The sequence below is a fragment of the Clarias gariepinus genome, chromosome 18 (genome assembly GCF_024256425.1).
Source record: "Clarias gariepinus isolate MV-2021 ecotype Netherlands chromosome 18, CGAR_prim_01v2, whole genome shotgun sequence".
Lineage (NCBI taxonomy): Eukaryota > Metazoa > Chordata > Actinopteri > Siluriformes > Clariidae > Clarias > Clarias gariepinus.
Window position 1 is genome coordinate 8,158,993 of NC_071117.1, and position 142,180 is coordinate 8,301,172.

At 41.1% G+C, this 142,180-nt stretch overlaps 11 protein-coding genes across 17 annotated transcripts in view; 6 read left to right on the plus strand and 5 right to left on the minus strand.

Annotated features, from left to right (window-relative positions):
- Nucleotides 1–2,476: 2,476 nt before the first annotated feature.
- Nucleotides 2,477–4,517, minus strand: LOC128506656 (myoglobin-like). The gene is made up of 4 exons (XM_053477207.1): nt 4,440–4,517; nt 3,461–3,546; nt 2,876–3,092; nt 2,477–2,784 (listed from the first exon to the last, which is right to left on the minus strand). Exons 2-4 carry the CDS (start codon nt 3,541–3,543, stop codon nt 2,644–2,646), a joined length of 441 nt encoding a protein of 146 aa, XP_053333182.1. The 5' UTR covers nt 3,544–3,546; nt 4,440–4,517; the 3' UTR covers nt 2,477–2,643.
- A 25,075-nt stretch (nt 4,518–29,592) lies between these two features.
- rab1aa (RAB1A, member RAS oncogene family a) lies at nt 29,593–36,012 on the plus strand. Its single transcript, XM_053477308.1, has 6 exons — nt 29,593–29,819; nt 31,408–31,480; nt 31,594–31,689; nt 32,733–32,828; nt 33,302–33,433; nt 34,672–36,012. Exons 1-6 carry the CDS (start codon nt 29,806–29,808, stop codon nt 34,867–34,869), a joined length of 609 nt encoding a protein of 202 aa, XP_053333283.1. The 5' UTR covers nt 29,593–29,805; the 3' UTR covers nt 34,870–36,012.
- Nucleotides 36,013–42,694: 6,682 nt separating this feature from the next.
- On the plus strand, nt 42,695–46,859 carry sertad2a (SERTA domain containing 2a). Its single transcript, XM_053476990.1, has 2 exons — nt 42,695–42,874; nt 45,802–46,859. The coding sequence occupies exon 2, from the start codon at nt 45,813–45,815 to the stop codon at nt 46,506–46,508; it is 696 nt and encodes a 231-aa protein (XP_053332965.1). The 5' UTR covers nt 42,695–42,874; nt 45,802–45,812; the 3' UTR covers nt 46,509–46,859.
- A 132-nt stretch (nt 46,860–46,991) lies between these two features.
- aftpha (aftiphilin a) lies at nt 46,992–60,304 on the minus strand. The gene is made up of 11 exons (XM_053476991.1): nt 59,969–60,304; nt 55,920–56,830; nt 55,008–55,724; nt 54,473–54,627; nt 54,074–54,200; nt 52,894–52,950; nt 52,661–52,783; nt 50,610–50,670; nt 49,798–49,881; nt 49,473–49,596; nt 46,992–49,164 (listed from the first exon to the last, which is right to left on the minus strand). The coding sequence occupies exons 2-11, from the start codon at nt 56,790–56,792 to the stop codon at nt 48,993–48,995; spliced, it is 2,493 nt and encodes an 830-aa protein (XP_053332966.1). The 5' UTR covers nt 56,793–56,830; nt 59,969–60,304; the 3' UTR covers nt 46,992–48,992.
- A 2,245-nt stretch (nt 60,305–62,549) lies between these two features.
- lgalsla (lectin, galactoside-binding-like a) lies at nt 62,550–94,393 on the minus strand. Of its 2 annotated transcripts, XM_053476926.1 has the most exons (6): nt 94,275–94,393; nt 94,092–94,159; nt 66,577–66,663; nt 65,330–65,418; nt 64,369–64,531; nt 62,550–63,963 (listed from the first exon to the last, which is right to left on the minus strand). In XM_053476926.1, exons 1-6 carry the CDS (start codon nt 94,333–94,335, stop codon nt 63,820–63,822), a joined length of 612 nt encoding a protein of 203 aa, XP_053332901.1. In that variant the 5' UTR covers nt 94,336–94,393; the 3' UTR covers nt 62,550–63,819. The 2 variants fall into 2 exon arrangements, with proteins under 2 accessions (XP_053332901.1, XP_053332902.1); XM_053476927.1 differs by lacking the exons at nt 94,092–94,159; nt 94,275–94,393 and adding an exon at nt 66,895–66,993.
- Nucleotides 75,075–90,334, plus strand: peli1a (pellino E3 ubiquitin protein ligase 1a). Of its 2 annotated transcripts, none has more exons than XM_053476923.1 (7): nt 75,075–75,339; nt 84,912–85,016; nt 85,920–86,049; nt 86,396–86,497; nt 86,584–86,781; nt 86,924–87,112; nt 87,267–90,334. In XM_053476923.1, the coding sequence occupies exons 2-7, from the start codon at nt 84,964–84,966 to the stop codon at nt 87,891–87,893; spliced, it is 1,299 nt and encodes a 432-aa protein (XP_053332898.1). In that variant the 5' UTR covers nt 75,075–75,339; nt 84,912–84,963; the 3' UTR covers nt 87,894–90,334. The 2 variants fall into 2 exon arrangements, with proteins under 2 accessions (XP_053332898.1, XP_053332900.1); XM_053476925.1 differs by having other exon boundaries at nt 75,075–75,213.
- LOC128506465 (B-cell receptor CD22-like) lies at nt 92,742–107,394 on the plus strand. Of its 2 annotated transcripts, XM_053476918.1 has the most exons (18): nt 92,742–92,829; nt 94,552–94,628; nt 95,443–95,784; nt 98,839–99,072; nt 100,269–100,526; nt 100,624–100,878; nt 103,198–103,452; nt 103,535–103,792; nt 103,886–104,140; nt 104,252–104,506; nt 104,596–104,856; nt 104,938–105,025; nt 105,098–105,143; nt 105,666–105,752; nt 105,845–105,931; nt 106,025–106,111; nt 106,217–106,297; nt 106,394–107,394. In XM_053476918.1, exons 2-18 carry the CDS (start codon nt 94,568–94,570, stop codon nt 106,412–106,414), a joined length of 2,931 nt encoding a protein of 976 aa, XP_053332893.1. In that variant the 5' UTR covers nt 92,742–92,829; nt 94,552–94,567; the 3' UTR covers nt 106,415–107,394. The 2 variants fall into 2 exon arrangements, with proteins under 2 accessions (XP_053332893.1, XP_053332894.1); XM_053476919.1 differs by lacking the exons at nt 92,742–92,829; nt 94,552–94,628; nt 95,443–95,784 and adding an exon at nt 97,359–97,816.
- Nucleotides 107,395–113,737: 6,343 nt separating this feature from the next.
- On the plus strand, nt 113,738–130,488 carry vps54 (VPS54 subunit of GARP complex). Of its 2 annotated transcripts, XM_053476916.1 has the most exons (23): nt 113,738–113,837; nt 117,318–117,505; nt 117,617–117,858; nt 118,594–118,675; nt 119,088–119,122; nt 119,221–119,352; nt 119,445–119,830; nt 119,931–120,057; nt 122,285–122,392; nt 122,502–122,557; nt 122,670–122,766; nt 124,042–124,430; nt 124,525–124,648; nt 124,766–124,947; nt 125,059–125,171; nt 126,835–126,898; nt 127,188–127,293; nt 127,411–127,498; nt 128,784–128,905; nt 129,035–129,115; nt 129,762–129,869; nt 129,977–130,071; nt 130,153–130,488. In XM_053476916.1, the coding sequence occupies exons 2-23, from the start codon at nt 117,349–117,351 to the stop codon at nt 130,256–130,258; spliced, it is 3,000 nt and encodes a 999-aa protein (XP_053332891.1). In that variant the 5' UTR covers nt 113,738–113,837; nt 117,318–117,348; the 3' UTR covers nt 130,259–130,488. The 2 variants fall into 2 exon arrangements, with proteins under 2 accessions (XP_053332891.1, XP_053332892.1); XM_053476917.1 differs by lacking the exons at nt 129,035–129,115; nt 129,762–129,869; nt 129,977–130,071; nt 130,153–130,488 and having other exon boundaries at nt 127,188–127,310.
- Nucleotides 130,489–132,687: 2,199 nt separating this feature from the next.
- c18h19orf53 (chromosome 18 C19orf53 homolog) lies at nt 132,688–134,730 on the minus strand. Its single transcript, XM_053476930.1, has 3 exons — nt 134,577–134,730; nt 133,417–133,472; nt 132,688–133,301 (listed from the first exon to the last, which is right to left on the minus strand). Exons 1-3 carry the CDS (start codon nt 134,662–134,664, stop codon nt 133,146–133,148), a joined length of 300 nt encoding a protein of 99 aa, XP_053332905.1. The 5' UTR covers nt 134,665–134,730; the 3' UTR covers nt 132,688–133,145.
- Nucleotides 134,731–137,047: 2,317 nt separating this feature from the next.
- Nucleotides 137,048–139,329, minus strand: si:ch211-196h16.12 (regulator of G-protein signaling 5). Its single transcript, XM_053476928.1, has 5 exons — nt 139,221–139,329; nt 138,375–138,431; nt 138,214–138,266; nt 137,889–138,052; nt 137,048–137,713 (listed from the first exon to the last, which is right to left on the minus strand). The coding sequence occupies exons 1-5, from the start codon at nt 139,262–139,264 to the stop codon at nt 137,546–137,548; spliced, it is 486 nt and encodes a 161-aa protein (XP_053332903.1). The 5' UTR covers nt 139,265–139,329; the 3' UTR covers nt 137,048–137,545.
- A 2,243-nt stretch (nt 139,330–141,572) lies between these two features.
- The window catches only part of slc25a23a (solute carrier family 25 member 23a), an 11,002-nt gene continuing 10,394 nt past the window's right edge, over nt 141,573–142,180 (plus strand). For 2 of the 3 annotated variants that reach the window (XM_053476922.1, XM_053476921.1), the window contains exon 1: nt 142,016–142,180. This exon is cut by the window's right edge and continues 3,270 nt beyond it. Coding sequence is in view for 1 of the 3 variants with exons in the window: in XM_053476920.1 (XP_053332895.1) it covers nt 141,766–141,984 (219 nt within the window). In the remaining 2 variants the exon portion in view is untranslated. Of the gene's footprint in view, nt 141,985–142,015 lie in introns of those variants that run through there. The other variant, XM_053476920.1, reaches the window with a different exon arrangement.

Sequence of the window (142,180 nt, forward strand, 5' to 3'; positions counted from 1 at the left end):
ATTCGTTCCAGAAGTGGGCTCGTATTCCAAAACACTCGTAAATCAAAGCACTTTTGCCAATAAGAAATAATGGAAATTAAAATTATTTGTTCCACAGCCCCAAAAAAATAAATACAAAAAAAATAATTAACACAAAATATAAAGTAAAAATAAAAAATTAACCTGCACGTTACCTTAAAAAAAAGTAAAAATTAAAATCTGTGATCCTATAACTAGAACTTCTGTCTTATGTTGATTAACATCCAGTCTCTTATGTCCTGCACACATTGCTCAACTTTAGTAGCTGGTTTTTCTTATCTGGTTTTGCTAAGAAGTATAACTGTGTGCCATCAGCATAGCAATAAAAACTAATCCCATGCTTATGAATTATGTTGCATGTAAAGAGAAAAAAAAACAGTGGACCTAAAACTACATTTAAGTCTACAAACTGATAACGGTCAGTGAAATAGGATCTGAGCCAGGAGAGGGCCGTTCCCTTAATTCCTACTACATTTTCTAATCTGTGAAGAAGAATACTATGATCAATGGTGTCAAAAGCTGCACTGAGGTCAAGTAACACAAGTATAGTGACACAAACCTGATCAGAGGCCAATAGGATGTCATTTACTACTTTAACAAGTGCTGTCACTGTGCTGTGATGAGGTCTAGATCCTGACTGATATGAACATAGCTGCTGCGCTACTACCTCATCCAGAATCTTAGAGATGAATGGGAGGTTTGATATTGGCTTGTAATTGGACAGCTGACAGGGGTCAAGGTTTGTTATATGCAGTTTAATAACTGCTAATTTAGAGGACTTTGGAACATACCCACTGCTGAGTGAGGAGTTAATTATTTTTAACAGGGCTTTTGTTATTGCTGGTACTCTCTGCTTTAGAAAATGTATTCATATAGGATCAAATTCAAAGGTTGACGATTTTTGATAAAGAGATGGGTGAAATTAGTTCTCTCTAGCACAGTGCTGAGTGTACATTATTACTATAATTTAATTGAGACAAGATAATGATCTGGGATAACTTTAGTGGAATTGTAAATACATTTTTAATGCTTTCTCTTGCTCACATCCTTTGCACTGTAGTATAGCTCATAGTCTCAGAAGAGGCCTAGTTAATCGGTAACAATCCAAAGCCCAGGCCAGTGAGCAGACAGACAGGCTAAACCAACCGTCTGCTAGCTGCATAGAGTCGTCACTCGGGGTTCACTATATTGAGGCTGTTCCCTGAGCTAATCACAAATTTAGAAAGACTTAAAGTCAGTTTTAATAATTTAATTAACATAGAGACCACAAACTCAGATCACAAAGAATGTGCAGCCGCCACCTCCGATCTGAAGCTAGGACTGTTAAATATTAGATCTCTCACATCTAAAGCAGTTATAGTTAATTAAATTATCATGGATCAATAGTTTGGTATATTATGTTTAACTGAAACCTGGATTAAACAGGACGAGTATGAAGCTAGTCCTCCTGGATACAGCTACATACATCAGCCTCTGTTAACTGGTAGAGAAGGCGTCGCAGTTATTCACAATGATAATTTGCCTATCGGACAAAAACAGACAAATTTATTGCATTTAAAGTTCTCTATAGTACAGTAACATAAAAGGTGTAGCTACAAATATAAAGTCAGCTCAGGTATAGGACACTGCTGTATTGAACGTCTTAACTCTTCTAAATGCAGTGTATTGGAAACTTAAGTATCAATGTCATACAAATCACAAAGCAAAACTTGCTATAATTAGGTAAAATTCACTCATCCAATTCTGTTCAGCTCATATGTTAACACCCTCAGCCTACAATATGCAGCATTTTATATATATATATATATATAGAGAGAGAGAGAGAGAGAGAGAAACTCAGTTGAAATTATGACTTAAACTTCTTGCTGGTTAAGTTCTATAAAAGCATAATGAGAGCAAATGTTTCATGTGCCATATGAAAGGCCTGGGTTTGACTCCCAGACAGTCTGCCCAAACCCCAGCCACTGGATGCAGTGCCAGTCCCAAGGCTGGATAAAATGGGAGGGTTGCATCAAGAAGGGCATCCAGCACAAAATTTGTGCCGAGCATGTGCAGACCAGATGGTCAGCTGTGGTGAGCCATTGCCAGGAGCAGCTGAAAGGCCAAACGCATGAGCTCCATCAACACAGAAAGTTGAATCATGGCTCTGACTTCAGGAAAGAGCTAATTATTTTTACCTTACACTACTTTAGACTTAGTTGTGGGCCATGTCTAGCCCACAGAACTTCCAATTTGACCCAGTTCTAAATTCAAACCTGAAGCTTCAAAAAAAAAAAAAAAAATTATATATATATATATATATATATATATATATATATATATATATATATATATATACATATACACTCAGCATATGGGAAGTTTTTCCCAGACTGAAATTATGCCAGGTGACTAACTCAGTGTTTCCTTATTGCACATTCAACTTAATCTCCATTCCCCACCCCACTCACAGTACCAGTTATTCTTTTCATATTTTATTTATTAAGTTGTTTTTTGACTGTCATCCATACAATAAACACTGAGGCTTGCAGAAACAGTAAATCACACACATCCTGATTACACTACTGCCAATGGGTAAAATGTTTACTGTCCCAGCAATGTCAGGAACTTGAGGATGATTGTCAGCTAGCCATTGAAGCCAAGCTCCTTGTAGACACAGTCAATCTCATTGACCACGACACCCATCACACTTCTGAAAGCATCCTGGGTAGCAGCATCCCACACGCCCTTCTCCCCAAACACATTAATGATGATATCGGTGATCAGCTGATGAAAAAAAAGACAATTGATTTTATTACACAATAGTGTTGTGTAGTGCATTTACAAGTAAACCTAGTTTAAAAGTGTGGAGCCTTACCTTAAAATTCTTAAGGGCAATCTTGTGTTTGTTAGCATGGGTTGTAGCCAGTGGCTTGATGACATCACTTGAGCCATTTGCTTTCAGGATCTCTCCCAGTTTCGTCAGAACAGTTTTGCCATGCTCTGCAATAGCTGCATTTCCAGCCAGTTCGCCATGTGGGATTGCCACAAACTTGGGGAAGAGTTTCTGGGTGTCAGGGTGCTCTGTAAACAAACTGCCCAAGTAGTGCATGTATAAAGTTAGTTGACAGTACAATATTCCAGGATAAAAAGTTACAGTAAAAAATTAATAAGGAAACAAAGCTAAAAGTCATTAGGATGGCAGTCTAGGATTTCTCAAAGTCCTGGTTCCTTTCAAGACTAGTAAGAAAAGGAGAGGGGAAAAGAAACTGTACATGTCCTTCCACCTACCCTTAAATAAAACTTTAGATACTGCTGATTGAAATGCCAGCACTCCTACCTCAGGTTAAAGCAATACTATGGGCCTTAATTAACGGCCTTCACTACAAGTCTTGAGCAATCTTCATGCTATGGTGCTTGACATGCCAGAAGAAAACTCTTGGAAATATGTTTTGGTACCAACCGAGTCAGAATTTCTCCTCCATAGCCATCAAGGTTACTCTCCACTTTCCCCCAGCTGGCCAGAATCAACTTACAGTCAGACATTGTCTGCAGAAAAATTACAGCTGTATGTCAGATAATGACAAACTAGGTGTGTAAATACCCTTCATTTCAGTAAATTCTCATACCCAACTTTAAGAAAGTCAGTATTCTACACTAGAAGTGCAAGTTAACTGCAATACAAAATGGAAGTCTTTAGTCATTACTTAAAGGTTTTGGGGGGAATGATGGGACCAGTCTACAGAATTCCTCCTCATGTGTGGGAGGAAAGCTGTTTATTAGTAGTATTAAAGTCTTTAAGAACATTGGCAGAAGTACTATCAAAAGAAAGTGACTAATCAGCATGCCCATCACAATCTTCTACAGGACTAGATGGGTAGTAGATAATGAAGTTAATGAATAACGTTCAACAGCATGAAATTCAAAGCCCAAAAAGTTGAGATGAGACAGGGGAAGAGGTGTGAAGAAAACTCAGCTTTCTGTTGCAAAACCAGCGTCTGTAGTGGAGACACATCCAATATGTTGCTAAGCCCTGCCCACAATTCACACCTTAGGGGAGACTAAAAAGTTACTCTTGATTAGTTAACCGAGGGAACAATTTACTTCAGACTTATTTCAAGTCACACTTGATACTTAGTATAGAGCCAAGAGGACAAAAGTTAAAAACCTACCTTACCAGAGGAGAAAAATGTAAAAATAACTTTAAAAGCACACACCTAGGTATCCAGTCCTGTACAACCTACATAAACCAATTATACCTAAATACACACCTCTTAAAACTAAATTCTCATTTTTAAACAAAAATATTAATTCAAGTAAAATTTAAAACTGAAAATGTGCTTACAGCCTCTGAATTTTTGTTACTTGTTTTGCAAAACCGACCACAATTCATTATGATAATAACCCCCCAACCACCAGGGAAAAAATGCTCACAAACTTACTAGAGGAGGCTTGAGATAAGCTGAGATGAGAATCTTCAGACTTGTCCTGCAACGCTCCTGTCTCCTGAGTTTGCCCTTTTATACTCTGTGCCCTACAGCCATTTGTCCCCTCACCTGTCAATAAAACATATTCACGTCTTGTCTATATGTTAGCCCCACCCCTTTTGATACTCCTCCCACTATATACTGGGTATATAATAAATCTCAGTATATAATAATTTCACAGGGTGTTCAGCCATTTTAAGTGTGGATAAAATTTGAATTTGAATTTGATTCCAAACCACAAAAGCGGAAATGTTCATTGCAAAGGGAACTGCAAACAGTGTAGGAAACGAATAAACAACAGGTCTTCACTTCACACAGGGAATGAAAAATTTCCCATACGTCATTGTGTCTCGCTGGAGTGTGAAAAAAATGGAGATTGAAAAAAGATTTATATATTTATTGAGGATGAGGATGACAACATATTAAAAGAACACAATAATTAAAATTGTAATTTAATCAAGAAATCCTCAGTATTATATACTATAGACTAATAATCTGTAAAAAAAAATCAGTATTTAATGTTCGTAGTGTGAAATTTCCACAGCAGCAGCGACAGGTATATCCGAGGTGCTTATGTTACCATGGTAACACACGGAGGAATAGACATTTGCCCTGATGACTTTGCAGGATGTTCCGAATGGTGGAGTTTTGTTGAGGGAAATTCCTTTTACAAACATTTCTTGCAAACAGAGCAGAGAGTATATGTGACCTGGCAAGTATCTCTCCCTGCCCTGTTTGTCTGAATAAATGTTAGCCCATGCAAGAATGTTAACCCGGGCCATACCTTAGCCCTTCATACCTGACTTTGGGCATTCACTAAAAATTCCCTATCCCCAACCTTAAAATATGCTAAAGAGTTATTGCAATGCATCACTAATCACTAGTAATTTTTTTTAATCAATAGCTAAAATTAATATAATTGAGTGTTGCAAAAATGTACACTAAAAAATCTTGCATGTAGAGTAAGAAATACAGAATCATTGTTTGACCTTAGCCGGTGTAGTGATTAGCATTGTTGCCCTACAGCTCCAGGGTTGGGGTTCGATTCCCGGCCAGGCTCGATTCCCATCTTTGTGTGCATGAAGTTTGCAATTTTCTTCCCGTGCCTGGTGAGTTTCTTCTGGTACTCCAGTTTCCGCCCGCAGTCCAAAGACATGCAGATTAGGCTAACTGACGTTCCCAAATTGCTCGTAGTGTGGGAATGAGTGTGTGAGTGAGTTCATGTGTGTGTGCCCTGTGATGACTTGGCACCCTGTCCAGCGTGTACCCCGCCTCGTGCCCTAAGCTTAAAAATTTTACTAAAAACGAATGCAGATTAAACCTAAGAAAGATTTTTTTTTGGAGGATGGTTGCTTATGAGGGATGAAAAAATATACTATTTTATAAAGTCATACACAAATGAGTCACAGCTTTTTATTGTGTGTCACTAAAAGTATTGTGTACTCAGTAAAAGTAATGAAATACAAGTAAAGTTACTATTATAAAAATCTCTCTCACTCACTCACTCACTCACTCATCATCTATATCACTTTATCCTGTATTCAGGGTCGCAGGGACCTGGAGCCTATCCCAGGAGACTTAGGGCACGAGGCAGGGTACACCCTGGACAGGGTGCCACACACACATGCTACAGGCAATTTGGGAACAATTAGCTTAACCTGCGTATCTTTGGACTGTGGGAAGAAACCGGAGTACCCGAAGGAAACCCACCAAGCACGTGGAGAACAGGAGAGACAGGAATCGAGCCTGGCCGGGAATCAAACCAGTGCTAACCACTACACCACTGTGCCGCCTATTATAAAAATCTACTCAAGTAAAAGTAAAAAGTAGCTCATTTAAATTTTAATCAGAGTGAAAACTACAGTTCCTTTTTTTAACAGCGGGGGTGGGATGGGGGATTCTAGTGTAGTTCCAAAAAGAGATTGTTTTAATTAAAGGAACACCTTTGCATAATAGAGCTGTTGCGTTTCTAACGCTTGAAATCAAAGTGATCACTTAAATATGGTGTGACGCTTTGATGTTTAGTACAAAACCTTTATCAGCCTTTTTCAGCGTCACAAAATTATAATACAAACAAAGGTAAAAGGGTAAAAGAACAGAGAGTTTCGGGGGTGAGCAGCAGTCAAGTCATGTCAAGTCGGCTTTTATTGTCGTTCCAACTATATACAGTTCAGTATCAAATTCAAATTTTCAAATTCAAATTTTATTTGTCACATACACAGTCATACACAGTACGATATGCAGTGAAATGCTTAGACAACTGCTCATGACCTAAGAATATGAATAGGAAATAAATATGAAAATTAAAATAAAGGGTAAGTTTAACTAGAGAGGAATAAAATAAAAATAAAAATATACAAATAAAAGTTAATAATAAAATATCTGTACACAAAATACACAATATAGAAAATATATGGAAAATATATGAAAAAATGTAAAACAATAAGAGCAGCCGAATAAATGGTAATAAAAGAATGGTTATGTCCATGGAGAATGGAGAATGGAGTGATTTGATGTGATTTGATTTGATGACCACGAAGTAAAGTTGTGCAGTGGCCAATAGTGTAAACAAATGTCCAGAATGTCCAGTGTGTGTGTAAAAACCATATGCGTGGGTCAGTACTGTGTGGTGGTGTGATTGTGATTGAGAGACTGTATTGCCTGCGGGAAGAAGCTCCTCCTCAGTCTCTCTGTGTTGGCCTTCAGGGAGCGGAATCGCTTTCCTGACCGCAACAGAGAGAACAGTCCATTGTTGGGATGGCTGAGGTCCTTCACTATCTTCCTGGCCTTTGTCCAGCACCGCCTGCTGTAGATTGAGTGCAGGTCAGGGAGCCCTGTGCAGATGGTGCGCTCAGCTGATCGCACAACCCTCTGTAGAGCTCGTCTGTACTGCATGGTGCTGTTCCCGAACCAGGTTGAGATGTTTTCTGTCAGGATGCTCTCTATGGTGCAGGAGTAAAAGTTCCTGAGCACCTTGGAGGGCAGTCGGAAGTCTCTCAAGCGTCTGAGGTGGTAGAGACGCTGTCTGGCCTTTTTCACCACGGTGTTGATGTGACAGGACCATGACAGGTCCTGCGTGATGTGAACACCGAGGTATTTGAAGCTGTCCACTGGGCTCTCATTGATGACGGGGGTCTGGAAGTTCCTCTCCCGCTTGGTGCTGAAGTCCACTACTAACTCCTTTGTCTTACTGACGTTTAGAAGGAGGTTGTTCCTCTAGCGTCAGTTCTCCAGATTCCTAATCTCCTTCAGGTAGGCCGTCTCGTTGTTATCAGAGATCAGGCCCACCACGACGGTGTCGTCAGCAAACTTAATGATGGTGGTGGAGCTGGTAGTGGCCACACAGTCATATGTGTACAAAGAGTACAGCAGTGGGCTCAGAACACAACCCTGGGGGGCTCCAGTGCTGAGAGTGATGGAGGCTGAGACGTGTCCGCCCATCCTTACTACCTGTGGTCTGCCAGTAAGGAAGTTGGAGATCCACTGACACATAGATGAGCTGAGTCCCAGGTGCTCCAGCTTGGTGGTGAGTGTGGAGGGAATTATGGTATTAAATGCAGAGCTGTAGTCGATGAAGAGCATTTTAACATAATTCCCCCTTCTGGTGTCCAAGTGAGTAAGTGATGTGTGGAGGAGATGTGAGATTGCATCTTCTGTGGAACGGTTTGGACGGTAAGCGAACTGTAGTGGGTCCAGTGTGTCGGGTAGTGATGAAATGATAAAGTCTCTGACCAGGCGTTCAAAGCACTTCATCACTACTGAGGTGAGGGCTACAGGGCGATAGTCATTGAGGGAAGCAGGATGAGGTTTCTTTGGGACAGGAACAATGATGGACTCTTTGAGGCATGTGGGGATCACCGACTGAGATAGAGAGATGTTGAATATCTCTGTGAACACAGGTGCTAGCTGGTCTGCACAGGCTCTGAGAATACGGCCTGAGATGCCGTCTGGTCCTGCTGCTTTCCTGGTGTTCACTCTCTTGAAGGCTCTCCTCATGTCATGCTCGGTGATGATGAACGCGTTTCCGGTGCTGGCAGTGTCTTCCTGTCTGCAGCCGTTAGCGCCGCTAGCATTAGCATCGCTAGCATTAGCATCGCTAGCATTAGCATCGCTAGCGTCTTTAGCTGCAGCCTCGAAGCGAGCATAGAAAGTGTTCAGCTCGTCTGCCAGAGTCACGTCCGCGTTCGTCATACCGGTTTTATAGTCCGTAATTGTCCTTAATCCCTGCCACAGGCTTCTAGAGTCACTCTGTTGGAGTTGTGACTCTAGTTTCCTCCCGTAGCGCTGCTTCGCCTTTTTTACCGCCTTCCGGACGTTGTAGGACGCAGCCTTGTACGGTTCCATGTCCCCCGACGCGAGTCCCGTGTTGTAGGCAGCGTTGCGAGATCTCAGAGCGTCGCGGATGGTTTTATCTACCCACGGCTTCTGGTTGGGAAATGTTTTAATAGTCTTTTTCTCCACGGTATCATCCGCTAGTTTCCCAATGAATCCCACAACCCCTTCCGTAAACACGCTGACGTCATCATCGGAGCTGTTTCTGAACATGTCCCAGTCTTCGTCATCAGCCGCCCTTGACTGTAGTGTAACAGTGGTCCAGTGTCCTTTCGCCCCTGGTGGGGCAGGGGATGTGCTGATAAAAGTTCGGCGCTGCGCGTTTGAGGTTGGCACTGTTAAAGTCCCCCGCCACAATAAGCGCAGCGTCCCGGTGTTGTGTCTGATGCTGTGTGAGTGCCGCATAAGGCAGTGTCCGTGTCCGCTTGTGGTGGAATATAAACGGTGTGAGAGGAACAACGCTCGCGCTGTTGCACCAGCTGTTGTTCACCATTAAACACACGCCGCCTCCCCATGACTTCCCTGAGTCCCGTGTCCTGTCCATGCGGTGAACCGAGAAGGACTCGGCTGGCTGGATGGCGTGGTCCGGCACCGCTGGGTTCAGCCATGTCTCGGTGAAGCAGAGGAGATTGCAGTCCCGAATGTCTCTCTGGAACTTTATCCTTGCCCTGAGGTCATCAAGCTTGTTTTCCAGTGACTGGACGTTGGCGAGTAGGATGCTAGGCAGAGGTGTGCGGTGTGCACGGGCTCTCAGCCTGTTCCTGACGCCGGCTCGTTTTCTCTCGAGGCCACCGCTTCACGTCGCGTCCTTTGTTTTCCCTCAGGATCTCACTCGGCCAGCTCGGATCCGGAGTGAAAAACGTCGAATTGTGAGTACATTGTATACCAATAGAAACAAGAGTGTCTCTATCATAACTAATGTACTCCATGGTGGTAATTTTGCCGGTTTTAAAACGCTGTAAACTAACTTAAAAGACAAAAACAAAGAAAAGGTGGTCGGAGCAGTCGTGACGGCAGCCGACCTCACCGGTGCCATCTTGAATAACTAGTACAGTACATAACAGTACATAGTGAAACGAAACAACGTTCCTTCTAGAACCAAGGTGCTACATACATGCAACAACATAAATTAACAACACACTTTACCGGAACCTACTAATTAACTAAAAGACCTAATTAGCTGGCTGGCTCAGATATGACAGATTTACATTTTAAGTTAACCTAAACTATCTATTTCTATATAAATAAGAGACAACAACAGACAACAAAGTGCACATGCAAATGTGGAAACAAAGAGCTACAATACAACATAACACGACAGCGTAACACGTTACAGTACAGGATTTTTTTGTTTTTGTTTTTAAATTTTTTCTTTTAGTTTTTTTTTTAGTTAAGTGAAAAAAAAAACTTTTGTTATGTTTTAAAACTTATGGTTTACATATGTAAAAGGATGTGTGACGTATCAGCCAAAATCGTGCCATATCGGACATTTGCAGCTTGTCTCCAACGTGCGATATTTGATTACGCTCATAATGTGATTCTTCGAGGACCTAAATACAGTGCCATGTCGATGTAGGTAAATAACAACAATACTTTTAATTGTATACATGTGATGAATTATATATTCTCAACCTGTTGGTGTGTTGATGAGAATTATTATAAAAATGCAGCGGGTAATCCATGAATAGTTTTAGTCGGGAGGTGCTACAAAAATTGCGGGGACTGTATTATTAAGTGTGCCGTCGCACACTTATTACTCTTCTCCCCTAGAAATCATTGCGCAATCCATTTATTATATCCCTAAAATTTGCAGCGTTTCTCGTCCCGCAGCTTTGAGAAAACCCTCACGTATGTTACACCGTTTCGTGCGGCTCGCTCAGGAATGGTGTGCTATGACATTTGGCGGGGGGCCGTCGGGTGGTGCTTCCAGTGCCGTTGCACACTTATTACTCTTCTCCCCTAGAAATCATTGCGCAATCCATTTATTATATCCCTAAAATTTGCAGCGTTTCTCGTCCCGCAGCTTTGAGAAAACCCTCACGTATGTTACACCGTTTCGTGCGGCTCGCTCAGGAATGGTGTGCTATGACATTTGGCGGGGGGCCGTCAAGCGGTGCTCCCAGAATCCCCCAAAAAACGCCCCAAAAAGTCCTATAGACTTAACATTGGGACCGGCCTCTGCTGTGACATCACGGCCAAGACTGTGATGCAACGGAAGGCTCCACCACGCACTGGAAGGTGTCCACGCTCGTTGGGAGTGACCCGGCCGTCGCAGGGGCACACCTAAAATTTCTCAAGAAATTTTCGCGCTCTAGTTTATTATTATTATTAAGTGTGCCGACGCACACTTATTACTCTTCTCCCCTAGAAATCATTGGGCAATCAGTTTATTATATCCCTAATTGGTTTATTATATCCCTAATCGGTTTATTATATCCCTAAAACTTTGCAGCGTTTTTCGTCCTGCAGTTTCGAGACGACCCACACAGATGTGTCCCAGATCTGGCCCAGATGTTTCCCAAGATTTGGGCAGGCCTACCTTGTACAATGGACCAGGTACACCACAGATCTGGCATAGATTCTGATTTGAAACTGCACCAGACTTGGGCCAGCTCAGATTTTCTTTTTATTACATTTGCCCCAAATCAGGCAGATTAGCAAAACTCCACTGGCCCAGATCTGGCAAATCAGATGTGCAGGACAGATCTGTGCTGTATTTGACCCATTGTGCAAAAATAAGCCCAGCCAGATCCGAGCCAAATACCTGCATATCTGATATAAAGCCGTGCCAGAGCTGGGCCAGGTGATAAGAAGTTTTGCTTGATTTAACTTCTAGTAATTAATATTGGCGTGCACTATTGCTTTGTTTTTAAGGTAGAGTTACTGTACATGTTAATCATATTTGCTTTATCAAATTTACAAAGTAAAGGAAAATTGTGGGACTGTGTTTCTGCCATAGTTCATGTGGAAGTCAATTAAAATTGTTTTTTATTACTTTGGTATAATTTGCTTTATTCAATCAGAATAGATTTATTTTAACCATTGCTTTTTGTCAGAATTAAATGATCTCTTTGGAATGTATACTGGCTGATGATATTTACTCCATATACAGTATTGTATGATAAGCTGGCTTTTATAAACACACTGTAATGCTTCTGCACACCACATAACCAGAGCTCAATTTGAGGGGAAGATGCAGAGGGTGGCATCACCCCTGTTGGAAAAAAAATGACAAAAAACAGCCCCTCTGTAACCCCCCCCCCCTACCATCCCCTTAGCATTAATAACCCTGTGTATTATGTAAAATCTGTCATAAAAATTAAATACTCTATATATGATCATTTTCAAACCATAATGATGATTACTCAATCAGAATTCAATATTGTCCACAAAATCTCTATCTGTCACTTGTCCACAAAATCTCTATCTTCTATTCAAACCTCACTACCATCCTTTATATCCTTCATACACATGGTCAAAGTGGATGATGGCAGAGTATACGAGGAGGTTTAATTTATCCTGAGGATGAGCTGAGTATCATCAGCATAGTAATAAAATAAAATACCCTGCTGGCTGATGATACAACCCAGGAAAAGCATATACAATATAAACAAAAAGGGGCCGAGCACAGAGCCCTGAGGAACACCACAGGTGACATTGTGTGTAGCGGATTTAGCCTCTCCCAGGGCAACATGCTCCGTTCTTTCAGTAAGATAAGATGAGAACCAGTAGTAAACAGAGTCCGAGAGTCCAACACTGTGGAGTGTAATCTGTGAAGAAGAATGTTGTGATTAACAGTATCAAAGGCCGAACACAAGTCCAACAGGATGAGAAGCGATGGAAAACCAGCATCAGCCGACATCAGCAGGTCATTCGTGACTCTAACCAGAGCTGTTTTCACGCTGTGGCAGGGGCGGAAACCAGACTGGAATTTATCAAACAAATTATTTTGTTTTAGATGAGACTGAAGCTGTGCAGCAATTACTTTTTCCAGCACTTTTGAAAGGAACGGGAGATTAGAAATGGGCCTGTAGTTTGCAAATACTTCTGGATCTAAGGTGGATTTTTTAAAAGTGGTCTGATGATAGCAGATTTCAATGTAGCGGGAACATATCCAGTCTGGAGCAAGTGATTTATTATCTTGGTAATCAGGGGACACAGAGGTTGGATTTAACCAAAACTGTAGGAAAAGGGTCCAGAGCACAATTTGATGGTTTCATCTTTCTGACAATGACCTCAACCTCTTGCTGCGTAACTTTAGAGAAACAGCTGAAAGGTTGCAAATTCCTTGGCTGTGGGTCATCCATCAGGACAGGTAGTGCAGAGGAACTCGATACGGGCGGATGGTATCCACTTTTTTCCTGAAAAAAAGTAATGATATTATTGCATTTCTCCTCTGTAGCTTTCAGATGAGATTGAAATTGTGGTTTCAATAGGCGATTAATAGAAGAGAAAAGTTGCTTTGAATTTCCTATCCTTAGCTATTGTTAATGATATTCAATGAAAACTGTGATCTTGCAGCTCTCAATGCTCTTGAATATGCCTTCTGATGTTCTCTGTAAACCTGCTTATGAACAATAAGTCCTGAGGCCTGTAGACGTCGCTCATGAACACACCCAGCTGTCTTCATCTTCTGCAGCTCACATGTATACCAGGGGGCTGAACGTAAGAAGCAGACAGTTCTATATCTGACGGGGGCATGAAAGTCAAGCAGACTACTGACTGACTGAGGCACATTCAACAGAGGAAAGATACTGAAGATCTTTGCTCAGAGTATCTGGGTTGATCCTTTTTAAATTTTTGTGACATATTTGTTGTTTTGCTTTTGTGGGGGAACAAGGGAGTAACAGCTCCATCAAAACTACCTTGTGGTCAGACACTCCCAGATCATACACAAAAAGGTTGCTAATGGGTACAGAGTTTGTAATAACCAGATCCAAGATACGCCCTCTGAAATGTGTGGGTACATCAACATGCTGTTGAAGATTGAGGCAGTCCAGTAGTTGTAAAAACTCAACTGCCAAATGGCGGGAGAGAGGGTCTACATGAACATTAAAGTCACAGAGTATAATAATGTTGGCAGAAGTGGTACAGATGGATGTAAGAAAATCATGCATCTCTGAGATAAACACTGAGTTTGGTTTAGGGGGACGGTAAATAAGCAGCATTGTCATAGGGAGAGGGGCTTTACACATTCAAAGGAAAACAGTGTAGGCACAGTGAGGGGAGACAGATCCAGTTGCTGTCGGTATGATGCAGCTAAGCCACCACCACGTCCAGTACTGCGGGCTTTCTCCAGATAGCTATAACCAGGGGGGCAAGCTTCATTTAGTGCTAAAAACACCTTTGGCCGATGCCATGTTTCCGTTATGCGCATAAAATCCAAGCCTTTGTCCATAATATGATCTTGTATGAGGACTGATTTATTTGTGAGAGATTGTATTTGAGTGGTAAACTTCTATAGACATAGCGCGGTCGGCGTTGGAATAGAATAATTGTTATGACTTAACAACTGCGGGATGGTGTATTTTAGCTTCATGCTGGTTCCCGAAAAAACTAGCAAAATAAAGCTAGCCACCCGCCAAAACGCAGAGATGCAGCCAAATAACTGCAGAGGCAGCGAAACCAGACTCCAGTGTATCCAGACCACAGAGCGAACGTCCAAGGAAGCACTCAACGTCTTAGCAGCGCTGAAAAATGCCAAAATCAGGTTACTAAAATAGTCCATATAAAAACAAAAACAACAGCAGCAGCAGGAGAAGCAGCGTCCTCTCCCCACGGGTCCTGTTAATAATAAAATAACTGCACAAGGCTGGAATGGGCTACAAGACCATCAGCTAAAAGCTTGGTGAGAAGGAGACAACTGCTGGAGCGATTATTTACAAATGGAAGAAATACAAAGTAACCGTTAATGGCCCTATATGCAAGATTTCACCTCATGGACTAAGAATAATCATGAGAAAAATACTTATACTATTATAATAAGTATGATAAGTATGATACTTATTTCCCCAACTGTATATATTGTGGCGTAGACGGGGCGGCGGCTGGCGACCATCATGCTTTGCGGGAGGGGTTTTAATGTGTTCACTCTGTTGAGGAAGGGTGTTTGGGTTAGTGGCTTTGGCCATCTGTGTGTGTGGAGGTGTGTGTGACCTGTTGAATATGCTCCGGTTCATGCTTAGGCTGAATTGGATGTAGGTTCTCTTGTAAATGTGCTGCTCATGCTATACATGAGACCCAGTGCTGTGCAAAATAAAGTACTCCCAGACATTTACATTTACATTTACATTTAGGCATTTGGCAGACGCTCTTATCCAGAGCGACTTACAAAAAGTGCTTTAATGTTTACAACATTGGATACATACTTACACTGGGTTAACTAGGTTAATAACTAAGTACCATTAGTCCAACACAACTGAGTTTTTTTTTTTTTTTTTTTTTCCCCGGGGGGAGGGGGGTTAGTCCAAGTACTGGAGAAACAGATGCGTCTTGAGTCGTCGTTTAAAGATAGTCAAAGTCTCTGATGTACGGACATCTAGAGGAAGTTCATTCCACCATCTAGGTGCCAGAACAGAAAAGAGCCTGGATGAATGCCGCCCTTGATCCCTGAGAGATGGTGGGATGAGGCGAGCAGTGCTGGAGGATCGGAGGCAACGTGGTGCAGTGCGTGGTGTAATTAGCGCAGAGAGGTAAGTGGGTGCTGGGCCATTTTTGGCTTTGTAGGCAAGCATCAGTGTTTTGAATTCGATGCGGGCAGCTACAGGAAGCCAGTGCAGGGAGCGGAGGAGTGGGGTGGTGTGGGAGAACTTGGGAAGGTTAAAAACGAGTCGTGCTGCTGCATTCTGGATCAGTTGCAGAGGACGAATCGTGGACAGAGGCAGGCCTGCCAGGAGTGAGTTGCAGTAGTCCAGTCTTGAAATAACAAGGGACTGAACAAGCACCTGAGTAGCCTGTGAAGAAAGAAATGGGCGAATTCTTCTGATATTGTAAAGAAGAAATCGACAAGAGCGAGTAAGGTTAGCGATGTGTGGGGAAAATGACAGATGATTGTCCACGGTTACCCCAAGATTGCGGGCGGTGGTTGAGGGAGTGATTTGGTTGTTGTCCATGGATATCACAAGGTCTTGACCTGGAGATGAGTCACAAGGGATAAACAACAGTTCGGTTTTACTGAGATTGAGCTTCAGCTGATGAGCAGCCATCCAAAATGAGATGTCTGCCAGACATGCTGAGATCCGGGTGGAAACCTGAGTGTCAGAGGGAGGAAAGGAGAGGACAAGTTGGGTGTCGTCTGCATAACAGTGGTATGAGAATCCATGCGATGATATGACCTTACTCCCAGCCATTGCATTGAGCAGCAATTAAGCTCACTCGTCTCTCCAACATCTTTTCCGGCGGTAAAACGCTACATTGGTGTCAGAAGTGGGATGGAGAGTTGGAGCGCACTGTTGCGGACCTACAAAAAATCCACGCAGGCCGCAGAGTAGCGGAGCAGCTAAGGAGAAAGAAAGAAATTTTTTCTGACGGGGCTAGCGCGAGGTAACCAGGGCGACTGAAGCAGAGCGGTGAAATGAAAATTCCGGCACTAGATTTCGGAACAGGCGCTGGAAGACCTCCCGGCCGATGAGCGGAAGAACTGGGCAAAGCTACGGGAGTCGATCCACTATCAGTTTGGCGCGGGTGACTGTACGGAGGCAGCGTGCGAGGAGCTGGCGGTCCGTGAGCGGTGCGCTTCTGAGCCTCTAGGCGCGTTTGCCATGGATTTAAGCATCTGCAAGCACATCAGGTTAGCGGCACCAGCCTCCCTTTCTGAGGCGCTGCACGAGGCCGAGCGCGCTAAGCCCATAATGGCGGAAATCACGGCGAAAGAGCCAAGCGACCTCCCGCAGCTCGGGGCCGCTCTGTAGGTGAACCTAGCCAGAGACAGGGCTACCCGTCGCCTGAGAGACAGCGTACTCTAGCAGCCGGTAAACTAGCTCCGGGGGTTGCTAAGAGGAAGCCGCCTCCCACAACTGTTCTTGTTCCCCCAACTAGTGGATTCAACTTTCTATCGGGACGTTAAGGAAACGGCGCTGGAATTTATGTCAACTGTGTGCTGGACAGCGTCTTACTACGGGCGCTCATGGACACCGGCTCCACTGTTTCGTTGCTGCGCTGTGGATTACTGGGGCAAAGCGAGCACGGTTGCAGACTGCCTGACCCAGCCTTCAACATTCGCACCGTGTCTGGGAGCTTCATGAACATACGGGCTTGTCGCACGGTGCGAGTCCAAATAGGTGAGCGAACTCGTTCGCACAGGTTCTTTGTGGGGAATATCGAGGAAGACTGCATTTTGGGGTTAGACATTTTGGAGAAATAGGGTACGGTGCTGTATTTAACTGACGGGACTCTTCGTGGTAACTTCAAGGTAGCTAGGTTGCTAATACCCAAACCACAGCCGCACGTGTTAGTAGCACACACCCGGGGAGCAAAACTTCCAGTAGTTGCGCCAGGTAAACATCTGGTAGCAGACCGAGCGGGAAACCTACACGCTAACGCCGATGCTTTATCCCGACAGCCGTGCAGTAAAGCGCGCCGTCGGTACTGCGAGCAAGTGGAAGAGCGTGTGTGCGGTGGCGATGAAGACCATCGATCCAGAACTAAGTACTGTGCAAAATAAAGTACTCCCAGCCATTGCATTGGGCAGCAATTAAGCTCACTCTCCAACATCCTTTTCGGCAGTAAAACGCTACTATATATATGTATATATATATATATATATAGAGAGAGAGAGAGAGAGAGAGACAGAGAGAGAGAGAGAGAGAGAGAGATAAATATGCATGTTCATTTAATCAACTCATATGGTGGTGTTATATTTTTATATATTGTTAGGATTTCACTCACTCATTCACTCATAGTCTATACCACTTTATCCTGTATTCAGGGTCGCAGGGACCTAGAGCCTATCCCAGGAGGCTTAAAGCACGAGGGTGCTAATGGTAGTGGGCAACTCACTTTTATTAAAAGGGGTCCTATTATGCCATTTTAAAGGTTGCTAATATTGCTTAATGAGTCTCTTAAAACAGGTTTACATGTATGCAAGGTCAAAAAACACTTTAGTTTTTTCCAAAAATAGATTAAATTTTTCTTTATTTCTAAATGATTCGTAAACGTGTGAAGCAGTTCAAACATTCAGTCTGTCTAAACCCCTCCTTTCCGTGAGCCCTCACTGCTGTGATTGGTCAGATAGCGCGGTGATTTATGACTGGTCTACCACTACAGCGTGTGTCGGGAAAACAAAACGCCCATAACTGAACGAGGGCTCTGGAGACCCATCAATACATAGAAAAGATGGCGTCAGTTTTACTGTGTAACTACCAGCTAATTTTATATTAACTGTGGCTACAAAAATCAAGGGTTTTTTTATCTTTGTGTCGGTGTTGCGTTAAAAGGCCGGTGAGCAAAAAGGACAAACACGAACAAGTAGATAAAGGAAATGTGTATTATACAAAACTAAATAAAGTAAACGAAAAAGGTGCACCACAACCAAACAAAGATATAAACGATATTTACAAACTATATATTATAAACGGAATGTGTATGTGTGCGTGAACGCGAGTGAGAGGAAAATGTCCGAATGTATGTGTGTTATCCAAGTTCACGAAGATGGTTCGATGACGGAGGTTGAGAAGTCCGGGGAATATGTCCAGTCAAAGATAATCTCCGAAAGAAAATGGTTCACAGCAATCTCTCCTTCTCTCGCCCAAACAAATAACACCAGCACTGGTCCACCATTACTACTCTCAGGGAAAGGGCAAGGTGCATGCGCACTTCGCGTGTGTGTGAGCATTTTTTTTCCTCTGGGCTTGCCAAAGATAGGCATGCGCACTTCGCAAGTGTTAGAGTTCAGTTTTGGTGAATGGTGGAGAATAAACAGTTAAAAAGGATTTCGTGTGCTCTCGTTTTTTATTGTTTTTTTTATATTACAAAGTGTTTGAGCGAACCCGGCATGAATGCTCGGTCACATTAACAAGAGGTTGGTAACATTAATTGTAAGATGGGGGGCAAGTTGTTTGCGACGTAGAACGTGGGCGGACATTACGTAGAACGATGTAGAACATGGGCGGACATTACGTAGAACGACGTAGAACGTGGGCGGACATAATGCAAATATGTTACGGAGTGACGTGGAAACATAAAGAAAAATTAGAATTGCTAACGACTTGTTTGGGCGAATGTGAGCCGACTCTTTTTTTTAAGAGACAAAAACTTAATTTATCGTGCACTGTCGGCGTCACAGATAGTGCATATAAGTTATGTTCACATACAGCTACATGACACACTGCATAAAAGATCATATTTGAAAAAGCATAATAGGGGCTGTTTAAACTTATTATAATTTTTTGTCATTTTCAAGCCTAGTGGCCTATTTTTTTGTAACTGATAAAATTGAACAAGTTTAATCCAAACAACAACACCTACAAAAAAGAAGGTCTTCCGGGACACTAATGCTTTTTGTTTAGGAAATTTTCAGCAAGAAAAAAAGTCTTATGTAAACTATGCTGATAAACCTGACATATTTACCATACACCCATTAAACTTAGTGCAAGTACACACAAGTCTTCAGTCCTTCCTGAATTTAAGGCAGAGAAATGAATAGAGAAGAAACGTAAGAAGAGAGAAAGAAAACAACATGAGCTTATTGAGTACAGCAAGGTTGAGTCATGCCTCTCACTCCAGGACAAAGCATTTTTATGATTCTAACTTTCTAATAATTAATTGTGGCGCCCTGTTTTTTACCTTCACACATTCCTGACCCTACATGGAATCCAACCTCAGGCATTCCCTAAACCAACTCTATAGCGTGCAAAATGTTTTTGTGAATGCACAATATCATGTGATTACTACAGTATAAGGAAATGTTTTTTTAAAATCAGTAGTTAAAATCAGTGTACGTAAATGTTGTAAAAAGGCGGGTGTACATAAAGAAGTACAGTAGAAAACCCTTGTTTGATATTATCAAAAATTAAGTGTTAAATCAGCTCATTCATGCTCATAAAAAAGAATGCTCAATCAAATAATATAAGTGATGATTAGATTAATATATTTTGATATGTACACTATGAATCTCTCTGCATGCAATACAGGTACACGGAAAAAAACCTTTTTCTAATATTTAATATATAGTATTTCTCTTATTATTATTGGGTCTTTGTTTGTTTCGTTCTATTTTATGTTACAGTAGTGGGCAACAAGACATCCTACTTGACACTTATGTGTTTTGTTTGTGGAATGATTAACCAAAAAAAGTTAGTGATGTTGATGGATTTTTCCATGCGCCCATTAAATTTAAGGCATGTACATGCATGTTTTTAGTCCATTATTAAACAGATAAAAAGAAATGAATAGAGAAGAAATATAAGAATAAAAAGGTCAAAGCTCTGGGTTCTGCAGTAAACCGCTCCAGCAAAAAAAATTGTTTGTTTGGTGCCTGCATGGACTGGCGTCCGTCCAAAACGTGTTTGTTACTATACAGTAAATAACTAATAAACAAAACTTAAGTAATGTCTCAAACAACTGATGTGCAGCGAAACACTATGTTTATTTTTTTAAAGATTAAAGATTCAATTTGAACAATTCTGGTGGATATTGTTGGAATGCGTGTGGAACACGTGTGGTGCTTTATCTTTGCCTAGGGCTAGGTTAGGGTTAGGGTCTCAGTCAAAGATCTGCCAGACCTACTTAATTTACTCGGTTTATTAATTTCTACTACATACACTATATTGCCAAAAGTATTCCCTCGTCTGCCTTCACATGCATATGAACTTGAGTAACATCAAATTCTTAATCCATGGGTTAAATATGATGTTCTCCCCGGCCCCCTCGCAGCTATGACAGCTTCAACTTCTTTGAAAAGGCTTTCAACAAGATTTAGGAGTGTGTTTTTTTTTTTTTTGACTATTCTTTCAGAAGCGCATTTGTAAGGTCAGACACTGATGTTGGACGAGACGGCCTGGCTCGCAGTCTCCGCTCTCATTCATCCCAAAGGTGTTCTATCGGGTTGAGGTCAGGACTCTGAAGGAGTTCTGTGAGGCCGGTTAAGTTCTTCCACACAAAAGGCGCTCATTTATGTCTCTATGGAACTCTTAATGCTTCAGTATACCAAGACATTTTGGACAATTTCATGCTCCCAACTTTGTGGGAACGGTTTGTGGACGGCCCCTTCCTGTTCCAACATGACTATGGATTAAGTATTAATTGGATATTACTCAAGTTCATATGCATGTGACAGTGATTTTTTTGGCAATATAGTATACATCGTGGAAGGTGTTACAATTACTTTTTTAATCTAAATTAGGTGTGAAATAATAAAAAAGAACACATGCTTAGACAAGTGTACAGCAGATATTGGAACTCTTTCAAGATTAAAATCATGCCAGTTGTCAATCTCTTAAAGGAGGTTGTGCCAACACGGAGAGTGTTTGTCATTGTGTATTCAACTTGTTTTTCCCACTTGTCATATGTCTCATATTGTGCTAGATCTTAGATATAAACGATATGTTTTTATGCATTGGAATATATGTATATGTGTGTGTCCATACATGCTTCATAGAGCAACTAATTAAGAATCGTGATATATATTTGCATCAGCTGACCAGTTAACGCACCCATTCACTGGTCTGCTGATGTCGGATACTATGCGACTCTACGTACCTATGTACCTCACTGCTTTGTGTATTAGCTGAAATGTGACATACCACTTTAAATCCATTTGTTGTTCTTGTTAAAATGTAAAAGAAAAACAATAACAAAGTAATAAAAGAAGTAATAATTTAAATTAATGACTAAATTATTAAGTATATTAATAAATAAAAGGATCCCAGAGATAAAAAGAATAATCACCAGGTATTTCTTTTCCCTCTTTATTTAGATTTATATTCATCATATGCTTAAAACATTATCACACAAACGCATACAAAGGCAAAAATTATTTGTTGGTGCTCTCTCTTGGAGATGGCATGAAGCCGTGGTATGACTGATTTTATTTTATATCTGTAATACGCTGGAAAACATTAAATTATGATCCACCCATTAATGCGAGTGATGATTACAATTTATTCTATGTTCAGTTGTACACTTTGAATTTCCCTGCAGCTTACACAAGCACAGAGAAAAAAACTGTATGGATTGTCTAAATTTATTCCTGTAAAATATAAGACATTGAGACGGAACATCAAATACTTTATAACAGTACATTACATTAGTGGGCAACTCACTATAATGGATCTTACGGATCAGTTATGTTAATTTAAACGATCTAATTTATTGGTTTAATCCAAAGCACAACATCCCTAAAACAACATGCTCTACTGGGACACTAATGTGTTCTGTCTGGTGGAATGTTCAGCAAAGAAAAGGAAAAAAAAAAAGAGTTATGTACACTCTGTTGGTGGACACAACAAACTCACCTCTCACCCATTAACCCTTGTGCAAATACGTGTAAGTTTTGATTCCCTTGTTGAACAGAGGAATAGAAATAAATATAGAAGAAATATAAGAAAGAAGAACAAAGAAACTTGAGCTTAATCACTTCAGCAAGTTGAGGCATAGCTCTGGATCCGTCACAAAGCAGTTTAATTATTTTGATTCTCCTTTCACAGCTCATGATTAATTATGGGACATGTCTTTCCATTCCATCAAAACTTAATCCAGCCCTTCCCTTGAGCCCTGATGCTACGTGCACAACCTTAGGCGTTCCCTAAACTTTTTCCAAACCTAAAAGTAGGTCGAATGTCATGAAGTCAATGCATCGCTTGATCAATAATGATTGGTAATGAGTTGCGTTTAAATCCGATTTTTGTTTTTAAGATGAATGTAATTGAGTGTTGTGGAAATGTGTATGTACAGTAAGAAAGACAGAGTTATTGTTTGACATTAGCAGATAGAGAGAAGTCAGAAATCAGCTCATTAGTGTTCATAAAGAAAGAGGCAAAAAAGAATACTGATTTAACCTAAGAAAGATTTTTCCATAAGTATGGTACCGCTTTGTTTCTCATATGTAGCAGCCAAGGTTTAATCCTGAGACTGAGATTTTTCTGGGTTTCTCCAGTTGCAAATTTGCGTGACGCCTAGGCAGACTTGTATCCCATCCAGAGTGTGTATCTGCTGTGCCCTCCCATCATCAATACCGCGCAAGATCTTGGAGAGAAATGAATGCATAAAAGATGCAATGATTCTAATTAAAGCAGAAGGTGGCCAATGAAATACTGTATTAGAGAGCGATTAGAGAGAACTTTTTTTGAGGTAGGCACTGTACACTAAACATCAAGGCTAGAGCCCAATCAAACCATCTCATTCCTTTTAATCCACCCAAAATGTAGCCTTGGTGTTGACTATGCAATTCCCGGCGAATATATATATAACACTGACTCCACAGGCTTGTACAGTAAAAGGACACAGCTTACGTTTTTGTCAAGAGAATTAAATGTAGATATTAAAGATGCATTACACAGATCACATTAGTTTTGTATGTAGCAGCAGTGAGCTTTATAGTACTGTACATTCTAGCACCTCTGTTCACTCATACAGTATGTGTGGACATGGCCTAAGAAGTACCTTCAATTTAATTATGCCAGTATTTATCTTGGTAAGGAAAATTTTAAAGAAATTTCTGAGAAAATGTCATAATTCTAAGAATTTTTTTGGGTTCTTTATGTATCTATTAACCATGGTGCAAATACATGCGAGTCTTCTGTCCTTGCTGATTCAGGGAAGGAGAAATGAAAAGAGAAGTACTGTAATATGAGAAGAAGAATATAGTACAGCAAGTTGAGTCATGGCTCTGGATAAATCAGTTGAATGATTCTAACCCCCTCTTTACCCTTTCTAAGAATTAATTATTATTCCCTATCTTTTACCTTCACACAACCCTCACCCTACACGAATAGGCGTTCCCTAAACCGATCCCAGCCTAAAAGTGGGCAAAACGTCTTAGTGAATGTAATATATCACTTGATCACTTCACTTGTAATGAGTTGTTTTATAACAATATAATATATAAAATCTATGTAATTGAATGTTGTGGAAATGTCTATGTACAGCAAGAAATACAGAATCATTGTTTGATATCAGATTATAGGTAAGTATAAAGGGCATTGGGCCTTGGTTTGATTCCCAGGACAATGCCACTGGATGCAGTCCCAGTCCTAAGCCCGGATAAAATGGGAGGGTTGCATGAGAAAGAGAATCCGGTGTAAAGCCTGTGACAAAGTTGTTGTGCAGATCAGTTGGTCCACTTCTTCACTGCATTGTGTTATGACAGTTTATAAAAGCCCTATGCACGCAGGCTTAGTATTATCTGACAATTACCCCCACTTCACACTCCATTTCTATTACTAGAAATTACCCCCCACATCCGAATTTTGTGTGACGCATTGACACAGGATAAAAAAAGCCTGCAATTTTACTTGAATTTACTGACTTATCTCCCGGATATGATGTCAAGACTTTGCGTAACATCAACTTCCTTGTTCCTCAACGTTATAGGTCTGGCTGGATGATACTGTATAAACAGAAGAGTTGACCTTCCCTTACTGCATGCTGTTATATATCTCCATATTAATCATTCATTTTGCTTTCGATCTGCACTTTGTATCGTTGTATGGTGTACAGCGATATGACCCAGCACCCAAAATACTTCCAGAGCTCTCCAACAAAGCTTCCATTCTTTGTGAAGAATGAATAAAAATAGACACAAAATAATGCTGATTGAACCGAACAAAGTTTCTCCCTAGATTTACTGTTTTTGTAGCATTGCTTTATCACAGCTCCAGAGTCCCGGTTTTAGTCCTGAGTCTTCTCCTTCCTTTGGGTTCTCCAGTTAACTACTCCAGTTACGTTTTTTTGTGATGTATGGTTAGACCGGCGTCCCATCCAGGACGTGTTTTTGGATCTTAGTAGACTGAGTTTCTCTCTTCCATTCTTTTTTCTTTCCTTTCTATGTTCTGCTACAGTATTGGGCAACTCACTATGATCAAACTTATCATAATTGTTGCACTTTAATTTAACTGGTTGAATTTACTAATAGAACTAAAAGCAATACATTCTCCTGCGACACTAATATGTTCTGTTGGTGGAATTTTCAGTAAGGAAAAAAATCATCTTACGTGCAATGTGTGGGAAAACTCAACAGAGTTACCCTGCACCCATCAAAGCTTAGTGCAAGTACGTGCAGGTTTTCATTCTCTTGTGGAACAGAGAAATAGAAATGAATAGAGAGGAAATATAAGGAGAGAGAGAAAAAAAAACGTGCTTTCCATCAGTACAGAAAGTTGAGTAATGGCTCTGGACAAAGCAGTTTGTTGATTCTAATGTCCCCTTTTACACTTCCTCTGAATTAATTGTAGGCCCCGTCTTGTAACGTCACTCAACCCAGACCCTACATGAAACCTAACCCTAGACATTGCCTAAATGTATCTCTATAGGAGGCAAAAGGCTTTGGTGAATGCACTATATCATTTGACTACAAGTGATGAGTTGTTTTTAAATCAATAGCTAAGATTAGTGCAATTAAAGGCTGTGACTACCTCGTGAAGTGGTTAAGCCAAGCCAACACCAAAAGTGCTTCTTCATTATATTGATTTTACATTTAGGCATTTGGCAGATGCTCTTATCCAGAGCGACTAACATTTTTATCTCATTATACATCTGAGCAGTTGAGGGTTAAGGGCCTTGCTCAAGGGCCCAACAGTGGCAACTTGGTGGTTGTGGGGTTTAAACCTGGGATCTTCTGAACCGTAGTCTAATGCCTTAACCACTGAGCTACCCCTGGCCATCTGACTGCAAGTGGGTATGGGTGGCTTGTTGGTTAAGGTGTTGGACTGTGGACCAGGAGGTCCCCAGTTTGAGCCTCGACACCACTGGGTAACCACTAGTGGACCTGTGAGAAAGGTCCTTCGCACCAGGTGCTCAGATACAATAGGGCAGCTGGCAACCCGGCCCTGTAAACAACTGCCACAGAAACACTGGGAGTATATTTGTTGCTCAAGAGACAGAACCACAGCAAGGTATTTATTTGCTAAGCATTGAATGCGTGTGGCTTTTAGATTAAAGCATGATTATGAGATGGCAACATGGGGAAAAATGTCCTTTCCCTTACAGTACTTTTGAAGAGGACACACACACACAAATCGTTTTGTTAGCGCCCTCTCCTGGAAATGTCAAAAATGGCAGTTTACATGGTAAGACTACATGATTTTATTTCATATCAGTAACGTGCTGTAAAACATTATATTATGATCCACAAATAATTTGCCTGATTATGTGATGATTAACTTTATGTGTTTTAATCAGTAAGTCTAATATTTGGTGCACCCTTCACAGACACGAAAATAATAACTGTTTCTCCACTCGTTGTGGTGCACTAAGTGTCTCGTACAGAACAGTCAGATCAGGACTGAGGATCAACACAGCTTACTTTATGTCCAGAGTATACAATGATATGAAAGATGCATTTTAAATGTCACCTTATAGAAATAAAAAGTACTGATGAAATTGTAGGGAGTGACAAGTTTTATTCCTGTAAAACACAGACATTAAAATGGGACTCCAATTTCCTTATACCAGTATGTATTTTAATTTGTGCTTCTCACAGAAGTTATCCCACACCCATTAAAATGTGGTGCAAGTGTGTGCAAGGTTTCATTCCCTTGTAAAACAGAACATTGAGAAGAGAGACAATAAATCATGAGCTCAATAAGCACATCAAGTTGATTTATGGCTCAGCGCTTCTAATTTCCCCCTATATAACAGTACCTCTGTTATGGGCCCTGTTGTTCACAATCAGTCTCTCTGTTCCAGAAAGACTTTGGCCAAACATATCAATATACAATCTTACATAAACCCTAACCCTATGTGCAACCTAACCCTACAGTATGTGCACTTTAACCCTACATGCACCAGAATCCACATGAACTCTAACCCTAAATGCATCATAACACTACTTGTTTGCTAAACCTAAATGAACCCTAACCCTTCTGGCAGCCTGACCTTCGGTACACCTTAACCCAACCTGATCCCTAACCATACATGCACCTCAACCCTACCTGAACCTTTATGGTGCATGATCCCTAAACCTATGAGTACCTCAACTTAACATAAACCCTACAGACACCCTAACCCTAAATCCTCACCCCTACATGAACCCTGACCGTATGTGAACCCTAACTCTACATGAACGCTAACCCTACATGCACCCTAATCCTACATGAACCATTATTCTAAATGCACCTTAACCCTAGGCTAAGGCCCACTTTAGGCACCCTAGGCATTCCTTAAACCTATCCCAATCCAAATAGTAGGAAAAATGTTTTAGTAAAGGTACTATACCACTTGACCACTAGGAATGAGTTGTTTTTAAATTAATAGCTAAGAGCAAGGACACTGAATAGTGTGAAAATTTCTGTGTCCAACAAGAAGTACGACAAAATGATCTGTTTCATAAAGGACTACATAACCTAATGATCAAATAATAGGTAATTAGAAAATTAGTCCATTTATGTTCACAGACAAAAAATAATGATGATTTTCCATAGATTTGGATTTGCTTTCCAGGATTCCACAGAAAATGTTCTGTTGGCGTCCTCTGTTGGAAACAGCATGAAGATGCATCTTATGTAAGTCAGTGATTCCATTTTGTTTTAGTAATCTGTTAGAAAACATTCGCTCATAACCGACCTATATTGTAGCATGATTATATTTCTAACTCTAAATTAATTTTAAACCTATTAAAACACTTACATTACCCTAATCACGCCTTTTCTGTATCCTGTATCATCCAATGACCCATGCATTCACACAAGTTATCGTTGATTCAAGGGGAAGATATTTCGCTAAGAACTTCAACCTACTTGCAACCAACAAGAATAAACCCACCCAGCACACCCAGTTACACACTAGGAGCGATTTGAAAACAGCAATCATCACGATGGCCATATTTGGTCACTCAAAACAAACCATTGCCTAACTAATTTTAAAGCTCAACTTCAGAAATCCTGAAAAAAGTAAACGTTCAATGCAGCAGTAACGTCGCAGAAATCTGTCACATAAAATGTACATGTAGTCAAATACAAATATAGAAAATTATTTTCTTTAGTATTACTTTTTTGTATTCTTTTATTGGAAAATGATTTATGTAATGGACAAAAAAGTTTTTTTAACTATAAAATAATGCATATGTTATTAAAGAGTCAGAAGTTCTGTCCAAACTTTTAACTTTTAACTGAAGATAAATATGAAGCTCTTGTCGGACAGTTCCTATTGCCTTGAGTACAACAGGGATCAAACATGCCTTCATACCTGAGATCTCAATTTTAAGGTCTTTTGTATTTACTGAGCTTCCTTGATGGTAACATTTACATCATTCGGAACATCCACATCAATTAGATCTGTCATGCAGAATGATATCTTGTTATTATTATTATTATTATTATTATTATTATTATTATTATAGGCGACACAGTGGCTTTGACTATCACCTCTAGGGTCCGGGATCGATTCCCACCTCAGGGTCTGTGTGCATGGAGTTCACATTTTTCCCTCGTGCTGGGTGGGTTTCCTTCAGGTATACCGAATTTTCTCCCACTGGATAAGTGGTATAGAATATGCATGAGAGTATTCTTTTCAAATTATTATTATTATTATTATTATTATTATTATTATTACTTTTTTAAAAGTATAAATGAAATTGAACAAAATATTAAAATTAAAATATTAAATATTAAAATTAGTAAGTGTTCTGCAGATGTTTATGCTTTTAGTTGACACATGTGGCCGCCTTAAAAAAAAAAAACAGCTTCAGCAATCACCTGACGTCATATCGTCTCTTGATATCATGCTCCACGATTATAACAACCCATTGTCGTGTGATTAAACACGCCTTTTCTGAAACTTTCAAATATATTTGTTGAAAATTGACGTAGTAAAAAAAAAAAAAAAGTCCAGTTTTTTTTTGTATGTCTTAACACGTAGAGTTTTTTATTTTTGTATTTATAAAAAAAAATACAATAGAATTGGGGGGGGGGGGGGGTTGTCATGCCATATTTCTTTTTGTTAATGTTTTGTCTGCTTTTGTTAGGAGTTGCCATAGTGGACCATTTGTCTCCATCAAACACTGTCCTTCCTCACCACATCTACAAACCTCCTCTTGGGCCTACATCTTCTCCTTCTGCCTGGCAGCCCCATCTCTACTATTCTCCTCCCAGTGTACCCCTCATTCCTCCTCTGCACACGTCCAAACCGTCCTAACTTTGTCCCCAAACCATTTTACCTGCAGCGTCTCTCTAATAAACTCCTTCCTGATCCTGGCCATTCCTGTCACTCCCAAAGTTTACATCAGGTTACAGAATTTGTATGTTAATTTCAAAATTAATATTTTTAATCATCATTCAGCAGTTACACTAATTATATTATTATTATTATTATTATTATTATTATTATTATTATTATTATTATCTGTTTTGCCTTTTTGAGGTAAAATGTAAGATTAATACTTTTAATTCTTTGGATATGTTGCCTAAATAGTATGATTGTGAAATAAAATCCCAAGATTTATAATTTAATTTTTGAATGAGGTTTGAGAAGTCACTGTTACAAAATTTCACACATCAAAGGAGAAGTGGTAACATTTTTCGTTTGATGAAAAGCTAAAAAAAAAAAAAAAACTTTTGATTTAAAGAAACTCTTATTTTGACACTTGTATCTGAAATAGCGACTCATGGCGTTTTGATGAGGTTTCACAACAACCCGGTTGCCATTTTTCATTATCCAACTGATCCAGTCCAGCCGGATCTCAGCTTCAGTGTGTCGGAGCTCCAACCCTGGACCTTCCAGAAACCCAGCAGTGAATTACAACTAAACAGGGTGTTTTATCGGGGAGAAGACCGAGGACACAAGTGTAGGGCTGATATTAATAAAGGAGATATAACTTACTCAGGGCCAAGTGTCTACCATGAACCCTGAATAGTAAGTTCATTTGTTTTCTAAGTTCATGTTGTTTATGTCTTTGAATTGATACAAATGTATCAGTGAAGGTGAGAGAATCGAAACATCAAACAAACCACAGGGTGTTTATTATGTCCTGTTACAGAACACTGGCTTTGGATTAGATTCAGAAGGACTGTTAATGTAGTTAATTAAATGTCATCTGATCCACTTTATCTATAAATTAATAAATTAATTAATTAATGTCTCTCATTGGATTAAGTTTATTCAGATGTTTGTTTGTTTTTGTTTTATTACTTGATATTTTGTAACTTATTACTTGTTCTGTTTAACCTGAGACATTTGGATCAGTTGAAGTTCCTCAGAACTGTGTGTGTGTGTGTGTGTGTGTGTGTGTGTGTGTGTAAGATATGTGTGAGAGAGAGATGTTAAAATAATAACCCTGAAACATTAACTGGTGTGTGTCAATAATGTTAAAACACAAAATCTCATGTCCTTATAATATTGTCATTTAGCTGTGAAGAAATAAAATTTAGTAAAATAAAAACTCGTAAAGTTGCGACACGGTGGCTAGGTGGTGATCACTGTGACCTTGCACCTCCACGGTCCGTGTTCGATTCCCGCCTCAGGTCTGTGTGCCTGGAGTTTGCATGTTCTCCCCGTGCTTGGTGGGTTTCCTCTGGTGTACTCCGGTTTTCTCCCACAGTCCAAAGACATGCAGATTAGGTTCATTGGCACTATGAACGTCTAGGGTGTACCCCAAGTCTCCAGGGATAGGCTTCAGGCCCCCGCGCCCCTCTATACAGGATAAAGAGGTGTAGCCGATGAGTGAGTGAGCGAAAAACTCATAAAACCTAATGACATAAATAAAGTCACCTTAATAACAAAATGTTGTTTATCGTAATAAGTCAAATGACTTTTAATTCTTTAATCAGTCTTAAATTCTTTAGTATAAGGGAAAGTGACAAATAAATTACGATTAATTTAAACGATTAATGATTTATCGAATCTGTGATGGTTTTTATTTATATAAATTATTATTATTTCATGAGCCCTTATCATCTCCCAAGTCTCCGCATGTCAGTTTCTGTCAAACCTGCTGAAGATAGCGCTTTCACTTGCCTCATCACTTTTTGTGCCACATCGTTAGCAGGTTAGCAAGCGTCTGAAAAATATTAACAATTGTTATTAATTTACAGTTTCTTAATTATACAAGTCACACGGATTTTTACATTTCAATTTTTTTTTATTTGTTCCAGGGTGTGAAGAAATTTTACTTTTACAGAATTGTAGAAATTTTACAGAAATGCATTATAAAATATGCTTGGTTGGGTAACCATCCAGTCATATACCTTAGCTAACTCTTAACATAAATTAGTGTAGCATTAAAGGATAATAAATACATAAAGTGTGTGTGTGTGGGTGTGTATTGCACCAATTCTTTGACTTTGAGATCTATGATAATATCTAAAGGCTTGTCCATATTACACACATGAGACATGCCAAAGCTGATTATGTCATTTCTGTGTAACGGAGCTTGAGACTGAAGGTTGTGTGTCGCTTTCTTCATGTGACGCAACTTCTTTTTGTTTCTTTTTTTTTTGTTCAGCGACTACTTGTTCAAACTGCTGCTGATTGGAGACTCTGGAGTCGGGAAGTCCTGCCTTCTGCTCCGATTCGCAGTGAGTTTAAAACTGTCAGCTTATACACGTCCCGAGTGAGATCTGCTTCATTTGTCTCACGTAAGTCTTACAGTAATATATTTTCCCTGTCTGTCTGTGACGGTTTTGTTCAGGATGACACATTTACAGAAAGCTACATCAGCACCATCGGTGTCGACTTTAAAATACGGACAATAGAGCTGGACGGGAAGACGATCAAACTACAGATTGTGAGTACCGCCAGGGGGGTGAGGCAGGGCACTGAGACTAGAGCTGTAGAGCCTAACATATTGTCTTATTTAGAGTTTTCCAGAATATTAGCCTCTATAGTGAGCTATAAGAGTGACTAGAGCAAAATACTATAATTGTTGCAAAATATTATGACATGTTATGTGCACTGTTAATGTCGCATGACATGACAACGTGATGATGCATAGTATCAGCGGTCATCCTGATTATGCATGCGAATTTAATCTATCCAGGAGGCGAGTTCTTAAAACTAAAATTTGTATTGCGAAACGCATTTTCCCATAGAAAATAATGTAAACGCAGATAATCTGTTCCAGCCGCCCACAAAATAATACCAATATTACCAATTTCCAACACTATAATCATATGTATGCATGTAAATAATTTAAGCATGTAAATAAAGTAAAATATGAAATAAATAGACATTAAACCTCACTTAATTTGATTTATGATTCCTTCTGGCATCGGCTGCTTTAAAAACCAAACTGAAAGTGTTTCTCTTTTCTTCTCACTGCCGTCCTTGTTAATATTCTTGGGAGCCATGGTGCTATGTCTTCACTAAATCTTGTGCAAAATGTAAAAAAAAAAAAAAAACAAGCACTTTGCTTGGCTTTTCAAGTGGTTTTAAATGGCTAGGGGACGCACATGGGACTGAGTCGGCTCTTTGTTCGATTCGGTTAGTTCACTTGTATGCGGAAAATGCCTTGTATGCCTCTTTTTTTTTGTGTGTGTGTTTTTAAGGCGGAAATTCTTGATGCGGGGCGTTCGTATGCTGATGTACCACTCTACATGTTTGCACTTTATCACTTTGTAGCTCTGTTCTATCAGATAAGGCGTACAAACGAGTCTGAAAGATAAAAACAGCTATATTGTTGGACTCTTTACAATACCTCTTGCACAATACTCTATTATGTTGTTCGCTAAAGTACATGAATGGTGCTGCAGAGAAATGTGTGAATTGCGTACAGTACATACACACCCAGTTTTATAGTGGTGTTGAATCCGGGTTGTGTGTGTTACTCAGTGGGATACGGCGGGTCAGGAGAGATTTCGCACCATCACCTCCAGCTACTACAGAGGAGCCCACGGGATCATCATCGTCTACGACGTCACAGATCAGGTAGGTGGAACATCCTGGCACTGGGAAGGCTCGGTTACCATAGCGACCCTGCTCTTTTTTGTGGTAGGACGTTTGTTGCATTAGGCAGGACCACGAAATTAAACTTAGCACTGTTGGTTCAAACCTCCAAGGACGTCGAGGATTCGAATGGCACCTCCAGATTATGCTTTACTGAGTATGCATGCCATTCCTGTGCTTGGTGGGTTTCCACCAGATTCCGGTTTCCTCCGATAATCCAAAGATATTTAGTGTGGACTGATTGGTATTTCCAAATTGCCCATAGTATGATTGATGTACTGTCTCCATGATTGGTACATCAATGATTGGTGTCTCCCGCACCTGTGATGGGCTCCAGGCCCCTTGTGACCCTACACAGAATAAACTGTATAGATGGAACGATTTAAGAACAGTTACTCTACTAATAGTGCTGTATGCTGAGTCTCAAAACTTTCTTGTTGACTTTATTTCTTCAGGAATCGTTCAACAATTTGAAGCAGTGGCTGCAGGAGATCGACCGCTACGCCAGCGAGAACGTCAACAAACTGCTCGTGGGCAACAAGTCTGACCTGACCACCAAGAAATTAGTGGACTACACTACAGCTAAGGCAAGAATTCAAAAGAAAATTCTAATTCTGGTTTCAGGCCATCAAAACATTTTTTAAGACTTTCTGGCATGTCTGCAAGGCTCCTGCTAAAACCCTAGAAACCAACATGTGTACATTGTTGTATATTCCATGGCCTGCTATTTTAGATACGTTAACATGAATACTGAATTATGTGTCGAGATTCTGTGATGAAGTGGTGTGATTTAGAAGAGTTACTATTATCACATGTTTTAGAGAGTTTTATTCCTCTTACACCCCAGCACTTTAACAATGACCAGGAGTTAATATTGATTAAATGATGAGAAGCTGTACCTTTTAGTAATTGTGTTTAGTTTCTGGTGCATCCACATAGCATGTTAATTCCTGTTGTCACTTAAGTTACAGCAGCTTTAAACAACTGATCTGTGGATCCCCTAAAGCCTGAAAAAGGTGTATTTTTTATTATTTTTTTTAATCATGTGCACCAAAGTTATTTTCTTGTTGAAACACGTTATTTCTCTCAAGGGAACGAGTTGTTTATCCTGTGGGAATTAGTTGTTTAGGTCTTCAGATCAAGTTGTTTATGGGAACGACTTGTTTATCATGTGGGAACAAGGTGTTTATCTCGTGTGGGAACGAGGTGTTTATCTCGTGTGGGAACGAGGTGTTTATCTCATGTGGGAACGAGGTGTTTATCTCATGTGGGAACGAGGTGTTTATCTCATGTGGGAACGAGGTGTTTATCTCATGAGAACGAGGTGTTTATCTCATGTGGGAACGAGGTGTTTATCTCATGTGGGACCGAGGTGTTTATCCTGTAGGAGCAAGTTGTTTGTCTTTTCAGATCAAGTTGTTTATTTTGTGGGAACAAGTTGTTTATATCCGGTGAACCCCGGTGATTTTTGTCTTAAAATGCTCACACTGGAGAACCCTTACATAAATATTAAATTAAATGTTTCCTGAAATGCGGCACCACATCCAGGGTGTACCCACCCTCATGCTCTAAGTCTCCTGGGATAGGCTCCAGACAAATTGGTCATCAATGATCCTTTTTTTTTTTTCAATAAGCAAACATTTTTTTTAGTTCATTAACTATCAGTCTTTGATCATGTGAAGCATCAACAATTCAGTTACTATTAGAAACAACGTATCAGAACGAACGCATGAATATAAACCTGCACTACTCCTAGAGCTGCTGTTACAGAAAACACACCTCGCAGTATAACTCGCTATGCATCGTGTTTCTCTCTTTATCTCAGGAGTTTGCAGACTCTCTGGGAATCCCGTTCCTTGAGGCGAGCGCAAAGAACGCCACCAACGTGGAGCAGGCCTTCATGACCATGGCGGCAGAGATTAAGAAGAAGATGGGGCCGGGCGCCGGTACGGGCGGGGCCGAGAAATCGAACGTCACGTTCCACAGCCAGCCGGTGAAGGCGTCGAGCGGAGGCTGCTGCTGAGTCCTGAACCCGCACCGAATACACAACGCACAAAGGGAGAGGGATGTTACCTGCCATCATACTGCAGAGCGGACGCACAGCGGAGAGGGCGTGTGTGTGAGAGGGCGTGTGTGTGAGAGCACATGGAGAGATGTAAAGGATGATAATAATCAAGATTTCCTTTTACACCAAGCTGCACCTTTTAATTTGTAATTTTTTTTAAATCCCAGATTTAGAAAGACTAGGTTATCGATCGATCTGATGATTCATAGATTTCTATATCGTTTGCAAATCAGTCAAAACTCAGTCATCCAGGACTGTAGCTACGTTAACAAGCCGCAACAAACTCTAAAGAAGTAAACACCGAACCCTGAACATCTTCAACACTGAAATGTTCACTAGTGCCCACGTTTATTTCCCCTACTGATCGTTCATTATTGTTAACAGTTCCTCGTTAGCCGTGTCAAACATTTAACACTTACAGCACGTGTTCAATTTCTGTAAACACCAAAGTGCATCATGGGTATTGTGTACCCTGTGGAGTATATCAGTTCAACACTAACCTTAAGCAGTGCATTAATGGATTTCCTTACTCTACTGTATATGGGCTGTTTTAGATGTTTCATCTGCCAATCAGAGCAAACCTGGGAGCAGGAGCAGCTGTGATTGGTTGAGATGCTGAACAACAGGCCTTTTTCATTTAAGTCTTATCAGGACCTGGAAAAAACAGACCGAATTTTGACAAAACATTATTTCCCCAATGATTTCCTGGATCAGGATAATTTAGCTATAAAATATTTAATGCTGTATATTTTCAGTCCAACAATGAGCAACTGAGCAAGGGAGGCAGGTAACTGATCACCAGCGCGTTAGCGAGACACTTAAACATATCCTTGATAGCACCATGGGTCCCATAGTGCTATGTCTTCACTAAATTGGGCACAAAAAATTATTTGCCATTATTGGTTCAGCTCGGTTTAGTACCGAGTACTCCATTTGGTTTGAGAGGTACCTTACAATAAAACGTCAATAAACTTTTTTTTTTTAAGAATGTTAAAACACAGCTTGTAGACCCTTTTACAATTACGTCCTTGAGAAACCAGGCCAAGCCACAGTGGCCATGCTGTACGAAGTTCTGATGCCTCTGCCCTTTTTTTTTTTTTTTTTTTTTTTTAAATGACGCACCATTACTTACTAACTTCATTCCTCTATTGAAAACCTCGCTTCCTCCACACACACACACATTTATCCATAAAGCAGCGGGTTTAAGGGGACAAGTCCCTTTGAGTGATATTTTTGCCCTAATTATTTGCGCAGTCACCAGGCCGCCAGGTTAAATACATTTATGCAGTGTATACATATGAGAACTGTACTGAAAGTAATGCAAAACTGGGCACAAGGTTGTTGTTTTTTTTATTACATGACATTGGATGTTCAAGTTGATGGAGTTACTCCTCTTCTGTACTCAACATGGTCTCAGACACAAGCCATGCATTTGCACCATTGTTGAACCCAAATCTCAAATCCATCTGTTACTTTGGGCCACTTTTGCATTACTTACATTACAGCCGTTATATATATTTACGTGTCTACGTATAAGAATGCAAAACTAATTGTCCCATGGTATTGGAAGCGAAATAAAGAAACATGAACTTGTTTAGGTAAATGCAAACATCGCCTCCCTGTTATATTTTGGGGGGACAGGGACATGGGGGGTTTCTGGGTTCTGATATTTTTATTTTTTTTGTTTGCTTCTTTTTGTCATCTAATGTTTTCAATTAAAAATGATGGAAATGTTCAATAAAAATGGTTTTACCGGAACCTGTATGTTTCTTTGTGTTTGTTCGCTTTTAATCTCATACAAATGCTGCTTATAAAGATAAAATAATAAATATATAACCTAAACATGAAATGAACTAACTGTGCACTACTAATGACTTAAATGTCTTCTATAGATGTTCTTTTAGGGTTTCATTATAAAGCTATTTAATTGTACAGAATTAAAAGATTTTTAAAGAGACCTAATTTTTTTTCCTCAAGCAAATAGTTCTCTTTTTTTTCACTCAAATTCTTTATTAAATTACTTAAAGTCTGTGTAATTTCCAGTTAAATTTACCAGTCATTAGTATTCTGAACATTACAGATACGGAAATCTTCAGTATTATCTTATCTTTCATGCTAACAAAGCTAGCTTCACACAGGAACTGGCTAACATAGCTAATGATCTTTTGAGCATTGCTTATAGTATTTTAACTATATTTAAAATATTAAAAGTTTTTTTTGTTTTAAATCACGTGTAATGATTTTTCACTTAAACCAGACACACAGTGTAAATGTCACAAAAATCCAGTTTGGGAAATGTTATACAGTAGATACTGAAGGGTTTGACATTCGCAGAGTGTAAGTGGGTTGTTCTTTTTGCTCTCTTAAAATCTTCTTTGCTTCCTGAAAATATATTTTGAACCACTTTTGAAAAAGAAATGTGTTATATTAAACATTTCCTTTTCATACCAGTTTTATATATATATATATATATAACCAGCTAATAATCACTCCATCATCGTCTATACTGCTTTGTCCTGTGTACAGGGTCACGGGGGGCCTGGAGCCTATCCCAGGAGACTTTTGGCACGAAGCGGGGTACACCCTGGAACAATCCATCACAGGGCACATACACACACACACACCCACACACTACAGGCAATTTGGGAACACCAATTAGCCTAATCTGCATGTATTTGGATCGTGGGAGGAAACCAGAGCACCCACCAAACAGGGAGAGAACATGAAAATTCCACAGAAATCGAACCCACGCCCTGGAGGTCCGAGGCCACAGTGTGAACCACTACACCACTGTGCCTCCTGCTAATAATCTAATACGTTGAATACATCTTTATTGTATTTATATACTCAACAAAAAAAGAAACGTCCCTTGTTCAGGACTGTGTATTTCAACAATAATGTTGTAAAAATCCAAATAACTTTACAGATCTTCATTGTAAAGGGTTTAAACAATGTTTTCCATGCATGTTCAATTAACCGTAATCAATTAATTAACATGCACCTGTGGAATGGTCATTAAGACCTTAACAGCTAACAGAAAGTAGGCATTTAAGGTCACAGTTCTAAAAACGCAGGACACTAAAGAGACTTGTCTACCGACTGTGAAAAACACCTAAAGAAAGATGCCCAGGGTCCCTGCTCATCTGTGTGAACGTGCATTAGGCATGCTGCAGGGAGGCATGAGGACTGCTGATGTGGCTAGGGCAATAAATCGCCATGTTCGCACCGTGAGACGCCTAAGACGGCGCTACAGGGAGACAGGAAGGACAGCTGATCATCCTCGCCGTGAAGACCACGTGTAACGACACCCGCACAGGATGGGTACATCCAAATATCACACCTGCGTGACAGGTACAGGATGGCCACAACAACTGCCCGAGTCACACCAGGAACACACAATCCCTCCATCAGTGCTCAGACTGTCCGCAATAGGCAGTCCATGAGGAGGAGATGCACTGCAGTACTTCAAGCAGCTGGTGGCCACACCAGATACTGACTGGTACTTTTGATTTTGAGCCTCCCTTCATTCAGGGACACATTGTGAAACATTTTTAGTTTATGTGTTATGGTGTTGACTCTTTTAGTGTTCATACAAATATTTACACATTAAGTTTACTGAAAGTAAAAACAGTTAAGAGTCAGAAGACGTTTCTTTTTTTGCTGAGTATATATATTATAATTACTAAGCAATGTAAAACTTTAACTGATTGTGACTTTAAAAAAAGTGTTTTTGTTGTTTGTGATTTTCAGACTTAAACATGCAATACGAGAAATGATCGCGCTAATATTCATATTGCATTTGGTTCTCAACCTCAGTCACCATTTAGGATTTTTCTACTGATTAATCAGTTTGGTGTTTTTGTTTAAATATACTCAGATTTATTGGTCACACTTTTAAAGAAGAAACAAAGCATAGTCTTTTTTTTTTTCTTTTTCGTTTCTTTTTTTTATTTTTATATAACACTCAGTCATAGGGACAATGAAACGCCATGTGATTCAATTGCACACGTTTGTTAGCAGTTGCGGTACTAATCTTTGCTTGCTGTCTCATTTCTCTGGGGGCCAGGATGCCCCCACACACACCCACGCACGCGCATGCACTCATACACGAGCAGGTGTTTAGTGCAGACTCTGGCGTAAGGTCAGGGTCAAGAACAATGCAGAAGTGTGCACATTTACACACAAGTGCATCTAATTTGCTGGCTTTAGTTGTTCCCGGCTGCTGAGTGAGGTAAAGTGTGGGGGGGGTGAAGGACATGGGTCATGTGTGACAGCTGTTTCAGGGCTTTTGGCGAGCGAGACGTGAAAAGACAGAGGAACAGCGGCTTGGGGGGGAGGGGGAGACAGACAAAAGAGAGTCAAAAAGGCATGAATCAGCTGCAGACATTCTCGAAGACGCTGAATGCTCACCTGATGATGCTCGCTTCGATGCGCCCAGGCTTTTGTGGAGTTCACACTGGAATTGATCATGATAATAATAATAAAAATAATAATAGCTTATAATGTACATTTAGGCATTTGGCAGAAGCTCTTATCCAGTGCGACTTCCAAAATGCATTGAAGTTTCCATAGATCCTTAGTTTCCTAGATCCCTACACTGGGTTATTTGATGCAGGCTGCTACAGGAAGCTAGTGCAGATGTCTTTTTTTTTTATTTATCTTACCATACTGCGTAATGCCTCAATCTTCCACCTCAGAATTTTTGGCACCCTGGGAAAAAAAATCTCTTTGTGGGTTTACATAGAAAACATCCGTCAGCATGTTGAAGATGACACAGTAAATCGAGATTCCTATACACACTGTCCAAACAACTCGAGCTGTAAGGAACAAAAGAAAGACACGTCTGAAAGAACCCGACTGTGCAACTTCAACACATGCCATAAGTGTGTTTACATAAAGGGAACGTACCATGAAAAGTCATTACAGCAACATTGTCACTCATTGGACATTCCACAAGAGAAGACAGGTTTATGGACTGAAGTATCTACAGTATATGTGGTTCTTTCCCAAACTCTTCTCATGTCTCTGTATGCTGTAGCATTACAATGTCCTCACAGTAAAACTGAAAGTCCCAAACCTGCTCCTGTATGACACTGGTGATAAGGCTCTAATGAAAACCTTTGGGATAAACTAGAACTAAAGCCTGTTTGACATCCCAACATCAGTACCAGACCTCACTAATGCTCTTGTAGACAAACACCCAGAGATAAGCAGGAAAATCTAGCAGAAGGCCTTCGAAGAGCAAAATAGGATGCAGCAGAATATACATTATGGTCTAATGTCAGAGGCGCACATACTTTTGGGATATTATGATTATAATGAAGAAAGGGGGGTATATTGAGTACTAAATGCCAATAATTGACAAATAAAACTTTTATATTTTTATAACAAATGCTCTTAAATAATCTTGGGTTAGATTTCACTTGTAATCGTAGATATTTATCTTTACTGCAGGTGCCAATAATTATGATCCTGACCGTATGCTATCAGATTCCACACTACATTCATACAATCCTCATTATGCTGTGTGAGGGTTTTCAAACAACGTCAGTGACAATAACAGTGAGTATGAATCATGCACCAGAATCGAAGGTGAGCATTACGCTCACTATCATGCAGTAAATCCATCCTCCGCTTCCACACTCGCTCCAGATGAGTCGCTTGTTGCTCACTCCTCAGCAACGTCCCTCCTTTTTCTTTCTTCATCCCACCATCTGGAGCGCATGATGTCATGCTCAAGCACGAGAGAGGGCGAGGGGGAGAGAGAGATATTTAAAAAGCTTGTGTCATACGGTGCTCACAGATGGCAACTAGAATTGTAATGAGGGACAGAAAGATGTTTTAAAACACAAGAGTTGGCGGAAATATAATCTAAAACATCAAACACAGAAATAGTCGCCTGCTTCATCTGGAGAATTCCTTGAGACAAAAGCATTAATTATATTATATTATACTATAACCCTAGATATTTCTTTTTAAATATTTTATACCTAGTTACTGGAGTTTAATACTTTATACTAGTAATAAACTGAATTTAACAAATTTGTTGTTCTTTAAGGTTTCAGATTTTTTTTTTATTAAATAAAAAAAACTTTAGAGCCCATAACAATGTCTAGATTGTTAATAAAGTATGGGTTCTAAGATTTATAAATTCTAAAATGTTAAAAAAAAAAACTTTTATGTACTAAGTGTTATGGGACTAAAAATGATAAAATTATTGTTTTTAAAAAAATTATATTTTTTAAATTAATTATAATAAAAATATATAACTGATGCCTTTGGTATTTGGGTTTGGAAAAGTGCTTTGGGCTCAAAGTGTCAAATGAAAGCTATTTTTAGTCAAGGAATTTGGTTTCCAGAATTGTTTACATTCCTGGGACTTTACATAACCCAATTGATTTGGGTTCTAGAATTCTTACCATTCCTGGAAATTTACAGGGACTACTAGTCAAGTGATTTAAGTTCTAAATTACCTTTTATTTTATTTTATTTTTTACATTCACGTAACTTTACAGCCACTGGTAGTCGGGTGATTTGGTTTATGGTTTATGGAAACTTAAATTCATTGCCAGTAAAGTGATTTGGAGTTCTAGAATTGTTTATATTTCTGCCACATTATAGCCATTGCTAGTTCACAGATTTGGGTTCCAAAATTTTCAGATTTCTGGAACTTTAAAGAGCTCTATTAAATTGGGTTCTAGAATTCTTGACATTTTTGTCAATTTTACACCAACTGATAATCAAGATTTGGGTTCTCAAAAGTTTTTTACAATTATGGAAGTTTACACACTAACTGCTTTGGGTTTTAGAAATGTTTTAAATTATGAAACTTTAAGGTTATTCCCGAAATAGTGTCAATTGATTTGGGATCTAGAATTTTTTTTACATTTTGGTAACTTTACATCTACTGCCAAAGAGGTATTTAGTTTCTTATTTTTAATCTTTTTTTTTTTTTTTTTTTTAGAATTTATGGAACTTTACATCTTTAGGTGTTTTTTTCCCCTTTTTTTGCATTTCTAGAACTTTAAAGCCATTGATTTTTAAAAGTGATTTGAGTTCTATAATTATTTCTAACATTTTACAACAACTGCTAGTCAACTGATTTGGGTTCCAGAATTTTCACATTTCTGGGACTTTAAAGAACAAAATTGATTTGGATTCTAGCATCCTTGTCATTTCTCTAACTTTACAGCCACTCACTGTTAGTCAATTGATTTGGATTCTCAATTTTTTTTTTTTTTTTTTACAGTTATAGATTTTTTTTTTATTTCTGTAAACCTACAGGGACTACTAGTAAAGTTCTAGAATGTTCAAATTTCTGGGACTTATTTGTTTTGGGTTCTAGAATCCACATGTTTCTGTAACTTTACGGTCATTGATCGTCAGGTGAATTGGGTTCTAAAGTTTTAAACTTTAAAATAATTTCTCTTTAAGTGATTTATGTTCTAGAATGATCACATTTCTGTAACTTTACAACAATTTCTAGTCGATCTGCTCTGGGTTCTAGAATTCTTCCTATTTCTGGAACATTCCTTCACTCCCTATCAGTTGTTACAGATTCACACTGATCAGTTGCGCTCGCGTGTAAAATGACTCTCTCGTGCCTTTTTCTTTCTATTGTTACGTTGTATGTGTATGTAACCGCGCAGGATGAGTCGCGTGCTCGCGGGTACGTGCCTGTGAGCGCGCGCACCTCACGGTCGGAGTCAGTCGCTCTGTGACGTCACTGTGTGGGTGTCGCGCGTGAGAGAGAGAGAGAGGAGGCGCTCGCGCACACAGTATACCCAGAGCAGTGGAGAGTCTGAGTGAGACTCAGTGTGTGTGTGCGCGTGTGTGTCGGTCAGCAGCGCTAACGGAGAGAGAGAGCGCGCGCACTGTCCACCGGGGGGGGTCTACAGGCTCGGAGCTGCGCCATGACTCCACCGCGGTGACATTAACACTGCGCTCAGAGGAACTGCATGAGGTGAGTGTGTGTGTTTGTGTGTGTGTGAGAGAGAGAGAGTTTAAAGGCTGTAAATGAGAAGTAGAGCAGAGTTCAGGGCTCGTGACTAATAAACGGATTCCCGTCGTCTTGTCACTCAATACCGGATCGTTATTTCTCCCTGGATATATTTCTACTTTCGGCTGATTGGAGATCAGTCATGTGTTGGAAGTTTTTGAGCGTCTGCTGTTAAAGTTGGTGATCATTAATCAGGAAGAACAGCGAGCGCCTCTTGCGGTCAGTGATTGTAACTGCAACACAGCGCCCCTGCTGGACAAAGCTGGTGTTACCAAAAAACACCTGACTGTTTAGATAAAGAACTTTTAATTGTAGTTATTATTAATAGTAATATTAATAACAGAATATAAATTCATATATATATATTTAATGCCATTTAATGCACAAAAAACAACTTTAACACACTCTCTTTATAACAATTGCATAATATTTTGATATACTTTGTGGTTGTATTAAACCAAGCATTTTGAACATTTATAATATTAACTTCTCAGACTTAATATTATAAAGTCAACAACCTTTTTTTATAGCTTGAAATTCTTTTTTTTTTTTTTTTTTTTTTAAAGCACTATTTTAAAATAACATTCTGTCCAAAAACATACAAAAGAAGAAGGCAGTTAAATATCATTAAAAAGTTTGGTTTCTATTTATGATGTCATTTGCAATGTCGAGTCCTGCACCATTCAACTTTTGGAATTTTTGTTTTTTTTATTCTTTCGCTTTCGAAAAATGATTTGGAATTTATGGGGATGCCCAAGAAAAACGCATCTCTTTTCATAAAGGTTTAAATAAAACAGCATAAAATAATGAAGACACTTTTATTTTTAAACTTCAGTCACACTGGTGTTGGGAAGACGTTCCTGGAAAGGGGCGTGGTGTGTTGCCTAGGCAACAGTAGAATGTTTTAGAATGTTGTTCAAATGTTTTATAATTCTATGCTCATAATAGCAAAAATATATATATATTTCTTCTTTTTTTATATATATATCTTATGTTATAAATATAGATCTTTCTGAGGAGATGAAAATGTTAATGCCTGGGTGACAAGAAATGAAACTCTAAAGCGTTTGTTTAGAGTGGAAAACATGCGCGCGCGCGCACACACACACAAACAAGCAGACACACCTTTAAATGTCCAGGCAGTGTGTGTGTACAGGCTGCGAGAACATACTATCACTTTCATTTTACTGAAATGACACTCGGTTCTTCCTCGCCCTGAGACTCATCATGATTTGTGTGGTTGTTTTAAACGCATTATTAGGAAGGTTTACATAGTTAAGTACGCTGAGATATTTCCGTTAACAAAGCAAAATTAAATAAATGTTCTTGTGCTTTATTTCCAAAAGGTTTCAGCTGTTATTTTTTTAAACAGAATTTCAAGCACTATTGACCAATCAAAAGCAGCTTAAATTGAGAAAATAAATGAAAAAAATCTTTTGAAATCTTTAGAAATAATATATATAAGACGAGATGTGAGATTATTCCAGAATAAAAACGCTACAATTGGACTCTAAACCTCTAAATGTACAGGGATGAAACGAAAGCTTTAACCTGATTCCGTGTCATTTTTTATTTGTAATTGTAGTTTTTAGTAGTTTTAAACTATATGAACACACTTTTAGTTTTCCGCTCAGTTACCAAACACTATTTTTCGAGTTGTGAAAGGTCGCCTGTGGGCGTGAGTGAGTCAAACTCAGACTGACTCGTGATTCTTATAATCGTGACACGTCTGCTGACATGCGACCGCTTTTAAAGTCAACCAAAAAAAAAAAAAAAGAAAAATGCTTAAAAGTTCACAAGTTTTCAAAAACCCCAGTAAAGACCTCACTAACCATCGCTTCAAGTTTACAGTTTTCATTTTTTTTCCATTTCTAACTGCGCTTTTCATTTTTCACAAGTGACCACCAAATCATCACTCAGCACTTTCACCTCACACACACACACACACACACGTCATGCTCTGAACAGAGTGTCGTGTTTTCCTGTAAAGCGCACGGTTCCCATAAAGCAGCACTTCCAGGAAGTCACGTTCCGCGCTCAAACTGAAACAGCACGAGGGATTTTTTGTTTTTTTACACACACAGTCACGTGATAAACTAATCTGTGTGTATCAGTGTAAGTCAGGGTTCTGTGCTAGAGAGCCACAGTCCTGCAGATTTTAGCTCTAACCCTGAAAAAAAAAAGCTCACCTGCCTGTAGTGTCAATAATCCTGAAGACTTGGATCAGCTTTTCAGGATTGCGGCTCTCTAGGACCGAACTTGACGATTTCTGGTCTTTACTGAATATTAAACTAGTACACCTGCCATCCCAGAATGCACTGGGAGTAAGACAAGGTTTGAATCTTTTGTTTATGGTTTCTCCATAATTAAAAAAAAAAAAAAAAAATTAATTTCAATTTAATTGAGATAACTTTGGACTGTTTAAGTTCTTATCGGATCCTCTGTAAATTCCAGCGTGTACTGCGGTTCATTGTCCTGGGTGAACTCGAAGAATCCATAAACGTCACCATGCCCTTTTTTTTTTTCTTTCCAAGACAGTAAATAACCGGATTAGCGACTTTGTTTAGGTTTATAATTAGGTCACATAGTTTGGTCTGGATTGTCGAGTTGTTAGTCAGGACAGCGCTGCAAAACGGTGTATCGTGAACCTTTTCCGTTCCCTTAATAACCGCTTAGAGGGTCGATTAAGTACATCAGCGATCCAGGGTTTTTAAACATTTTAAGACATTCTGTAGATCCTTCAAATAAGTTGTATTAAGTCTCCTGTAGTGGTGTAAAGTGGGGACTGGAGTCACCTTTGACACTTTACGTATTGTTCCACGGTGAAGGATAGAACACAAAGCTTTCAAACTCTCATGAACGTTTGTGTCTCCTCCTCTTCTTCCCGACAGATACCTGCCACATGTCGTGCACGGGTCTGAAACGAACGCTGGAGCCGGAGGACGAGGACGAGCCCGAGACGCAGCCCAAGATGGCGGCCATATGGTTGGAGTCTTCCACGGCGTACTCGCGGCAGAGGCAGACGGTCCTGCAGCTCTCGCTTCAGAAGCTCTGCCACGTCCCTTCCCTGGGCCGCCGTGTCCTCATAACCAACACGCTCCGCCTCATCCAGGAGGAAATCAGCCACCAGGGGGTGCCGCGCCTCAGCCCTCCAGAGGAGGAGGAGGACACGGGGGTGAAATATCCGCAGCATCAGGCGCTGGAGGTCAGTCTGACCCCGGCATGGGTTCTCGAGCAGGACGGAGACCCAGAGTCCTCGTTAGCAGACATCGACCCGACGGGAATCTCGACTTCGGAGCTGGAAATGGACAGACTCGGCAGGGACGCACCTGCGCATTCCGTCTGCCTCGAGTCGTTCTCGTCGCCCTGCCCGGGGTTCCTCCCCGACCTCTCGCTGGACGACTTCCTCTTCTCGGACTTGGACAACTTCCTGTGCGAGTTCAACCCTTGCGCTCTGAACCTGACCCCCAGCCCTGCCTCGCAGTCGAAGGTCGTCTCCATGGTGACAGACGACCTCGTGAGGAGCCTGACGAACCAGCCGTTCAAGACGGACCTGAACGAACTTGAGCACATCATGGAGGTGCTGGTCGGATCATGAGGACAAAACTTTATTTTTTACAAAAAAAAGGACTAAAAATGTTTAAATTATAATTTCTTTTAAAAAGAATTTTTCCCGGGGGTTGAACGTCGATTAAAAAAAAAAGTGGAAGGTAAATTGTATTTACTGCAGCAGTGTTGTGACCCGACACGGTTGCCATGGAAACGATTGTATATTTATTTGCCCGCGTATTTATTATACGGCAGCCAGTACAGGGATGTAATATATGAATAAAATATATGAGATTTCTCAGATCTATTTTTATTTTGAATAGATGTGACACTTATAGATATGAAGGTACACTATTTTGCTACTGATTCAGAAAAAATAAAGGTGACGGTTTTGTACACACGTGGTTTCTTTTTCTTTCTTTCTTCAAACTGGATTATTATCATTATTATTATTATTATTATTATTATTATTATGGTCATCTCAGGGTGTTTTAACTGGCTCAGAGACATGACGCACACATACACACACAGCTTCTCTTAAATTATTTTAATTCCTTGTGTACACTAAAAGAAAATTTACACACTTAAAGATTTTGTTGTTTTTTTGTCCATAAGAGCCCGAGCATGCTCGTTCCAACCTGAAGGGAAGGTGGGGACGGGGAGGGGTAGGCGTAAGGAAGGAAGGAAGGCGGGGCTCTTTTTTATCCCCCCCATACACACACACACACACACAAAATCATCAGTAAGATTGTTTTTTTCCATAGGAATTTCTCCGTAACAATCGGGTTTTTGTACATTTTTCCACAGTCTTACTGTACACAGTCACCTAACGTGGTTTTCTTTTTTTTTTTTAGTAGTAGTATAGTAGTACTTCCATTACAGCTTTACAATGTGCAAAATTTCTCACAGAGAGACATAGAGACGGACAAAGACAGACAGAATAACACTCAAGCGTGGGGAAAACAAAACAAGAAAAAAAACTCAGAAGAATAGAAAGATAGGGAAAACAGCTATATAAAAAAAAAAAAAAAAAAAAAAGGCGTTAATCTCGGACGTTTCCCCCTTGATGCTCATCCGGCGAAGAAAAAAAAAGTAAAAGACTTTCTGTAGATCAACATCAACTTTCTTTAGGTTTATTGGTCCCTTATTGGCTAAAGTACTTCAAGTCGATCACGATGATTCCTTCATTAACACGCGTCACATTACAGTGGTTTCACCTTTAAGAGATTTTTTAAAAGAAAAATAATAATAATAATAACAATAATAACGACAGCAAAAATAATAATAGAATAAAAAACAAACTCTAAGAAATTGTCTCCTACGAGGATGAAGCGCTGATTACAGAAGAAACGCAACATCAAAGCCAACAAATGTTGCCCCGACGTAGAAACCTAATAATAATAATAATAATAATTAAAAATAATAATTATTATTATTAATTATAATACGCATTTTTATAACTAAAATAATTAAAATCTAAGGCCTTTTAAACACATCATTAATAAAAAATAAAAACAAAACTCACCCAGCAGAATTTAGCAGGCAGTATGGTTTCAAGTCTATTTATTTACCTCTTTTATTTATATTTATATATAGACTGATTTCACTTCACTATTTGCCTTCGTTGAAGGACTTTTAACCAGTGTCTCGTCAGCAAAAATGATTTTTTTTTTTTTTTACTATTTTTTTTTTTCTTACATACCTCACATACACACACGCTGAGACATACAAACACACAGCTGGAATCATACTGAACTAACCATAAACGTAACCTAAAATGGAAAAAGAAAAAGTAGTCTTATCCCTGATTATATACACGCTGAAGATCTATCTATCTATCTCAGGACGAGCGCTTAGGGATGCACCGATCGCCGTGTGATCGAGAACTCGACTGATGTTCCGTTTATTTATCTTACAGAAAATCAGGACGCGAATGCGACAATGAGATCAATCTGTTGATCTTTACACGTATGATTGTAATGAAGAAAAAGAAGAAAAAAAAAGTGATTAAAGTCTTTGTAGATTTTTGTCAGAAGTGCCACCGTATCTGAGGGCTAAAAACGTAACGTAAGGGTGTGAGACGACAACTTTAAAGAGATCTGGAAAGTGAGCAGCGAGTCGTTTGCTGGACTGCTGTAGACATTTGAGAGGGTGAAAGAGACTAATGGAGATCGGAGTCGGATTAAAGGCGTCAGAATGCTACAGTGATTAAAGACTTCAAAGTGCAGGGTTCTAAATTTCTAGAATCTGTTGGATAAAAAAAAAAAAAAAGTGAATATGTTTGTATTCAGGGTGATAGTGAGTCGTGTTGCCGGGTCGCTCTCTAGTTGGAGTGAGCTACAGTGCCTGTGTCACATGACTAGGTTCGAATCCGACATTAACAAGATGGGTGCATCCATAATCACCTCACCTCGCGCTCACAAAAACCTAAACCGAGTCCAACAAGTGGAGCGAAAGTAAACTGAGAAAAAAAAAAAAAGAATAATTCAAGACTGAAGAAAAAGAGAGAGAGAAAGAGAGAGAGAGAGAGAGATCAGTCTGGGACAGGAGACGGAGACGTGGAGGGACAGGAGGACGGAGGGAGAGGAGTGAGCGTGGAGGGGAACATCAGCACTTTGGCCTGCATGAAGGACAGATCAGGCAGGGTGGAGATGACGCGCCGGGCCTCCTCGCTCAGATTCTCCTCCTTCTGCGTCTGCGCCCGCCTGCAAACACACACACACACACTTGTTAGACACGTCTTAATTAAACCATTATCCTTTAAATAATTGTAAGATTCATTTTCTATAACAGCAGCATATACTCTTAGAGTAATGACGCTCCAAATGTATTTATTTCTATAGTGAGAGCTCATTCGTCTTTGGAAGGAGTCTCCAGTGTCAGTGCGTTCTAACAAGTCCGAGAGAGAGAGAGCGAGAGAGAGAGAGAGAGAGAGAGGTGGTATGTGCTGCCCCCTGCTGTCTGAGCCCTATAAGTGCAGAGTGCAGTATGTGTCTGTGTGTGTGAGAGAGACCTGGTGGACGTGTTGGTCTTCTCAACGGTGGACATCAGGCGGGCGAAGGCGTCCACCACTCTGCTCCCGCCTGCGCTCACGTCCAGCTTCGCCTGGGTCAGCTCATACAGCTCCGGGTCCACGCCTACACACACACACACACACACACACACACACAAGCACACACAGCTTTAAACGCAGATATAGACCGTACTGCTACTGTAGAGCTAAGCATTAATGCTAAGCATGCTCAGACAAGACAAAGGAGGGAAATAAAAATAAGTAAATAAAACGCAACAGGCATTTTATTGTCGACAACCAGCAGTGACCTTTGACCTCTGCTGACCTGGTATGGAGGTGGCGGAGCTCGTAGGCGACTCGTCCACCGGGCCGAAAAAGTCCAGATTCAGCAGAGACGAACCTCCACTCGCTTCGGTAAGTGGACGAGAGAGAGAGAGAGACGGAAGACGAGAGCGTGCAATAGAGGAGAACCAGACACAGAGGAAGACAGCAGCAGAGTGAGAGAGACAAAGATAGAGGACACAGAGGGGACACGCACACGAGCATGTTGTTAGTATGAAGGGGAAAATAATAAACAATACTGTTAACATTAACGAACAAACAGCCGAGAACATCAGAAGTCACCCAAAACGTCTTTATTTAAGTTAGGAGTGAGACACGCCCCCACCTCTGGTAAACCATTACCTCATGGTCTGTATTTGCAAACCAACACCTGATTGGCTGTTAGATGTTATGACACAACAGCGCCTTTTATTTCCAGTTTCAGGTGACTTTAGTCAATTAGTCGGTTAACGCTTTGCTACGTTAGAAGGTTAGGAGAAGTCAAGACTGTCTACAGTAGTGTCCTCTGAACCTACACGTCCTCGTTTGTGGGTAATCATCATCAGGACAAATTAGTCTCTTACATCACACACACACATAAAAGCAGACCGTATAAAGAGATTTCTCTCACACTCTATGAGAGAGCTTTTTAATTAATATTATTAGTAGTAGTATTAGTATCAGTGTTATTAGTAAACCTTATGAGCTTGGAGTACGGACCGTGAAGTCTGAGAACAAGGTCTACAAACGGCTAAAATCACCGTCTACTGTTTAACATCATCACTATTATGTGAAATGTTCTGGAACGTAACGTACCATCCAGGGGGTTTGTAAGGCCACTGCTACTCCAGTCGAACTGCACCGGTGGAAGCGACTCCTACAAAAGAGGAGGAAAAAAAAAATGTTGAAAAATCAGTCAATCAATCAATTAATCTACTGTATGAGAGCGTTAAGAGAGAAACAGACAATCAGGGGGGTTTTATAAAAGAAAGTACAACATTAACAATAGGGTTTTTTGGGGGGGGGAGTGGGGCATAAATGGCAAAATTATTATTAAATGTTTTTTTAAGGTTATTTGTTCTTAAGTCCGATAAAGTGAATCTTGTACGCCTTTGACGCGCCCTTAAATCCTGAGGGGAATCCCGGACACCAATCGGTCTCAGAGCTGTCTTCCACTGTATTGGACTGTGAACTCTGTTTTGTTGAGGATTTTCAGAAATCATAATTATTCAGCATCAGGACAGCTTTACAGGACAGACATTTTCTATTATCGAGCTCCCGAACTGATTCGCTGAAACCAGTGAGGCCGACTCATTTCTCCCACACACACACACACACACACATACAATATACCAGATTTTAGAGATTTTATAAATTCACTTACACACTGAGAATATTGTATATAATTGTAAATATTGGTATCTGGTGAACTGTATTTTTTTGTACAATAACACGTGAGCTTCTTCCATGATTAGTTCTCAACTCGATAAAGGTTTGTTTGTATCTGTGAAAATTCCTAAGTTGAATGTTAGTAAATCAGGGACTACTTGTATTTACCTTAAATTAGTGCTATTAATTGATTAAAAAGTTTAATCTAGTTAATTACAGTCATAGTCTGAGAGAATTTACTATAAATCACTATTCTAAAATACTCAGACTTACTTATATCATAAACGTGTAATGTTGGAATGAAGAAATAGCCTCTGCTAACTGCCTCACGTACTCTCACTCACTCATCTTCTATACCGCTTAATCCTGTATTCAGGGTCACGGGGACCTGGAGTCTATCCCTGGAGACTTAGGGCACGAGGCGAGGTACACCCTGGACAGGTAGGGCACACACACATACTCACACACTATGGGCAATTTGGGAACACCAATTAACCTAACCTACATGTCTTTGGACTGTGGGAGGAAACCGAAGTACCAGGAGGAAACCCACCAAGCATGGGGAGAACATGCAAACTCCATGCACACAGAGACAGGAATCGAGCCTGGCCGGGAATCACACCCGGACCATGGAGGAGCAAGGCAACAGTGCTAACCACCACACCTCACGTACATAGATTAAAAATAAAAAGTAAAAAAATAATAATAATTCCCTTTGAAGACAGCTCAAGCTTATCCAAACTTTAAACTAGAAGCTTTTTTATAATAAAACTTGCAGTTCAGGACACCTGGTGATGTTTTCTCAGTCATCTTATTATCCACGTTAAACGTGCCGTTATTACACACAGCCAGGTAACGTAACTGGATTTTTTGGGACGGCTTTAGGGTCAAACTTGGTCATGTGATTTTTTTGTTAAAAAATAACAATAATAAATAAATAAATAAATAATAAAAAAATTATAATATTAGACAGCTCTACTTTAAATACATTGAATACAGAGGAGCCCAAAACATGTATACACACTTTAATAGGTGTTATCTATTCGAATTGAATTAGCAGCAATGTGTAGGATAACGTAGATGACATTCAGGCAGGACAGGACGCAAGACAGGACGCAGGACAGGACGCAGGACAGGACGCAGAGGTGCTGCTGAATTCCCTCCTGATGTGATTACGTAATGCAAACATGACTTTGTATGCATATATACTTTCTCGTTGAAGTGTGTGTGCGTGTGTGTTTCAGAAGTGATTCTGGTTTTCCAAAATGGCTGCTTCTGTAAACTTTCGATGATCAGATGATCAGTAATTAGTCTGTGTGACATCGCAATCTCTCCCGTTTTGTCCCCCTCGCTCGCTCTCCAGACCCCCTCTACCCTCCGGACCTTTGTCCACTGTCAGAAGTGCTATATGAGTTGAATTAAACTTGACTCTAAGCTTTAAATCTGATAAAGCACTTAGGGTCCTGTAAAGCACACACCTGAGCTGCATCAGTGGGGCAGGCGCTCATCTCCGTGGCGACAGAGGGAGACTGAGCTATGGAGGCGATCATCTCAGCAGCAGAGACGGGCTTCACAGGCTCTTTAGTGGGTTCCAGCATTCCCTACAAAGAGAGAGAGAGAGAAATAACATTTATATGAGACAGAAACAGAAAAAAATAACTTTTTTTTTTGTGAAGGAATAAAAAAAAAAAGAAGAAAGCCTCTCTCATACCAGACTGGCAGCGTACATGGGCACGATAACAGGTTGCTTCTTCTGACCTGTGAACAGCTGAGAGGGAGAGAACAGAGACAGACAGTGGTAAATTAAACAACTATTAGTCAAAGGTAAAAATAGAAAACAATAAAACTGAGTGGGTGTGGCCTAATATTCTAACAAACACACTAAACTGACGCATGGTCTGCAGTGATGCTCAAGGGACCAAGGACAAAATCAGAGAGAGTCACGCTGTAGTTACGTTCATTACAAACACCAGCTTCTCCTGTGAGGATTCATTAGTTAGCGTCACCGTCGCGTCGTGAAATCAGGGTTCGTTCACAAACTTAGCATTCCTTATTAAATCAGGGTTCACTCATCATTAAGTCAGCATTTCCTCATTAACTCAATGTTTCCTCCTGAAATACGGTTTCTCTTGCTAAGTCAGCGTTTTCTCATCAACTCATCTCCCACACAGTGAGTCAGTGTTTATTTTCTCAAGAAAATCAAGCAAGTACTCACTTGGGAAATCAGTTTCTGTTAAGAACTCTTACTTATATATAGACCAGGAGTGGGTCAGAACACAACCATGAATAAAAGAATGGTACAAAAACATAATTAATCTGATTGGGAATTTGTGTCGATCCTCAAGAGGCGGGTGGAGAAACAAAAACAACAAATTCTGAAAGGCATCTGATTATGCAAGAATCAGTCAGGATGTGGCCCAGAAGTTGATTGACAGCCTGCGAGAGGTCTTAAAAAAGAAAGATCAACACTGCTAATATTGACACTTAATATAATCGCCAATAAACTCCTCTGACTTTTATGAAACGCTTGTGATTATACTTTATATTATTATTTACTTTATATTATTATATACTTTATATATTATACTATATACTACAGTATTTCAGAGTAACATCTGACACAAAGATTTAAAAACTAAAAAACACTGAAGCAGCAGACTGTGTGAAAATTTATATTTGCATCATCAAAACTTTCGGACCCCCGTGTGTTAGTCTCATCATTGGCGAAATCAAAGGTTTCACAAGCTTAACCATGTTTGGCTCCGCCCACACACACGGAGAAGAAATTCTGCTCGAGTTTACTGGAGTCTTTACATACACATGATTTTGCTAAGGTTTAGGGGAACCTTCCCTTGAGCGGCTAAACACACTAGCGCCGTGTGATGACTCACGATGTTCCGCGTGTCGATGCCGAGCGAGCAGAGGAGAGCTTTGTTACTGTGTGATCCGCCCCACTGGTACCTCAGACCAAAGGCGTTGTGGATGTCCTGCAGCTGCAGCCACACACCCTGCACCCCTCTACATGTGACACACACAAAAAGAGAAGAGAGAGAGAGAGAGAGAGAAATTAAGTATAGCACTAAATTTCCATCACCATGGCAACACAGTGTTGAATAAAGGCTTTAACTTTAAACAGTATAATATGTTCTCCGCAGCTGTTTTTAGTTAAAAAAAAAAACATTTGCTAATGATGTGGTTCGGCTCAGGATTCCACATCCGAGCTCAAGATGGAAACCCCAGAACCTGCCACCTGCTGGAGACAGTGTAGCGTGTTGTGGTGGTGTATGTACCCGCTGACTGGCGCTGGCTGCTTCACATTTTTTTCTGATCCTTCACACGGCTCTAGGAAGGCTTTAAGAGGGGGAACGTCCTCTTCTACGCGAGGCAAGGAGATCTCAATAAAACTGGCCACGAACAGCTTCTCTAACCGGCTGACAAGAGATTCCTGAATGGAAAGGAAAAACAGAGATGAGAAATTTTTTTTCAAGAAAGACAAAAAAAACCTAAAATATGGTGGTCTTAATACTATATTCAATATTAATACTTCTTCACTATTAAAAATCTTGGCACTTGGTGATGTCACATGGTAATATCTACACCATGTCGATGTTTGGGAAAAGCCTGCAAGGTTCGTTTCCGCTCGACCACAGTGCAATGCTGAGCAAGTAGATAATCCTGTCTGGGCACATTCCTCGAAGCAAAAAAATAAAAAATTGACCTACTACTGGCTGTGTTAGAGATCCTGAGCCCAGTTCTTTTCATCACTTCAAAAAAATAAAAAGGTAATTTTATAAACAGGATATAAAAGAATTCAATGAAACATACCGTAACGCGGTCTTTCCTGCGCTCTTCATCACCGTCAGTAGGGGGCGCAGCTGGAACAGCTCGGCTTTCGTGCCAGTGGTTGTCGTTCTCATCCTCGAAGGTCTTGCCCTGGTCCTGACCGAATGCTGCCCACGATTCCCCCGCTTCCTCGTTCGACTCGCCGAACGCCTGCCATCCACCGCCATCGTCTGCAGCTCCACCGACAGGTGCAGAAGTAAAGTCCGCAAAACTGTCGCTCCCCGGAAACCCCGCGCCCTCCGTCCTCTCCCGATCCCCTTCCGGTCGCCCGTGCGTATCGAAGTCCCCGAACTCGTCCTCGTCGGCGCACGCCATGTCAGCATTGACGGGCTGCGCAGGTGCAGAGCGCGGTGCCGCCCCCTGCTGGTCGAAATCAGCGAAGCCAGCGCCTCCAAAAGAGCTCGCATCCCCAAAGTCGCCAAAATCTCCAAAGTCCTCGTCGTCGTCCTCGACCAGCTGGCTGTGGTCAGCAGGAGTGGTGGTCTCCTCCTGGAGCGGAGGCGAAGGTACCGAACCCGTCGTGCTAAAATCCCCAAATTCCTCCAGCGCCTCCGTGGACAGCGGTCGACCGAAAGAGGTCTCCGTTTCGGTCTCTGTTTCTGTGTCGTTCCCGGACCCCTTCTCCTCCGTCGGCTCGCCACTGCTACCTCGCTCGTCCACGGAGACGGGTGACACCCTGTTATCCGTCTTTTCCTTGACCTCCAAGGCGTCCTGGGTGAAAAAATCCCCAAATTCCTCCAGCGCCTCCGTGGACAGCGGTCGACCGAAAGAGGTCTCCGTTTCGGTCTCTGTTTCTGTGTCGTTCCCGGACCCCTTCTCCTCCGTCGGCTCGCCACTGCTACCTCGCTCGTCCACGGAGACGGGCGACACCCTGTTATCCGTCTTTTCCTTGACCTCCAAGGCGTCCTGGGTGACGCCCTTCTGTGATATCCGCTCTGTGCTAACAAACTCTGTAGTATTCGAGTCCTGATTTGCGCGGTCATTGTGTCGATCTATTGGTTCCGCATGGAAACCCCTGTCCCCGTTGCTAAGGTGATCTGTAGCCTTTGCACACAAGGTAAACCCTGTAACACAATCGTCCTTGTCATTGTCCACCGCTCCGCCAGCTAAGCTAGCTTTGTGATTTTCCTCGCTTTGTGGTTGGTTGTCTTGTGCTAGTCTCGCGTCGTGGTTTGAATTCTCCCAGTTTGCATCGCCGTCGATGTGACCGGGAACGTCAGCATTTGAAAAAGCAGCAAAATCTGCAAAGTCCTCATCGATGTCGCTGGGGGTCGCGTCATCGAGCCGACCCCCCGAGGACCCCGTTTCCCTGTGTATACGCCGTAAGGGAGGAGTTCCCTCTGTGTCAAAATTTGCGAAGCCATTCGTGAGAACTTCGCTGCCCCCTCCATTGCAGTCCACGGCATCGCAACCAGTCCTGGTATTTCCCGGAAAATCTGAAAAGTTTGTGTAAGGCCCACGAGGACGCTCCGCGACCTTTTTCAGTTCCTCCACACTAACAGTCCTACAAGCAGGGACGTCGCCCTGGCTTCCGTTCGCCATTACTGGTCTGTTCAGCGCGACGACCCGGCCGTTACCGATCAACTCCGGCGGCGACGTCGCATTCAGTGCCTGCAGCTGGTTGAATGTGGTGGGCGTCTCGAATTCAGAGAAGCTGACGCTGTTGGGGACGCCGGAGAAGTCGCTGAACTCGTCGTCGTCCTCGTCGGCGCCGTCTTCCAAAGGCGGGGGAGAGGACGAGTACATGTGGAGGACGTCTGGCTCCATGGCGTCTCCACAGCGTTTGGGCAGCCGAGACTTTACACCTAGGAAAAGATGCACCGACTGGTTAATCAAGACCAACGTAGTGACACAAATAAATCAAGTCAGGTCTGTTTAAACAATTATGCCTGCTCTGTATATGGTTAAAGAGAGAGGGAGACACATTGGGTCAAATAGTTATGTTCTGGCTCAGATGCCGAGCGCTATTCCACTCAGCAACAGCATTCGGTTTAACTCCGATTCGTCTCATGAGGAAGTCCCACTGACACCAGAGTGTTGTTCCGCAGCAAGTCTATTTATCAACTCCCGCCTTGTTCTCGAGCTTAAATTAAATCACCAGGATCTTTCACAGAGCGCAGAAAGAAGGACTGCGCTCTCAGATCGACGGTAATTACGGGTGAAAGCCTGGAGTCTGGAAAGCGGAAAGAGGGAAGAAAAAAAAAACTTAGAGAACGGTTTGACCAAGGGGGAAAAGCACAACTCTGAGTGATTGTACACGGGAAAGGTGAGCACAAAGCCAAGACAAATAAAACAAGGAACTCCTTTTGTAACCACCGTGTCAACAGCATGAATTTATTCTAAAGCAGGCGGGCGGAACAAAGAAACCACCAGCGGCTCACTTCAACCAGGTGACCTTGAGCTGGGAAGAGTGCAGGAGTTTTCACACCAAGGGTTAGAGCTTTAACAAAACAAAGAAAAGACTTGTGTACGACGTTGATTGATTCTCTAGAACAGCAGCTCTGACAGTAGTTAGAGGTATAGCGTACACAGAGTACACTCAAGTGGGCCACTCGAGTACATTTGCTCACCCTTTTTTTTTTTTAAATCTATATCTAGGAGAATTGATTAACTAGTGGCGGACAGTCCCCTTTCGTGCTCCCGCTCCTGTTTATACCACTACCGTGAAAGCGGTCTACTGAAAGCTGGTTTCAGCGCATGGCAGCTGCCTTTTTGTTTTGTTTTTTACTATTAAGCAGTAATGCAAAAAACGGCTAGAAATGCTCTGGTGTTTAAGGGCTACATGTTCTGACAAACACTGCCATCTTTTTACTTAAAAAGTGTTTATTTCTTTATGTTTTTTTTTACTTCGTCTTACTCTTTAACTACTATATGGGCAGATGGAGAAGAGGATTAGTAGGTCGGATCTCTGAAATGTAAAATGAATAGGGATATCAATAAATAAATCAAAATATTCTGTTAAATATCACATATGTATTTGTTGTTTGTTGTATGCAGTAGACCACTTTAGTGCTGGCGGGTAAAGCCAGCCCGATCCGCCAGTTACCACCGCGAGTATATTTCACACCTGAGGTTTATACGAAGTACATTCACGTCTCTACAGTGTGTCCCTCCATACTCCAGAGAAAGAAAATGACAGGGTTAAATAGGGACGCTGCCTAGTAACAGCCCATTCACTGGGAGAAGGAAAAAATTTTAAAAAAAAACTTGTGTGGTTATTTGGGATACTTTGTGGTTCGACAAGCTGCGTATTAGTTTCATGAGATTCTGAAGGTTTACAGCATGAACAGGAACTTGACTGTTTTGTTTGTATTTGTTTGTATTTGGATTTATTGCCATATCAGCTTCTCAGGCTATTTCATGGCAAGATTCACATCAAATATTAAGCTGATTTATTATGTTATGAAAATGTAAGTAATTAAGAGAGTAGTGAGAAAGTTAAAAGGATATAATAATAATAGATCACATAATAGCATGGTCTTGGTCAGAAGAACAAGGTTTAACATTTGGTTCTTTACGTGTACTTTAGACAGAAATTGTCAGAGGTTTTCTGGTTTTGCCTTGCAGAATATGTTTTTTATATCTTGTTCCGGTAGATTTTGTTTTCTTATGGTGTTAAAACTTGGGCAGTCCAAAAGTGTTTCATGGCTAGGATAGTTCTGCAGCGCTGACATTTTAGGGCTTCTTCATCCTTTAATAAATAAGCATGGGTAATGTTTGTATGGCCTATACGGCACCTTGTATATACTACCTGGTCATGTCTTGATACGGACGGGTGATGAACTCGACGCTACAAGCTTGGACGTTCAGCAAGAATAGACGTTACTATACACGAGTGAAAAAGCAGGCTGGTTGTAATAGTTGACAAACTGTGTGAATGATGTGCTGTAATGGAGAAATAATTAACTTTAGAGTTTCGGTCAATCGCACGACCCACAGGTGGATTATTTTCCTCTTACAGCCTGAACTACGTAGTGTTTTTATTTTAAAAATCTAAAATGGCCAGTTTTTTAAAGATGTAGTAACATCAAATGCTTGATTCTGATTCTAATACAGAGCCTGGTGTCCAATGAGAAAGGAGCAGCTAAATGGGGGGGCTGTCCCTGATGTATTCGACATCAGAGCTCACTATCTAATCAGAAATGAGGATGTAATCTTCAAACAGAAATGAGGATGTGATCATAACCTTTTCTGTACCCTGCCCCCCACCCCGCCCATTTTATCCCCAAAACACACCAGAACATTAACATAATATAAGAAGTGGATGGAACATGACGTCATCTGTCTGTCTAATCAGACACGCGGCGTGCAGCCAATCAGAAGCGAGCGCGTGACGTTCTCCCTTATCTTTCAAGGACGTACTCGTGACTACACGCTCGAGCGCTTAACAGCACACCCGAACGAATACGTGTTACTATAGAAACCGTGGAAGCGGAAGCGTGCTGTTTTAGAGAACTAATCAACACCACCTGTCCAATCACAGCAGCTCTGTGGGGCAAAACTCCATCAGAAGTTCCTCCCTGTTGTGGGGAAACTTCTTGGAAAACTGATGCAAACAAAATGATTAACAAATAAATAAACAAATGAAAGATGACTTCCGGTAGGCGCGTGTTGTTTGGATTAGATTTAGGACCTGGCTGTGTTTGCTAAAGGGCCCAACCCAGTTAGTTCAACAGGATTAGCCTAGTTTAGCATGACGCTTCAGTAGTAACGTATGGATAAAGAGTAAACAAACAATAAACAGAGCGACTGGTGGAAACAACAAGACAGTTTCAGTTGTCCTTGACTAAAAGATGTCCTTACATAATCATGCTCGGTTTATTTTCATCTCCCCAGATCTCCAGGCTAATGCTAACCCTGTCCAATGCTAACTCACAAACATTAGCAGGCTCTCAGGCAGCTTGAGAAACAACAGTGAGGAAACAGACCAGACATCCACGTACCTTATGGGTCCTTTCGCCACACCACACTCCCATGTTCCAGGATTAAAAAGAAAAAAAGTTAAATCCCCGTCATTGTCTAAAAAGTACAAGTGATTTGAGACACAGCCGGTCGATTAGGTTAGCGTTAGCTAAGCTAGCGCTCTCTCTCTCTCTCTCTCTCTCTCTCTCCTAGAATGATTACACGCAGTTATACAGAAGTATCGGCTGTGATATATGATGTGTGTTGAGGTGTCCGCGGCGCCTGTGCTGTACACACACACACACACACACACTTCTTGTTCCGGAGAGCAGCCCTGAAACGGGAAGTCTGAGGGATGATGAACCACCACGGCTAGCACCGCGCGCACCAGGAAGTGTTTGGGGAAGCGCACGTCCTCCTGCGCATGCGCACTACGGCCAGGTGAGCGCGCACGGCGAATTAAACTTTCTTTATCAGACTTGGAAATAAGTGCATTATTATTATTATTATTATTATTGTTGTTGTTGTTATTATTAATGTTGTTGGTGTTATTGTAAGAATTTTTCTCTACATCCCTTAATATCTTTATTAAAGTCATGTGTGGTAGAAGTAAGAACGAGATAATTTTAGTTACAGCGATGACGTAGTAAGACAGGTGAATAGACAATCCGTTGTGGTATGATAATTGAATAATTAAGGTCTGTGAATGACGTAAGTACGAATTAAAGCATGGGGATGAGGCAAGGCATTGGAATGAGATAAATAAGGCATAGGAAATTAGAGGTAAATTGAGAATTAAAGGATGGAATTAAAATGAAATAACTAAGGAATGGAAATAAAATAACTAAGCCATGAGAATGAGATAACTATGTAAATTGTAATGTAAATGAGAATAAGAAAACTATGAAAATGGTAATGAAATAACTAAGGCATGGCAATGAGATAACTATGAAAATGGTAATAAAATAACAAAGCCATGAAAATGAGATAACTATGAAAATGGTAATGAAATAACTAGGCATGGCAATGAGATAACTATGAAAATGAGATAACTATAAAAATGTTAATGAAATAACTAGGCATGGCAATGAGATAACTATGAAAATGGTAATGAAATAACAAAGCCATGAAAATGAGATAACTATGAAAATGGTAATGAAATAACTAGGCATAGCAATGAGATAACTATGAAAATGGTAATGAAATAACAAAGCCATGAAAATGAGAGAACTATGAAAATGATAATGAAATAACTAAGCCATGAGTATGAGATAACTATGAAAATGGTAATGAAATAACTAAGCCATGAGAATGAGATAACTATCAAAATAATAATAATAACCAAGGCATGGGAATGAGATAACTAATGCAGGAGAAGAAGATAAATATGCCATGAGAATGAGATAACTAAACTATGAGAATGAGATAACTAAGGCAGTAGAATGAGACAAATAAGGCATGTTAATTAGATAAATACGACAAAGGAATGAAATACCAAAGGCATGGGAATGATATAACTAAATCAATGGAATGAAATATGAAATTGAAAAATAGGAAACAAGTGTTTTACTGTGACAGGCTGCAAAGTGCCTAAAAATACAATTTAAACGTTGTTTATATAAGAACCTCAGCAGCTAACTCATTTACATTTACATTTAGGTGTTTGGCTTTTATCCAGAACAACTTACAAAAGTAAAACCACTCAGGATTCAGCATCAGCAGTACACTAATCCCCGACCTGATCATCTGTCACCATCTGCACCTGTTTCTCACTGGTTCATCGCTTAAGTTAGAATATTTTTATGCTCGAATGATTCAACTGTGTGACTTAACGAACAAAAAACATTAATCTGAAACTGCACAAGTACAGGGAGTAGACTGATCATGAGAGCAAAAAATTTGGCAAAAAAAGAATGAAAGCCAAAAAATTACTTCAGAAAGCACTGAGAGTTATTTAAGACTACATTAATATGCAATAATAAAAACAAAATCTTTTTCCTTCTTTTTTCCCCTCTTTCAGTCACATGAAAAGACCTTTATATTTAGCTGAATTATAATAACATTTCTATTTTCTTAACTGAACTTATTTCCTTAATTTAAATACTAAAACAATGTTTAATGTTGGGTTTTATACCTTTATTATTATTTTTACCTGTTTAATAATATAATGCATGTGTTTTATATATATATATTATATGCAAATATCTTTCCAGAATATGAAAAAAACTTACATATAAGAATATTTCTTGTTTAATTTAAAAATATATAAATTTTTACAGTTTTGATGGAATAATTGTATTCATTTTTTTGTCACAGTAAAGTGACAGCATGGTGTGTAGTAGTCGCTTCACAAAGACATGCGGAAGGCGTCAGGAGCAGAAAGATAAGACAGACGACGTGCCAACAGGAAGTGGAAGGAGACAACATTGTCTCCGACATTTTACAGGGAACAGAAACGTTACTCAATTCTCTGAGGGCTGACTGTAATGTTAAACAAAACAAATACCTGTTAAGTCATGACCTTTATGTCCAGGACCAGTTTGTTGATCAGTGTGTGTGTGTGAGCCAAGTCAAAACAACTCGAGTGTTTCATCATTCTGAATCTGACTAATAAGACCACAGCATTGATGAGAAGGCTTTAATTGATGAGTGATTGAGAAAAACAAACAAGAATAACCACAATAGTATGTTAAAAAAAAACACAAACAAATGAAATGCCTTCATTTTATCACAATTTTCCTCATATACACTTTCATAAGTGGAATGTCTGACAAAACATCGCCATATATTATATTCGTTTAGTTCCACACGTTTACATCAGCGTCTGCTGTGTTCCTGAGCTTTATAAATTTCAGGCTCGAAAAAAAAAACTCCGCTGTGCTGTGGATGAGGTAATCCAACATGCCTGAACATTCTAGAACACGTTCAAGTCTTTCTCTGATTGAATACACATGTTTAATTCCAGTTACACGTCATCACTGGGAAAATTGTCTAAGACACTACGCATTAAAAGTGGAATTAAAGCGGCCATGTGCAACTTTTTTCATGATGATAAACCGTTGGCCGGACTTCATAAATCAACATAAATCTCATAGGTTGAGTGCAAATGTAAAGGAAAAAAAAATTACAAATATTACATTTCTAATCCTAGACATGCCTTGGCGTGGCTGATTGTGTGTATTCAGGTTAAAGGAATGCAGATTTTCAAATTAGGTCTGGACGAATTACTCATTTAAAGGTGCGGTGTGTAACACTGAAACATGGTCGTCAGTCTTATACAAGTTTAAAGGCACTTTAGAATGAGAACTTATTTCTGAACCAGAAGTTAGCTCAGCTCCACCCGTTCTCCTTACGTAAACAAAAATAACAATTGAGGGATATTTAGTTTTAACAAAAGACGGTGGATAAGCTAATGAAAAAAGAGGGAATGAAAAAAATAATTATAATTTCATTACAACCTGCTCCCCCTGCTGGTGTACTGGTGTAGTGCGGCTCAGTGTTAGTGTCGATGTATTTCAGCGCAGCACCTGTCATCTTAAACAAACATAAAGAGCATCTGTTTGCATGACGACGCTAACTTCCGTGGGCTTTACCGCCATGACGGTTAATTAGAAAAACAATATGTTAACAATATCCACTCATAATGTTACACCACATGTCCGGTGTGAGCACTAAGGATTATAAAAAGTCTGTATTTAAAAGAAAATATATATCTATACGTTAGTTTAACTACAGTTACCCGTCCTGTTGTGTGTGTAAGAGACTCATTAACAGCTGCGACAAAAGTTCAAACACAGCAACAAGAGGACGGCGATGATTCCCGTCCTTCCAGCGTGCTGCGTTTGAGTCCAGCTGTGTTTGAGTCTGTTGAGTCCAGCTGGCTCAGTTCAGCTCAGTTCAGTTTGGTGATGCTTAGGCTGCCACTGATCTGAATGGTATCAATGGACGTCAGCAAGCGCACGCGGTGATAGAAATCAAACAACGGCTGGCCGTCCACTAAGACACGGAACCTCTGGTGCTCGCAGTGAATCTCCAGCTGCAAAAACAAAGCAAAACAAGCTGCAGTGTGATATCTACACCACCACCACCGTGTTTCAGTACGGAGTGGGCGGGGATTAATCTAATAGAATGTATGCGTAAGCTCTGCCCTCACTCCCTCGTCTCAAACCTGTTCTTGCACTAAATCCTAATAGGCGTGGCCTGATATCCTAAACAGCAGAGTGTCTCTGTCAATCAGGTGTGCCGATTAGAGGATTACGCCGCGCCCATTGGGAGAGTTTTCTTATGGTGTGATCACTGAAATCAGTTACTGTTTCACAGAATGCCAGTTATGTCAACACCACTTATACAGCAGCGATTTGTTCTACTCCTAACACAGACACACTCACAGTTCGGAAAATTTAACACCTTTAAGTTGAGCGGTATCTAGTGAACATCGTACCCTGAACGGCTGTCCCGCAAGGAAGGGGAAGAAAGCGATGGCCGTCTCCTCGTCCCCCCACGAGCCTCCGACGTGCGCGTTCCTCAGGAGCTGACGATCCTCGAACCTCGCGCTGAGCTCTAGCGCCACGTCATCACACCCGCACGTCAGACTGATGTCGAAGCTGACCGATCACATCCGACACAAACACAACCCGTCATCAGTGTAAGCACAAGACGTCACAACAGACTTATCAATAATTCAAAGGAAGCAGTAAAGGAGGGCTTTTTTTACATTAGGGCCCCAAGAACACAGAGGGTTTCCGAGAACACTTGACCCCAAAGTCTGGTTTATTTTTAATCAGTGAAAACACTACAAGACACTTTTTCACCAAGTGCCAGTTCACGTCTGGTGCTAGCGCCGGGTCTATAGTGTACCTCCTATGAACTGACTTGGCGTTGAGAGATTACTGTATACGTCTTTATTTTTCCAGCAATGTTAGCGGCAAAAAAAACAACAACAATGGCGAATTTTAACATAACTTTGCAAGCAGCTCTCCTGGATTCATCGTTACTAGAGATCTTTTAAGGCTGCCCATTGGATATTAAGGCCACTTTTTTAAAGATGTAAACGTTTTTTTCTGTCTGAGAGATGTGGCTTGGGTGTCAAAAAAAAAAAAAAAAAGAACTGGTTTGAAATTGAGCACCGGCTTTGAACTAGCTTCGGAATTGACTTGGTGGAAAAGGTGTTACAATTGTTCCAGGCTCGGGAACTGTGCACAGGTTGAAACAGATATGAAAACCATAGGTGATACAGTATGGAGGTGAGCGAGAGAAGATTAACGTTCTTGTTCTCGTCTTCTCTTTGTGTTTAATGTCCAGCGATCAATCGTGGGCATGGTACAAATCAGGTGTGCCTAGTGTGAAAACGCCCTTTGTCTATTCCGTGCTGTAGGTTGTTATGTCGGTGCTCGTGTTCTCACCCATCTGGCTCTGGATCCACGATGCCCATGATGGTGATTTTCTTGCCAGGTCGCATCCCACCTCGGATACTTCCACAAAACGGCACCGCCTGCCCAAAACACATCATGAATTACACAAACAAACAAACAAACAAACAAGAGAAGAACACTCTCGGTACTGTGGTACCTCGGCATATGAACGCACCACCTCATTGTTTCTGCCTTATAACTGGTATAAATCAAATCTTACAAAGCATTTTTGGCATATGAACGACCGAACCGGGCGCCAGGTAAGTTGCGCGCTCGTCCAGGAGCTGTTTAAAACTTGTTTGTGTCAATAGAAAGCCAAGCAAAGCATGTTTATGTCCCAAGTATGGTAGCAAGAAAAAAGAGGAGCCACTTTCAGTTTGGGTTTTAGAGCAGCCGGTGCCAAGAGGAATCATAAATTATATTAGCATATTTGACTTTTACAAGTCTTTTCTAACTGTTTTGATTGTTTGTATAAGCAAAAATATGATTATAGTGTTGGTAAATTGGTAATACGGTAAGTACCCTACATATGAACATTCGAGTTACAAACAGAAACTACACAGAAATCAGAACATGGTACATGGTCACGTGCATGCAGCGTGCATCCCAGGATGTCAGGAAACAAGCATACAAAAGCAGCAGCAATGAAGCTGGTGCTGCTAAGAAGCACAGAGCGATAACGATAGAGACAAAAGTTTAAAATATTTGAGAGAATGGAACGAGGTGAAAAGATGGCACACATCACTGGAACAAGTACAAGATCATGGAACATGTTCGTTTTGTAGCATGTACTGTACAGCCAATTGTTTTAGTATCCTCGTACGTAGACAGTGTTTGTTGCACTTCTCGGAGCAGAACTCGTTCATATGTTGGAGACTTGGGTGACTGGAACGGATTATCTGCGTTTACATTATTTTCTATGGGGAAAATGCAATTCGCAATGCGAATTTTCCGCTTTAAAAACTCGCCTCCAGAATGGATTTAATTCATATGCCGTGGTACCGCTGTAATGATATCCAGACTGAAGAGTCAGATATTCCACAGGTCTCTGAGTCATTCGCCAAAGCTTTCCAGTTTTATTTCTCCAGGCTTGGGTTAAACACACAGCATAAATTATCAACAGAAAAAAGGTTTCTGTTTCTTATTAATGCCACTATGTCACTCTGGATTAACCACAAACTGACTAGTTTTAGCTTCAGCAGGAAGTGTGTGTGTGTGTGTGTGTGTGTGTGTGTTACCAGGCTCTGCTGTTCATCTTTGCTGGGGGAACCAAAAGCAGGTTCTCCAAAAGAGCTGTTCAGCTTCCTGTTAGGGTTTCCTGATCTCTGAAACAAACATGAAACAAAACAGACATAATCAATCAATCACTTGACTGATTGATTGACTGATTAATTAATTACCTGCACCACTAATCTTCAGAGCCACACCAGCTAACATTAACATCATAGTTATTATATCCACACAACTCAGACATGCTTGTAGTCAACCTAATAACAAACACATCCTCAGAGCTTAAACACACACACACACACACTCGCTCTGTCAGTTACACTCACGAGCTCCTCGCGCGCTCCCACATCCGCCATCTTGGAGAAAAAAAAAGATTACAAACTACTGGAATTTTTTTGACAGCAGCTCCACGCGCTTGCTGTGATCACGTGACTGAGAAGTCAGGTTTTTTTTTTTTTTACGCATTCCAAGACACGAGAGGACGGACTGAGAAAATCAACCAATCATATCGTCCGGAGGAAACACGTGACGGCGTTTTAGGCGGGGAAATAGATTGATGACGTCATGTTACGGCTGAATCCCGAATGGCTTCTCATGGGCGTTAGAAGTACCCTGTGTAGGGTGTGGAATAACCAGGCGTCTACGATGTATATAGTGCACTAGGTGTTAGAAAAGTGGATTTTTTTTAAAACACGGTTCTATATGTGTGTGTGTGTGTGTGTGTGTGTGTGTGTGTATATATATATATATACTATGTAGAGTATATAAACATAAACCTTTTTATTTATATTTTCTAAAAAAAAAACAATAACATTTAATTCGTTTATCTTCTATGCCACTTTAACCTGTACAGGTTGGCAAGGAGCCTAAAGCCTATTCCAGTGGCACAAGGCAGGGGTGCCAATCAATCACAGGGCATTATTATATATTATATATTATAACACTATGATAATATTTTTGCATATAAAAACATTTTTCAGAAAAGATATGTGAATAAAGTAAAATATGAAATAAATAACTATTAAACCTCACTTAACCTTAATGTGTGATTCCTCTTGGCACTGGCTGCTTTAAAAACCAAACTGAAAGTGGCTCCGTTTTCTTCATGCTAACCTTTTTTGGGTGCAATGTCTTCACTAAATCAAATTCCTTGTGTGTGTCAACATACTTGGCGAATAAACCTGATTCTGCTTCTGATTTAGATCTTGCACAAAATGCAAAAAAAAAAAAGAAGGAAAAAAGAGAAACTTGCTCTGTTTGGCTTTCCATTGACACATACAAGTTTTGATCATCTATATTAAAATTACATAATAATAAAAAAATATATCAGACCAATTGGCTTTCAACTCACAAGGAAGTCATAAACACGTTCATGACATATTATTCCTACTCCTTATCAACCACAATGTTTTTTCCTCACCTAACTAATAAGCCTTTACGCTAGCACATGTCAGCATGGCATTTATATCCTTCCCTTGGCCTGTATCAGCCCAAGAGCCTGTAATCACTCACACATGGTATTAAAAGGTCAATTTACCCCTTAAGCCCACTGGAGTGCCACATGTGGAGTTGAAAATGTGTAAATGCATGTCGATTACATGGCCAACAGATGGCGCTGTGATATTATTCTCTATGTATGGTTGTCTATCTTTACTTTATCTTTACTAAAAAGCGTGCTTACAGTATATAAAGTAGATGCCAGTCAGACACTAATTAGCACCTTGGGGCAAATGACGTAAATTACCTACAAGTATGTTTAGGAGTTTGGAGGAAACCAGAGAACCAGGATGAAACCTATGTGGTCAGTGGTCATAAGGGGAACGTAGCCTCTAAGTTCCATACTTATAGTGTCATCTCACCTTGGACCTCCTTTCATACAAGACAACTGTAATGTTCTTAAAACGTACTATTATAAAAACTAATTATCGCAATATTGCGGCTAAAATGTGAGACAAGACAGTAGTAAAATAAAAAGCAGTAAAATAAAACTCACATGTAGAGGAAAGCCCATGATTCTAAGCATCACTGTAATATTAATAACAATGTGCCCTTGTAGCTAAATTGAAACATATCATGTGTGTGGGGGGGGCGTTACTTAAACTAGCTACAAGGATATTATTATATATTATTTTAAAACAATAATAAATGTACCCTAAAACAGTGCATACATTGTAATTTTGGTGACCCTGGAAATCTCTCCAACACACCCTGGTTCTGGAATATTGTCTCAGATTTCATTTAATGGATATTAACAAGAGCTTGAATAGTCCATTTCCATTATAGTGCGCACACTTACCATAGTGCACACTCTCATCATAGTAAACACTCCTATTATAGTGCGCACTCTAACCATAGTGCACACTCTCATCATCTTAAACACTCTTATTATAGTGCACACTTTTCCATAGTGCACACTCTCATCATAGTAAACACTCCTATTATAGTGCGCACTCTAACCATAGTGCACACTCTCATCATCTTAAACACTCTTATTATAGTGCACACTTTTCCATAGTGCACATTTTTGCTTACTCTCACCCTAGAGCAAACTCTTGCCATAGAGAACACTCTCATCTTAGTGCACACTCTAACCATAGTGCACACTCTCATCAATGTGCACACTCCCACCAATGTGCATACCTTATACCACAGTGCACACTCTCACCCTAGTGCACACTCTCACCATAGTGAACACCCTCATCACACTGCACATTTTCACCATAGTGCACACTCTTATCCTAGTACACACTCTCATTATGGTGCACACTCTCACTACAGTGCATACTGTCACCATAGTAAACAATGTCATCTAAGCACACAGTCTCACCATAGTGCACACTCTCACTCACTCTAACCATAGTTCACACTCTCACCATGGACCTTAACCCTCGTTAAACCATACGTGTGACACACAGGAAGGACTGCACCGCGAGGTGATTTCATCCTGCATGACTGCCAGTCATGGCCTAGAGCCTTCTCAGCCTGGTGTGCAGGAACGAAGGAACGAGGGAACAAAACACAATCGTAAAAATCTGCTCTCACACATAGCTTGAGGAGCTGCATGACGACAGGTGTCAGTGTTTATGGTTTGTTTATGAGATAAGATAAGATTTTATTAATGCCTGGCAGAAGTCTGACATACCGCAGCAGCTCGGAACAAAACAAGGACAAGATGGAAATACAGATACAGCAGAACTGTGGTTAAAAAAAAGAAGAAAAGAACAGAAAAAAGATTATATAAAAAGATTGCTTTTTATTTAGCAATGCAGAAGTTTCCAGAAGACATTACCATTTCTTTTACTTCCCTGGGGTTCGTGGTTCATAACTATTGCTGGTATGATTAAAAGAACATTGTTCTGAGAAGCCATATGTCTAGACGCAGACTCAGCCTGCAGGAGACATGGGCCAGACAGGCGTGGACTGAGGTGATGTAGGGGATGATGGTTATTACCGAGAGTTTTTTCAAACAGACAAACATCCGGCCTTTCCTGCGAGCCATATATCAGCCTGACAGCTTACTTTCCTCATGAAGACACATTTTTATATATAAAGGTGAGAGATGTGATGACGAAGAAGAAGAAGTGAAGATAACGATAAAGATCAAGAATGAACAGAAGGTTCAAAGTTTAACTGAGGATGAAGTAATGTATATGATGTAATGGCAAAAGTTGAAAGAGTCAATAAAAATGGAGATGAAACGAAAGGAAAGAAGAAAGGCGTAAGAAGTAACAGGAGAAGTGTGTGTGTGTGTGTGTGTGTGTGTGTGTGTGTGTGTGAAGAAGACTGTGTGTTCACTGGAGCATATGAAGGAGTGTGTAAATGGAAACAGTACTTGTTCAGTGAAGCCATACTGTGTGTGTGTGCGTTTCTCACACACACTCACAGGCGTTTCCTTCAGGCCAGAGACAAAGACAATTTGTCCAGCACACACACTCCACACCACACCACAGGGCTATCTGTCATTTCTTTCCTATCACACACACACACACATACACGCGAGCGCGCGCGCTCTTTGTTCCTCTCTCAGGCCCGAGTTCAGGCCGGGATATTTAAAACACACCGTAAACACGCCGGCGCGCGTGGCAACCGTCGCCATGGCAGCGCGACAACAGCCCGCAGCCCCGGTAACTCCGCAGTGTTTGCCTTGGCGCTAGGGCACAACACTGGCGTTACGTAACGGGAGCGCGCGGCGCGGGCTGGGGCGCGCCCCCGGCGACGCGCACGCAGCGGCGGTTGCTGGGTTACCGGGTCGGAGTTTTTCAAAAACGCAGGCAACAAAAACTTCCTCGAAGGAACATCTGTTTGTTCAACACCAACGTCCACGCGGGACTCGGGAGCGCTTTATTCACTATCAATTCCTGTTTTCACTCTTTTTCACTTTGTTTTCCCTTTTATTAAGTTTGTATTCTTTTTGTTTACTCTTTCTTCCATGTTATTCACATTTTATTTACAACTAGCTGAAGTAAAAAAAAGTTTCGTTGAAATTGTTAAAAGGTTAAAAACAATTTTTTAATGTAATCAGATTAAAACCTATTTAATTTCACCAAATATTATTTGTACTGGATTGATGGCTAAACTTTAATAAACACTAGTACAGAGCAGGATTTTGAATATACTGTTTTTGTTTACGCCTTGTTTACACTAAGTTGTACTTCTTTTATTCTTTATAAATACACTCCCTGTTCGGTAATCGGAGAGTGAATCACAGATGAGAAATAAAAAAAAAAGTAGATCAGTTATAGATGAAGTTTCTTCTTAAAACGACTCCAGCATGTTCAAATTCACAGTGCTGTTTTTTCAGCCAAAGTAAAAATATGAACTAATCCCAGTAAAAATATTCACTTTATCTTTTCTAATTAATATCTGTTGGTGTATGTGTTTGTTTACATTGAGACAGTAGCGCATTAGTACATTATTTTAAAGTGGATTATTAAATCCCACACATAAATGTTTATAACATCACTTTTACATTTCATTTATGATGCAGGTTAAACTTCAGGTTAAGATTCAGAGATCTAAGGACTGCAAACGTTTCATTAAATTCTGTCCAGCGGTCGATTTAAGATGTGTCCACAGTTTGACGTATGCGCAGTACACCATCAAAACTGTTGCTCTAGGTTTATAATCTGGCACATAACTGCTCATAACTTTCCTTCAACGTTTTGATTTTATTTAAGGTGCAGATTTAACTTTAGGCAAATACCTAAGTATTCTGTCCAGCCAGTTTTGTGTGATGTGACAAATTCTGGATGGACAGACATAAAGACAGATAGATTTTTTTCCACTGGTTTCAGGTCCTCCAATGTATGAAACATAAAGATATCGTTGAAAGAGCGAGTTCTGACCAACGTACAGACTAAACCTTTCTTTTATTTAGATAGATTGTTCAAAATTTATTCTCCATTATTCATTCTTTATCTACACGTTATTCACCATAATTTACACTAAATTCCGATTACTCACTTTATTTACTTAAACTATTTCTGTATAGTTATTTTCGCTTACTCACTTTTTATTCACTATTTATTTCTATTCATTAATTATTTAAGTTAAGTGAATTATTTAGGTTCAGCCTTTATTCATTAAATATCCCAGCTTGCTGTTAGTAGGGTCAAAGCGAAGAGTCAGCCATTGGATGGTGCCCCTGGAGCAGACAGTGTTAAAGGCCTTGCTCAAGGGCCCAACAGCAGCACCCTGGAAAAGCTGGGGCTTAAACCGCCAACCTTCCAATCAGTCACCTCTGAGCCTTAATACACTGAGCCACCATGGGCCCTTATTGACTTATATTTACACTTTGTTCACCATTATTTACTCTATATTCCTTGTTATTAAATCTTAATGACCTTATTCACTTTTTATTAGTACTTAAAGCAGAACTTAAACATCATATAAAGAATGACACTGATCAGCCATAACAAAAACAAAAATTTAAAGCATAAATAGCATTGATGATCTCGTTACAATGGCATCTCTAAAAGCGGTGGGATATATTAGTTAGCAAGTGAATACTTGGTTCCTAAATCTGATGAGTTGAAAGCAGGAGAAATGGGCTAGCATAAGGATCCAAAGCCTCTTTTTTTTTACCAAAGTGAACCAGGTGATAGTTCATGTCTGGAGCTACTGCAATACATCTGTGTATACATCTTGAAAGCAAGGGTGCAGTGCAAGCATGATGTTCTAGAAGCAATGGCTTGGATGGAGCAGGGTTAGATTTGAAATTTGAATGGAGCATAGTTTACCTTGGACTGGTATTGATCGGACAAAGCCTGACGTTGCTGGACCAGGTTAGGGTATTTCTGCAAAAGAAAGCTCAACATGGCCTGGCATGATTCGGGCAGAGCACTGCATGCTTCAGATAGACTGTGGCATTATTTGTAGTTGAAGTAGCATGCTGTCTCTTTGACTTTTGTAGGATGCTGTGCTTGGCTAAGAATCAAACCTATCATCCGAAAAAAAGAATTACCTGGGACAAGTCTAAACACCATAAAGCATGAAAACAAAAACCATCACATACTGTAGTCTTGGACAATTACTGACAATAATTACAAAAAAGAGATGACAAAAATAAATAAATGATGTGATAAGTAGAAACTAAACATGATAACAGAAACCGAAAAGAAGGTTTTAATGTAAAAATGTACAGTAAAGAATGAAAATGAGGAGGGGAAAATGAAAAGGGGAACAATGTAGTAGAGAGACAAGAAAAACAGAAATAAAAAAAAAAGTGTAGTAGTACAATGAGAAATATTTGGACAGCAAATAGGAGGATAACGTGAAAGCAAAGATGATGAAAGTGAAAAAAGTTAAAATGAAAACAGGATAATGATAAAGAAGAGTAGAATTATGTTTTTAATTGTAGGACTCGGTGTAGTGAGTCATGAGGCGCGTGAACACCAGTGCTCAGAGCCGTACAAACGAGAAAGAGAAACCTGATAAATATGTGTGAGTAAAGCCATGAGTTGTCTTGTGTTTAGGTTTGTGTACAGCTACATCCATGGCTACAAACACACACAAACAGGCACACACACACTCACTTACAGACACACACACACATGCAAACAGACACACGCACACTGCAAAATTACAGAAGAGGTTAGGTGTAAAATGAATTGCACACAATCTACGCTCAACCTCAAAATATGTTTATAATCACAAGTGTAGCACTGAAGCACTAAAGCAAAACATTTTATAATCACCACAGCAGCGTGTCACCAGGCAGATTTGGGAGATGTTCTGAACATTATCACGTGGAAGCTCTTAAAGAACCAGAGGAACATTATCACATGTGAGCTCCTGAATAATGAGAGGAACATTATCACATGTGAGCTCTAAAAGAACCAGAGGAACATTATCACATGTGAGCTCTAAAAGAACCAGAGGGACATTATCACATGTGCTGTCCTGAAGAACCAGGGGAAAATTATCACATGTGCTGTCCTGAAGAACCAGGGGAAAATTATCACATGTGAGCTCCTGAATAATGAGAGGAACATTATCACATGTGAGCTCTAAAAGAACCAGAGGAACATTATCACATGTGAGCTCTAAAAGAACCAAAGGGACATTATCACATGTGCTGTCCTGAAGAACCAGAGGAAAATTATCACATGTGAGCTCCTGAAGAATGAGAGGAACATTATCACATGTGAGCTCTAAAAGAACCAGAGGAACATTATCACATGTGAGCTCTAAAAGAACCAAAGGGACATTATCACATGTGCTGTCCTGAAGAACCAGAGGAAAATTATCACATGTGAGCTCCTGAAGAATGAGAGGAACATTATCACATGTGAGCTCTAAAAGAACCAGAGGAAAATTATCACATGTGCTGTCCTGAAAAACCAGAAGAACATTACTACAGGTGAGCTCCTAAAACCCAGAGGAACATTATCACAGGTGGGCTCTTGATGAACTAGAGGGGCTCATCACAGGTAAGCTTCTGAAGACATCATGTCTATTTAAAGAAAAAGAAGGGGAAAAAAAGAAAAGAAGATTGAGAAAAAGAAAGATAATTACAGTCAAAGGAAAGAACGAGAGTCAATTTAAAAAGAAAGGAAAAAACTGAAAAAAGGAAGGAAATATTTTAAAAGGAATGAGAAAAAGGAAAAGGATGTAAAAAATGGTAATTTTAAAACAAAAGAAACAAAAAAAATAAAAATAAATTAAGAAAAAAACACTCAAAAAACAAAAGAAATAACATAAAACAGGAAAAGGTACAGAAAAAAAGAATGCATTAAATTTTAACCAGTAAGCAGTAAAACATGAGGAGGAAAAGAGTAAAGGAAAGATTAAAAACGAAAGGAAGAATGAAAAGCTCTGTGTGTGTGTGTGTGTGTGTGTGTGTGTCCGGACAGAGGAACACCTAATCAACATAGAGAGTGTGTGAGGCTGTACAGTGCGCGCGCGTCTGTCTGTGTGTGTGTGTGTGTGTGTGTGAAAGAGAGAGAGAGAGAGAGAGAGAGACCGACTACCTGAACACTAGTTTAGTGTGTGTGTGTGTGTGTGTGTGTCCGTCCAAGTCGGTGCGCGCGCGCCTGTTTCGGGACAGACAGTCGCGCGCTGGTTTGTGAGGAGAGAGAGAGAGGACAGAGACAAAGAGAGAGAGAGGACAGAGACAGAGAGGAGATCCAGCTGTGAGGAGACAGGTAACCCGTTCCCTGCGCTTCACTCTCCTCTGCCTGGAGCTCGAACCCGAACAGCACGGAGCAGCGCGCGCGGCGACCGAGCGCGCGCGTGAAACGCAGCCGCGGCGCGTGCCACTTCAGTGCAATGTAAGTGCGCGTGAGAACATTTTTTTGGTCTGTCTAAGCAGCACGCGCACATGTCTTAGTTCAGTTTAGTTTACTTTAGTTTAATTTACTTCAGTTTATGGATCTGCGCTTTTTGGTGCAGCGTTTGGAGAAGGAAACGCGCATTTGTATGTGCGCACGCGCTCACACTTAATATCATGTAATGCAAAAAAAAAAAATTTATGAGTAATTGAACTTTCTGATTGATTGCAAAAGCAAGCAAACAAGTGCATGCATTATAAGGCGTTAATAAAAATGTTTGTGTCTGTTTATCCTCCTGAGACCAGAATGTCCTCATATGGGGAGGACGGGACACTTTCTTCCAACTTCATTGTCCATATATACCTGTAGGATCCTTATGTGAGGACTGTTAAATTCTTCATCCTGGTTGAAAACATTAATTAATCAGTTATGAATAAAGAGAAACAGTCAGTAGAAAGTGCAGTGTACACAACAGTAGAGTATTATTATTATTATTATTATTATTATTATTATTATCATTATTGTTGTTGTTATTATTATTATTATTATTATTATCATTATTGTTGTTGTTATTATTATTATTAGTGTTATTATTATTAGTGTTATTATTATTATTATTATTATTATTATAGTTTTTGCCACTTTTCTGTTCTCCATTCTATTCATGTCTGAATCTATTCACACACACACACACACACACACTTTGAGGTTGATATAGAAAAAGAGAAATGAGAAATCGGGTTATTAGATTGCCCAATGTGAGCCTCTCTCTTTTTTCTTTCACTGCGCCTCTAAACATTATGTCAACACTGCTGTTCGTCATGGCAACGTCCAGCCCTGTCCTCCTAACACTTCTACACTGGGCACGTCCCAATCTACAGCTACTGCAGCACACTACACACTGTATCATCATCATCATCCACCAGACAGTAAACACGACACTCCACTCCACTCTAGTGCACTACTCCAGAGAGAGAGAGAGAGAGAGAGAGAGAGAGAGAGACATGCTGCTGACTCACTGCTTATAGATGAGATCTGGGAGAGAGCCAGTTAAAACCAGTGTATTAAATGTCTGTGAGAAACACAACAACAGGAAGCAGCAGCTAGAGACGTGTAATTAACCTGGTATACATTAACATCTGCTTAATCCTGATAAGATAAAAGATACACACGTGCAAAACCAACAGCTGATCGGTACAGAGAAATGCTTTCACACTCGTCAAACACACACACACATATACGCGCACACACACACACACACACACACACACACACACACCTTATAGCTTTATATCATTTATAAAATATATAGGCTTATTTATATTAATCTGATATTGTTTCATTATAATCATATTAGAAATATATAAATAAACATATACGTAATTAATTCCAGTACGTTACTTTCCTCAGTTTCAGTATGTAAAGGCGATTTTTGTTTATTTATTTATTCATTCATTTATTTGTTTGTTTATTTGTTCAAACCAACAAACATTATATTTACACTCGGTGCTGTGGTTTGTTATATAAATTGTATTTTTTTACTACACACACATATACACACACAATCACGCACACAGTATTATCTTAGAAGTATATACTGTATAAAATGTAGTTATTTTATTCCGGTACATTACTGTGCTTAGTTTCAGTGTGTAAAGGTGATGCTTGTTTATTAATTTATTTATTTGATTATTTATTTGCTTGTTTGTATAACCAACATTATCTTTACACTCTGCAGTTACTGTGGTTTGTTATGCAAATTATATTATTTTTAGTGGACACACACACACACACACACACACACACAGTATTATATTAGAGTGATGTTTGTTTGTTTGTTTGTTTGTTTGTTTGTTTGTTTGTTTGTTTGTTTGTTTGTTTCACCCATGCGACCAGAATGTATCCCAGGAAAACATGCTGGATGAAACACCAGTTCATTCCACAAACAAACAAATGAACAAACAGACAAACATTATTTTTTGCACGTTGTTATTGCTGCAGTTTGTTATATAAATAGTATTATTGTACAACACACACACACACACACACACACACATCCATCCAGAGTTTATCGCAGAAAAACATGCTGAACAAGACCCCAGTGAATTCCATAAATAAATAAATAAATAAATAAATAAGCTTTTAAACACAGAAACAAAGAAAAAAAGCAAAGAACAATATGTGCTGGAATAAAAGTAAATTTTTAAAATTAATTTCTAATTTAAAAGTATATTTCTAATTATATGCTGTATTTCTAACATGGTATTTTACGTGTGTGTGTGTGTGTTTAGTATAATAATGTTTATATAGACAGAATGATAGATAGATCGATTTGAGATTGAGATTAAATATAAATAATCTCCGAGCTTAATATTCTTAATGTTTCTTCTCTGTGACGTTTTTTTTGTTGTTGTTCTAATTAAAAGCAAAGCGCTGATGTGATTGTGGTGAATGAGTGTCAGTTTGTGGGTTTAAAATAAATCCGTGTGATTTATCGAGCATCCGTGCGTCGCTTCGGAGAAACTGCGCTTCTGATTTGTTCCATCCTGTCAGTCAGAAACTTCTCCGGAGTCTTTTGGAGTCGCAGTCACGCAGGAGGGGTTTTGGTTCCTGGTTTTTGTGACCATGACTGCAGTGTTTTGTTTTAAAAGCACAGCAGGATGAACCACTGGATAACGCTTTATGTTAAAGCTCTCTTGACGTAACAGAAATTCATTAACTTTGGTAGAAATATATTAAGAAAGATAACTGCACTTATATTAATCACTTTTTTGAATAATAACTCAGAGTAATAGTAGAAAAGTTCCTTGGGAACAGTGCAGAACCAAGGCCGAAGCTGAGACCTGAGCGCAGGAGGTGATCAATATTTAGTTAGTATTTTATCGATAGATATTGATTGTGGTAACTATTGGAGATGTTTGTAATCCTGCTGAAAATGTGACGAGTTTCTCAAGACGTCAGGCAGTGTGGCATGTTGTTAGCCCTCCATGTGGTTATGCTTCTGCTCGGAAACATGAGTGTCTTCTAAAGCCGGAGGGTTCTCCAATGTCGTCCTACAGTTGCAGAATGTATGCTCTTCACACACAGAACCAAGACTGGGTTTTTCTGTATCTGTCTGGATTATCAGCCATACTTGATCAAGTAGGAAAGCAGACAGGAGAGTCGTACTTGATATATATTCTCCAAAATATCAATAATATATTTATAGTGCAAAGAATGACATCCTTGTTCTCTTCCTCTTTACGTTTATTAGTTACCAACAAACCAACAACTACTGTATCCCACCCATCCATCCATCCATCAAGTCAGCTCTGTAGTCCAACTAGGGATTATTCCGATTTTTACGACCGAGGTAGGATCTCTGGTCAACGGTGACCTTCGCATTTAGGCCAATTAGCTTAATCTGCATGGAAAAACACCAAGCACAGGGAGAACATGCAAACTCCAAACACACAGAGCCCAAGGCAGGAACTGAACCCTTGATCCAGGAGCTGAAGGCAACAGCTCTAACCACTAGGCCACCGTGCTGCCAGCTGCTGGTTTGGAGAAGGTCAATCTCAAGCGGCAACCTCTGATTATGAGCAATAGTCCAAGAACGATCTGGGAAGTGAAATTTTATGCAATAAAATTATGCAATGCCTCAGTTAAAAAGCATCAAGCCATATATTTCTATAAGATCAGGGGTTTCACACTGCTGTGCATCACTTTTTGACTACATATCGGCTACAGCCCTAACCAGCACCCACAGCCACGCATCTGCAGTGAGTTGAAGGAGTTTATGCCAGGCAGAGTTCATGTTATTCATAATCTTCCTCAGTGTAATATTTCTAAATGATAAGAATGATCTGTTTTAGTCTGTGAAAGCAGTGACAAATGGTTTGATGATCCAGTGAGTTTGTTGTTGGTCTTTTAGCTGCTCTTTATTTGAGGGGTCACCACCGTGGACCATCCGATCCACACAACAACTTGGCACGGGTTTTACTAGATGCCCTTCCTGACTGATTTTATTGAGGCTTGGGACCAGTGGCTGGGGTTTGGGCAGGAATCGAACCTGAGCCTTCCGCATGGTGGGAAAGAAAACTACCACGGAACCACCAATACCCATTAGTTTATGGGTTTAAAATTACAATCAGAACTGATATCAGTTGAATAGAAACACAGCTGTGGTACGGGTGGCATGAGCAGTTTACCAGGTCAGCAATTAAAACAGAGTAGTGGTGCCGTTTGAACCATCAGTTAGTTGTCTTTCACTTGTTTGTATGTCATGGTAGTCATGTGACCATGTGAATGTCTCCAATTCAAGCCCATGAGCTGGGCAGGTTAATGGGAAGATCACCCAGTCAGATGGGTTAAGTGCGGCTGGGTCACCTAAGGTCTCCCCACTGGAAGCCTTGCGTGGGATTGGTGAGGCGGAAAGCACATCACTAACTTTATATAGCAATGCAACCATCAGTCACTCTACAGAATGCACGATTCCATGATGTTACATTAGTTTAAATAAAACTGGGATTTAAAAAATAAACGTAAACATGTTAGTCTGGCTGAAATTGTACTAAACCAAACCTCTTGAAGGAGGACTAGCACACTTCGATGATGTGTTTGGGAGTCGAGGTGCTTTTGCACGTATAACTCGGTCGGACACAGGAAGTGACCTATGAGCTCTGCTCATGCTCCACAGTTCTCCCCCTGGGATTTGACCTGGGAGTCAAGAAAAAAATGGGGAAGAAGCCGCTAATAACACGGCGGTGTCGTCTGCCTTCAGATAACACCATGAGCAGCCAAAATACCCCAAATGATTAGAACCTAACTAGCATTATATCGATGTGGTGACTTTGTGGCACCTAGTCACGGAGGACAAATGGTGCGTTTGGTTCCTCTTCTGAAAGTTTGATTAGGTGTGCATAATGGGGAGTCATATTTTATGAATATAGTGTGGAAAAGTCCTGATCCCCCCTAATTCTTCATTTCAAATGTAAATTCAATTCAGTTCAATTAAACGCTGTAGATGAGGGCGGTATGGTGGTGTCGTGGTTATCTCTGTCGCTTTGCACCTTTAGGTTTCAGGTTCGATTCCCGCCGTGTGGAGTTTGCATGTTCTTCCTGTGCTTGGTGTTTCCTCCGGGTACTCTGGCTTCCTCCCAAAGACATGCAGTAGGCTTCTTGGCATAACCAAATTGCCTATAGTGTGCGAATGAACTTGTGTGTGTGTCCTGTGATGGATTGGCACCCTGTCCAGGGTGTACCCTGCTTCGTGCCCTAAGTCTCCTGGGATAGGAGTCTCAGGATGAAGCGTTCTAGACGATGAGTGAAGGAGTGATGTAGATTAAATGAAAGGAATGAGAACATGTGTTGCACTGTGACGGGCTGCGATATGCCTAAAGATAACAATTTAAAAACTGGTTATTTATGTAACAACCTCATCTCCCCTCTCGTCTGTTCCAACCACTCAGTATTGAGCTTCAGCAGTAAACTAATCACCGTCCTGATCATCTGTCATCATCTGCACCTGTTTTTCATGGTTCATGCCTTCAGTTAGATGTTTTTTTATTTTTTTTTATGCTTTAATGATTCATAGGTCGCTGTGTGCCTTAAACAAACAAAAACCATTCCTCTGAAACTGCTCATCAGACTGAGAAATGATGAGGGACGAAAATGTCTAATACATAATAAGGTCTGGAGCTTTGAAAGCAAAATCTGATAAAAAATAAGGGGGGCGGGGTGTCAAGACTTTTGAACAGTACTGTAGCTATATATTTCTATATTTAAATAGTTATGAATTTGAATAATGGATACCGCAGTGGTGTAAGCTGGAGTGTAGTTACACAGCATGGTTTAAAGGAAGGAATATCAGCTGCGAGAAAACTCTTTCTTTCTTTCTTTCTTTCTTTTTTAATTGATTGATTCTTTCTTCCTCCGTTGCTCTCTTTTTATTTGAGGAAAAGTGGAAAATAAAATCTCTTTATCCATCATTTCCCATTTCTTTTTCCATGCCTTTATCTTCTGCAGTTGTTGATCAGAAGCCCCGCTGTCCTTAACGTCGTTCCCGTGGACCTTTTATTCCTCGGCTGTACTGCAGTTACTCCCTGAAAGTACAGTACATCCAGTGCCAGGCTTTACACACCTTTACAACAACACCAGGACAACAACACAACTTGTGCTGTTCATTACAATCATAGAAATAAGCGTACAAATCAGTACACACTCTCTCTCTCTCTCTCTCTCTCTTGCGTTTTCTTGTGTTCTTGCGTTTATTCTTTTTTAAAGAAGTTAAAAAAAAACTTTTCACTTTTTCTCAAAGGATGTTTTAAAAACTCCTTTATCGTTTTCTTATCTGTCTAGTCTTTGTTCTTTTCTTCCTTTCTCTTTTTTTCTCATCTTTTCTTCTGTTGCTTCTTTTTCTTTTGTAGTTTAACAAGCTTAATTTTTATTAGGATATGATACAGCAAAGGCTTTGTTTCTTTACACACACACACACACACACACAGGCTCTTGTTTCTCAGGCTGTGCATACTTACAGAGGCGTGGACCCTATATAAGAGACTGTATACCCGTCGCCTCGGCAACGGCGTGGAGTGTTTTAGTCGCCTGGCGAGTGCGAGCGAGTGTTTGGCATGGTTACAGGAATGCGGGAGGAGTCACACACCAACACACACTCACTCATGAATATCCCCTTATACACAAACATACAAATGAACTCGCACAAGGTCAGTCTCACACACACACACACACACACACACACACACACACACACACACAGCACCAGCACAGGCATTCATTATCTGTCCCTGGGAATCATCTGTTCCGCCTGACTTTTGTATGTGTGTGTGTGTGTGTTGGCAGGAAACATTAGATAAGCAGTAGTTGTGGCAACGAGCAAACACACAGGGCCGAGCAGCTGGATTAGATATTTGTCGTGTGCGGATCTGACAGCCGTGTGCCATCCTGAGCCGTAAGCCGCGCACTCCGGCTTCACATGTGGACTGTAGAACATCTTGTTTCTCAGCATTCACCTTCCCGAGACAACGACTACACACACTTTAGGACGAGGTTTTATGTAGAACCCTAAAATCAAAAAGGATTCCAAGTACAATATATATATATTTTTTTTTTTTCTGGAAGCTACGAACACTTAATTAATTATCCAAAGAACCGTGTTCCAAATCTGAAACCAAATAGTCTGACTGGTTTCAGGATTTAAGGAGAAAATAATTACTAATAAGTTTGACTTTCTTTAGTCGTCCCTCCTGGGCTTTATGTAGAATCCTCAGAAGAGGAGGTTTTCTTAGCAGAAATGATCCCAAATAAAGAGTACCTTTACTTATCCAATAAACCCCCCAAAAAAACCTTTTTTAAAAGAGTGTACCAAAAACCAAGAATTTTTTTTTTACATACCTGACTATTTCTGAATTTTGAATTTTAGCAGTAATTTAAACTTAAAGTGGGGCTTAAACAGTTGAGGCCCTGGGAGGCTGGTTGGAGGGTTGAGGGTTCGAACCCTGCCACCGCTGGGTCGCCGATATTTGACCCTTGAGCAATGGCCTTAACACCAACTCCTCTAATGTAAACCCAGCCCCTGATATTCAGACGCGAAATATATCCCGTGTAAAACCTGTGGCTGTGATCCTGCGGATCCAATGATCCGATGTGGAAACCCCAAGAATAAAGGGACAAAAGCTCAACAAAATCTCAAAAGTTTGAGTTCTTCTGTTGTTCCTCTTGAAGAACCCTGCTTTTCAAGAACTCCAAATTATTGGCCTTTTCCCCAAAAAAAATAAAATGAAGTAAAAACAGGAACCTGTCAGGGGTTTAACATTTAGCTACCTATCTGGTGCACTCTGGGTTTGTTGGATAGCTAAAGGGTTTGAGCTCCCATAAATGAATGTTTCTGATAGTTTGTATGGTGTTATGGAGAACTACACAAACAATTAACCAGCCAGGACCTCATGCAGCTCAACAAAAAAGTTATCATCTCACAAGACTCAAATTATTATTATAGGCCAGGATTAATAAAATGACAATGATACATTATAAAACCCTGAAAGGACAGAGCTGAACCATCAACTTTCATGATTGCCAGACCATTTCCATACACACACAGTGTGATGAGATCTCACATGATTGGGACTAAACAGCTGTGTGTCCATAAGTAAACCACTTGTTAGTGAGACTCATCAGGGAAAAAAAGCCTTCAGGTTTCTAGGGAGCATAAAGACTGGACTTTGGAGTGATGGATAAAAGGTCATGTGACCTGATGAGTCCAGACTGAGTCTATCCCAGAGTGATGGGCGTGTCAGGGTGAGAAGGGAAGCACATGAAGCGATCATGCCTAGTGTCCACATGCCTAGTGTTCTACAAGCCCCTGGAGACAGTGTTATGATCTGGGGTTGATCAGTCGCTCAGGTCGAGACTCAGTAACGTTATGGGGCAGCAAAATGAAGTCAGCTGACCACCTGAATGTACTGAATCACCAGAGGATCACATCTATGGAGGGTTTCTTCCCTGAACAGATGGATTCCAGAAGTTAAATTGTGAGAGTGGTCCTGGGAGCATGAGGAATCATTTCCACACATGACCTGGTCACCACATTGTGTGCTGTAATCCAAGCTATAAGCAACAGAAGAACATTTTTTCGCCCGTGTGACTTTTCCGGCCCGGGAGCTTGTAAGCGTCATGGTGGTTGTTTAGGTTCTACTTTAAACGAGATTTTATTGGACAATTTTTAATAGAAAAAAACCTCTGAGAACAACTGATGATCCTTTCGATGGTTCTTAGTTTACAGTAAGTGTAGATTAGCTGGTGACAGATCGTCAGTATCGTGTTCTTTTTACTACTTTATGGGTAAATAGAAAGATGACGTCTGACTTATTATTGGTTGAAGAAAAAGTGTGCAAATAAATCAAGTTCACAAACTCTATGAGCCCTGACATGTTAGATATCTAATGCATAATTATTATTTTTTTTGCATTAGATGCTAATGTTGCTAAAAATAAAAAAAAAAAAAAAAAACGGAAAAAAATATAATCACTTTTTTTCCAGTTCTTCTTTAGTAACACTAATGTGGAAATCCATGTTATCTATATTTCAATGTAGTCCAACTAGGGAACGTGGACGCCAATGGTGACCGTTGTATTTATTCCCATTTTTCACACATGCATTCACACTATGGGCAATTTGGGAACGCCAATCATTCTAATGTGCATGGACAAATGTTCACTATTGTTTTGATGGCTGACATTTTGTAAAAAAAAAAATCTCTTATTTGCCTTAGGATTATCTATGAGATTTTACACCATCAATAATAATAATAATAATAATAATAATAATCATCATCATCATTATCATCATCATTAGCATCATTTTTTAAAAATCACAACAAAGATTTTGCAATTCAAACAAAAATATCCAAATATTTTTTTTGGTTAAGAAAGTCTTCCTAGGACATTATTATTTTTATTATCTTTGTAGCAAATAAAGCTATAAAAACTTCACTGAAAAAAAAACAACGTTAGCATCAAATGCCCATGAACTCTTGAGCAATTCTCAGCTGTAACCTTGTGGTTTGTGTGTTATAGGTGATGAGTCGTGACTTCCCACTGATGAGGACACACTGACACAGAGGGAGAGATGCTGAACTTAGAGGAAGAGCCCATCAAATACGGCGAGCTCATCGTCCTCGGGTAAGAATCTAAAAGAACAAAAATGACAAATAAAAAACATAGTTGCAAGCAGCGATGATTGGGCCCAAGCACCCGTGCCATCGCCGCCAGGCGCACCAGAACGACAGTGGACACATGCATTTAAAGAAGACATACTAATAATAAAGAAGGCACAAGGGGAATTTTATGTTAAGACCTTTAAAAAGTCCCAGATGCTGGGGGGAAAAAAACCATCACACTATGATGTCACTCGGCGTAAGTTTAGATAATAAAAAATAAATAACTAAATGTTGCAGTCGATTACATAAGGAGGAAATTAGCATCATTTGTAATAGAACTAAAGATTTTTTTCTTTGCTACTGGTTTTCATCGCAGATTAGACCTGGTTTATTTGTGAGATTCGATTTGAACGAGTCAATGAGTATAAATCGTTTCTTTTGATTGCTCGGTTCTGATAAGCTCTGCCTTATTTAACTGTAAAAAAATGGGTAAAAATGAAAATTTCACACACACTGTAACAGATATCATTCGGGTACGTTTGGACAAACTGCATTCCACAGACACACACACACATAAACACACCGGTGAATGAATCGTTTAACCGAATCGATTCAAACGACTCAGTATGACTCACTGTTGTTGAATCACTTCTGTGGAATAAAATGTCCTGAAACTCCGCAGTTGTTTTTTAAACCATGTGTTAGGAAACGGGTGATGATGTAATAGTTCAGCTCTCAGACTGGTGGAAACATGGCTGTTTTGGAGCGTGTGTGTGTGTGCGTGTGTGTGTGTGTGTGTGTGTGTCACTCTGCCAGGCCATAAACAGTTACACTGGCTAAAATTACCCATACATTTAATACAGGGGGATGGCTTATGTGGTGTGTGTGTGTGCGTGTGTGTGTGTGTGTGTGTGTGTGTGTACAGGTGCAATGGCTCATTCCCAGGAGGAAACCGAGGCAGGAGGAAGAGTTGCTTCAGTCTCTACAGGCGAGTCACAGCTAATGGAGTCAAACCTGGAACTGTACACATCGCATGCAGCCCAGAGGCAGCCAAGGTACACACACACACACACACACACACACACACACACGTCTACACATAAAGCCCAAACACATTCTCATAGAAACACACAACCACACATACACAGTGCACACATTATGCTTATTACTTCTCTAACACAAAAAAATGAACACACACACACACACACACACACACACACACACACACAAGGTACGTCATCCTTAGCACATGAGTCAGACCATCTAAAGCCATCTGGAATGGTTTGGTGTGTGTTTACACAGTATGACACATGATGGATAAATCCCAACACACACACACACACACACACACACACTAAACTCGAACACTCGAACACTCACTATTGTTTTCCTTTGCTGCAGATGATCAGTAAGAACAGTCAGCACAGTGTGTCGTACACGCTTTCAGACGCAGAGACGGTGGTGGTGGAGTACACAGACGACAATGAGACAGATATGTTTCAGGTACACACACACACACACACACACACGCACAAACACAAGGTGCCGTTCACCGCAGTGTTTGACTTCTCTCTCTGTCTGTCTCTCAGATCGGTAGATGCACCGAGAGCCCTATCGACATTGTGGTGGCGAACCCAGCCGGCTGTAGTCATGGTAACGGACTCTCAGGCTCCTACCAGAGCACCATCTCCCGCTTCGCCTGTCGGATTGTGTGTGAGCGGTCTCCGCCCTACACCGCCCGAGTGTATGCTGCCGGCTTCGACTGCTCCAGGAACATCTTTCTCGGGGTGTGTTTACATACAGCACACACACACACACACACACACACACACACACACTCAAACACACCAGAAACATAAATTAGGATGTAGTTACTTATTAATTTAGTGTTTGTGTGTTTGTGTGTGTGTGTGTGTGTGTGTTTTGTAGGAGAAGGCGTCTAAGTGGCCTTCCTTCGGTGGCCAGATGGACGGTTTGACGACTAACGGCGTTCTGGTGATGCGGCCGAAGGGTGAATTTAGCGGCTCTCCTGAGCCTGGTGTGTGGAGGGAGGTCTCCGTCTGTGGCAATGTTTACACACTCCGAGTGACCAGAGCTGCTCAGAGCAAGGGCCAGCAGGTCAGATATCATTCACACACACAGCACAGATTTTGTGTGATATGTTGCCCCCTGCTGGATGTACAGAGTCAGTACAGGTGATTTATTTCCTCCTCTCTAAAACTCTGTCCCTTTCTACCTGCGTCTTCTCTTCCCTCCTTCTATCTCTGTCCAGGTGAGCGATGAGTCTCAGGTGCTGGTGGACGGCTCTCTGATCGACCTGTGTGGCGTGACCCTGCTTTGGCGTTCGGGCGCCGCGCTCTCGTGCTCTCCCGGACCGGAGCACATGGAGGCGCTGAGGGTGAAGCTGAACGCCGCGCGTCCACACTGTCCTGTCCTGCTGCACACTCTGGCCTTCCCCAGCCTGGATGACGCCGAATCCCATCAGCCGCGGCAACCCTGGGCTTACCTTTGCTGCGGCCACGTGCACGGCTTCCACCCGTGGCGGGGCAGGGGGACCGCCATCAAACATGTGGAAGAGAAGGAGGAGAACGACGAGAACGTGATGAAGGTCGGAAGGGAAGGAGACAAGGAGAGGGAGTGCCCTCTGTGTCGCGCACGAGGGCTGTACGTGCCGCTGACGCTGGGTCGCGAGTCGCGGCTGTGTGTGGACGCAGGGCCACCATCCCATGCATTCGTGCCATGCGGCCATGTTTGCTCAGAGGCCACAGCAGCATACTGGAGTAAAACGCCACTGCCGTGTGGTGCTAGTTCTTTTTACCCAGCTTGCCCCTTCTGCATGAAGCAGCTAGCATGTGACAAACACTACGTCAGGCTCATCTTTCAGGGAGCGCCAGATTGAGCATCCATGTACGCGTGTGTGTGTGTGTGTGTGTGTGTGAGTTTGGACAGCTTTCTTCACTGCCAGACTGACTGCTGCTCAAATCTTAATGGTATTTCTGTCACTAGTCCTTTGGCGTTGTCTCATTGGCCTTCCCATGTTCCCTCACCCTCCTCACCATGCGTCACCACACCTGAGTGTCTTGAAAGACGCTTGTGGGAACCCTGCCTCCACTTGTGTACTTAAACGCCTTTAGGACGTGAGAACTCTATGACACGAAACAGCACTTTGCATTCTAACAGTGCCTCGGCTGAACCTGGGAGTCTGTATTGTTGGCACAAATGAATTGAAATCATTATTTATGTATAAATATGAATAAAATCAGAGAACCGAGTGTTTAATTGGGAGAGTCAAAAAAAATAAAAAATACAACTGACCAATCCTAAGCCCCAGCCGGTGAATCTTCTCAACAACCAGAGGCTAATGTCGTCCATACAAAAAGGTCCTGGAGGTTAGAAAAGGTTTAGTTTTGCTGTGAAAGAGTCCGCTAACCCCCAGTCTGGCTAGCTTATTTATTTATGACAGCTTTTCGGTGTGACACTAGCCTTCGGTTTATAATACCTAGCTTTACAGTATGATTAGTGAGCTGGCTAACTGTTTACGTTGGCTAGCTTACTCCACAGATTGCAATGCTAGCTGGCTAATCTTTCAGTCAGACTGTTGCTGCTTTCTCGCTAACGTTAATTTCTTTTTTTTTAATTACAATTTAATGCACAGCTAACATTTTAATCTCACAGCAATTGTTCACTCATACAGGACCCTTCTGTGAATAACCTGTTTGTATATTGGGCATGAAAATTGTGTCCTGCTGGTAAAATCCTTAAAGCTTTCCCGAGGCAATTGTGGGTAGCAGCTTAGCTGTAGCTTAGCACTTATTTCAAGTACAGCGGTACCTTGGCATACAAACGCCCCGCCGTAAGAATCTTTGGCTTCAGAAATAAAATTTAGCAAGAAATTGTCGGCATACGAGTGACCGAACCGAGCCAAGCCGCCTGCCAAGTTGCCATACGTCCGAGAGCCTTGTGATAGTGGAAAGCCAAGTGAAGCGAGTTTACATATTGTTTGTGGTAAATAGCGCCATGGGTGCCAAGAATGTTAGCAGGGACGGTAGAAAAGGTAGCCGCTTTCAGTTTGGTTTTTTAAGCTGTTTAAGGTTACGTGAGGTTTAATGTCTATTTATTCATATTTTACTTCATTTACATGTCTTTTCTAAATGTTTTGAATGTTTTTTTAGATGGAAAAATATGATTTTAGAGTTGGAAATTGGTAATATTGGTAACATTTTTGGCTGGCTGGAACGGATAATCTGCATTTACATTATTTCCTATCTGAAAATGCGTTTCGCAATACGAAATATAGCCTTAAGAACTCGCCTCCGGAACGTATTAAATTCATATGCCGAGGTACCACTGCATATGTACTGCATATGTACTTCACTTGAGTATTAGTTTTAGTAGAGGGTCCTTTTAACTTTTACTCCACTCAAAAGTAGAGCTAATATCTGTACTTTTACTTAATGCCATAGCGATACCCATCCATATCAGTGTGTAGTATTTAAAGTGGGAACTTCGCCACCTGCTGAAAGATTATATTTACCTGCGTGACTTGCTTTTCCTTCCAGACACATATAATAACATAAAAGGTGTTTGAAATCAGAAGCTGTTCGCAGGCAGTGAAGAAAACAGTATGTTCACAATCGGGGAAAGGAGAGAGAGAGATTATTTCACTATGAAAAGGCTACTGTGAGCTAAAACAAACTCAATACTTTTTTATGTTTAAGTACATTTGAAGGTGAGTACTTATACTCAGGAACACAAGTAAATAGAAGACGTCTACTTTTACTTGAGTAATACTTGCCATTGGGAATCTCTACTTATACTTGAGTACAGGATTTGCTGCTGAGCCGCAAGTGGGGAGTTAAAGAAACAGACCGGGGCTTGTGATTGGTCAAATGTAAAAGTAAAAAAAGACATTTCTCTCAGTTTGTCAGAAATATTATTCAGCTTGAACCCAGTAAACACCTCGGTATGCTTTCAGCACTACCTGATCTATTCAGGTAAATACAAAAGCCCTATGCAAAGATTTGGACTGTTACCCTGAAACATGGCCAACGAAGGACGTGTCTCAAATGAACACTTTTTCAGATCTTTAGTGGCACGTATCTAAACCATGCAAAAATGTCAAGAGAACTGGTCATTACACATGTTATTACTTCATTACACTATGTAGAAGGCTGTCTTGTCTCCTTCCTGCTTTAACATTCTATAAGTCTTTGGGGCCTGGGCCTCCATTATCCTCATGGCTTGCAGTTAAATTCTTCTCATTGCAGTTTAACATTGTTCATTCCAGTGTACGGCATGACTTTTGATTTTTTTTGTGTTTTTTTTTAACGTTATTAACCATGCTAACACACACTACAACTGATTTGTTTAAAATTTTGACTCTTGGGCATTTTTCAATAAAGATAATTATAAAAAACTGAATTGAATAAAGGTTTTTGTTAGATGTGTAAATGACCAGCTACTATCACATGACGCTATACAAATGACGGCCAAACCTGCATTTTTCAATGAATGTATACACCAGATTTGCTGAGCGTGGAGGAAAGTGGTTGGGATGAAGAAAATCTTGGATGTACGCTAAGTCTGCACCTAACCACAAATTACAAAGAAAGCAACAATCTTCATCGCCATCCGAGGCCTACAAGCTCCAACTGTTTTATCCAGGACGTGCGGGTCACCTGTGGCTCCTGACGCCTGCTTGCAACCATTACCTGCGATGCACCATCGCTGTAGACGTTCTGCAGTCTGATCCGGTGTTTAAGTAGGCCTGATCTAGGCCTGATGTACCTGTTTTCACGCTTTGACAACGCTGCATACTGTTAATTCAGTAAGGATGTTGCCTACTGTTACATTCAGTGAGGAACGCCTGTGACGGAACTACAGTACAGTACCTGACCCCTGTGTGCTACCATTATCTGAGAAAGAAGTGTGCGGTCAACTCACTGCTGCTTCTCATACTGATCCAACGTTTCGACAGGTCAGGACAGTCACCATAACAGGTGGCAAGCACTTACAGTGATGCTGCCCTACATTCTGTTAGGAGTAAGTGCCTTTTTTCTATATACAGGCTCACGGGGCGGGGGTGAGAGGGGGTATACCTGGAGCCTACCCCAGGAAACTTAGGGCACAAGGTGGGGTACACGCTGGACAGGGTAATTAGCCTGTTGTGTTCACTGTCGCTGGAGACGATCTGCAGTCTGATCCTGGGTTTCAGTAGCTATGAGCTTGGCCTGACGTACTCGTAACCGTATTTTTTCAATCGGTGAATAACACCTGCAACATGCAGTATGACATACAGAGTTGATGATGACACTGCCTATTGCTTTTAAGTAAAAACACCTTCTGGCCTGAATTTCTGTTTAACATATAGATAGTGTAGTGATGTCACAGAGGCACCTTTAGGTTCCGGATTCGATTCCCGTTTCGAGTCTGTGTGCATGGAGTTTTGTATGTTCTCCCTGTTTGGTGGGTTTCCTCCCACAGTCCAAAGACATTTACATTTGGGCATTTGGCAGATGTTCTTATTCAGAGCGACTTACATTTTTATCTCATTACACATCTGAGCAGTTGAGGGTTAAGGGCCTTGCTTAAGGGCCAAACAGTGGCAACTTGGTGGTTGTGGGGTTTGAACCTGGGACCTTCCAAACTGTAGTCCATTGCCTTAACCACTGAGCTACCCCTGGCCCGTACATGCAGATAGGCTAATTACCCTGTCCAGCGTGTACCCCACCTTGTGCCCTAAGTTTCCTGGGGTAGGCTCCAGGTATACCCCCCTCCCCCCCGCCCCGTGAGCCTGTATATAGAAAAAAGGCACTTACTCCTAACAGAATGAAGGGCAGCATCACTGTAAGTGCTTCCCACCTGTTATGGTGACTGTCCTGACGCAGGAAGTCTCACAGAGAGCCTCGAACTAATAATTAGTCTTGTGGAGAGAGACTTACACAATGGCACTGCAGCCGGGTAGATCTTAACTGCTATTCATACAAACATAGGAAGTGAGTTAGTTTGGTTTTTGATTCTATGGTTCTGACCTGATGGTGCCCTTGACCTTTAGACCTGACCACACTTCTCTTTCTCTATCTCTTTGTCACTTCCTCTTTCTCCCTGACACTTTCTCTCCTGGCACTACATTAGACCATCTCCATTACAACGAAACCAGTAACTTCATTTACAATAAATATATTGATGGTAGAACCCGTCTGGCGAAGCCTTCGTTACATTGCACTCTCTGTAGTTAAGCCAAGAGATGTTTGGTTGGAAGGATGGAATGCCCAGTGTCACGCTGAACCAATATAACCCCAGTTCAACTCAGCTTTATCCCAGTCACTGCAGGACATCAGCGGTTCCTCAGGAAGCTTCGGTGCAACTAAAAATCTCCTAAAATACAGTAATATTGTCCATAACGCGCAAACTGTTCACACACAGAGACATGATGTGGGAATCAAACCGCAAGGTGTGCGAGGCGACAGTGCCACCGTGTCACTTATAACCAACTTATAATAAATAAATAAATAAATAATAGAAACAGTTACTGTACATCCATAGCCTAAATAAACGTGTGTGTGTGTTTGTGCTATTTTTTACTAATGCAAATAGTATAAATAAAACGAAAGAAGAGTTTTTACTCTTGTGTGTTGTAACACTGTACAATACAGAGGAAGGAAGGACAAATTTAAAAAAAAAAGAAACACGATTAAGAAATCGTGGCCAATCTGTGTGGTAACGCCATAACCCCAACCACGTGCCATTACTACACCCAGCAGTGTGAGTGTTTAAACCCTCAGCACTACTCGTGTTTTTTTCCTGGTTGCGAGCGATGAACATCCCTTCCTGAGGTCAGACATTTTTTTTGAGCTATTTATTAAATGATCTATTCATTTTGATTAAAAATCATTAAAATCTTAACTTTAAGTTAGTTTTTCTTTCGGCTTATTCATTACGGTATTGCTGTTACCTCATCTTCATCACACTGTATTTCATCGTGAGTCAGTTTCCACTACCTACAAGCTAAATACGTAACTTCTCCCCCAAAACAATCACACTTACTAGGGGTTAAGGTTAGGGTTAGGGTTAGGGGACATTAGGGAATCTGTATGCATCAGTATATTAATCTAGTTTATGCCTTATGATTTGCCTGTACACCTCATATTAAAAGTATGATTTACAAGTATTCTTCACACGCCAAACTACTAGTGTAAATGACAATCCTCTGGTCATGGAGCACTTGCGTGTGATGTCAGACCCACATTAGCGTTATTAAGCGTCCCATGGTATTCAATTAGCATTAGCTATACTTTTATTGTTTATATTGTATACGTTTATTAATTTATTTATTCATTTTTTAATCAACTATACAAACATGACTGAGCAAAGACTTTACAAAGAAAAATGGGTCAGACAGGCAAAGAAATAGCACAAATACACAGGATCACATGCTCTTATTGCTGTTTTTGTTGTATAAATAATAATAATAATAATATGCTCATTTTGAGAGTTCTACATTTTTGCGACATCATTCACATATTCCGGTGGTGATAAAATTGACCCTTTATGAAAGTACAGTAATGATAACTTTTTCTCTACCTATAAGTTTAACCTCTAGTCGTCACATATACATTACTGGTCAGTAAAATTCTTTATTCTTCATATATCCCAGCTTCTCGTTAGTAGGCTGGGAATCAGAGCGCAGCATCAGTGATCATACTGGACCCCCGAAGCAGACAGGGTTAAGGGCCCGACAGTGGCAACCTGGGGCTCGACCCACCAACCTTCAAATCAGTTACTCAGAACCTTAACACACTGACCCACCACCGCCCCTATACAGTATGCCATACAACATACCCGACATATCCGAAAACCTAAATACACAGTCTGAAGTCTAAAACCTCACACACACCAACAAGGCCTCCATATACTGTATGCACACACACATACACACAAGTTTTCCAGTTACTTTTTGTAAATCGCACTGTATTGTACACACTAAATTGCTCAATACACCAGTGTTAGTGTAAGCGCAGAGAAACTCAGTCACTCAAACAGGTAAGTAGTAACAACGTTTTGATTATATCAATGATAGTTTAACATTCAATCTTACCTGATGAGTGAGTATCAGTAGTACCTGATGCGCTGTAATCTGGTTCCTCATCATGTGTTCAGTAAAATCTGTTGGAGTAAATTTTGCCAGATTCATTATTATTATTATTATTATTATTATTTGACTTAGCTGTATTATCTGTAATGAAGCCACGGCATGATGGTTAGGACTTTCGCATCGCACCTCCAGGGTCTGGGTTTGATTTGCACCTCCAACAGTCCAAACACATGCAGATTAGGCTCATTGGTGTTCCCCAAATTCCCTGTACTGTATCTTGTAATGGTCTTGCCACCCTTGCCCACCCCGACTTGTGCCCCAAGTCCCCAGGGATAGGCTCCAGGCCTCCAATGGCCCTGTAGAGGATAAGCGATATAAAGACTGAGTGAGTGGATATTATCTGTGGCAACACTTTCAGCTGACCTGCCAGCTTTGAAACTGAGCAGCATTTTTCCATGTGTAGTTTGTATACAGGCAGCATGATGTCACTGAGATTGGCTCCTCCCCTTCAACTGCTGTTTCTGCTCGTCTTGATTTCACGTGAGTTACAGCTATTAGAATGGTTTTCTCCCCTATAAACTGTATATATATATATATATATAGTACCAGTCAAAAGTTTGGACACAAAGTGGATTTATTTTTTACATTCGAGAACAACTACTGGATTTTTTCAAAACTATGAAATACCACACATGGCATTAGGTAATTATATACGAACAATAACAGCAACAGTCAGTTAACACGTGAAGGTCAGCTGTTCCGGATCAGTTCTTACAAAAACAGTATTGTGTTTGAGTGCATTTGCAAAAACCCATCAAGCTCCATGATGATGAAACTCTCTCTCATGAAGACCTTCCCAGGTAAACAAGACCAAACCATACCTCTGCTGCAGAGGAGACGTTCATTTAGAGCCTCAGAAATCACCAATTAACAACCAGCACCCCAGATTAGAGCCGTTATAAAGCTTTACAGATCAGAAGTAGCAGAAACATCTCAATATCAACTGTTCAAAGGAAAATATTGTATATTTTGGTTGAACGTCTCAGTATTGTTTTACAGTGTAGAAAGAAACAAAAATCAGAAACGACCATGAAGTCAGAAGGTGTGTCCAAACTTTTGACTAATATTGTGTATTCGTGTCCTTTGTGATATTTGTGTCTGTTCAGTGTCAGCAGTTCTGTGTTCAGTTCTGCTTCCTCTCTCTTATTGTACTGCATCAGGAGTATTACAGTACTTGTGTAATTTTCATTGCGTGCCTTCACGAGACCGTGTGTGACTTCAGGAATCCTTCCATAGTCCATGCGATACTGTATTTACATGCTTTACCAACACATCTCTGCATTTCCAATTGCAGGAGTTGGTTCTCAGGAGTGGAGCGTGCATTATAGATCAAAGTCTATCTGTGCTCTAAAGGGATCTACAGTGACGATGAGCTGCAATTACACATATCCAGCAGCTTACAAAGTTGAGAGAGCTTTCTGGAGCAGACAATTGGCTATAGAAAATGAGCCTCCTGATCTGTCATTGGACCCGAAGTACCAAAGCAGGGTCCAGTACCTCGGAGACAGACTGGGTAATTGCGGTCTCAGACTGAGTGGTGTGACAGAACAAGACCAAGGCAAATACTACTTCAGGTTTATAACGACCCCTGCAGAAAAGTATCAAGGTAAAGATGGAGTTCACCTTTCTGTCAGAGGTAAGATACATCAGCTGAAATAACATACTGTATTCCTTAGTGCGTCCGATTCATCCAGCAGTGCAGTAACACTATTGTATTGTCTTTTCATTAAAAAAAACTGTTTCTAAAACATAGGAGAGGAGCAGAATTCAAACAAGCAGTGAACAAAAGCTACAATCTTATTAAGAAACTTTACTGCTCCAGTGTTTCTGCCCTGCTAGGTCATTCTCATCTGCATAATCACATGCAACCTAAGTCAATGGCGTTTTTTATATTGATTTTTTCAGAACCAAAGACATTTACATTTGGCAGACGCTCTTATCCAGAGCGACTTACATTTTTATCTCATTACACATCTGAGCAGTTGAGGGTTAAAGGCCTTGCTCAAGGGCCCAACAGTGGCAACTTAGTGATCGTGGGGTTTGAGCCTGGGATCTTCCGAACCGTAATCCAATGCCTTAACCACTGAGCTACCCTTGGCCCCATGTCTCATGACCCATTGACATAAGACAAAAGACATCCAATAAAATGCTAAAAGCACAGCTCTGCTTCAAGCTATGTTTCCTGCTCAGTGTACTGTGGTGGTAGACCAGGTGGCACACCATTTCCCAGTCATTTTAGCCCTGTATCAGCAATGCCCTACCTTGTCCTAGCAATGTCATGCCCTTTTCTGGCAGGGCCTGCTCTGTCACGCCAATGTCTTGACCTGTCGCGGCAATGCCATAGCTTGTCCTAGCAATGCCATGCCCTGTCACAGCAGTGTCATGACCTATTCAAGCAATGCCATAACCTGTTCTAGCAATGCCGTGACTTATTCCCAGCAATACCACGCACTGCTCGAGCCACACCCTGCTCCATCTGCACCACCTAGCTTTAAAGACCTCCTGTTTACACCACCTGCCGGCTTCAAGGATGATGTGCTGGCATTTCACGTGGCTTTCTGAACATCACGCTGGTGTTGCCTGCCTTGGTGAAGGCATGTTGGTTCTGACTCACAGCTTTAGGAACTTCATGCACCACCCAAGGACAAAAGCAGCCTTTCCTGTCCCAAGCCCTTATCCAGTCACAGACAATCACAAGTTCTATGCCATAGTTTTGTGTTTGGTTTTTGGTTTATTTTCTGAGATGTTTGATAAAGCTTTTCCTTGGTTACGTCCCATCTCCAGATCTGCAGGATGTGCTAAACTATACAGTAATACTTCTATTCTCTTAGGCGTGATTTATAAGGCCAGTACTTTAATTTCTGGCTCTTGATTTTTATTTTCATTTTTTTCCTGGCCCTTTTAGCCTCTTGGGAAAAAAAAGGATCATCAAAAAAATTGTACACTAGATTTAAAATGTCCGAATGTGGCAAATACAAGATAAACCAGATTGTTTTTAATTCAGCTACAGTGGTGTGAAAAACTATTTACCTGATTTCTTATTCTTTTGCATGTTTGTTACACAAAATGTTTCTGATCATCAAACACATTTAACTATTAGTCAAAGATAACACAAGTAAACACAAAATGCAGTTTTTAAATGATGGTTTTTATTATTTAGGGAGAAAAAAAATCCAAACCTACATGGCCCTGTGTGAAAAAGTAATTGCCCCCTGAACCTAATAACTGGTTGGGCCACCCTTAGCAGCAATAACTGCAATCAAGCGTTTGCGATAACTTGCAACGAGTCTTTTACAGCGCTCTGGAGGAATTTTGGCCCACTTATCTTTGCAGAATTGTTGTAATTCAGCTTTATTTGAGGGTTTTCTAGCATGAACCGGCTTTTTAAGGTCATGCCACAACCTGGCTAGGCCACTCCAAAGTCTTCATTTTGTTTTTCTTCAGCCATTCAGAGGTGGATTTGCTGGTGTGTTTTGGATCATTGTCCTGCTGCAGCACCCAAGATCGCTTCAGCTTGAGTTGACGAACAGATGGCCGGATATTCTCCTTCAGGATTTTTTGGTAGACAGTAGAATTCATGGTTCCATCTATCACAGCAAGCCTTCCAGGTCCTGAAGCAGCAAAACAACCCCAGACCATCACACTACCACCACCATATTTTACTGTTGGTATGATGTTCTTTTTCTGAAATGCTGTGTTACTTTTACGTCAGATGTAACGGGACACGCACCTTCCAAAAAGTTCAACTTTTGTCACGTCGGTATTATCCACAAGGTATTTTCCCAAAAGTCTTGGCAATCATTGAGATGTTTTTTTTAGCAAAATTGAGACGAGCCTTAAATGTTCTTTTTGCTTAAAAGTGGTTTGCGCCTTGGAAATCTGCCATGCAGGCAGGTCTCTTTCTTATGGTGGAGTCGTGAACACTGACCTTAATTGAGGCAAGTTCTGCAGTTCTTTAGATGTTGTCCTGGGGTCTTTTGTGGCCTCTCGGATGAGTTGTCTCTGCGCTCTTGGGGTAATTTTGGTCGGCCGGCCACTCCTGGGAAGGTTCACCACTGTTCCATGTTTTTGCCATTTGTGGATAATGGCTCTCACTGTGGTTCGCTGGAGTCCCAAAGCTTTAGAAATGGCTTTATAACCTTTACCAGACTGATAGATCTCAATTCCTTTGGATCTTGGCATAATGTCTAGCTTTTGAGGTGCTTTTGGTCTACTTCTCTGTGTCAGGTAGCTCCTATTTAAGTGATTTGTTGATTGAAACAGGTGTGGCAGTAATCAGGCCTGGGGGTAACTACAGAAATTGAACTCAGGTGTGATAAACCACAGTTAAGTTATTTTTTAACAAGGGGGGCAATCACTTTTTCACACAGGGCCATGTAGATTTGGAGTTTTTTTTCTCCCTAAATAATAAAAACCTTCATTTAAAAACTGCATTTTGTGTTCAATTATGTTATCTTTGACTAATAGTTAACGGGTTTTGATGAGCAGAAACATTTAAGTGTGACAAACATGCAAAAGAATAAGAAATCAGGAAGGGGGCAAATAATTTTTCACACCACTGTAAATCTCTAACTAGCTAACGTCTGCTAGCAGCTAAGCTGTTTTTATTTTTGAAAGGTAGATAATTAATAAGAGACAATAATCCCCAGTGACTGTATTGCATGTATCACCTCTTTCCTCTCATCCATAGAGCTTCAGGTTGTGATTCCTGATACGGTGGTTGAAGGAAAAGCAGTCACTCTCACATGTAAAACCGGCAACAGAATAAGCAGCAATTCAACATTTATCTGGAACAAAAATGGAAGTCGTCTACCCTCCTCGACTAACCTTCTCCACCTGCCGTCAGTAAGTCGGAGGGATGTAGGCAGATACAGCTGTGCTGTACAGAAACTTCAGTCCTGTGAAGTCACTCTTAGACTACAATGTAAGTACAGATTCACTCATTAAACAACATTACCATTTCAGGCTAAATCACGCTAGATTCGCCTCTAATTAATTAGCCTATACACATCAGTTGAAATAAAGTCACAGTAGATGCATTCTAACCTGGATTGCATTGCATGTGATTAACACATGTAAAAGCTGAACACTTTTTACACTCCCTTCAAGGCTGCAACTAACAGCATTTGAGCGCTAGCAATGGGAACATGCGGAGTGTGTCAAAACAGGAATTGCTTTCATGATCTCTTAGCATGACATAGGGAAAGCTTTTAGGAGAGTGAATACCAGAAAGTTATCTATCTCATCACAATCTCTACTGTATATCAACAAGTTGGCCTCAGATGCCAAGTACAAATCATGCTGTTTCATACCATGTTATAGATGAATCAAGACATGCAATGCCTGATTCAGGCCCTGTTTCATGCCACGCTACACCGGAATCATGGCCTGGTCCATGCTATGCCCAAATCATGCCCTCCTCTGTTCCATGCTTTGCCTAAATCATGCCATGAAATGCAAGACATATGGCATCCTTTGCCTAAAACATGCAATTTTCCATTAGAATCATGCCCTGCTTTGTCTGTGCCGGAGTTATGCTCTGCTTTGTCTGAGCTGTGCCCTACACTGGTTGAGCCATGCCCTGCTCTGCATGAGTCATGCCCTGTTCTGCACAAGTCAAACCCGGTTCTGCCAGGATAACACACCACATTGCTCAAATCACACCAACCTCGGCCTCTGCTAGACCCTATGATGTGCCCCAGTTTATATGATCCATCCCAGGCAATCTCTCTCAAGAGCCTAGTCATGCCATCACTAAGAACCAAAGGGGTGGCCCTTTAGCCACAAGCTCAAGCCAAGCTCCAAACCCATGCCCATGTCAAGCACCAAATGGGCAAGTTCCCACTGACTCACGCTAGGTCAAGCGCCAACCTGTGGATGTGAAGAACAGAAAGCTCTAGCTCAAGCACCCATTCCAGTGTTCCAAGTTTCTCCACAGTGCCTGTTCCAAGTTCTGGCCCAGTCACCAGCTCATGTGTCAAAAGTGACTTAATGATTTTTTTTTATTTTTTTTACATTTTTCAGTAATTTCACTGCTAAATTAAACTTCACAGTAATTTCACAGTCTGATTATTCAAAAAAGGAAAAATCATACTTTATTATTTGTCTTTCTATGCCTAGATGTTCCAAAGAATGTCTTAGTGTCCATCAGTCCCTCTGGTGAGATAGTGGAGGGCAGTTCGGTGACTCTGACCTGCAGCAGTGATGCTAACCCACCTGTGGAGCTCTACACCTGGTATAAGGGAAAATCCTCCATAGGAACAGGAAAAACCTACACCATCAGTAATATCAGCTCTGCGGGCAGTGGGAATTACACGTGCCAGGCTAAAAATAAACACGGACATCAGTCCTCTACTGCTGTGTCTCTGAATGTCCTGTGTGAGTTAATGGTGATTCATTACGGTCTAGGATACTCTCAGTAATCTGAAAGAAAGTGTTTCATTTGTATGCTGTATTTCCTTCTTGTCTGATTTAGATCCTCCAAAAAGAGTCTCAGTGTCCATCAGTCCCTCTGGTGCGATAGTGGAGGGCAGAACAGTGACTCTGACCTGCAGCAGTGATGCTAACCCACCTGCAGTGTATAACTGGTTTAAAGGAACAGTACTTAAAACCAAAGAAAAAATCTACATCATTAAAAAGATCAGGTCTGAGGACAGGGGAGAGTACAAGTGCAAGTCCAGCAACCGATACGGAGAGAAACACAGTGATGGAGTAACTCTAAATGTTTTTTGTAAGTGCTCGATGATTCGAGTTCACAAACCTTGCTGAAATCAATAAAAGGTTGACACTGCTTTTTAAACCCTAAATATTGTAGCGTTTTTACGCCGGGAAGAAGGCTGGAGAGACGAGTGAGCTTATTTGCTACCCAATGCAATGGCTGGGAGTACTTTATTAAGCACACAGCATGTAAGGCATGAGCAGCACCTTCACTCAGGAGCCTACATCCAATTCAGCACTAGCTTGAACTGGAGTACATTTCACACGTCACACACCTCAACACACACAACAGGGCCGAAGTCACTAACCCATCATGGTGAACACACCGACATCCCCGCAAGGCATGCTGGTCGTCAGCCGCCGCCCCGCCCACGCCACACTGCCCCCACCCGAGCTGTGACCGTCCCTGGTCACCATGACGAACTCCGTTTCGGAGGCGTGGAGGCGGTCGGCGCTGGCGGTGGGAACGCCGCCGTCCTTTGGCAGGTGAGGGATAAACGTGAACATAGTCCTGAGGCGGTCCGGCCTCCACAGAGTTCGATGTTTCATCGGCGTGCGGCTGGTAAGGCGCAAGACGGTCCCGGTGGAGCAAAACTCGTACCTGCCCCGCCAACCGCACCCGGTAGATGACATTGGAGAGCCGAGCAATTACCGTGCCGGGGCCCACCCAGTGAGACACACGCCCGGCCGAGAGCCCCCTCTTTCTTCCGGAGGAACACACCCACACCTGCTCGCCAGCAGCAAAATCTCGCCCCTGGCTGTGAGTGTCCACGCCCATTCGCCCCATAGGTGCCCCCACCCGAAAGTCTTGCAGCGGTGCCCGCGAGCGCTGTGTGGGGCCCTTCTTCCTGGCGATGAGCGGTTCCCAGTTCAGCTGGGGGACCGGCGAGACCGGCGGTGCGACTGCGGGTGACGCTCTGGGAGACGCAGTAAGACGGCTGCATGCTGGCTCGGACGGCTGATCACCACCGGAGGACCTGGAGGACTGCACGGGGGGAACGTCCTGCGTCGAGGGTTCTACGTCGCGACGGCGCTCCACTTGCTCGCAGTACCGGCCACCCGCTTTGCTGCCCGGCCGGCGAGGTAAAGCGCCGGTGTTAGCGCGCAGATTTCCCGCTCGGTCTGCTACCGGAAGTTCCGCCCCCCGGGTGTGTGCTGCTAACCTGGCTACCCCGAAGTTACCACGCAGAGTTCTGCTAGCCAAATTCAGCACCGCACCCCATCGCTCCAGAATCTCCAACCTCAAAATGCAGTCTTCCCCGACATTCCCCACAACGAACCCGTGGGAATAAGTTCGGCCACCAACCTGGACTCGCGCTGTGCGACACGCCCGTACCTTGTCGCAGCCCCCAGCAACGGTGCGGATGCTGAAGGCAGGATCAGGCCGTCGGCGAACACGCTTGCTTTGCCCCAGTACTCCAGAGCGCAGCAGCGAAACAGTGGAGCCGGTGTCCACGAGCGCTTGCAGTAAGACGCCATCCAGCACACAGTCAATGTAAAGCCCAGCGCGGCTTCCCAAGCGTCCTCCCGGCGCTAGTTTAGCGGCTGCTGGTGTACGCTGTCCCGTGCCTCGGCCTCGCCGCGAAACGTCGGAGCGCTGCTCGTTGCCTAGCCGCGACGGGTAGCCCTGTCCCCGGCTAGGTTCACAAACCGAGCGCCACTGAGCTGCGGCCGGTCGCTCGGCTCTTCCGCCGTGATGTACCGCCGATATGGGCTCAGCGCGCTCGGCCTCGCGCAGCGGCAGGTCGCTTTGCCGGCTAACGGCGCACGGAGCTGTATCTTGCTCCGGCGCTTGCGCAGCACCAGCCTCCGCCCCGAGATCCAGCGCCGGGATTTTCTTCTTCCCGCTCCGCGTTGGCTGACGTGGTGTGCTCGCGCTAGCTCCGTCAGGAAAGCGCTTCTTCTGCGCGAGTAGTCGCTCCGCTACTCGGCGGCCCGCTTGGATTTTCTGAAGGTCCTCCTTTGTGCGCTCGAACCCGTTATTCTCCATCCCACTTCTGACACCAATGTAGCGTTTTTACGCCGGGAAGAAGGCTGGAGAGACGAGTGAGCTTATTTGCTACCCAATGGGAGTACTTTATTAAGCACACAGCATGTAAGGCATGAGCAGCACCTTCACTCAGGAGCCTACATCCAATTCAGCACTAGCTTGAACTGGAGTACATTTCACACGTCACACACCTCAACACACACAACAGGGCCGAAGTCACTAACCCAAACACCTTTCCCCATCATGGTGAACACACCGACATCCCCGCAAGGCATGCTGGGGATGTCACGCCCCGCCCACGCCACAATATCTTACATGTGGTCGTGTCTTTGTATTTTTCAGATCCTCCAAAAAGCTCCTCAGTGTCCATCAGTCCCTCTGGTGAGATAGTGGAGGGCAGAACAGTGACTCTGACCTGCAGCAGTGATGCTAACCCACCTGTGGAGTATAACTGGTTTAAAGGAACATTATTCATAAGCAAAGGAAAAACCTACACCGTTAAAAACATCAGCTCTGAGAACACTGGAGAGTACAAGTGCAAGTCCAGCAACCGATACGGAGAGAAATATTCTTATAACACAACAGTAAATGTATTGTGTAAGTGGCTGATTGTTGGCATCCACTGAGCCACTGGGTCTCACTTAGATATTCTTAAGCTTCTCTTTTCCTTTTTTTTTAGATCCTCCTAAGAATGTCTCAGTGTCCATCAATCGCTCTGGTGAGATAGTGGAGGGCAGTTCGGTGACTCTGACCTGCAGCAGTGACGCTAACCCACCTGTGGAGCTCTACACCTGGTATAAGGGAAAATCCTCTATAGGAACAGGAAAAACCTACACCATCAGTAATATTAACTCTGTGGACAGTGGAGATTACACGTGCCAGGCTAAAAATAAACACGGACATCAGTCCTCTACTGCTGTGTCTCTGAATGTCCTGTGTGAGTTAATGGTGATTCATTACGATCTAGGATACGCCCAGTAATCTAAAAGGAAGTGTTTTTATTTGTATATTTCCTTCTTGTCTGATTTAGATCCTCCAAAGAGAGTCTCAGTGTCCATCAGTCCCTCTGGTGCGATAGTGGAGGGCAGTACAGTGACTTTGACCTGCAGCAGTGATGCTAACCCACCTGCAGTGTATAACTGGTTTAAAGGAACAGTACTTAAAAGCAAAGAAAAAATCTACATCATTAAAAAGATCAGGTCTGAGGACAGGGGAGAGTACAAGTGCAAGTCCAGCAACCGATACGGAGAGAAACACAGTGATGGAGTAACTCTAAATGTTTTTTGTAAGTGCTCGATGATTCGAGTTCACAAACCTTGCTGAAATCAATAAAAGGTTGACACTGCTTTTTAAACCCTAAATATCTTACATGTGGTCGTGTCTTTGTATTTTTCAGATCCTCCAAAAAGCTCCTCAGTGTCCATCAGTCCCTCTGGTGAGATAGTGGAGGGCAGAACAGTGACTCTGACCTGCAGCAGTGATGCTAACCCACCTGCAGAGTATACCTGGTTTAAAGGAACATTATTTATAAGCAAAGGAAAAACCTACACCGTTAAAAACATCAGCTCTGAGAACACTGGAGAGTACAAGTGCAAGTCCAGCAACCGATACGGAGAGAAATATTCTTACAACACAACAGTAAATGTATTGTGTAAGTGGCTGATTGTTGGCATCCACTGAGCCACTGGGTCTCACTTAGATTTTCTTAAGCTTCTCTTTTCCTTTTTCCATTTTTTTTAGATCCTCCTAAGAATGTCTCAGTGTCCATCAATCGCTCTGGTGAGATAGTGGAGGGCAGTTCGGTGACTCTGAGCTGCAGCAGTGATGCTAACCCACCTGTGGAGCTCTACACCTGGTATAAGGTGAATGAAAGCTCACCTGTAGGATCTGGACAGAGTTACAGCTTCACGTTGAGCTCCAACAGCAGTGGATGGTTTTACTGTGTGGCTCAGAATAAATACGGGACTCAGAGAGCCGCTGCGGTTCCTCTCATTTTAAATGGTATTTCAGTTATTATAACACTAGCACTTTGTAGCAGTGATAAAGGTGATGAGTTACAGCTGAGTAATTGTCTGTACACAGGGAACCAAAATGTGGTTCTGTATATAGCTGTTGGAATCGCTGGTGGATGTGGGTGTTTATTTTTGATCATTGGTGTTTTATGCATCAGGTAAGCATGTTTTTCTGATCAACTTGCTTAAATGTCTATTACATGAACTATCTGATTACTGTTCATTTTCAGGAAAAAGAGAAGAGGAGGTTCAAAGGATGCTGCAAAGTCTTTTTGGGTATGTGAACGGTAACAGATTGTCATGATAGTAGCGGGGGTTGCAGGTGAGGCATATAAGCTCAGAAGGTTAAGACTGTTCTTTAATAAAGATAAAAACTAAACACAAAACCTGAAACTTTGGAACAAGAATAAAAACATGAAGCATGGCAAAAGGCAAAAGGCAGTTTAAACAAATCAACAGATGCAAGACTCAAACTATATCTATTTATAAAGCAACTGATGAGCCACCTCGGTTCAGGTGAGTGCTCCCATCACCTGACCGAGGTGCATCCTGGGATATGAAGTTCAAAACTCAAAAACAAAAGGAGTGCAACGCGCCCTTTAGGGGTTAACCCTGACAGAGGTGCATAATGGACATAAGGAAACACCAATGTCTAGGCACTCTTCATCACTAAACATAGTGCTAGCAGTACATGCTCGCTCACAGAGTGTAATCCAAGCCACATCTTCTTCATTCAGACATTCGGATCTGAAGCATTTCCTTCAAACAGCAATCACATTCTTTATAATCTTCACACAGAATGTTGAGTCGCGTCCTCCTGATGACACCTACACAGCTCTTGATCTTCCGACCAGGTTCTGCAATGACTCGTATCACACACGTGCAGTACGTATCCTCAGAGACACCTTTCACTCAGACATTCAGATCTGGAGCATTTCCTACAAACACCAATCACATTCTTTATAATCTTCACTCAGAATGCCGATTCGAGTCCTCCTGATGACAAGTACGCAGCTCCTGATCTTCCTGCCAGGTCCTCCAATAACTCGTATCACACACGTGCAGTACGTATCCTCAGAGACACGCTCTACTCAGACATTCAGATCTGGAGGAATTCCTTACAATTTTTACATTTTTACTTTATCATTTTGAAACAGAATCTTCACTCCAGTTCTATTGATGACACATATACAGCTCTTGATCTTCAGACCATGTCCTCCAATGACGTCTATCACACACTTGGAGTAAGTGGCCTCATATACAGTACACACTTCACTCAGACGTTCAGATGTGGAAAGGATCACTAAGAATGGTGAACATGTGATTCTCTCTCTCCTTCTGTCACACAGTCAGTTCACCCCAATCCTCCAGACGAAGTGTACACATCTCTGGATTTTCAGTTTATCTCTTCTGATTACCTCAATATACCAGTGAGTGCTGCTATATTTGATTTATTAATATTGCGCTGATGTGGTGCTTGCTTGATATTTCTACCACAAGCACTTTATTTCAATTTCTCTTTCCAGATTGGAGGAAATCAACACTGAGGCCTCATGTAGAGTGTGTGTGAAAGAGAGATGATGACGATGACGATGACGATGATGATGATGAATGATGGAATAGTTCCGAGCTGTGGATAAATACTACAGAGCTATTTTCAGATGGAAACCAAAAAAAAAACGACTTGAAAGTAGCAGAAGAACTCCTCCAGCATGCTCAGTAAAACCTACCAGCTGTTGTCAGTCCTGATAGTAAAACGGCTGGTAGGTTTTACTGAGCGTGCTGGAGAACATGAGTTCTTCTGGTAACTTTGTCACACTTACTGCCTCCTATTTTTTAAGGTTTTTGGTTTGTATGAACATAATTCATAAATATAAAAGGTACGTTGAGATACGCAGTGGTAAAGTGCTCGCCCTATCATCCAGAGATCGCTGGTTCGAACCCCGGGTGATGCTGTTTTCCTCTGACAGCCGGAGGCACAGAGAGAGCTGATTGGCCGAGCTCTCTCAGGGGGGAGGGATGAGAGGTACTCGCGCTCCCACATTAATCACGTCTCTACAGCCAATCAGGGGCGTCTGTGAGCTCGCGCACGCGGAAGGAGCGGCTAGCACTTTCCTCCGAGTGTGTTACTCCGCCCCTAACGGTGTGTGAGCGAGCAGTTCAAAAAGATGCGGTCGGCTGGCGTCACGCGGTTCAGAGGAAACACGTGATAGTCTTCGCCCTCCCAGCTGAATGGTAGTAGTAGCCTTATTGTGGGAGCCCCCTAGTGACGGGGAGGAATTGGCCACGACAAAAGGGGGGAGAAAATTGAAAAAAAAAAAAAAAGAGAAATAGTGAATGGTTTTGTACATAATAATACAGACATGATGAGCATAACAAAATGATTACAGATAACGTACTATATGTAATAATTTCCACTGAAAGACTTTGGTACAGTACTGTACATATATTTTTGCTAAAGTAGAACACTGTATTCATACTTTATTATTATTTTATAAGAAAATTGCGTGCCAATAAAGTTTTACACGTTAAACTCACGTGATTGTCGTTTAGTTTACTATGTAACACCATGTTCAGAGAACCTTCACGGGACATGTAGAAGCATAATACAGTAACAATGGTGTATATGAACACAAATGGAACTCGACCTCATTGTTTAAAAAAAAAATCACAGACCGAGGCATTTTTTTCCATGTCTGGGCTGGGTGAGTTCATTGCAGAATGTTGATTACAGGCCTTTCCTGTAGCAAATGTGTCAAGCGTACACGGCAACATCACGTGGAGCCAAAAAGAGAGACTATGCAGGAGGCCGACGACTTTGAGGATGCCACCCCCCTTGTTCCAGCCCGGTCACTGATGTCACAGACACCATTCAATGCCTTTAAAGGTTTTACCATTCTTTGCCTTGCCACTGACTCCATCAGGCCCTACCACTATTGTCACTTTGTCGTCTGATGGCTCCCCTTCTTTCAGCCTAGCCACTGACATAATGGCGTCATCCTTATACCTTTAAGGATGTCACCTCATCTTCCTCCCCTCCCACTGATGTCACTACCTCATCCGATGCCTTTGAGGATGTCTCCCCAACTTCTGTCCCTGTCCCCATCTCACTGCATCAACCTAAGCCTTTGAGGACATCTCCTCATCTTCACGCCTACCCCTGTTGTCCATCATCCAATTAATTTAAGGATGTCTTTCTATCTTCTAGCCCTGCCACTGATATCACTGCATCATCCAATGCCTTAATGGACGTCTTCCCATATTTCAACCCTGCCACTGAAGTCATCGCACCATCTAATGCCCCTGAGGACGTCTCCTCATCTCCCAGCCCTGCCACTTGTGTCACTCTATCATCCAATGTCTTTGAGTTTGTCTCAAGCCCTGCCTATGATGTTACTGTATCATCCGATGCCTTTGAGGACAACACCCCATCTTCCAGCCTTGCCACTGCCTCTGCCGAGAACAGTACCCTGCTTCCCTACTCTGTGATTCCTGGACCTTTTGACAATGGTTAGGTGGTCTGTGACGGCATTATTGTGGCCAAGACCCTGTGGCCAACCTTCTGATGCCTTTGATGAGTTCAGCCAGCATCCTTTCCATCCTGAGAACGTCAACAGGGTATCATTACCTCCCCAGCCACCCCCCACCCCCCAATACCCAAAATTCATGGTGCATGTTGTTTCTCCAACTTGTAACACCCCTGGCAGTGCAGAGAACTTTTACAATTTGAACATAAGTGACTAAATATAAGGTTTTCTTACATTGTGTGAACTGTCCCATGTCTACATCCTTACCTTGCTTTCTTTTGGTTCTGATAATAATGTCTAATCTCTTCCATTCTCTCTCTCTCTCGTTCTCTCTCTCTCTCTCTTGCTATGTCTCTTACTCCCCCCATTGAGCTAACATTTCCTGGTTCGTTTCCAGATGGACATCTATACAACTTCCCCTCTTTGTTTTCCTGGATTTTACCAGGACATGTTGAATTGGTTTATGTTCTTTGATGTAACAAATGTGCATGAAACCAGTCATTTGGCCAAACGTATAAAAACTCTGTCTGGCAATTCTTTAATCATTTTCAAAACTTCACACTAAACATCAAAAGTATATTTTTTGCAATGATTTAATTGTTTAGTAAAAAATGTTGTAATGTTACGGGAAAGTAATTAATGCTGGGTGTCCAGAGCAGCAGAGCGAGTGCCATTGTTCACACACAAAAAGATTTCAAAGCGACAATTATTGGACAGTTAGTCAGAGCCAGACACAGATAGCAGAAGACTCCGATCTAGATCCGCAGCGGATGTGATGAAGATGATCTGCCAGATGCAACACAAGTCCAGTCTGGAGTTGCCTGCTGTGATTAGGTGCATCTTAAATTAAAAACTCTGATCTTACATTTAAAAGCATTTCCTAATCTAGAGAATTCAGTACACTGGGCTGCATAACAGAGCTTTCTGTAGGTTCGTAAATTTGTAAAATAATTTTAAAAAAATTCAGGATCCTATTTATACAACAACTGATTCCGCAATTTGGGAAGGCCAGTTAGCCTAACCTGCATATCTTTGGACTGAGGGAGAAAACCAGAGTACCCAGAGGAAACCCACCAGCAGGGGGAGAACATGCAAACTCCATTCACACAGAGACGAGAATCGAACCTGACCCTGGAGGTGCAAGGCGACAGTGCTAACCACTCACACTTTTTGAGCATGTTAAGACCTCCAAAGAGCTGATAAAAAGCATTACACTATAATGTCAGTCAACAGGAGGTAAATACTATAGGACATAATAAATCACGATAAAATTATATATAAGTAAGGAAGTTATTAGCCATTTAACCAAACCAATAATAAGCTTATATTATTTCCTAATCGATGACAGTAACTCTAAGTGATGTGACTCCATCTGCGCTCAGTATTGGGATTCACTTACTCCCAAGTAAGGCTACAGTGCTAATTCACTAAACCACCGTAATGTGCGCTTTACTATTGATAAAGTTATTCAATTCAGTTCAATTTTATTTGTATAGCGCTTTTAGCAATTGTCCTTGTCGCAAAGCAGATTTACACAATCAAAATACTTATTTAGGTTTGTATGAGATGTGAATGTGTATGAATCAAAATGGTCAGTTTGTCCCTGGTGAGCGAGCCGAGGGCGACAGTGGCAAGGAAAAACTCCCTGAGATGGTAATAGGAAAAAACCTTGAGAGGAACCAGATTCAACAGGGAACCCATCCTCATCTGGGTGAAACAGAGAGCAGTAAATGATCTGCATTTATACAGTGTGTTAGGTGGCAGCCAGTTCAGCATAACAGTTGATGTTATTTAATGTTAATATCCTCCTGAGACCCAGCAATTCATTTTTTGTCCTCTGTGGGGGACTGTGGTCTTTATTTCAAACACAATGCATGCAATGTGTTTGTGTCCTAATTTACTGTAAAGAGTACATATTGGGCTTTCTATTGATATCACACAAGTGGGGGTGTGGCCAACAGATCACATGTTCTGTCTTTCTAAACTGGCGGCGATTGCAGCAAGCACATTCTACAGCAGCATGAGGTTAAAAAGTGATACAATTTTTAAATACAGCATGTAGTTATTTTTTTATAATATTGTTTTTTATTTGTGAAGATTTTAACTACATTATACAGTGAAACCTCAGATTACAAGCATAATTCGTTCTGGAAGCAGGCTCGTATTCCAAAACACTAAACACGTAAATCAAAGCACATTTTCCCATAAGAAATAATAAAAATTCAAATAATTCGTTCCACAGGCCAAAATAAATAAATAAATACATAAAAATAATTAACACAAAATATAAAGTAAAAATAAAACAAATTAACCTGCACGTTACCTCAAAAAAAGTAAAAATAAATCTCAACAGGTAAGTGTTTTCATTTATGCGTACAGGCGCTGTGTGCGTGCACAATTACATTTAGGCATTTGGCAGACACTCTTATCCAGAGCGACTTACATTTTTATCTCATTACACATCTGAGCAGTTCGATCTTTCGAACCGTAATCCAATGCCTTAACCACTGAGCTACCCCCAGCACACACCTTTAATGTGTGTGTGTGTATGTGTGTGCGTGCGCGTAATTTGACACCGTGCCGGTTGTGTGTGAGTGAAGTACCCTCTCTCTGTTTCACCCACACACACACACATTAAAGGTTGAGAGAGAGAGAGAGAGAAAGAGAGAAAGAGAGAGAGTGAACCAGCACGGTGTCAAATTACGCGCGTGCACACACTTAACACACACTCAAACACTGACACACACTAACAACGAGAAAGAGTGTACGTGTGTGCGAACCTGTGCGGTGTCAAATTACGCGCGCACACGCATAACACACACACTCTGCAGCGCAAGAGAAAGAAGAACACACACACATAACATCACAAACACTGACAGTAAAGGCGAGAGAGAGAGGAAGAGCGTGTGTGTGTGTGTTTGTGTGTGAACCGGCGCGGTGTCAAATTAGGCGCGTGCACACACATAACACACACACTCTGCAGCGCAAGAGAAAGAAAAACACACACACACACACGGATGTTGATTATACCAGTACGAGATGAGCACTAAGACCCAGCAGGGGAGATGAATACCCGCAGCGCAAGAGAGAGAAAAACCTTTGGCTCAGGTGTGATCACGTGACGCTCGGCATCAAATCAAGAAGCGCATGCATGATACATGATACTCGGTGCTTGTAAACCAAGACAATGCTCGTTTTCCAAGTCAAAATTGATTAAAAATCTTTGCTAGTCTTGCAGGAACACTCGTAAACCGAGTTACTCGTAATCCAAGGTTTTCCTGTATTACAATTTTATAAGGGCATGTTAATTTTAAGCCTTTCAAAATACACTTTTTACTCCATGTCCTTTGTAGGGGACAGTGGGACTTGCTTTATCCCATTTTCAACCCTTGCCCTCAAATATACTAAGCTTCATATGTAATGGGCAGAAAGGACACTGCGATTACAGAAAGTCCATTACTGCCAATGCGATAACCAGGGAAAGATTTTTTTTAAACTTCGCCAGTCCATCAAATGATTTTGCCATTCTGGATGACCAGAAAGAAGAGGATGCTGTTTCGAAGGTCAGGTCTCTTTTAAACAGAAACCAACAGTCAACAAGTCTCCCTCAATTGATCAAGATCCCTTAAAGCTGGCAAGATAAGCAAACTATTCTTTTTACAGGTCAGTGTCCTGTGCGCCAATGTGAACCTGGGAAACCAAATCCCACTAGCCACGGGGCCTTTGTGTTTACCAGTCCCAGTGGTTTGGTGCTTAATTTTAAAGTCTACAGGAGTCAAAGCACATTTTAAAACAAACAGGTGAGGATTGGAAGAAATGCTGTTGTTTGCATGGCAAGGTCACTACCAGGAGGATCCCACCTGTACCTACAGTACACCGGTATTTCACCTCTATTAAAGTGCCGGATCGCTTAAAGGAGTCTTCATCTCTTTTAGATCTTTAAGTCTTAAATGTCCAGTGACAATGAACAGGAGAGAGGCGCATCAGAGATGATAGTTAGAAAACACTCAGAGAAAATGGCTGGACAACAAGAAAGGTTCTTTTGCATCTGCCATCCATGGAATAGAGCTTTAGGATATCTGCCTAAGATGGTTAACAAAAGACAAGCGCCATGTTACTATACCTGTTGTTGTGACAGAGTTCAATAAAAACATGGACAGAGTGGACCACATAATCAGCATCTATCCAATGTCAAGCTGCATAAGGAAATGGACTGTCCGCACTATCCTACGTTGCTTTGATCTGGCTGCCAAAAACATTTGGATCCAGTATGGAGCAGACCACCGGGCCTTTGGGAAACTGGCAAAAGACCAGACCTATTGTATACGTATGTATTTTATTAGGGCCCAAGCACTATGCCATCAGCACTATGTCGTCATAGTGTGTGAAGAGCCCTATGGTTTTCCTAGGAATTATTTTTTCACCATTTTGGGCATATTGGGGTATCAACATGCTCAAAAACTTATAAAAATCGGAAGACATTGAAATCTGCTCCCATTAGGATGGCAGAAAGTCTGGGCCCCGGGCGTGGCACGGGACCCTTACACAATTTTTTTTTACCCCAAACACACTTGCACAAATGACAGCTTATTGAGCTAAACAAATTTTCCTTTGCATGTCCCAATTCAACAGAAAGTCAGTTATTTTGTCTGCCAAACACACCTGAAGGAATTCAATACACTCTTCCAAGGGAATTATGCAATCGACACCGAATGAGGCCTATGTGCTCTAAAGACACTAAGGATGCATATTTTTGATATCTCAAACTGGTCAGCTGTGCTGGTGCCTTAAACATACACCGAAAAGTAGTTAAGAACCTTCTGTGGAACATCATATTAAGTGACATCACGTTCAGTGACATCACATTGAGTGACATCATAACTCTGCCCGGATGGTAATGGCACAGGGTGCTACGGCCTGCTCATTGTAGCTTCCAACTATATTACTTATTATATTATAATTATGTAACTAAATATATTACTAAATAGAACTAAAATTCATTGTACTTCTTTCGACAAAGCAAGACCCAGTGTCCATTACAAGGGACATGTTATAACTAATAAATAAATGACAGTTTTGAAAAAAAAAAAATCTGTGAGACATGTTTCTGACATCTCACAGAATTGTGTTATATTTAAAAAAAAAATGTAAATCTAGTGTTACCATGATTTAACTTGTCAGCCCTAAGTTTTTATATATTGTGCTATTAGTCTGTCCCTTGTACAGCTCGAACGCCTCAGTTCAGAACGATTCGGCTGAGTAACCGCTAGATGGCGGACGTGTGCCGCCGCACGGCAGGGCAAGCGCGCGCCGCGCGTAATGGACGCAGTGCACGAGCCAGCCCCGGCGTTTGTTCCGCTTCCGGTTTGCGGGGATGTTGCTATGCGATGTGGAGTGTAGCTGGTAATATGCTGGCCGGATGCTGTCGTTCTTCACACAACAGGTAACGTAGCGTGGGCTTATCTCTTTAAATAAACAATCCTGATCCACCGGAGGTGTGTGTCCGTGGACTGTCACCCCCGGGGTGTGTAATGCTAGCTATAGCTTTGCTGCTTGCTAAGACGCTAGTAGCTAGGCTAGGCTTTAACCTGGAGCCTACGTGGAGCTCAGACCTGTGGGGATTTGTTTTGGGCCGACAGAAATGTCAGAGCTGTGGAGCTTTAAGGTTCCACTCTGGCTTTAAGATTCATTATAACCAGGAGGCAGAATATCATAAATATATATATATATATATATATATATATATATATATATATATATATAGGATCTCACTGACTACAGTGTTGTGGTGCTGACTGTCTACAGAGTGTGTGTGAGTGTGTGTGTGAGTGAGTGTGTGTGTGAATAATACCTGATTTTAAAGACTCACGTGATCATAATTGGTTGTGTAATTGGAATGTAGGTGTGATGTTGCATAGTGAAGGAGATTAACACACACACACACAGGTGTTTACTCATTTTATATGTCTGATTATTACTATCATCCATTATCCTGTTCTGATTGGTGGTGAACTGATGAGTTTTGTTCAGTGTGTGTGTGTTATACAGGTGGTGTGTTAGTACAACGTGTAGCGTGGTCGCCTCTCCACACTAAGGCTCCTGTTTCGATTCAGAGGAAGTGACACTGACGTGACGTAACGTGGTGTTCACAGTAAAGACGGTGTTCTTTCTTTCCTCTCACTTTGTTTTCTGGTTTCTCTTCACCAACATGCCGTGAGGAGTCTCTCATATCCGCCCTGTGCCTCACACATGACCTCCTGATTGACAGGGGAGCGTTTAAGTGAGTGGTACAGCTTCGCTCTCTTTGCTGATTCAAAACAAAAGTACTTTATCTTGATACACTTGATTTCGAACGTGTATTTAATGATTTACTTTTTTTTTTTACCCTGGATTCTTGGTTCAGAATACTTATTAAGGAGGTTTAAACGGCGTTCGCGCACCTTCGACATTACAGAGTGAGCAACAAAAAAAATACAACTTATCCTAACCAGATTTCCTCCACAAGGTTGAAAGTTCAGGACGATCCGTACAAGGTTTAATAACATGTTAGACAGCTCTAACCTCAATTCCTGTCACTTAAAATCTCCTTAATTTTTTTAGGTTTGTGATAAAGACCATTAATTTGACTCTTCTGAAGCGGTGATTATTTTCCTTTTTGTTTGTGGTCGAGGCCGTGTATAGGGTGTTACATTACTAGCAAAAGTCTCCAGTTTCTTTTTCTTTTCATTTTTAAACTCATGACGTAAAAAAAAGCTGAGTTATTTTAAATCTACTCATTTTTTTAACACTGGGTTTTTTCAAATACCACTTTAACCCCCTGATGGTGTCTGCAGGATCGCAGTTACATCAGTCTATCTTTTTTCCTATAGCGTCTGTGTGTGTGACTTTTTCTTCTTCTTGGCTTTACAGTTTGTGCCCTAAAACAGCTCAGTAAGTGATTCAGTAAACCGAATCTGCTCTTTGGTAGAACTCTGAGTGTGTGTGTGTGTGTGTGTGTGTGTGTGTGTGTTTGCACTCCATCGGTGTCCCATTCAGAGAGTAGTCTTAAGATAGGCTCTGGTACGGTGGCCGAAAAATGCAAACCGTAACAACAAATCAGGTGGGTTAAGGTTGCGACTAAATTTTTTATCACTGATTGAACGAGACATCTGCCACTCAAGACTGCAACTTCATGGCATTTAAATGTCAGTGAGTCTGGAGTACATCCTGTATATTTTGAGTGACAGATATTTAGTAACTATACCTACCGTTTCCGGTTTGACTGAATTGTCTCAGTTGGTGTTTTGTTTCTTGATGTGTTGTTGTGTTTCCTGATTAGTTTTTTTTATTTTTCCACTTTTCCACCACCGTACTCTGGATGAGTTCTGACCTTAAACAGAAGAATGGACTACGTTGTGTGTGTCGATGATAATGATGATTAAACCGACTCAGATCAGAGCAAACACAGATTTAGGGTTTGAATCCGAGTCTTTGGTTTGGGTGGACGTGAGGCTTAAAATGTCCTCTCAAGCACACGGTAAAAGAAAATCCAAAAACGTTGTTAGGATTCATTCTTTACTTTTCTCTATGTGCGATCATGTTTGTGTTGAAGCGGCATCACAACATCTCCGAGCTCTGGACAGATGTCCTCACTTAGGAAGAAATAAGAGCCTGAAGGTCGTCCTGAGGAGAGGGAAACAAAAAAGATAAATAGATGAAAGAAACTTCCCGCTTCGCACTTGATCATAAACCTTGGAAACAAACTAAAACTCACAGCAGGAATGATTCAGTTTCTGCTGCAAGTTGATTCAGAGTCGGTTCAGTTTCTCACAAAACAGTTTAATCAGAGACTTTTCCTCTCTTGTGGTGAAGTGAGTCAGGAGTCAGGTTTGTTCCTGTGGAGTCAAGATTTAAAGTTTAATTTTCCATGTCAGTTCTCTCACGAACACTTCATCATTATGTTGTAAATCAGAGGACGGTCACGGTCAGCGTTTAAAAAAATGATACCAGTCACATGAAGCGAGTTAACAATTAAACACTGAGTCTTATGACCATGTTATTGGAAATGAATCAGTTGTAATCTGGTGCAATGAGCAGATGTATCATTTCCACGGCGATGTTGATTAATTTGATTAAACCCTGGAAGATTAAAATCATAAATGAGCGATAGCTGTCTGAGGTGACACTATTTTCCTCCTCTGTACGCACACGAGTCATGTATATATTTTAAATGATGACTAAAGCGACTTAAGCAAACTTCAGCGTAGCGACGTTTTGGAGCGTGCACTCGATGTCAGGGTAAAAAATGTCAGCGCTTTCACTTCCGTTTCTAGTCAATCTGAGAACCTCAGCAGAAACCTCAGCAGAAACCAGACGCTGTCATACGTGAACAAGTCAGACTGAACTGTTTATTGATTTATTTTTTTTCTACATTCTACAACAATACTGGGGATTTCAGAACGATGAAATAAACACATGTGGAATAAGATAATTATGTCAAACAGTCAGGTGTTATGTTAAGACATGAAGGTCAGCTGTTCCGGATCAGTTCTTGCAAGAACAGTATTGTGTCAAGTGTGTTTGTAAAACCCATCAAACTCCATGATGACAAAACTGTCTCTCATGAAGACAAAACAATACCTCTGCTGCAGAGGAGAAATTCATTTAGAGCCTCAGAAATCACCAAATAACGACCAGCACCTCAGATTGCAGCCGTTATGAAGCTTTACAGATCAGAAGTAGCAGATATACATCTCAATATCAACTGTTCAAAGAAGATTATTGTATATTTTGAATAAACGCCTTTAGGAACGACTATGGAGTTAGAAAAGGGTGTACAAACTTTTGACTGGTGCTGTATATGTTGTACAAAAACGTGTTTTTTTTTTTGTTTTTTTTAATAATGAAATATTAACTTCATCTCATTGTTTTGTTTCTCTCTCAGCTGGAGGCTGGTGTGAGGAAGCGGCGCTGCCATGGCGTCCGGACCGGGCCAGGTGCCCGGGGTTCAGCCCGGCGTGGATGCTGTCGGCGCTGAACGGCTTTTCCGGAAGCCCAGGGACCCGACGGGCTCGTCTACACACTACAGACCGCCACGCTCACTTCCTGACGTCTGTCCCAAGGAACCCACGGGTGGGAGAGTCAGACACGTGTGTCTGTTAAAGTGTGTATGTCTGTGTGTGTTATATATAACACTATTATATAAAAAAACGTTTGTGTGTGTGTGTGTGTGTGTGTGTTCAGGTGAGGCGCGTAGGCTGAGTGACGCTCCGTCCGTGGTGTCGGATCAGCACAGGTGGACGGTGTATAACTCTAAGGTGAATCTCCCGGCGGCGCTGAACGACCCGCGACTGGCCAAGCGAGAGTCCGACTTCTTCACCAAGACATGGGGCGTCGACTTCACCGAGGGGGGCGTGGTCTCATCATACAGCCTGCCGAACATCACCGCAGAGCACTTCAACACTTACAGCAGTGACACCGCTCAGGTACACACACACACACACACACACACACACACACTTCAACACTTACAGCAGTGACACCGCTCAGGTACACACACACACACACACACACACACACACACACACTTCAACACTTACAGCAGTGACACCGCTCAGGTACACACACACACACACACACACACACACACACACACTTCAACACTTACAGCAGTGACACCGCTCAGGTACACACACTTCAACACTTACAGCAGTGACACCGCTCAGGTACACACACACACACACACACACACACACACACACACTTCAACACTTACAGCAGTGACACCGCTCAGGTACACACACACACACACACACACACACACACACACACACTTCAACACTTACAGCAGTGACACCGCTCAGGTACACACACACACACACACACACACACACACACTTCAACACTTACAGCAGTGACACCGCTCAGGTACACACACACACACACACACTTCAACACTTACAGCAGTGACACTGCTCAGGTACACACACACACACACACACTTCAAACACTTACAGCAGTGACACCGCTCAGGTACACACACACACACACACACTTCAAACACTTACAGCAGTGACACCGCTCAGGTACACACACACACACACACACTTCAACACTTACAGCAGTGACACCGCTCAGGTACACACACACACACACTATATAAGTCAGTGGTGCCTGATGTGAAAACACCCTGAGACTTTCTTTTCACGTGTGTGTTTCAGAGGGAGAAGATCCACGAGCGGTGTAAAAACATCTGTCCCAATAAAGACGACCTGTCCGTCCCCAACATCACAAACAACCACGGTACAGAACACAGTCACACAGTCACACAACGAGACGTGAAAGGATTTCAATATTTAATTCATTTAGATATATCTATAGTTAGTCTACCGTTCGGTTCGGTCTGGACACATTGTTAGTTTACTTTATTAAAATTCATTTAAACATATAAACAGTCATTAACATCTAGTTCACTAATTTTAGACCAATAAGAATAATAAGCTGCATGAGTTGGTTTCACATTCCGCTTTCGCTCCTCTGTTACTTGCACTAGCTTCACGCAGGATTAGCCCCGCCCATTTTGTGTTATCCTGTAACGATGCAGGGAGCCGTTCATTCAGTCTCCTAAAGTGATGACAGACGTGATATCAGTCTGATGTAATGATCAGAGCAGGTGTGTTTAGTAATACAGTGTGTATGTTACGTTTCTCCACAGATAAAGCCAAAGAGGAGCTCGAGCAGGTCCCTAAGGTAGGACACGTGAGACATGCTTCTGTTTGGTCTGTCTCGTCTCGTCTCGTCTCTCATTCCGTGTTTTGTGTGTGTGTGTGTGTGTGTGTGTGTTACAGATCTTCATGAGGCCTGACTTCATACTGAGCGAGCCGGCCACCTTTAGCGCCGTGCTGCCGTGGTCGCACTTCGGCGTGGCCGGGGGGAAGAGCGGGCGGGACGCCGCGTCGTCACGGTTACTGCAGGAGAAAGTAAGCGGCAAATCAAATAGCAGTGTCGATTAATAGTGTCGGATACACTTCCGAATACGGGGTCCTCATGGCCTGTGTGCTCTGTGGTTTAGCTGAGTCACTACCTGGACGTGGTGGAGGTGAGCATCGCCAGACAGATCTCCCTGCGCTCCGAGGCGTTCTTCCACGCCATGTCGTCCCAGCGCGAGCTCCAGGACCAGCTGTGCGAGGCGGCGAGCGCCGTGAGGGCGCTGAGGGAGCACACGGCCAACATGGAGCGCACCATGAGCCACGGGCCGCTGCGGGCGCTCCGGCACACGGTCACGCGCAGGAACTGCGTCACGCTGCACGGCAAGCTGAAGCTGATGGCGGCGGTGCAGCAGACGCAGCCCACCGTGCAGCTCCTGCTCTCCACCTCCGAGTTCGTGGGCGCGCTGGAGCTCATCAACACCACCAAGGAGGTTCTGCAGCAGGAGCTCCAGGGCATCCACAGCTTCAGGTACACACACACACACATTAAACATCTCTATCTAGCCTTAAATAGCAGAGTACACCACGACTAACCTCTCTCTGTGTGTGTGTGTGTGTGTGTGAGACAGGCATTTAGGTTCTCAGCTGTGTGAAATGGAGAAGCTGATCGATAAGATGATGGTTGCCGATTTCACCACGTACTCTAGGAGCGACCTCAACCGAACCTTTGAGGACGATAACCAAGTGCTCGAAAAGGTGTTGCTTCACATCTCAAAAACACACACACACACACACAAGTTTAACTCGACGTCAGGGTGATGTAGGTCAGTGTGGAAGCGTGGGTAAAGTGTGAACACTAGGGAGCCTTGAACTGGTTTGAGGTTTGACTCTGTTGTGGCAGCACTTGGTGTAATTCCAAACCACATCACGGTGAATGAGGAGGAGGAGGAGAAGGCTAACGAAACACACACACACACACACACACACACACACACACACAGAAAGAGAGAGCCCTCAGGATTGTGCAGGACTGAGTGACATCCTTTTTTTTTTGTCATCACAATCTAGAGTAGGGGACGACAAGCTTAAACACACCATTTGGAGCCGCTTTTTTTAAATGACACATCGTTGTTGTTTTTTACCTTTATGCTGTGTATAAATTTAAAAAAATATATATTGTGTTGCAATTATGAAATCAACGAACTGCTACAAAGAAAAAAGGAAATCTTATTTCTGAATGCAACAAAAACCTTTTGAACTGCGGAAGAGAAAAAAGGAAGAAAGAAAGAGAGAAAAAAAATATATATATGTGAAATAAAAAGCAGAACTTAAGTTATCCACCTGCAGCAAACCAAAACTGTTGTCTGCGTCCGTGTGATGTCATTCTTTTATCGCCTGCAGTCGACGATCAACCTGAATAAAACTCAGGGCTCGAAAAGCTCAAAAAATGTCATGCCGTTGGGTGTAGCACATATTCTGAGCGACAGAAAAATTAAACACATTTTATTTGAATGTTACAAGATCACCAAAATCTTTAAATTTAGAATTACAGTAAAAAAAAAAAAAAAACACAAAATAAAAAAATTAAAATTAAATACTCATTATTTATTTCCTAAAGCCGCAGTGGAGACGCATGAGGCTCTGGAGCTGCGCATTTTGCAGTGTGATGAACTGAATTTTATTTTAACCAACTATAAAAACATAATTTAAAAGAAAATGGGTCAAACAGGCAAAGTCATAGCACAAATTATAATGATATCGCTTTTTTTTGTTTGTTCTTATTCAGTTCTTAATAATAATATTATGCTAAAACATGCTGTACAACTGCAGTAGTGATAACTTTGATTCTCCGTGACACCTGCAGGATTTCTGTACATTCGGGTTTTTTCCTATACTTTTTTTTTTTTGGTGTTGTTTTTTTGGTCCAGTGCTACAGTGGCTGAGAAGTGCAAAACAAAATAAAACAAAAACAATAACAAATTAAAAAACAAAACAAATAAAAACAAAATAACAAATTCAAAAACTAAATAACAAAACTGAAAACAAAATAATAAAACAGAAATCAATAACAAATTTTAAAAAACAAAATAAATTTAAAAACAAAACCGAAAACAATATAACAAATCAGAAAACACAACGACATATCCAGATACAAAATACCAAATAAAAAAACAAAACAATCCAGTCAAACTGAAAGATATAGGTATAGTTTACAAATGAAATTCTTACCGCTGATTGGACGAGACATCTGTCACTCAAAATACACAGGAAGTACTGCAGCCACCAACCATTTAGAAGACCATTATCTTCATTGAAGGATTCATTTCAGTATTTTAGGATCATACAGCACTTTGGTCAACTAAGTTGTGTTAAATGGGCTTATAAAATTATTCTGACTTGACTTGATAGGACTTCTTGTATGTCTTGAGTGACAGATGTCTCAACCAATCAGCAATAAAAATGTAATTTGTGAACTATACCTACCTTTAATGGTTTGAGTGAATTATTGTTGTTGTTTTTTATTTGCTATTTTGTTTCTGGAACTGTTGTTGTGTTTTCTGATTTGTTATATTGTATTTGGTTTTGTAATTTCGTTTTTGAATTTATTTTGTTTTGTTTTTGATATTTTGCCCCTCAAATTTTTAAGTTACATTTTAAGGGTTAATCCTCCTGTGTGTGCAGTTTTATTTCATTTTATTTTATTATTATTATTATTTTAAATGTCTATACTTGTAGACCGTTCTCATACCTTTTTATGGCAGCTGGTATCCGCTGCGTTGTACACCGTGTCTCGGTACATCGCGCTCGTGCTGCGGATCCTGCGCCTGTTTATTCCGATATCGTGAGAGCGAACTGTACAATATACGACTTTATCAAACACGGAGGGCAGATGGACAGATTTTTAAAAGGGTCATCAAATATACATACAGTATATTAATACACTGCAGATTCACACAAGTCTGTGTGTGTGTGTTTGTTTCAGGACCGTCTGCAGTCTCTGGTCTTTGGCCTGCTGAGACAAAGGAAGCTGGATTTCCTGGACATCTACAGCGAGGAGATGATGCAAGCGGCCAAGGGCATCGTCAGACAGGTGATGAGTTAAACCTCCGAGAACACGACACTCGCAGCCTAATGTCACCTTTACTTCCTGTTTGGTGGCAGCAGTGCTCCTCTAAATGTGTGTGTGTGTGTGTGTTCAGTGTGTGGTGACGGCAGTGTCTCAGATCGAGGAGATCGACACAGAAGTTGTGGTGAAGTGAGTACCTTCTGTAAAGATGTTTCTCAACATATTTCCTGTTCAAAACATTCAGGTGTTTTTAAGGTTTTGTGTGTGTGTGTGTGTGTGTGTGTGTGTGTGTGTGGTGCAGGCTGCAGGATCAGATGAGGTTGATGACGTTTGCTCAATGGTTTGAGCTCCTGCAGAGCGTCTTCGAGCACTTCCTTCTGTTCCTCACCAGGATCAAGGTGCTTCAACGGCTCACACTCGCTTTCTCTTTATTTAATCCCCGAGTTTAACTTGCATACAGTCATAGTGTAAAAGTTAGTGCCCCCTGTATGTGTTTTTGTGTAAGAACATAATAAACATCATGTGATCGTAGCAGAACGTCGGCTAAATACGACCTCAGAAGAGTAACAGGAAACATCGCTTCTCCAAGATCACCGCTTACGCCTTACACACTAGAATGCTTTAAAGTGGCAAACTGCCAAAACTTCTGCTCGTGTAGAGGCTCGCACAGCTGTTCATGATCAAATGATCAAGGGCAGATGAAGAGCAGCAACTCAGTATCTTAAATCCTGAGGAAGCATGAACTTGGTATCGCCCACGTTTTAAACACACAGAATTAAAAGAGGATAAGATAGGATAGGATAAATCTTTAATTCTATTTTTACAAATATATTTATATACAGTGCAGGTAGTTTCTAAGTTACTAAGAATTTCCGCAGATACGGACTGCGATTCTACAAACATTTTGTAATTGCGAACAAATTGTACAAATAGACACTGCAGTGCACCAGATACCAATATTTACAATTATATACCATATTCTCAGTGTGTAAATGAATTTATAAAATGTCTAAAGTCAGGTGTATTGTGTGTGTGTGTGAGTGCGGGAGAAATGAGTCGGCCTCACCGGTTTCAGTGAATCAGTACGGCAGAACGATGATAGAAAATGTCTGTCCTGTAAATCTGTCCTGATGGTGAATAATCCTAATTTCAGAAAATCAGTTCACAGTCCAATACAGTGGAAAACAGCTCTGAGACAAAATAGTGTCCGGGATTCCCCTCAGGATTTAAAGGCACAGAGACGACACTGTTTAACGTGTGAGATTCATTTGCTTAGGAGCTGTTACAGTTTTTAGCCACATGATGGCAGTGTGGGGAAAGGGGACAGGGATTTAGTCCAGCGGATATAAGCAAAGTAGGCCGGCATTGTATATTTGTGTCAAGAAATAGGACTCACTTTGTCGGACTTAAGAACAAATCAGACTTACGAATGTGCTCACAGGACAGAGCTAGTTTGTAAATAGGGGACGTACTGTATAGTGTTTAAGTACAAAAGTAACAAACAATAGAGTAGTTACACTGCACAGTTTACAATGGTGTTTTATTTATTTAATTTTTTGTTGCTATTGCACAGAACTTTAAGCTATTATTAAAAAAATCTTTTACAAATGATAGTACTTTGTATTTAAATGTAGTTTCTAATCTAGGTGTGTGTGTGTGTGTGTGTTTTTCAGGCCACTCTGGGCGTAATTCGGAACGTGGTCCTGGAAATCCTCGACAGCGGCCAGAGGAACCGCGCGGCGGACCCTTGCACGCTCGCCGACGGCGTCTCTGTGGAGAACGAGGAAGAGGACGAGGAGGAGTCGGAGTCGGGTCTCCGTCCCGGCGAGGCCGAGCTCGCCTTCCTTACTCACGAGGGGCTGTTCATCAGCGACGCCATAAACGATGCCGAGCGCCGCAGCAACGGGCCGTCGACTCAGACCAGAGCACAGGCGAGGGAGGAAGCTTCCGGCAGCGACTCGGCGTCCGGCACTACGGAGTCGTCCTCCAGCAGGGAGCAGATCAACAACAACAACACTACCTCCTCCTCCTCCTGCCTGCCCACAGGGGGCGCCACTGCACTGTGAGGAATCATGAGGAAACACACGCTCGCAACAAAGAGTTATGTGTAGCTAATGTTTCTTCACCTTATTCTGTGTGTGTGTGTGTGTGTTCAGTGAGGATCTGATGCCGTCTGATCTGGAGCTGGGCAGAATCGCCAACAACATCCAGGAGCTGCTGTACACGGCCTCAGACATCAGTCACGACCGCTGTGTCAAAGTCCTGCTGGCCAAGGCCAAGGTACACACACACACACACACACACACACACACACACACACACACACACACACACACTTCAAAATCAGGAGCATTGATCCATCAGTGTGTTACAACCTGCCTGTGTGTGTGTGTGTAGGACGGTTCTCTGGAGCGCGTGAGCTCGGCGGAGTTTGTGTGTGTGAGCCGCGCGGTGGAAGCCTTCGCTAAGGACACTGAGGCTCTGTGCTGCAGGAGGAGTGTGAGTCTCCGGGGGGCGCTGCAGAGTCAGGCCAACCGATTCGTACACCGCTTCCACGACGAGCGCAAGACCAAGCTCAGGTATGGACACACACACACACACACACACACACACACACACACGTATGACCAAGGTGTTCCTGTTAGAATTAATTAGTTTCTGTCTTTGTGTGTGTGTGTGTGTGTGTACAGTTTGCTGTTGGACACAGAACGGTGGAAGCAGGCTGAAGTTCCTGCTGAGTTCCAGCACCTGGTCGACTCCATCGCTGACGGACACATCACACTGCCTGAACGCAAACCTGCAGGTACACACACACACACACACACACGCACACACAGGAGAGTGTACAGTCGACCCCCTGCGAAGTCGCAGGTCCAGAGGTCGTGGCCTTATTCGTTTGTAGATTTTTCTTTTCAACCTAAACTAATAATTGTTTGCAGAAACCTCCAGCAGTTTTGTGGAAACTGGAAATATCCTTATTTTTAAAAAGTTTTTTTTTTTCGTGGCGATATAATTTTTCATGCTTTTTTTTAAACGATAAACTATTTTACTATAAGTACATCATTATTTACTAATTCTGTAATATAAATGTTTACTAAATAAATTCAGGTAAATTTCCATATAAAATGTAATACTAATGTATATTTAATTAAATTTTATTTCTATAGCACTTTTAACAATTGTCATTGTCGCAAAAGCAGCTTTACACAAACAAAGGAATTAACTAAGTTTGTATTTAATGTGAGTGTGCATGCATAGCAAAACCAAAACTCCCTATTGGTAATAGAACACAAAGCGACCATAGAGGTAAGAAAAAAAAACATGGTTTAGGACGGTGAAATATTATTACCGTATTCACCCTACAATATTTATACAGAAAGAAAACACTCACATGAGTTACAGTACGTGTAGGGGGGAAACATCTGTAATTTACACTGAAACACTGAGACATGGAGACATGGCAAATTCGAACTTCATTTCTTACATACACAGTTCGATATGCAGTGAAATGCTTATTCAACTTAAAAAAAACAAGATTATCAATAAAAGATTTAATTGCATAATAGAAATAATATACTAATACTAATTCAATAGAATTGAAATACGGTGGAACTTCGGATTACGAGTAACGCGGTTTACAAGTGTTCCGCAAGACAAGCAAAGATTTTTAATAAATTGTGACTTGAAAAACGAGCATTGTCTTGGTTTACGAGTACCGAGTATCATGTATCACTCTTGCGCTTCTTGTTTTGACGCCAAGCGTCACGTGATCACAACTGAGCCAACGTTTTTTCTCTCTTGCACAGCGGAATTAAAAAAATGGAGCGCTTAAAAACAGAATCACTGCTGTATAGTAAAAAAAAAAAAAAAAATGAACCGGCACTTCACCTACAAAGAATCGCGACAGAGCAGAGTTTCTGTGTAAGGCAGAGAGTGTGTGTCTGGCACTGTGTGTGTAATGTGCATACACACAATAGCACCTGCGTGATCAAATGGGAACACTTATATGTCGGGATTTATTTTTACTTTTTTTAAAGGTAAAGTGCAGGTTAATTTGTTTTATTTTCACTTTATATTTTGTATTAATTATTTTTATGTATTTATTTTTTGGGACTGTAGGACGAATAAATTGAGTTTCCATTATTTCTTATGGGAAAATAAAATTTGGTTTACGAGTGTTTCGTAATACGAGCCCGCTTCCGGAACGAATTATGCTCGTAATCCGAGGTTCCACACTACAATGGAATAAATATAGGGGAAAAAACTTTAGCTATAGAACATATGCAGTACTGTACAGTATACAGGTTTACCTCTACATTATTTCCTTTTGTTTGTTATTTCTTTAGTTTTTTAAGGGTAATGTAAGTAGCTCAAGAGTTTGAAAATAAAATTAAAGTGTTTTGGGAGCGTATTTAGGGTTTAAACTATAAAAACAGACATTTATACACTGCTGTCGTGGTCTGCAGGTCCAGAAGAGAAGAAGCCGTGTGACTTCCTGCTGGTTGACGGACAGAGATACGCTGTGGTCGGGTGAGCGATCCGACCCGCCTCCTCTCATTAACACTCCTCACTGTAATCAGACCACGCGTTCTGCCATAAAGCATGTTGGGGTTTGAAAGCAGGAAGTGTGTTTGTGATGCACTTTAGTAGTGTCTGTTTGTTACTGTAGAAACAGGAAGTGAGAAATGAGGGGAGAAAGGTGTTTTTGTTTGTGTTTGTTTATATATATATATATATATATATATATATATATATATATATATATATATATTAATTATTTATTTAATTATTATAATTTTTTGGTCTTGATGTCGGACAGGACGGTGCTGCTGCTGATCCGGATGATTCTGGAATACTGCCAGTGTGTGAACGACATCCCGTCCATCACCACCGACATGCTGACGCGTCTCTCAGACCTCCTCAAGGTGCATGCGTACAGTATGTGCGTGTATACGGATACGAATACATTCCGGTTTGTTTGTTCCTCGAGGTGTTTCATAGCGACGGTGTGTTGATTGACATGTTTGTCGTCATGCCAACAGCACTTCAATTCCCGCAGCTGTCAGCTGGTGCTCGGGGCCGGAGCCCTGCAAGTGGTGGGACTGAAAACCATCACCACCAAGAACCTGGGTAAAACACACACACACACACACACACACACACACACACACACAAACACAAACACAAACACACACACACGCATCAAGCCTTACTGTACACTTCCACGTCTGCATTAGAAAACGACAAACTTTTGCAATGTTTAAACTTTATCCACACCATTTATTTCCTTTCTTTTTGCCGCTTCACGTTTATAATTACACGTGACTTTCATGTGACTACAATGTGAGTTACATACGTACATCTTTTCTCGCGTTATCCATGTTACAACATGTGAAATAAACACTCGTTTTAAACAATGTGAAGATGCTAACACTGCTACGACATTCTTACGCTGCTGGTGCTGACTGATGACATCAGTGCTCTATCTATGCATGGCAGAGGCAAAAAGTCACATGACCCTATATCAGATATACAAAGTGAGCCAAAAAAAAATATGTATCTATATATTACAAAACGAGGGGTATGCGACAGGAATAACATTAAACAATTACAAAAGCGAAATTAAATTAAATCAAGTCGTTATGGATTTTAATTAGCAAAAGTTTATACAGATGAGCTCAGATGTTGTGAGTTCACATCCCCTTACCCACATCTCATTATACACCTGAGGGTTCCAGGGTTAAGGGCAACCTGGTGGTGCTGGGGCTTGAACCTGGGACCATACTATCATTAGTCCAACACCCACCTCAGATGGGACTCGAACCCACAATCCCTGGGATGGGACTCGAGTCCTGTGTCTTATCCATTAGGCTTTTCCATTCATTATCTTGCTCAATGTTCACGGTGTTCCGGCTCCGAAATCAGACATGGGGTTTTCAAAAAGTACGCCGACATAAACGCTGTAGAGAAACAAGCAGACTGTCGGTGATGTGCAAGTTCTGCTGATGATAGACCAGGACACTTACAGGACCGGCTGGATTACAGGACCAGAGGTGCGGAACAAAATGAGAAAAAAAAAAAAAAAACACTAAAGAAGTTTCATTAAGCCACTGTTGAGTCTCCAAATAGTTTTTTTTTATCTTACTTTGAACAGCGGGTGTATCATTTTTATATTTTCATTTTGTGTTACTTGAAAAGAAAACATGGTAACTTTATATAAAATGAGTGCTTTGATGTGTAAAGCAGAGGAATTTATACACAGTTTATTATTTATGGCTTCATTCTTTAATTCTTTCTTTCTTTCTTCCCTCCCCACTCTCCCTTATGTCCAAAAGTTGACATTTATATTATTAAAGCTTGGATACAGACTTATGATTCAAATCTCTGTCTCTCTGTCTCTGTCTGTCTGTCTCAGCTCTGGTGTCTCGGTGTCTGCAGCTGGTTGTTCACTACATCCCCATAATCCGAGCGCACTTCGAGACCAAACTCCAGCCCAAACAGTACAGCATCCTGCGCCACTTTGACCACATCACCAAGGTACACACACACACACACGGTATTTATAAAATGTATGTATGATGCATCTATTCCAGTATTAATCCTGTGTATACTCTGTGTGTGTGTGTGTGTGTGTGTGTGTGTGTGTGTGTGTGTGTGTGTGTGTAGGACTATAATGACCATATCGCCGAGATCTTGGCTAAGCTGGTGGCCATCATGGACAGTCTGTTTGAAAAGGCACTGTTTAAGGTGAGCACATGTCCCTGTCCCTGCAATGTGTCTCCTTCGAGATGGTCGTGTGTCATGTAGGGAGAAGGAAACACGACAGGATCTGGCAGGAACAAACAAATGAGAGCAAGCGTCACCGGTGCTAATTATCCGCTTTTATTTCTGTTCTCATCGGAAATAACGTCTCATTCGCCGGTCTCGGGTTTCGTCCTCGCTGCAAAATCAATAGACGGAGAATGATCGAGAACAAACTCCACCCAGTCCTACAGAAACTCTTAAAGGTCATGACGCGAGTCAGAGCTGAAGGACAGAACGTTTATAGTTACAGTTCTGATCTGATTGATTTGTCTTCCTGAATTTATTTAATAGAAATGTGTAGGAGACATTCGTCAAGCATGTGTCCCTGTCTCAGGATTTAAGGCATTGATTTATTGGCATTTATACCAATGGCAAATAAGAAAAATAACAGGAGTAGAAAGTTAAATAAAAGTGGACAAACATCTCTCACTGTCTCTGTTTCTTTCTCTGTTTCTCCCTCTCTCTGTTTCTCCCTCCCTCTCTCTGTCTCTCTCTCCCTTTCTCTGTCTGTCTCTCTCTCTCCCACTCTCTCTCTGTTTCTCTCTCTCTCTCTGTCTCTCTCTCTCCTTGTCTCTCTGTCTCTCTGCAGTATGAAGTAAAGGCCCCGATGCCGTCACTGTGTTTCCGTAATCTGTGCAAGCAGATGGCCAAAATGCACGAGGCTATCCACGAGCTCCTTCCTGAGGAACAAACTCAGGTGAGACACACACACACAGAAGGATGAACTTCACTTTTCACTGGGTTCCGTCACAATTTTTGAAGCTTTTATATTCATGATGGTTGTGTGTGTGTGTGTGTGTGTAGATGCTGTTCCTGAGGATCAATGCGAGTTTCAAGCTTCACCTGAAGAGGCAGCTGTCTCGGCTCGGGGTGGTGAACGACGGCGGACCACAGCACGGGTGAGATCCACTTCCTGTACACACACTTCCGCGTGTCAGTAACCGGTTCTCACGGTAACACCCTTTGCCCCGCCCCTGCAGGTTGATGGTGGTGGACGTGGCCTTCTACTCGGAGAACATTCAGGCTCTGAGATCTCTCGAGCGCTTGGACTTGAACATGCCCGAGATCTGGGAGCAGAAGAGGTGATGACGGACGGCCCGGCCCGGCCCATCGGGTCTGATCTCATCTCATCTGATCTGATCCGCTCCACCCCTTTCTCACTTCCTCTCTCCTCTTCCCAGAGTGTATGAGGTCAGAGGTCATACCGGAGGTGAACACTTGTATACAAAACAAGACCTCTCTCTCTCTTTCTCTCTCACACATACACACTTTTTACCTCCTTGTCCAGAACTGCTGTGACGCCTTTGTGTTGTTTTTTGTTTCCTGGAGCATGAAAGAATCAGACTTTCACATTCAAGTGACCAATCAGGATAAGCTAAGGGATTCTCTGTGGGCGGGAACTTTCTCCTTCTGTCGGGGTTTTCTTGCTCAGTGCCTCGTGGTGCGCTGTCGGCGCAGCGTCGCTCTACACTCGTGTGCAATCCTGTCGTATGATTATTGATTACAAAATAAAACAAATTATGATTTTTTTGTTTTTGCTTTGATGTTTATATATATAGATAGATATATATGCATCAGTGGGTTTAAATTGTGAACTTGGATAATTTATTTTCTTCTTGTCTGATTTTACTGAATGATTTTTTTATATATATAAAATAATAATATTTACAACATTATAATAAGAAAGGGTTATGAGAGACACGAGCATGTTTATTCAGAAAGGCTTTTGAAAATGTCATTAAGTACCCTTTCAGTATTTTTATACCAAGACCCAGATTCTTCTCTACGTCACTCATGAAGCTCCTGTGTAAAAACCACTGCATACCTTAGTAGAGACGCGGAAAAGAAATCGGTTCGGTTTGGTATCATGATTCATTTTGTGTGGCAATGGATTTTTTAAAAATTATATTTAATTTATATACAGTATGTTCACGTTGGAGGTAGCTTAAAATGTTGCAGTTCCTCAATAATCCTGCAGGGGTCATGCACTAAGCTTTTTATTCATTATGGTTCTCGTTGTTAATATGTTGCAGTTCCACTATAATCCAGCAGGGGGAACTAAACTGCACTAAACTGTTCATACATTGGCAGGCAGCACAGCGTCGTGTGTTGCAGGAGTAAATTATTTGCTAAGTCTGTATAGAATCATGATATTTATAAAATCTTAATATTTGGAGAACCGCAGTGAAAATTTAATCGGCACCGAGGTACCGTGATGCTAACGTATTGTCTGGTCCACTGGTTATTCCCTTCCCTACACAGTAATACTTATTTTGTTCGATTTTAGAGGCAAGCTGTAATACCAGGCAGTTTTTTTGTTTTTTTAACCAAGAAACCAACGTGTGCATGCATCAGCCTTCAGTCTCAGAATGAGTCATAAATTTTAGCACTCTCTGCTTTAAAGATCATTAGTTTCGTTATAGATGTACAGCAAATCCGGTACTTTATAACTGCTGAAATCTTCATCGTCCCTAAATGTCAGAACTGCCACGTGATAGAATAACACCAGATCACCCACCGTTCACTAACGTAGGAGTAGACTATTTTGGACCCTTACCGAGGTAAATCGAGGTAGAAGTAATGTTAAAAGATATGGCGTATTGTTTACTTGTCTGACAACAAGAGCTGTGCACATGTGAAGTTGCGCAGTCGCTAGATACAGACTCCTGCTAAACATCTATATCAGCGCAGTAGGTTTAATGCTTTCCTTAAGTTTTGAGCTTCACGCCACCTGCGTTAACACAGACACCTCCTCCACCAACACGAAATACGTAAGATCGTCCGGTAAAGTTATGTAATTTGAGAAGGCTTTATAAATAAGGCAGCTTTATCTTAAGCATGCACAAATGATCTGCCTCGAAAGCTCTCTTCTCTTTCTTCTGGAATGCAGCTGTTCACAAACACAGTTCCATGTTTTTATAAATGCTGCTCTGGGAACTCATCAAGCCATTAATTCGCAGTTACATCAGGGTGTTGAGTATTTATTATGGTAAGGAGGTGTGACTCCTGTCCTTATGACTTTAGTTTCACCCATCAGGAGAGAGACATGCAGCTAGTAGCTAATGTTTTTATTTATTGCTTTCATATTAAACTTTGAGCACATTTTATATACAAATATATCAACCGTCATCCTCTGATAAACAACAAGAAAACACACTAATAAAACATGAACTGGAAACAGACAGATGGTGGGAGAAATGTTTTTAGTGCATCTGAATGCACAGATCTGTATTTTTTCACCTCCGATGTTCACAGCATTAAGAAAAAACAGAACGGAGCGAAGAGAACACTCAGTAGTTTTTAACCACAGCACTGTCTCGATCAAAAGTGCCTACTTTTGATTTTCCATCAAAGACTACTTCTCCTCTGACCGACTTACAGCCTTGTGTGTGTGTGTGTGTGTGTGTCTGAGAGACATCCATAGGACTGACGGGAAAAATCTGATGGCATGCTCGATGTTTGTTTTTGTTTTTTTAATGAAAAAGTCACTTTAAATAAACCCAAGTTGTAAATGGTTGATGTTTTCTGTATTTATTTTTTATTAATAAAAGCTCTGGATGATTTCATTAACTATTTTTGTAGCCATATGAACTGACAGCAAAGTGAAGATTATACAGGTAAAGTTAAAACAAAGAAGGTTTTATCATTCCTAGGAATGTACTATTAAAAAAAATAAAGCAACAAAGATCTGTGAAGGAGCTTTTTATCCACTTACACCTGATACATACAGTCCTGTGAACGTACTGCTAATATTAGTTATGCTAATAATATTTACTAATAATAGTTACTGATAAATATTTTTATCTAAAAAAAATAACAGCTAATATGAGACATTTTCTACACAGTCAAATGTGTGACTTCATTTTTTGTGCATTTTTCTTTTGCCAAACTATGATGTAGGCTCTGTCACCACCTAGTGGTCATGAAGTGAATGACACCCAGACGCAGGATTTAGTTTCTGGGCTAGGGGCAGTTATTTGGAGGGTGCAGTGGTGGTGGTTTTGCTGCTTCCTGCTGCTCCTCCTTTACCCTGAGGGGTCTTCAGGACACTCAGCCTCTTGTGTAAGGAGCTGCTGGCCTTCTGAGTCACCTCATGTTCAATCTTATTTCTGATGGCCACCTCCAGACCCTAACGCAGACAGCACACACACACATACACACAGTTACACTTACTTTTATTCTTCTAACTCACTCTTCTTTTCTTGCACCATAAATTCTGACACACATTATTTTAAGAAACTTGCCTTTTTAAGTTTCTGTTGTTGGACTATCGCTGCTTTTTTCGGGGCGATGATCCGACCTGTAGAAACACACAAAGTTTAACATTTAATACAAATCAGACCACACACCAGTTTTTTATTATTATTATAATACTAGTACTGTGTAAAAGTCTTAGACAGCCTGTGTGGGAGTTTTTTTTTTTTTTACTACATACATTGTTATAGATATTTTAAAATTAATTTTAGGACTCTATGATTAAGTCAGTTCAAAAATGTTTCTGATTTTCAAACAAACCAGAAAATTCTTTTAGAAAAGTTTTAGAAAAATATTTGTACACCAGAAAAGAAAGCAGCACATTCTATAAGTAACCACTTTTTCGACAAAACGACTAAATGGAAGTTGACGGGATCTTCACACCAAAAAGCAGCAGGTACAACAGGTAAAGTCCTCAGGAGAACTGTGTGTGGTTCTGCAGGGCGCTCAGTAAAACTTAATCTATATTCTGTATAAAAAAACTGATACTAGTAATATAGTAATAAATACTGTTTACTGGGATTTATTATAGGTTTTTGCAGAGTAATGTATTACTTAATTGTATTTAATTTTAGATTTTTTTTGGGGGGGGGTAATATTGATTTTTATTATCATTATTATTATTAGTAGTAGTATTTAAAATAAAGATTAAATAAATTAATTATAAAAATCCAGCCAAGCAAATATAATAGTTATCATGATACTTTTGTATTTTATTTTATAAACAAAAAAATAAAAGAAAAATTTAGGCTTACAAGAATTTAATACAGAAATTATCATTTATTTAAAAACAGTAAAGCTATAAAGAATTTACATTTATACAAATCCGTAAAGGATTTATTTTTTTACGTTATAGTGTTATTATTTATTTAAAAAAAAAGTAAATAAACAAGTATAAAAATAAACTGTACTTTTTATACGTCTTCGTTTTTTTATTGTATTTATTATCTATAATTCTGCAAGATACCCTTTAAAATAATAAATTAAGTGTCATTAAAAACAAAAACATCAGCAGCAGTAAACTGCAATGTTTGGACTGGCACGCGCTCCAATATGGCGGCCTGGTTAGCTTAGCACATACAGCAGAAGTGTATTTAAACCCTTATATAATATTAAATTAACCCTGTGACGGGTCACGCCAAACCCTCACCTCCTTTCTTCGGTCCTTTCGGTTTGTTTTGTTGTTTTTTCGCTCCGCCGGGCCGCTGTGCTTTAAACTTCTGTTTCCCCTGCGCCATAGCGACTCCACAGTGTGAATGACGGAGCCCTGCGTACTACCGCGCTACGTAGTACGGACGTACACAGCGTTGCTAAGGGTTACCAGGGCCCGCGCGCTGCATACTGCTGAGCACGCTAGTATTAGTGTGGATGAAAACTACACGGAAGTGCGTCATTCAGACCGGAAAACGCACAAAAAAGTGTTTAAAATCCGACACAACTAGTTTAAAAAAGTGGTTAAAAATGTGAGGAAAATCGTCAATTATTACAATTAATTCATACATTATTTAGTGGGTTTTGGCTCACAGTCCAAACATTAGGCTCTTTAGAAAAGATAAGGTTCCTTGGTGACAGTTACCTCAGTCCATTTTAATCTACTGTAAATACATAATTAATATATAGTATGATATAAAAAGAGAAAGAAATATGATTTAAAATTTTCTTGCTTATTCAGAAGTGCAGCAATGATGTGGTGTCCCTCAAGGCTCTATTTTTGGGCCCTTGTTATTTTCACTTTACTTCCATTTGGATCCATTATTACACAAACTGTGTGCTTTTTGAACATGTTAACACCTCCAAAAAGCCCCTGATGCCAGAAAAAAGCATCATGGTATAATGCTATCATTGTGATGTCACTCAGGAAGTTATTAGCAAATTTTTGCATACGTTTAGGGCATTGTTTGAGATATCACAAATCCATTTACAATTTAGCATCCTCAATGTCTTGAGATCATATTGGGCTTGGTTGGTGGTGTTTTGGTGGCGATCGTATAAATCCCCTGGGAGGAGCATTTTAGATTCTATTGTATGAGTTATGCAAAAAAACCAATATTATATAATATTAAATTAATGAAATAAATGTGATTTGGGAAATTTGTAAAACTTTCTTGTTTATCTAGAGGTTCAGCCATGATGTGGTGTTCCTCAATGGTCTATTCCTGGGCCTTTGTTATTTTCACTTTACTTACTGCTATTGGGATCTGTTATTAGGAAGTACAGAATGTCTTTTCACTGGTATTTATCTTTTTAGCTAACTCAAGAACAATTAGACACAGAAAAGAAATGTCTCTTTCCTGTGGTTTTCAGCCCATTCGGGTATCTGGGGAAATTAGTGAGCAGACGAGCTTGTGAAAGAAGCAACCAAAAAAAGTACATGTAGAGGTAAATATCAAATTACTGTATATTGTCACAGGGGAACAAAATAACAATGGCAACATGAGTGGGGGAACAACATGAATGAGTGCATTTATGTGTGCATTTATGTTCGAAAGAGGAAATATTAATTAGCACTCTACGCTACTTATAGTAGGCAAATGCCCAACAGGACTTTGTGAGGAAATAAGGGAAATAAAGGAAATAAAGACTGTGATGACACCACAGAGTTGGGGAGCACAAGATTTCAGGACTCTAGAATTGATCTTATTCAGACCTAAAGCTTTTGTAGGGCTGAACTTGCTCAGGCCATGTTTGACCTGTTCTACTGAGATGTGGATTAAGGGGAGTGCAAAAGAAGTGACTGTTTTCTGTGTAGTGAGGGCATGGGAGTAGTAAAGTGTGGATTGAGGCTGAAGCTGGGGGAAGTGTGAGACATAGGGACATCAAGTCTATTAAAGAAAGTGTTGAGATCGTTTGCATGTTCCAATTCCCCTCAATAGCCTGATGCTCAAAATCTTGAAAATGTTTAAGATTTTGTTAAGAACCTACAAAGCTCTGAATAATTTAGCATCACCTGTTATTTCTGACCTTTTAAAGCCATACACTCCAGGACAGTCGCTCAGGTCTGGTGATTAGCTTTAACTCACAGTTCCTAAATCCAGTTTGAAGAGTCAGGGGTGATCGTATTTTCAGTAATTATGGAATGAGCTGCCCTTGTACATCAGAAAGGCCTGTACTTTTGCTATTTTATAAATCTCACCTCAAGACCTATTTATACTCTTTGGCATTTAAAACAGTGTGAGTTCATACTCTTTTCCCTGTTTTTTTTTTTTTGGAATTATTTTTTCGTTATTATTCATTTATTGTTTCATTGTTGTTGTTTTTTTGCTTATTTTATGCAGTGAGGGTAGGCTTGTTTGTTTTATTTAAATTTTATTTTATTTCATTTTATTGTTTGTTTTTCATAGTCCACTTATATGTCTGCAGCTACTCTATTTAAGAATCGGTTAGTGTTGCCTTAGTGTTGCTTTTTCTCATCTTCAGTCTGACGGGTTTGGGCTCGGGCTTGTGTAGTGTTACAAATGTACTCCCCATGTTCGTGTGGATTTCCTTCAGAATTTTTTTTTTTTTTTTTTTTTTATAAAATTGGATTAGCTAAGATAAATAACCTCAGTGTATGAAGAGTGTTTGTATTGTGCGTGTGTATCTGTGAAACATGTGAATACATGAACAAATCCACATAAAATGTTCAGTTTCATGAATATATTTATTCCTCTGCAGCATTTTCTACATTTTAAGGCCATTTATGCCAATGCAGGGAGGGACTTACACATGCATGATAACTTCTACAACACGGCTACGACTCAAATCACACACCATGTACTAAATGCCTGTGACTTGTACATTATTAAGTTAGTATAATCTTCTTTTTTTATTAGCAATAATTTGAGTCGCATGCTAATACTTTGCGGTAATTAAGAATTAAGCAGAATCCACAGGAACGAGTACTTATTATACAAGTCAAAATGGTCACTCTTAATTTACTCAATCAGTTTGCTCTAAGGGTCCTATAGAACACAATTTCAGAAATTTTAGTATTGGTTCTGCATCGTTCATCATTTATTAAATGAAAAGTATATGATTTGAGACGTAGTTAAAGCAAACTATCATCTACATTAACACACTTTTATAATTGCAAGCTTTCTGGACATGGCAGAAACGCAAGAGAGAGTATGATGTCATGGTTCACGCCCCTCTGACTGTTTGCTCGCAGTAGTTTGAGCGCAGGAAGCGAGGGAAAGAGTCTTTGGCCATCAGGGTAAAGATGCGCTGCTGAGCTTCGGCAAACGTGTTGGCGTTTGGCGTGTCCATCCTGTCCGTCAGCGCCTCGCGCGTCTCACTGTCCAGATTCACCTGCAAACAACATCGGCACAGGTTAAACACTGAATCTTTAAAGCAGTAGTGTGTGAGATTTAGAGCCACCTGCTGTTTGGAAAATGGAATTACATTAAGACATTAACCAAACATTACCAGCGGTAAAGCTATGTTTTAATGAAGGTCAGAGCTACTGCACTTGCTCTCTCCATACCTCCTGTGGGGCGTCAGGGTTGATGAACTGAGTGTAGATGCTCTGGGCTTTAGAGGACAGTTTGGTCTCAGGCATGGACTTGTATTCCTCACAGGCAAGCCAGAAGGCCAGGTTCTCCTCGCTGAACTCCGAGCGCAGGAACCAGCGGAACGCCTGCAGACTCGCTGAGAGAGAGAGAGAGTGAGGGTGGGGAACATACAGGGAACAAAGGAGAGTATGTTGTTTAGGAAAAAAAGGGAATTCAGTAAGAAGCGTTTGGATCAATAAAAAGTATTTATATCACTGTGTGTCGAAAATATTAGAAAAGTGGAGATAAGATTCTTACCCTTGCTGTGGAGCAGAGCCTCGAGGTCAGGAGGAGTTTTTTCCTCATGGGCTCTAGGAACGAAAGAGAAATAAAGAGGAAAAAAAGATCAGATTTAAGCGTTGATTGTAATCTGACCACTGCAGCTTATGTGTGTGTGTGTGTGTGTGTGTGTGTGTTACCTGTGTTTGTGTGGTTTCTCAGTCAGGTGTGTTAGCTTCACCTTCATCTCCTTCGCCCTAAAACACAAAGCGTTTAATAAAATTAGAAAAAAAAATTAAAATATAATAAAGTTCAATAAAATACAAAAGTAAGTGCTATAGTAACTTGAACACATTTCCTGTTTATACTGAACGATTCAGCCTCCTAAAAGATCAGTCCCTGAGATCTGTTCTTACAATTGTCGCTCACATGGACGAGCACCGTCGCTCACATGGACAATCTGATCATTATGATTTGTACATATTTCCTCACTTTTTAAAAAAAATTGAGCTGCTTTGAGGCAATGACTATTGTTAAAAGTGTAAACTTGTTTAAAAAATATTTAATAAAAAAGAATATAAATAAGAATTTCAATTAAAATTGTAAAAATAGTAAATTATATATACTGATATTTGAAGATCTTTACATTGGTAAATTAAGTAAACTATAGTTAACTTTTTATAGATACCTTTTAAGTTTAATTAAAATATATATATTTATATATTTATTTATATATTTATTTATTTATTATTATTATTTTTTTAATAGGACACTCAGATTTCGGTGCATTCAAGTTTTTTCATATCAAGTGTTTGATTAACTATAGTTAAAAAATGACACTGAAAATGACAGAATAAAAGTTAATATAGACAAAAAACAACATTTACTGTATATAAAGAAAAATCACACTTCAAATCGTCCTCCATTCCCATCTTATCAGTCAGAACGAGTAAATATTAATGTACCAAAACTTATTATAATGCAATAAAGCAACTGTCTTAAAAAGGAAAGAACACACACACACACACACACTCCACAGTACTTACTTCTCCAGGCATGATGAAGGGAGGGCGGAGAGCCCCTTACACATCTGTGGCGATCAGAGAGAGCGTTAGACAGAATGAGAGCTTGTGCACGTTGTGTGTCTCTCTGCTCCTGCCGCTGTCTCTTATACAGCTGTTTATCTCATGTTCCATCACTGAGCACGTACACATGGAAGATATGAGTGCTGTGTGTGTGTGTGTGTGTGTGTGTGTGTTGGAGATGTTTCCCTGAGGGCTGTACAAACAGATCCATGCTTACAATAATGCAATTACTGGTGATGATTTCCTCCAGGGTCTGGACTAACAGCAGGACAATAGGGGGTGATTGTGCTCTTTCATGAAAGGTGTGTGTGTGTGTGTGTGTTTTTGTTTTATGTGGGTTTATTATGAACAGGAGTGTGTGTGCGTGTGTGCTGTTCTTCTGTCTCTGAGACACTGTCACTGAATATATATATAACTAATTTAAAAGATGACAGATGCAACAGGTGGTGTGTGTGTGTGTGCGTGTGTGTGTGTGTGTACCCATAAAATACTCCAATAAGAGTATTGGGGAAAAAACGATGGTCCGTGACACAATATGTTTGTTTTTTGTTGCTGTTGTTTTAGTTTTAAAATGAAGCTAATGTAATGTTAATGAGTTTATCCTAATGAAAGGGAAGGTCATGTAATATTTTCCACTATGATATTGTTATATATAAATTAGGGATTATTATACCTGCTTCTAACATCATGCTTTGAATTGTTTTATTCTACAGACAGATCAATGCTTCCCAACACGATAAACTTGAAATATGTATCTAGAAATAATCTTAATAACACTATTTTTGGGTGACATAGTAGTTAGCACTATGAATGAGTGTGAGTGTGTGTAAGTGTGAGCACCCTGCCCCATACCCAGAGTCTCCTGGGATAGGCTCCAGGCCTCCCGCAACCCTCCACAGGATAAATTCATAAATGTACAGAAAATTAATTAATATTTTATTTGTATATATCAAACTCACCCAAATATATTAAATGTCTAAAAGTATATGCACCCGTGATGGTCACAGCCTCATACAGTATATAGTTCTTTCCCAAACAGTTGTTATGGAGTTAGATGCTAATTTTTTTTTTTTTTTATATCTGGAGCAATACAGTTCCCAAATAGCATGTAATATGTGAATGAGTGTGTTCAAAAGTATATGCACCTTGACGATCACAGAAACAGTTGTTATAAAGTTAGATGCCCATATTTTGTGTAGTGTCTGTTGTATATTTCAGTCCCGATATAACCCATTGTGTGTGAACTAGTGCATGAGTGTGTGTGTCCTGTGATCGATTGGCACCCTGTCCAGTGTGTACCCTACCAAGTGTCCAAAAACTCCTGGTATAATTTATATGTATGTGGGCAGCTGCATTAAAATGGATGGTCCGTTGACCCAAAGCCCAAAAGACTACAACAAACATAAATATTAGTTGAATTTGCCCATATTTAAAAATGTTTTTACCTGCAAATATATGATAATTTTGGAGTGTTATCTTACTGACTCAAATACACTGTATTTAATGTCCAAAAGTATATGCGTCCCCCGATGATTTGATATAAAGTAAGACGCCCATAATTGACTGTAATGTCTGTAGTGTGTGCCCAGAAATAGTGTGTCCAAAAATACATGCACCCCCTGACGATCACGGCCTCGTATGTAGCTCTTCCCCAAGCAGTTACTGTAAACTTAGATGCCCAAAATTTACCGTAATGTTTGTAGAATAACAGTTTCTAAAAATAACCGTAGGGTGTGAATGTGTGTGCTTAAAAATATATGCACCCCATATGACTATCACATATATAGATCTTCCTCAAGCAGTAATAAATTTAGACTTTAAGAAAGTTCTGTAACATCAGTAGAATAACAGTTTCCCTCTTAGGACCTCTTAGTTCCAGCCTGACAGTGCTGCTGTGCACAAAGCGACTGTCCATGAAGGCATGATGTGTTAATGTTGGAGCGGTAGAACATGATGGGTTCCTACATCTTACCACACAAAACCTCCAATGTTAGATAATAACAGATTTCTAACGTGTCTTGAGCTCCTTTATGGTGTTTGAAGGGGTGTTTATGTAAGACTTTTGAGATTATTCACGTGTTTTATTTTACCTGTTTAACACCTGTTTTAAAAAATAAAATAAAAAAAACACTTGGGACGCCATCTTGGTTTCATCAAGGCTTGGTTGCCATAGTTACCCCACTAGTTTTAGTGTGATTTCATTGGTTTAGGTTACTTCCTGGTTTGGAGTGTGTGAGAGAGGGAAAAAAACTGTAAAGCTAAACAAACCAGCTGTTTAAGAACACCGCTGTGTGTGTGTGTGTGTGTGAGAGAGAGAGAGAGAGAGTGTGTGAGCTTCGGCTCTATTACGGAACCGGAAATTCTGGTCTAGGGACGCCCCGAGGTCGGGTTAGTTGGGTTTTTATTAATTTGTGCCCCCCCTGCACGCGAGCGCGCCGATGTTTTTTCTAATAATAAAATAACCCGCAGCGGACAGACCGTGCACGAGCGAGCGCAGCGCACGCGCATGGCCGAGCCGCGGAACTCCGGCGCCGCGCGGTGCTGGTGGTCGCGCGCGCGGTGCCAGGAGAGCGCACCAGAACCGGACACGGACCCCGAGCGCGTGCGGCTCTGGACCGAGATCTTCGAGCAGCTCGACTCTAATAAGGACGGACGCATCGACATTAACGAGCTCAGGGCGGGGCTGGAGGCGCGGGGGCTGCTCTCGCGCACATCGGCGGAGACGGTACAGATACCGAGCACACACACACACACACTTATATATGCCTGGGTGAAAGCAGTGGTGCAGCAACTCAAAAATAAATCAAATTGTCACCACGTGACACTAAATGTCTTTCTACCCTGGAAGTAAAATTACCCCTGGGCCTGTAGTGTGGGTGCGGGACAGAACTAGATTCCCTAGATAAATGCACTAGATAGGA

Coding starts and splice junctions, on each gene's coding strand:
- vps54 (XM_053476916.1), top strand. CDS start 117,349: ATGGCGTCCGGACCGGGCCAGGTGCCCGGGGTTCAGCCCGGCGTGGAT. Junction 124,948..125,058: donor GAGCGCAAGACCAAGCTCAG/GTATGGACACAC, acceptor GTGTGTGTACAG/TTTGCTGTTGGACACAGAAC. Junction 126,899..127,187: donor CAGAGATACGCTGTGGTCGG/GTGAGCGATCCG, acceptor GATGTCGGACAG/GACGGTGCTGCTGCTGATCC.
- aftpha (XM_053476991.1), bottom strand. CDS start 56,792: ATGGAGCCAGACGTCCTCCACATGTACTCGTCCTCTCCCCCGCCTTTG. Junction 54,201..54,472: donor CAGCCAGCGCCAGTCAGCGG/GTACATACACCA, acceptor TGTCACATGTAG/AGGGGTGCAGGGTGTGTGGC. Junction 49,882..50,609: donor CCTTACAAACCCCCTGGATG/GTACGTTACGTT, acceptor CACTTACCGAAG/CGAGTGGAGGTTCGTCTCTG.
- LOC128506465 (XM_053476918.1), top strand. CDS start 94,568: ATGATGTCACTGAGATTGGCTCCTCCCCTTCAACTGCTGTTTCTGCTC. Junction 103,453..103,534: donor CACAACAGTAAATGTATTGT/GTAAGTGGCTGA, acceptor CTTTTTTTTTAG/ATCCTCCTAAGAATGTCTCA. Junction 105,932..106,024: donor ACTCGTATCACACACGTGCA/GTACGTATCCTC, acceptor ATTTTGAAACAG/AATCTTCACTCCAGTTCTAT.
- si:ch211-196h16.12 (XM_053476928.1), bottom strand. CDS start 139,264: ATGTGTAAGGGGCTCTCCGCCCTCCCTTCATCATGCCTGGAGAA. Junction 138,432..139,220: donor CCTTCATCATGCCTGGAGAA/GTAAGTACTGTG, acceptor TTTGTGTTTTAG/GGCGAAGGAGATGAAGGTGA. Junction 137,714..137,888: donor ACCCTGACGCCCCACAGGAG/GTATGGAGAGAG, acceptor TGTTGTTTGCAG/GTGAATCTGGACAGTGAGAC.
- rab1aa (XM_053477308.1), top strand. Junction 31,690..32,732: donor AGACGATCAAACTACAGATT/GTGAGTACCGCC, acceptor TGTGTTACTCAG/TGGGATACGGCGGGTCAGGA. Junction 32,829..33,301: donor TCTACGACGTCACAGATCAG/GTAGGTGGAACA, acceptor TTATTTCTTCAG/GAATCGTTCAACAATTTGAA.
- peli1a (XM_053476923.1), top strand. CDS start 84,964: ATGCTGAACTTAGAGGAAGAGCCCATCAAATACGGCGAGCTCATCGTC. Junction 86,782..86,923: donor CCAGGAACATCTTTCTCGGG/GTGTGTTTACAT, acceptor TGTGTTTTGTAG/GAGAAGGCGTCTAAGTGGCC. Junction 87,113..87,266: donor CTCAGAGCAAGGGCCAGCAG/GTCAGATATCAT, acceptor ATCTCTGTCCAG/GTGAGCGATGAGTCTCAGGT.
- LOC128506656 (XM_053477207.1), bottom strand. CDS start 3,543: ATGTCTGACTGTAAGTTGATTCTGGCCAGCTGGGGGAAAGTGGAGAGT. Junction 3,093..3,460: donor GGAGGAGAAATTCTGACTCG/GTTGGTACCAAA, acceptor CTACTTGGGCAG/TTTGTTTACAGAGCACCCTG. Junction 2,785..2,875: donor TTGCCCTTAAGAATTTTAAG/GTAAGGCTCCAC, acceptor TTTTTTCATCAG/CTGATCACCGATATCATCAT.
- c18h19orf53 (XM_053476930.1), bottom strand. CDS start 134,664: ATGGCGCAGGGGAAACAGAAGTTTAAAGCACAGCGGCCCGGCGGAGCG. Junction 133,473..134,576: donor GAAAGGACCGAAGAAAGGAG/GTGAGGGTTTGG, acceptor GTGTTTCTACAG/GTCGGATCATCGCCCCGAAA. Junction 133,302..133,416: donor AACAACAGAAACTTAAAAAG/GCAAGTTTCTTA, acceptor TGTCTGCGTTAG/GGTCTGGAGGTGGCCATCAG.
- lgalsla (XM_053476926.1), bottom strand. CDS start 94,335: ATGAGCCTAATCTGCATGTGTTTGGACTGTTGGAGGTGCAAATCAAAC. Junction 66,664..94,091: donor TACTGATACTCACTCATCAG/GTAAGATTGAAT, acceptor TGTTTGTTTCAG/AGATCAGGAAACCCTAACAG. Junction 63,964..64,368: donor TTGCGGGACAGCCGTTCAGG/GTACGATGTTCA, acceptor TTGTTTTTGCAG/CTGGAGATTCACTGCGAGCA.
- sertad2a (XM_053476990.1), top strand. CDS start 45,813: ATGTCGTGCACGGGTCTGAAACGAACGCTGGAGCCGGAGGACGAGGAC.